At 44.3% G+C, this 143,209-nt stretch overlaps 3 protein-coding genes across 5 annotated transcripts; 1 reads left to right on the forward strand and 2 right to left on the reverse strand.

The window, feature by feature from the left end:
* Nucleotides 1-1,089: 1,089 nt before the first annotated feature.
* TBC1D8 (TBC1 domain family member 8) lies at nt 1,090-52,263 on the forward strand (the record flags this gene model as incomplete). 2 transcript variants are annotated; one of them, XM_082304895.1, is made up of 20 exons in its annotated part: nt 1,090-1,216; nt 16,788-16,943; nt 21,372-21,490; nt 23,289-23,517; nt 27,245-27,485; nt 34,311-34,518; nt 35,704-35,898; nt 37,159-37,341; nt 37,753-37,903; nt 38,793-39,007; nt 39,849-39,966; nt 44,236-44,521; nt 45,031-45,160; nt 45,445-45,543; nt 46,106-46,174; nt 47,536-47,776; nt 49,043-49,108; nt 49,722-49,811; nt 49,958-50,058; nt 51,380-52,263. In XM_082304895.1, 20 exons carry the CDS (start codon nt 1,090-1,092, stop codon nt 51,839-51,841), a joined length of 3,486 nt encoding a protein of 1,161 aa, XP_082161021.1. In that variant the 3' UTR covers nt 51,842-52,263. The 2 variants fall into 2 exon arrangements, with proteins under 2 accessions (XP_082161021.1, XP_082161022.1); XM_082304896.1 differs by having other exon boundaries at nt 16,788-16,898.
* A 614-nt stretch (nt 52,264-52,877) lies between these two features.
* Nucleotides 52,878-58,562, reverse strand: RPL31 (ribosomal protein L31). Of its 2 annotated transcripts, none has more exons than XM_082305022.1 (5): nt 58,492-58,562; nt 57,679-57,795; nt 55,927-56,052; nt 53,699-53,811; nt 52,878-53,013 (listed from the first exon to the last, which is right to left on the reverse strand). In XM_082305022.1, the coding sequence occupies exons 2-5, from the start codon at nt 57,783-57,785 to the stop codon at nt 52,982-52,984; spliced, it is 378 nt and encodes a 125-aa protein (XP_082161148.1). In that variant the 5' UTR covers nt 57,786-57,795; nt 58,492-58,562; the 3' UTR covers nt 52,878-52,981. The 2 variants fall into 2 exon arrangements, with proteins under 2 accessions (XP_082161148.1, XP_082161149.1); XM_082305023.1 differs by lacking the exon at nt 58,492-58,562 and adding an exon at nt 57,936-58,213.
* Nucleotides 58,563-61,542: 2,980 nt separating this feature from the next.
* Nucleotides 61,543-115,753, reverse strand: NPAS2 (neuronal PAS domain protein 2). Its single transcript, XM_082334404.1, has 20 exons — nt 115,707-115,753; nt 110,314-110,462; nt 107,122-107,213; nt 103,739-103,828; nt 97,915-98,035; nt 96,788-96,901; nt 87,659-87,777; nt 85,195-85,277; nt 84,195-84,301; nt 82,841-82,988; nt 82,162-82,243; nt 81,380-81,521; nt 80,536-80,642; nt 80,262-80,354; nt 73,512-73,658; nt 67,321-67,515; nt 66,004-66,185; nt 65,384-65,476; nt 63,576-63,762; nt 61,543-62,380 (listed from the first exon to the last, which is right to left on the reverse strand). Exons 1-20 carry the CDS (start codon nt 115,736-115,738, stop codon nt 62,201-62,203), a joined length of 2,463 nt encoding a protein of 820 aa, XP_082190530.1. The 5' UTR covers nt 115,739-115,753; the 3' UTR covers nt 61,543-62,200.
* Between the last annotated feature and the right edge of the window lie 27,456 nt (nt 115,754-143,209).

Below are 143,209 nucleotides of genomic sequence, written 5' to 3' on the forward strand. Positions count from 1 at the left end.
CCGAGAGAAGGTACACTGGTCATGTTTTCGTGGAAATCGGAGTTACCGAAAATGTAAAATACAGTGTCAGAGGATTACCAATGTAAGGCGATGCAGCGGGAACCATTTGTGCAGGTTCACAAACGATCCTACCGACAGCTCAACCACAAGCAGTGCCTGATCATTTCTGAAATGAAAAAAAAAAAACAAAACAAAACCAACAACAAACCCCAAAACCCTGTAAAATTAAGATTCTGACTTTTCAGTTGAGATACGAAGTTTCAAGCACTAGCATCCAAACATCAAAGCAAATAGCTGCGGACTCACGCTTTAAGCTGTGGTCTAGGAGAAAGCAGGGAAGCGGAGCTCCCCCCGCCGCAGGCCAGGCACCTTTCCCTTTCCCTTTCCCTTTCCCTTTCCCTTTCCCTTTCCCCTTCCCTTTCCCTTTCCTTTCCCCTTCCCCCTCCCCTCCCGCCATCCCGGGCGGCTCCCCGCGCGGCACCGACCCGCGGGAGCGGTGTGCACCTGCGGGCGCACGCCCCCGTGCCCGCACCGGCCGGGAGAGCCGGGGGCCGGATCCGGGCGCTGCCCGCCCCAACGGGGAGAGGCGGGCGCCGTCCCCCTGCGCAGCGGCTGCGCCCGGCGGCAGCCGCCTGTGCGCCGGGCTGCGGGGCCGGGGGACGCGCCGGGAGCCCGCGGTGCCGTGGGAACCCCGCTGTGCTGCGTGGGGGGCTCGGGGCGCCGTGAGACCCCGGAGAGGGAGAACCGGACCCCCTCCCTCCGGCCGGAGCCCCCCCCTCCCGCAACCTCCGCCGTAGCCGCCCGGCGGCGCGGAGCGACCCTCGCCGCGCAAAGCCCCCGGCTCCGCGGAACAGGCGGCTCCCACCCGGGCTCCGCCTTCGGCTCCTCCCCGGCGGCCGGGCCCGCACGGAGGGAGCTGGAGCCGGAGCCGGCGCCGCGCCGCGCAGCCCGCGGGGGGCGATGTGACCCGGGCTGCGGCGCGGCGCGGCGCGGTGCGGTGCGGCGGGGGGCCGGCGGGCGGGCGGGCGGGCGGGCGGGCTCGGGGGGCGGGAGGGGGGAAGGGAGAGAGGCGCTCCGAGCCGGGGAAAGATGTGGCTGAAGCCCGAGGAGGTGCTGCTGAAAAACGCCCTCAAGCTGTGGGTCACGCAGAAGAGCAGCGGCTACTTCATCCTGCAGCGGCGTCGGGGCCACGGAGACGGCGGCGGCCGCTTCACCGGTACCTGCTGGCGCGGGGGGCTCGGCGGGGCGCCGGGCCGGGCCGGGCCGGGCCGGGCGGCCGGTCCCCCCCTGCCGCCGCTCTGCCCCGCGGGAACTTGGCCGCGCCGGGGGGACCCGCCGGCGGGGCGGGCTGCGGGAGGCGGGAGCGGCCTCTTTGTTCGGCCCGCGGCGGGGCCCCTCGCCGGGCCGGCTCGGCTCGGCTCAGCACGGCTCGGCTCGGCTCGGCACGGCCCGGAGGACAGCGCGGAGCGGGGAGGGCGGGGGCGCGGTGCGGTGCGGAGGCTGCCGCCGGCCGGGCCGTGGGGGCGGCCCCGGCTCCCCCCGAGTTGCCTCGGGAGCAGTTTCGTGCTTCTGTAGCCTTGAGCGCCGCTAAAGCCACTTTTATTTCTATTTCCCCTCTCTCCCCCTCCCGGTGGCTTTCTTAAACGTGGCTACGGGCAAGCTGGGAGCCCGCCAGCCGCGGTGCGGGGGAGCCGCGCCGGTGCCCGGGGCCGGTGGCTGGGGGGAGCCGCCGACGGGTCGGGGTCGGGCACCGGGCGGAGGCCCCTGGGCTCGGCGGCGGCGGCGGGGGGTGGCGGGGGGCTGCTGGTGGCGGCCCGGCTGGGCTCTGCCCCCTGTGCCCCCCGACCGGCCGCCACCTGCGCTGAGGGCCCCCCCGCCCCCCCCGCCCTTTATAACGGGAGCTATAGAAATACATATAGGACTACTGACTTCTGGCCGATACGTGCGTTATGGGAGAGGGCTGTTAATTCAGTGCTGTGGAAAAGTGGGTTCCGACTTATTTTTGCGTTAGTTATACCGTGCCTTATGCGGCTGTAGACGAGGCACGTTGTATCCATGTGGCACTCCAGGTACGCGTAGCGAAGGATATACGTGAAGACCAGGGATCCCGCTCTGCCCTCGCAGCAGTATAGGTCTGTGAATCTCCAGCCAGAAGGTTGCGTTAGGCTGCGTTGATGTCGTAGAGTAACCGAGCAAGGCATCTGGGCCAAACTTTTGGTTCAAAGGCGTCAACAACTGAATTCAAACAAACAAACAATACTTTGGGGAAATAATACAGCTTAACAGTGTAATTCTTACTTAAAAGCAGGTGAGGCTGGTTTGCATCTTTTAAAAATCAGAATTTTTAATGGCGGTTTGTGTATTTGAAAGAATAGTCAAGTATTTTTCAAAATCGGTATTTTCTAGGCAGTTTAAGAAGCTACATTATCAGGTTTGATCAGGTTTGATATTTATTTTATCAGGTTTGATATTTATTTTATTAAAAACTTTTGCTCCGGAACCGTTGACGCTTGCCAGGCGATAGTACTGCTTTCTGCATTTTTGTTTTGTTTTGTTTTTTTTTAAATCAGACCTTGTCCTAGCCGTGGAGTCATAAAGGAGCACAAAACTTCATTGTGACTTGGTGGGTCTCATGTTATCAATGTATTACTAATGTATCAATGTATTACTAATGAAATGCTAGCTGTCATAAGGTTCATGGAAGTTTTGCCATCGAGTTAAACAACCATCTACCCTCGTGTTTTCCCCTGCCCTCCTGTGTGGAAGTCATAGGCCACCCTTTTGTGATTGTAAGGACGATCTGGATTAATTTTCAGAGTTAAAAATAGCTGTTTACAGCTGCTTGATTTAGGTCCAAGACAATCATGAGGTTCAGATTCACAAATGTTAACTCCTCGTGCCTGAGCTTTCTGCGGCAGAAATTTGCAAGCTTAAACCAAACAAACTGCTTTTCTCTCTGCTTAAGTTTCAGGTGAATCATTTTGCTAAATCTGCAGTGCACGGGCTTGCATAAATCTTTTTTGGCTGGCAAAGGAAAGCCGCTCCTGTCTCAAGACAGTTTTCCGAGGGAACTGTAAATTCTGACAGTCTCTTGAACCACTTGGAAATGTTTGTAGTTAAAAGGGCTTAGAAATTAGAGTTGTATAAACAAAAAGCAAGTGTGGCGGAGCATTAAGCATAGCTGGAGTTAGATGGGTAGCTTAATTTTTTTTCCACAGTTTTTACTTGGGGCGAGTGAAATAGAGACCTGTACTGAGAAACAGTCAGGCTTTGCTGGTAACTGTGCTTTTGGTGCAAAGCTTACCTCCTGATCCTTGCTTTACATGACTATAGAGACACTGTGTTAGTACCTGCCTTTTCCAAACTGGCAGATACAAAGGGCAGTTAAGCACTACCATATTTCAGAGTATGGTCTACCAAGCTGTAGAGCCGTAAGCTAGAAGATTTTGTTTGTTTTACTGGGGAAGCAAAGCTTAAGTGAAAACAATATCCATATCTGTTTTCTTTTCCCTTTAGTAAATTGAGCCTTGGCCAGTTGCAGTTAAGTTTGATGGAAGGGTAGATGTTTCAAAGATGCGAAGGTCCTGTACGTGAAAGCAGGTGCCGTGGTAAAAGAGAATCTCAGAGCTCCTCTGGTGAGGAGGAGGAGGGGGCTTATCCTCAGGCTGCGTTAGACCCATGTGGGTTCAGCAGAGCAAAACCCCCAGAAGACTAGATTTCATACGTAAAGGCTGCAGATGGGGCAGCGGACCACCCGGGATGTCATTTGCTTTAAACGGGGTGGAAGGGTTCAACGCCTGAGCTGCCCTTGTGTGTGTTACTACAACATGGTATTTGCACTGAACCTATGTGAGGACATCTGTTTTATGGCCCTATTCTCATATTTGCGTGTTTTTATTTTCTTCTAGGACACTTCTCTCTCTCTCTCTCTCTCTCTCCTTACAAGGGCATTTTATCCATTACGTAAGAGTAAGTTAGCACAGCTGGAGGGTATATTTTATGTGGATTTAATTCCTGAAGGATGGACTAGAGAAGATCTCTCACACAGAAGCGCTTTTCTTCTGTGTCTATGTTTCTTTCTTTGAGTACTGTGTTGCAGTCAGGCTCTGAGCAGATGTTTGTAAGAGAGAGGCTATATTTACTGCTGTTATTTAATTTGCGTCCTAGCGCAGTTACTGAATGCACACGGGGCTTGCAAGCAGCGGGTACCAAAAAAATAATGGAGGCTGCGTTTAACTCTTCATTACCTGACCAGTGTCATTCTGGTTTCTGTCTTCCTGGGGGATATACTTTTCAAGTAAAGGTTTAACTTGTCACTTTACCTGGATCTCTACTCGAGATATCTGTTGGATCAGAGACTTAGGAAGGAAATTGGTAATGTTTTAGAAATAATTTACAGAAATGGAATTATAATTTTTTAACTAATAAATAATTTTAAAACAAATTTTAAGTTACAGATTTAAAAAGATTATTTGGCTCAGCAATTTCTGTTGGTTCTGGGTTGTTTTTTTTTTTTTTTGGTGTTTTGTTTTTTTTTTTTTTTTCCCTAATCGGAGACCTCTTTAGCTATCCCTACAAAAAGACTTGCGATGTAGCCATGATGAACACGTCAAAGTTAGTTGGATTTGGTACTTGCTGATATCTTTAGTTCTGAGGTTACATATTAGAGATAAGCCTGCGATGCCATCAGTAGTCAAAAATACTGTCAAATCCCTTACGGTAGAATAGTGCAAGATGGTTTAGCCTATAAGTGAATCACTGCTTTCATTTTTATTAGGGGATGTTGAAAGCTTCATTCACCTTCCTGTTTGATTAGATCGGTTCTGTGCATTTTGACAGCAAAACTGCTTGTTCTGGGAGGTGTTGGGAATGGTTTCATCACGGGCACTGGAGCGAGGGTAGGTTTTCACTCTTCCCAAGCAGCTCGCTTTGCCATTACTGTTTACACAGTACTTCACATTGCACACTCTTAGTAAACAAAAACCCACTTAGGATTCTTTTAAATACTTGTGATACTTAATACTTATTTTCCCTTTTATAAATAAGGTTAAATAAAATTTTAAAATGAACTCTTGTTTCAAGCAGCTTTTTATCTTTACTTTTTGAGATACAGTGCTGCTTTAACTTCTTGCTTGAAGTAGATCAATAAAAGATTATGTTTTGTTCCTGTTTTACCCGTGTTTTTAATTTAGTTGTGATATTTCCTCCTGCTATTCTTCCAGGCTCCATTTTCAGCTCATGGCACTTTCCAAGCTGGATGTGGTCTTAGATCATTTGCAACTCGCAGAGGACGAACATTTTAAAAAGAAATTAATTTCTTCTCCAGCTCATATAAACCTTTAAGGTTCACAGCTTTAAATATAAGATAATACACTGGCAAAAAGAAGTATCTTCTGTATATGAATCTGAGCCTTGTTATTCCTTTAATAAAAATAAATATGGTAACCACAATAAACAGACTTCCTTGAGCTATATGCCAGCAATTGAAGTAAACTCCCATCTTAGGATTTTATTTTTTTATCTTAAATAAAATTCTTGCAGGGTGATAGCTTTCAAACTGATCTATAGAGCACCTCTTGGTTGTGAATGGAGATCTGACCAGTTACATGATAAGAGCTCCCTTCCTTATTTTCCCTTTGCCTGGATTTTAATTTTTTGATGCATACAGAAAAATGGCTATTGATAAGGTCTCTGTCCTTTTTATGGAAATTAAAAAAGCAAAAGATCTTTTGCTGCTCTTTCATACTCTTCAGTCGAAACGGTACTGTAATCATCGTAAATACATCAGCTTTTAGTAGCCCTGTGCATCTCTCAAGGTCTGGGTAAATAATTTTATAATAGAGTCTATATCGGAGAAAGGCAGCGAGGGGACCATGGAGGTGGAGGGTTCCTGCGACTCAGATGGGGAATAGGTCTAGATTGCCCGTGTTCATTACATTGTAATGGTAAAGACTTGGATTTTTAGCAGAGAATGCAAATGGGTATCCCTGCAAACTGCTTTACCTTTTGGATGAGTGAAAGGCAAAATGAATAGCATATTAAAAGATCTGTCCCAATACAGTCTTCAAAACAGCTTGCCTTTTTGTCTTAAAATATGTCCAAGATGCCAAAACAAGCTACTGATAGATAGAGACTCAAACTGAGCTCTAATTTAAAAAAAAAAAAAAAAAAAAGCTTTTATTTTAAATGCAGCAGATTGAGGAGAGGAAGATGCCACAATAATTATGTTAATAAAGGATAGTGGTAGTGCTTACTGTCTGTTTTCATGGTTTTGTTTTCTTAAGGAAGAGCTCTGAAGCCTTGCACAAGGAGAGGGGGAAATCCAAACACTTTACTGAAAGCTTGGACTCTTGTCAAAATGTTATCTAGCCTTGCCCACAGCTGGAATTCAGATCGGCAGGTTTTTTTCCTCTTCTTTTTTTTCTCTTTATTTTACTTAACATTTTTTAAGGAGAATGCATGCTTATAAGCTCTTTCCTAAGAGGGTGGCTTCTCCGTCAGAGCATTTGACTAGAAGGAGGGAGGATAGCAGCGGGAGGGCCAGGCTCCTACTTGCAAAGCCGGGCACCCTGATTCATAGAATCGCGGAATTGTTTAGGTAAGAAAAGACCTTTAAGATCATCAGATCCAACCGTTAACCTAGCACTGCCAAGTCCACCACTAAACCGTGTCCCTAAGTACCACATCTACCCATCTTTTAAATACCTCCAGGGATGATGACTCAACCATTACCCTGGGCAGCCTGTTCCAATGCTTGACCACCCTTCTGGTGAAGAAATTTTTTCTAATATCCAATCTAAACCTCCCCTGGCGCAACTTGAGGCCATTTCCTCTTGTCCTATCACTCGTTACTTGGGAGAAGAGACCGACCCCCACTTCGCTACAGCCTCCTTTCAGGCAGTTGTAGAGAGCAATAAGGTCTCCCCTCAGCCTTCTCTTCTCCAGACTAAACAACCCCAGCTCCCTCAGCCACCCCTCATAAGACTTGTGCTCCAGACCCTTCACCAACTTCGTTGCCCTCCTCTGGACACGCTCCAGCACCTCCATGTCCTTCTTGTAGTGAGGGGCCCAAAACTGAACACAGTACTCGAGGTGCGGCCTCACCAGTGCCGAGTACAGGGGCACTATCACCTCCCTGCTCCTGCTGGCCACACTATTCCTGATACAAGCCAGGATGCCATTGGCCCCCTTGGCCACCTGAGCACACTGCTGGCTCATGTTCAGCCAGCTGTCGACCAACACCCCCAGGTTCTTTTCTGCCAGGCAGCTCTCCAGCCACTCCTCCCCCAGCCTGTAGCGTTGCATGGGGTTGTTGTGACCCAAGTGCAGGACCCGGCACTGAGCCTCGTTGAATCTCATACAGTTGGCCCCAGCCCAATGATCCAGCCTGTCCAGGTCCCTCTGTAGGGCCTTCCTACCCTCCAGCAGATCAACACTCCCACCCAACTTGGTGTTGTCTGCAAACTTACCAAGGGTGCACTCGATCCCCTCATCCAGATCATTGATAAAGATATTAAACAGAACTGGCCCCAGTACTGAGCCCTGGGGAACACCACTTGTGACTGGCCATCAACTGGATTTAACTCCATTCACCACAACTCTTTGGGCCCAGCCATCCAGCCAGTTTTTTACCCAGTGAAGAGTATACCTGTCCAAGCCATGAGCAGCCAGTTTCTCCAGGAGAATGCTGTGGGAAACGGTGTCAAAGGCTTTACTCAAGTCCAGGTAGACAACATCCACAGCCTTCCCCTCATCCACTGAGCAGGTCACCTTGTCATAGAAGGAGACCAGGTGAGTCAAGCAGGACCTGCCTTTCATGAACCCGTGCTGACTGGGCCTGATGCCCTGGCTGTCCTGCACATGCCACATGATGGCACTCGGGGTGATCTGCTCCGTAACCTTCCCCAGCACCGAGGCCAGGCTGACAGGCCTGTAGTTCCCCTGGATCTTCCTTCTGGCCCTTCCTGTAGATGGGTGTCACATTTGCTAACCTCCAGTTGACTGGGACCTCCCTGGTCAGCCCGGACTGCTGATAGATGATGGAAGGTGGCTTGGTGAGCACCTCCGCCAGCTCCCTCAGTACCCTTGGGTGGATCCTGTGTGGCCACCATAGACTTGTGTGTGTCTACATGGTGTAGCAGGTCTCTAATCCCCTTGGATTATGGGGGCTTCATTCTGCTCCCTGTCCCTGTCTTCTAGGCCAAATGGCACAGAAAAAGGCAGGAAAATCACAGAGTGGGTTAGGTTGGAAGGGACCTTTAAAGATCATCTAGTCCAACCCCCCTGTCATGGGCAGGGACATCTTTTACTAGATCGGGTTGCTCAGAGCACCATCCAACCTGACCGTGAACACTTCCAGGGATGGGGCATCCACATCTGGGCAACTTGCTCCAGTATCTCACCACCCTCATAGGAAACACATTTTCCTTATAAAATAATTGAGCGTGTCTGTGGTGGCAGAGTTTTAAGTAATGCTAGATCAGTCTCTTCAGCATTATTTACAGCACCCACCAAAAACGAGAGAGACTTTTTTGTATTGCCCCAGGTAGTGCCCTGTGTCCGGGTAATTTACAGGACTGCAGCAGCACCTTGTACGTCCCACCTTCTTGTCCGTTTTCAGGTGGAAAACAGTTTCAGGTATTTTCACTTGTAATGTGAGAATCAAAGCATTTGGCTCTGCAGCCTTCGGGGCTACAAAAATAGGCTTGGCCTGACCTAGACTGATGGCAGAGGACTGAGATAAGCAGCTGTGAGAGCCCTGCCACGACAGCATGCCCGCCTGGGGAAGCTGCCTGTGTGGGGAAGCAGGGGTGAGGAGAAATAACCAGTGCCCCAGGGCTGCCGTGCTGTTTCTGCCAATCTGGGAGAGCGAATGCACAGTTCAGCTCACTTCTCTTTCCCCAGTGTGGTCTTTCCCTCCCCACGCGGTGGTCCGACACCAGAGCAAGGTCTCAACATCACACCCAGGGATAAGGGAGTCGCGGGGACCACGGGACACGGACCTCCGCAGTGAAATGTCCAAGCTCCCCTCGTTTCTCATGTCCAGCCTCCCCAGAGCACTGGGACAGAGGAATAATGATTAAACAAATTGTTTCAATTTGTTTCTACATGCCAGATTGGGAAAAAAAAAATAACAAAACCAAATTTACCTAGTGGCAGTGTTTGATCTGGCAAAGCCCGCGTTGGAAGTAATGTAAGGGCTTGAATGTTGGTATTTCCCTAGGTGAATAAATGCTTGGAGCATTAGGTGTTTACGCTGAAATCTAATGTTGTCTGTGCTTATCTTCAAGTGTGGTGAGCCCTTATCATTGCAAAGGAAACACAGCCTTCCTACAGCCCTTGGAGGAGTCCTCCTTCATCCTTTTTCTTATGTACTTGCCCAAATAAGTTCTGCAGCTTTTGTTTTTCGTGGGGGAAGCCTAATAAGAAATACTCTCTCATGGGTGCTGTATTGTACTGTAAAAACCTGTTTATATAGTTTTGCAGAATTCAGCAAAGCTAGTGGCCAGTGTAAAGCCAAGATATTGAGCTGCTGTCGTTAGTGACCTTGCATAACTGACGGTGCTCTTATCCAGCAAAAATGTGGATTTTAGGGAGGCCTAAGTGGAAGTAACAACCTGTTAAACATCTGAGTTTTGAACTTTTAGAGAAACCAAATCAAGATGGTATGAAAGACCTAGAGACGTCCCCAAACATTTATGCTGGGGGCCACCACTGGCCAGCAGTAGCTTCAAGCTCACTGTCTTGGGCTGTATCCTACCCCAGCGCCTGTGGGATGAGCGGTGCTCTCTGGCTGGGCTGTAAGAGGTGAGGATGAAGACAGAGGTGGTCTTCAGTGCATCTCAGCTCTGGGTCTCGCCTTGGGCCAGCGCCGGGGTTGTGGTCAACAGTTAAGGCCCCCGCATGGTGGGGTGGTTGAGGCCAGCGGGAGCCAGCTTCCTAACCCCCCCCATCCCTCTCTCAGCAAGGACATTGCTCCTAGGGAGTGCTTCTGAGATGCCTCGCAGAGCCAGGCGAGCAACCCCTGCTATTTGGTGCCGTCCCAGAAGTGCCCTTTTGGCAGGCTGGGGTTATTCTAGTTGATGTGAAAACCACCTTTCTGCTGCAGCTGGAGCACAGGGATGGTGGGGGGCCGGGGAATGGGGACATCCATGTGTCCTTCCCAGTTCTGCTGCCTGGTGGTGGGCTGCTCGTTCAGCTGCCCCACTGCTGCCCGCCATGGCTATCGTGAGACTCTAATTGTTTGCAGATCACTGCGGGATGGTGGAAACTATGTGAAGAAGTATAATTTGGATTCAGGGTATGGAGTGCTTCTCTGCCTCAAAGAGCTGAGATTAATTCTGCTTTATTGGAGCTGTTAGTTCAATTTCACTGTCCTAAAAAAAAAACAGCTTTATTTTTATGGTCATCTGAAGTGTTTGATTTGCTCTTTTCTCCCAATTCACATGCGTGAACAGCTTAGAGTGCCTCTTGCCGCTGTTAACTCTCATTGCGAAACTTCATCCTCTGGGAAGCAACCTGTACTGTTAGCTCCTTCCACTTCCCGGGAAGAGCTTTCTCCTTTCTCGTAAAGTATTCGTTTTGTCAGACTGCTGGTTTTGCTTCCTGGGCTTGTTTTCCTTTCAGCCCCCAGATTTCTGATGGAGGAGCAGAAGTAGCAAGCAGCAGTGAAAAGCAGCGGTGAGCTCCCGAGGATGAATTCAGAGGCGTGCTTTGCGCTTCGTGGCTTTGTACTGGTGCAGGAGCCTGGCAGGATGCTGGACTGTGGCTGTAATCATAAATCCCTCAATTTGGTGGGTTTGTCTTACAGAAATGACCTAGTCTGATTGAAAAAAAGGGTACGAGTATTTAAAACGGGGATTTTAGCAGGATACAGGTGAGCATAGCCACCAGCTGCCCTTCTGCACGGCCCTGCAGAGCAGCCACCGAGCAGTCACTGCAGTCTCTAGAGACCGCCCAGTGCCACCACTTTTCTGACCTTCAGAAGTGCCAGGTGCCTGTGGCCGAGAGCAGCCGCAGCTTTGCAGGAGCTGAGCATCTTGGCAAATTGGTTTGGGTTCAGGTACTGTGGTGGTGGCCCTCTGCCTGTTTTCTCGGAAGGGCTCGATTTGGCAGATATCGTTAAGGCAGGCCTTGTTGCGCATCTGTCCAGCTGTGCTAGACTCAGGTGCAATGGAAACCTCAAGTCTTTTTTTTTCAGAGTAGACGAAAGAGAACTGGGAAGGCAGTTTTCTCTCTGCTTCAAACTTCTGCAGTAGTCGGTTTGCTTGTAGCGTGGCTAAAGCTGTTCCCCAGGATGCTGGAGACACAGGCTGGGCTCTGTCTTCTGTGTGACCCCTTTGGTTTTGGGAGAGCGGGTGTAAGCGCTTGATTTGGGAGGTTCAGGGCTGTGGCACATGGGTGAGAAGAGGTGCCTCCTGGTGCCTCGCGTCCGGTCTGCTGCTCCCCAGCTTTTAAAAGTGCCGTCAGAGTTTCTTACCAACTAATTGCAGATACCACATGGTATTGCTTCTTTGAACTACATTGACCTTCAGTTCCCACTTTGTAATGAATTTATGAGTTTGTGTAAAAGATTCTGTCTGTGAGGACCAGATGCCTTATTTAAAAACAAAGTAAAACTATAACGTTGCTCAGTATTGTGGTACTGCAGGCTTCCTTGTCACTTAGCCTTAGATTTAACTCTGCTTTTTTTTTTTCGTTTTCCCCTCCAAAAAAGCAATAGCAGCTTTGGCCTTTTGCCTTTTTGTTTTATTTTTTGAAGATTTTATTAATTTATTGGTCCCAGACTCCTAAGTGATCAGTCAAAGTCCCTCTGCCTTGCAGCATGGCTTAGCTGCTGAAGTGACCACCCCATTTATGGGAAGGCATTTGAGTAGTTCTGAAAAATTTGCCTTTAAGGCCTTTAAAATATGATGGAGGTAAGCAGAAATTGTCTTGCTCTATGTAGAGGGTGCCTTAATTCCTGTGCTGTTGAGCCAGGCGTAATTGTTAGTGCTTTGGACTATCTCTTGAGTATTGTCCTAAAAGATGGAAATAATAGATAGTTTTTCAGTTCCAGCTTTTAGTTTGAGTTCGGCTTTAATCACCCTCTGCCCAGTGTCTCAGAAGTTTAAAAGAATTTTTGAAATACCATGTGGATAATGAACACCGATCTGGGAAAGGAGCCTGCATTCTTTAGTTTGAAAGACACGGTATGTTTAGTAGAAATTGGTGTTAGATTAACTTACTGTAAACATGTTCCTTTTTCTAGATTAGTCATGAGCATGGCATAGGATAACTTGTAATGGGATCTTTTATCTTTCTGGGGGCATATAAGGAACCATGTGTTTAAAGATGAAGGGTGGTGCGCTTGGGATAGCTCATTTGAGAACCCGATCGTTATAAAATACCCTTGACTTTTTTTTTTTTCCTGTGAAGAAATGCACAACAAGTTCATTGTGCATGGTGTCCTGTTTGCATCCCGTCGGGTTAGAGAGTGACCTCTGTAAAAGGGAGAGGCCCCCTACCTGTTGCAGAATTTGAAATGATTCCGTGCTAATTTTTATACCTGAGTTATATGGTATATATGGTATTGTATCCATAATACACATGTAAATTTGATAAAAATCAATTTGCAATTAGAAGTATAACACTCCTGTTTTACTTGGAGGTATTCCAATTTCCACTATTGAAGCAATGAAATATGCCCAAAAGTAGATGTTTCAATGAAATAAAAACTACCAAGTAAGGTGTAGGATTTGTAGCAAGTTTTCCAGATTTGTTTTATAGAGTTAATTCTGAACAAACATAGATAGATGTTCCCTCTGCCTGAAATCCACCTTACAGCTAAAGTAATCAGATTTGTTGAGGAGAAGCATATAATTCAGTAGAAGTGTGTCCTTTTCTACTGCTTCTGTCCTCTGCTCCATATTTGTCAGAAGTATACATTAAACCAGAAACTTATGTTTGAATTTTAGCCTGGAAATATGCTTTGTGCATGAAGAAACTTGTACCTTTTGAGGAATCTGCGATGTTCTGTCAGCGGCCTCTAGCAGAAGGCTTTGCAAACCTACATCTGCAGCTTTCCTTAGCACGGTTACTGTACAGTTAACTGCTTTCCTGAAATACTTCTGCATCTTGGGAGGTCAAAGAGCGGACGAGAAGTTGGTGGAGTGGCTTGTTAACGGGAAAGAGGTACTCGGGATTTTAAGGTCCTCTCAAAAATCTTGTCCCACAGAGAGTAAAAAAAACCAAACCACAAAATTATGAGAATTTTGGGAAAGAAACCAGTGTAGCAATTCTTCTCTGTTTTCCCCCTCTGCTTCTGTTTTCTTTTCATTTTTGACTGTCCTGAAGGTATCAATGGTCTCACTGTTGCCTGCGATACAGAAGAGGTCTGCTGCATCCTAACTGAAGGCATGCTAATGCATCAACATGTGAGCCAGAGACCCTTTATATGATTTATATATACCTGTGAGCCAGAAACCCTTTTATTTTATAAACAGACCCTGTTTTATAAGAGACCCTTCCATGGAACAAGCTCTTAGGACACTTTATTAGAAAGATGCTTGCTCACAAGCTGGGTATTTTTCAAAGCCTGTTTCAAAATCAGTGCACTGTGTAAAGTTTTGTGTTTGTTTGTTTGCTCAGGGATTTTAGGTTGTTTATTTTTTGATGCTTCAGTGAGAAGCCTAACACAAGTGTTACGATTCCAAAGTTACCCCAAATGAGTACAAGGCAACTCACATCGGAAAAATTTTGCCTCTGGTTTTAGTAATTTTCGTGCTACTTCAGTTTCAACTAAATTATTGTATTAGGCCTGGGTGTATTTATTAGTGTTGAATCCTTTTCATGCTCCTGCAAATGCACTCTCAGTAATTCCGTTTCCAACCCCCTCTCTGCCTCTGTCAGTCTCTCCTTTATTTTTTGGCACTTAAGCATCAGTGTCACTTGCAGCTGAACCACTGCACAAGTGCAGGTGCTAAACCACAGTCATGGGGTCCTGCCAAACAAGGTTGCTGCTCTGTGTTCGGTAGGCTTGGCTTTAGCTGTACTTGCTTTTATTTCCCCCTGCTGTCCTTATGTCCCTTCTGGAGCGACCCCACCGTGAGAGCCCCCCCCCCCCCCCCCCGGCAGAGGACAGGATGGGACCCCCGCCAGCCGCAGCACTGGCTCCGGATGATCAAAGCGTGGGGTGCAGCGCCCTTGTGAAGCCCTCACAGGGACTCCCAGCGTGCGGCCGGGATGCTTGGGCTTTATTCTGGCAGGTATCCTGATGCCCGTGCTCTTTTTGTTCTTCTCTTTGATCCTTAGTTCTGGCTCCGCTTTGTTGTCCTTCGTTAATATTGTAGCTACGGGTAGTTTAGACGAGGGAGGTGATTTTTTTCTTTGCACAGTTGAAGGAGGAAACTTTTTGATAGTTGGTAAGCAAAATGGAAATTGTAAGCAGAAGTAAACAGTGAGAAGAGGAATTGGTTTTTCTGGTCAGTTATTCAGGAACAGAAAAAGGAATTAATTTTGCACAGGCTAAGAAGTAAAACCAAAATTTTGCAGCTACTTCTGTGCTTTCATGTGTGTTTTTTTTTTTTTCATAATTTCTGAAAAAATAAGTATCTCTCAAATCAGATGTTCATTAAGCGTTCTCTTGGGATTTTGGTAGCACTTACTGTTAGTTGACTTTTTTTCCATTACTTTAGTGAAATGAAAAAGAAATCTTTCTCCTAGATCTATCATCAGGGGAAAACATGCGCAGCACTTCATAAGTTTCTTCTTCTTTCTCTTTCTTGTAATGTCTCAAGTCTTTTGAAATTTGAAAGTCAAACCCTACTTTTGTTCTCTGCATCATTTGATGCTATCTTACTGGCTTTAATCCAGCTGTTTTGAAGACCGCACACTGAAGTTGATGCTCTGTTTTCTGTGAGCACAGATAATTTGCTACCTTTTATACTTGGATGAATTTTTGTGTTTTTTTCTTGCAGTTACAGGAGAGCATTTAGCATTTTCTGATATTATATGTATTATTGGTCTCCAAACTCTGGTCTCCATTTTAAATAGATGGTTGTAATATCTGGACATGTGTTTAGCTGAGAAGCAAACTGGTGCTAACAATATCTCACCATACAGGTTTAAAATACATTGTGTCCAGCCTCTGCTTGGCTTTGAAAGCATCATCAACGATGTGTGCGAATGCAAGGAGGAAGGACTTGATGTAGTTTTCTTCACTCTCGGAAGGTTTTTGGTGCTCTTCCATGTGAGCTTCTTACACCCCCTAGACCAGAAAGTGGTTACACTGCTGCTTTGTTGTGCTGTACTCAAGTTAATTAGCTGTGGTTTGTTGTCCAAGTGAGAAGGCATTTCAAATGAGGACTTCGTAGGTCTCATTTTATTGTTTCCATTAATCACTTAGGTGATGGACTGGATAATGCAATTCTAAAAACTGCACGTGGTGCCAAGGGCTGGCAAAACTTTTGGAGGCTGAGAATAGTTCCTTCTATGTTCGGTTAATGGTGAAGGAACAAAAATACAACAGGTTGGAAAAATTAAATGTGCAAAGGGAAAACGTAGTATTGCAGAAAACTTCCTAGATATGCCAGTGGCTTAAGCAAACATGGTAAAGCCATTTCTCGCTGTCTGCCATCCCAGTCCGTCGGAGGTCGTGTCTCTGCAGGACATACAGTATAGGGGAACTGGATATAAAGCTACTCCTGAATTGCTGTACAAACAGCAATTCAGGTGACAAACAGGTGACATAAACCAATCCTGAGTTACTTTAATATGCCAGCTTGCAAATTATGGTGTTTGAATAACTTTTTCATGCATAGCTCGGTTCTGCCTGCTGGGGGGAGGTAATGGGAAAGGCCAGCAGCTCCAGCTGGCCTCCAGACTGGAAAGTCTTTTTTGGGGGCAGCAATTGCTCCAGCTCTCCAAAATAAGTTTGCCTGTATTTACGTCAAGTGCTGATTTACAGTGCGATACTGCTGCAAGCTTTCTTGGATATGGTGGTGTGTACACAAGGTACAGGAGGTGATTTTCCACTCTTCTTATGGCTGAGACCTTACTGGTAGCGAGCATCATGTCCAGTTTGAAGTGTCACGCTTAAAGATTAGCTGGAGAGATTTCAGTTTTAACTCAAGAACAATGAGCTGTTTGAAAAATAAGACCCATAAGGACGAGATGAGGCGATTGGGGTTTCTTTAGAAAAAGAGAAATCATTAAAAGGTGGGTGACTATGATGATAGTTTTTCAGTATGTCAAGCATTAACATAAAAAATGCTTGTGGCCAATTACTCTCTGTGTTCTGGGGAGCAGGATTAATTGCCAGCAGGAAAGTTTAAGATTGTGGTGGTTGGCTTGTTTCTTTGTTTGGGTTTTTTTCCTGTAAGAATACTTAATGAAAATAGTGGAAGAGGGTAGCTGGGGACGTTGTTGCATCTTGGTTGTGGGAGTTTTTGAAGAACAGGTTAGACAAACACTACTTATGGCATAGGTGTATTTATCCAGCTTCAGAGCGGGGCTGGAACAGTAAGTTCTCAAGGTGCCCTCAGGTCTTTCCACTTCAATTCTGTGATTATATGCATATATATATATGAGGCAGAATCGGAAACGCAAAGAGCTCGATATGCTTTTGATCTTCTAATCTGGTTTGCCTTTTGCATTTTGAGCATCTGCACATCGCAGCATAAAATAGGAGAAGAATTGTTATCTTTATGTTCTGAATTTTAATTTTATGGCTTTAGATGTGAAAGGACGTGCAGGCTACAGAAGTGAAAGTTGGTGTTAATTCTCTTTTCCCCCCTTTTTCTTTGCAGGTCGCTTGGTTGGTGCCCTGGACGCCGTGTTAGACTCTAATGCACGCGTTGCTCCGTTTCGAATTTTACTCCAAGTTCCAGGCTCACAGGTTTACTCTGCCATTGCATGTGGTGAGTTATTGAACGGATCAGAAGTTTACTGGGCCGTAGCTATTGGTGAGTTACAGACAAAAAACCCCAAACCGATTCTGAGCATGGTCAGTGTCTGCATGTCCAAGAAGCTCAAGGTAACCCCAGCTAGTAATGTGTGCGTGGAAAGCTATTGCCTATAGCTTGTTTAACAACCAAATTAACCTCAGGTTAAAATCCCAGGTAGAAATGATGAAAAAGTGTTAACTAGGAACATTAAGTTTCTGTAAAAGGCTCATTTAGCTGAGGGTGTTTTGCGTTAATTTCTGTCTCTTGCAAAGTAGTGTTGTTCTGTTCATATGCATATCTTTTCCTACAGTAGTAACAGTTCCTTAAAGCAAGAAGCTACTTAGTCTAGGCTTTCACTAGTCTAGGCTTTCACTTGTTTACTATGAAATATCTTACCACACTTGGTTATAATGAAATATAACTGGAGCATTTGGAAGATGCTACATGATTTAGGAGGTAAAGTTGTCAGGAGGGAATATCTAATGCCTGGTCTGTTGTGCACTAATCCCTTTTGCAGTGCTTCTGCAACCTCTGAAGGTCGAGCTCATCTTCAGGGAAGTGATATCGATGTGAATTGCAGCAGCCTGGCCATGGCACACTAAAGGCCACCTGAGTGCACTTGTTTCATTCATCCTGTTCTTGCTTGGCCAGTCTGCAGGGCTGTTCTCATCCCTTCTTCTCCAGTTGTAGCATTGAAATTTACAGCAGGTTTTCCTTTGGAAATGGTTCAAAGCTGCATCAGGGGAGGTTCAGACTTGATATTAGGAAACATTTTTTTACCGAGAGGGTGGTCAAACACTGGAACAGCGTCCCTAGAGGGGTGGTCGATGCCCCATGCCTTTCAGTGTTTAGGAGGCATTTGAACCATGCCCTTAACAATATGTTTTACCTTCTGATCAGCCCTGAAGCAGTCAGGCAGTTGAACTAGATGATCGTTGAAGGTCCCTTCCCACGGGACTGGACTGGACTGGACTGGACTGGACTATTCTATTCTATTCTATTCTTTCTTATACGGACTGGACTGGACTGGACTGGACTGGACTATCCTATCCTATCCTATCCTATCCTATCCTATCCTATCCTATTCTTTCTTACACGTATCAAGCTGTGAAATAGTCAGCTAATTTAAGTTTTGACATGTTGTTGATGGTGCTTGACACAGTAGTCCTTTAAATGGAAGGGGCAGTCTGTGTATTCGCCCTTTCCTCTGTACAAGTTCATTCAGCATGCCTTCCTTGGTTCAGCAGAGACCCGTCTGCATGGTTCCTGTTAATAACAGGAATTTTTCCGTGTGCCAGATGTGTGTGAAGAAGCTTGTGTAAAGTCTATTTGTGCTATTTTTGGTGTGGCTAGGTTTTCTTGGTTTTGCAATTGCTCTGTACTTTATATCCCTACTGTCCTCCTTTTTATATTTAAATAATGCCATCTCATGGAGAAATTTAAGAGCTTCATGCTGTTATAATCCTCTCGTGAAGCCAGGTAGCTTTCACTGGAAAAGCAAGCTCAGTTTTGCTCTCATGGGCTTCTTCATCATTTGAATATAAGTAATATTCTTTTCTGGGGCTGATCCTTGCCCTAGCCACACTATTATTCCCACAATTTTTGTGGTTTTTTTTGGTTTGGCTTTTTTTTTTTATATTTTAAAGAAACTACAAATCAAAAACTTGCCTGTTGGAATGGTTAAGGATTTTGGTGAGATAAACTTATTTGATTAATGTTTTCTAGAATTCTCTTTGGCTCTTCTGAATGGATGCTCAGCCCTGAGAAAATGAGATTTATAGTAACAGAGTGGAAAGCAGAGGGCTCTGTTTTGTATGCCATGTGGGTAGGACATACACGGTTGCCAGAGCTGCACAGAAATGAAGAGCCATGGTAGCAGAAATTGTTTCTGAATAATATCTCTGCTGTGGAACCCTGACGTGAGTGCCCAGGGGAGAGCTGGTGCTGGCAATACGAGTCAGAGGAACAGCATCACCCGACCGACCCTTTTCTTAGAAAGCTGGAGGGCTTTCCCTGCGCAGAAGTGGCTGTTGCTGCTTGCCCAGCTCTGCCCTGTCTGAGCAAGGTGCTTCATGCAAACGTGGCATTAAGAATTTTGTCACTGGATTTGGAAGGAGCAGCGAGTCAAATTAAGGTTCCTGATGTATCGCAAGGACAAGGAGCAGCTCCAGGAGCTCCTTCCAGTCTCCTGGTGTAACTTCATTAGGGATAGCCATCATGTCATTACGCAGTTAATTAAAATGACATTTTTTAATTGTACGTTGGCAGTCCTCTGTTCCAGCAGCTGTAGGCTTAAATGATAATATATGCGTGAGGGTCATATCTCTGTTACAGACTTCTGCAAACCTCCAAGGGCTGCTAGGAAGTCTGACCCCTTCCCAGCATGGCTGTTCTGGCAGAGATGTTTTAATCCAGATGGTTAATCATGTTACACCAGTACAGAAAAAAAAAAGCCTAACCTCAGGCCTGGTGTAGAGCCACTTACGACTCCTTTCAGAAGGCTTGTGGGCAAAACAGCAACTCAAGTCACAGTTCAGCGAAGTAGGTTTTGGGGGAGGGAGAGCAACAGGGTTTGGTGAGAAGTGGGTTTGAAGAAGAGATTATGAGGAGTGAGGCTGTGGTTAGACTAAATATACATTTGGCACAGACACATAAAGAAGGTGGGTAAAAGGTGGAATAAAATGCTGTGCAGAGCATCGGCGCAGGAAGAAGAAGGAGGCAGATTGGCAATGCTTGGGACAAATCATAGGATGACTTTAAGCCATGAAATGGAAATTAGAAATAAAGAAGGGACCCGAAAAGCTGAGGAGCTGGCCTGGCCAAATGAAAGGGGCAAAGAGATCTTTCAGTATTTGAGCAGAATCCCTGGAGATACCTAAAGGAAGGCAGGAGAGATTGCAGTAGCCCCCCTGGGAGATAGCCACTGCCAGAGCCCAGGCTCAGAGCAGTCCGAGCCATGTGGATGCTGCTGTGAAAGGCATCTTGCTCACGGCTTATTTCACAAGAGGCAGCCCACCAGCTCTCCCATACAGTTGGTATCTTTTAAGTTGCTCAGAAATAAAAATTCATCTCAGTATTTGCTTTGCGCAGCCATTTCAGTATAAAATGACTGTATTTGTGGTGTTCTTAACCGTTGAAGTAACTTGTTTTCTTTACCGAAAGGGCATTTAAGTGTCTCTTCTTTAATGATTTTTTTTTTTTATTTAACCTTGATTAATGATATTTATGAAGTTCCATCACAAGACCTTCCTGTCAAGGAAGTTAAAGCTTGGAAAGTTTCCCTGCCAGTTGGCATTCTGCATGGAAAACAGAGCAGAGGAAAGTGGAAAATCCTTAGCTAAATTTATCATTTTTTTGTTGTGAGGCAACGTGATGCATCTCTAATAGACACACAAATCAAATCTTGAGATAAGGGGTCTTCTATTTGAGATTAATTTTATTATTATATTCATCTGTGATTTTTATGTCTCTTACATCCAACTACTTCTTTCTTCCACTAGCAAGGCATTAGGAAAAGCAACTTTTGCTGACCTTACTTTTTTACCTGTAACATTTAATCACTGACCAGTAAGATCTGGAGGGGCCAGATTTTCCCCTGATGGCCCTGTATGTTGCCCGTCTTGTGCTGACTTTTCTGTCATCGTGTGATGCAGCGACAGTTCAGTTTCAAGCAGAAATAGCCAAAAAGCAAATAGGTGGTGACTGAAATATTATTTCTGGAGTTAGTGTGAACACTTTATATTTAAAACAACAGCAGCAAACCCCTCAAATAAATCCTTAGAGAAGGAAGCCTTAAACATTTGAAAACCTGTATTTGTCAATGATTTTCTGTTTGCTGTACTTCTTCGCCAAACGGCAGAAATGTGCTCTTGTAGACCTTTTAGGCGTTGCTGAACCAAACTCTTTTATTTTCAGGTACTTTAATTATTATAGAGAGCTTTTCAAATAGGATGCAGATTATGACTATGTATATTCCTCTCAAAGGGTTTGCATGTGTGTGTGTGGCGGGGGGGTGTATGCGTGTGCGTACCCAGGGAGGGAGAAAGGAAGATCAGGGACTTTTGGGAACAGGACGTAAATCAAAGGTTTCCAGTGGCCGCTTGAGGAATGTCATGTCAAAATAAGCTGCAGTCTAGCAGCTCAGGATGAAGTTTTGCTGTTTTTTCTGCTTTGACTTTTAATGCAGCATTTGCTGGCTGAGAGCATTTGAGAAGATAAAACTAAAAGCACTAAAACTAACTGTCTAAAACAATGAGGTTTTTGTTTTTCTCTAACTGTACTGCTATGAATGAGACCTTTTTGACCTGTTTGCTACTAAGAATTTTGAGGTTGAAAGTTCAGTTTCTCATAATGAATTTATGAAATACTGCGTTTCATTACTTCTTTTCTTCCTTTCTCTTTTATTTTGTAGGATGAGTTTCAATGCACTACTTTTTGCTTTTCTAGGTGCCACTGCAGAGGAGATAAACCAGCACTGGGAATGGCTGGAACAAAACTTGCTTCATACTTTGTCTGTGTTTGACAATAAAGAAGATATTGTTAATTTTGTCAAAGGGAAAGTGAAGGTAAGGAAACTGTCTTACTTTCACCCTTCCCTGCCTGATTACATGTGGTTTATTAGAAATAATGTCATGAAGTTGTTGTCATTCATATTTGGTTTTTCCATCTAAACATTATTTATTGGTTTTCTGTGTGGCACTTGCACCTGGTATGGCTGGCATCTGTGCGTCTTTACTCACATTTCCTTGGCAACATCTCAAAACCAAAGTATCTAATTTAATCTTTATCCCACCCATCCCTTTCCAGCTTCACTGTTCGTCTCTTCCCTGTGATGTGCAGCTAAGCTTTCTTCAGCATCTGCTTTCAGTTCCTCTGCCTCTCCAAAACATTATGTTAAATACCTTCCCTTCCTATATCTCAGCTTTTCCTCCTTACTATGTTTCTCCTCCTATCTCCTGTGTTTTTCCTAGCTTTATCCCATCAGTTTCTTCTGCCTGTTTCTGCCCATTTCCATGCTCCTGTCTCTCTTGATGGGGCTCAGAGGTGTCAGCAGGTGATAGCCACAGTGCCTGAATCTGCTGGCAGCACACCCGTGCGGACGACGGTGCAGTCCCCACAGCACCGGGACATGGGACAGGCCCTTGTGCAGTGTCACCTGTGTTGTAAGGGTCCAGCATGGAAACTGCAGCATGTGAGAGTCATGGCCGGGCACTGCAGTGAAGCTGCTGGCTGGCCGCGGGGGTGCAGAAATGAGCATCCTTTTGGAAGGCTAAAGAATTTTAAAAGTAAGGGAATTTGGTGACTGAAGACCAAGTTTAAAATAGTAACGGCACGTGCGGTAAAACTTGGAAAGCCTGGCGTCCTGTGCTCTGCTTCTAGTAGAATACACGCTCCAAGAGGAGCTTGGTGCTGGCTGGCGGGGGTGCGGGTCTGCTGGTGACTACTGTACCTCAGGTCCTGTGGCAAGCTTTTCCTGGCTAAGTTTTAGTGAGGTGCTCTTCCCCCCATACCCCCTTTTTTGGTCTGGAAAATTTGTAGGAACATAATGTTTTTGGTGAATTTCAACCCTGCTGCTGTGATCTCAGTGGGGTCTGAAGTGGGGGAAGAAGGGAACGGAGAGGCAAAAGATCGCTGTGTAAATCTTAGTTTTTATCCTGCTTTCTTAAAAAAACCAACTTTGTGCACTGAAAGGCTTGAATAAAATTAATCTCTCTTGATAACACTGTGGCAGCCCGTTACCTAGCACTGTACATATTTAAAATTCTTCAGGTTTTGGACCTTCACCTCTGCTGTAGACTTTTGGCATATTAGGACTGGTTGGTAATGACAAATTATACCAGGTGCTGTAACATACAGATTTTTTTGTCTGAATGGTGCGATACATACTAACTCCTTAGTTGTAATTTTCTCAATGCTTAATTATTTTTATGTAGATGTTCTTGAAACAGTGTTTTTAATGGTTCCAAGCATGTTACAAGTTACTGACACATCTCACTGCATTGCCTCTTCATAGGAAAATAGTACTGGTCACTATGCACAATAGTTACTCTACCTTTGCTCTGTATACACCAAATAACAGCAATCATAAACCCTAGTGAAACTGTAAATATATGGTTCTGCCAGACTCATTGTAAAAATAAAAAAATAAAAAAGCCCCCAGACGTCTTGATTTGGAAGCATTCAAAATGTATGAGAGATGCAAACACTGCAGAAATGTCTCCATTTGTGAAAATTGCAAATCAACTTGAATTTCTCTGTAAGAAGGGGTTGTGTTACTAAAATTTGAATGGGTAGCTTGTAGCAACTTGCTCAAGTGTGAACGCTGTAGCTTTATCCTGATATATGATCTCGTTATGGACTCAGGCACTGATTGCAGAGGAAACGAGCAGCAAGCTCGCCGAGCAGGAGGAAGACCCTGAGAAGTTCCGAGAAGCCCTGGTGAAATTTGAATCCAGATTTAATTTTCCTGAAGCTGAGAAGTTGATCACCTATTATTCCTGTTGCTGTTGGAAAGGAAAAGTTCCTCGGCAAGGCTGGCTTTATTTGAGCATCAATCATCTCTGTTTTTATTCCTTCTTCCTGGGCAAAGAACGTAAGTGTAAATGCGTAACAAATCTAACGCTGGGGAGAGATATAAATATAACTATTTTTTAAAGCAAGAATAGCTACGATTTTTATGAAAAGCCTAGTTTGCCTCTGAAGTTTAGTTTCTGAGATTATTGTTGTTCAGCTGAAAGATCCTGTTGAATTTAGTTTTCACTTCAGCCTTTATGTTTATATTTCAGTATTAATCTGGTAATAAAAATGAGACTATAAGAGTACACAGACACAGCTGCTATCTGGTTCTTTTTCTTGCCATGGTGAAGCAGCCTTAAAATGTAACAGACCTCCTACAGATTCTGAAATAGAGACTTTTAGTGCCAGAAGGGGTGAGTAAGAACAGGTCCCTCCCACAGGCGGGGAAGCGGTGATCGCTGCTGGGCAGCAGGGCAAGGGCTGGTGGGGCCAGGGATGCTGGAGTCCAGCTGCCTGCCTGAAAATAGCCCAGGAAACATAACAGGGCTGTGCCCTGGAGAACCAGGTGAAAATTCAGAGTTTTTAAGGGAAAACAACAGCAATTTAGGGATTTCTTTGTGTTTCTGAATGGCAGTGCAGGGACGTCATGAGAAGCGTTTCCTGGGGCTTTTAGACCTTCAGATGGTGGCAAATTTGTGCATGATAGTGACTGTAACAAATGTATGTTTTTAAGAAGCGAGTTGTAAGACTTTGGTCATGGTGTTCCTCTACAGAGGAAGGGCCGTGTGGTTATGAAAAGCCTGTCAGAATAGATATTAGAAGGTAAAAATGAATGTAATAGATATTGGAAAGTAAAAATGAATGTAGCCATTTAAACTCTATAGCAGTTCTCTGTTGAGTAAGTTTGTTCATGAACTGATACCTGTTTATCCTGCTGCAGCTTCAGCAAGGACAGTAATATAAACCTATACTGCTATAAATATAGCAAGAATTGCCACTTATAACAATTAGGAAAATTCTACCATTTACTGTCTGGGTTTAATATTGGGATGGCTAGTCAAATAAAACTGTAGATTTAAAAATGCAGTACATCAATGTAAAAATAAGAAAGGTAGTAACTAATAATTTCTAAGACTTAAAACATACAGAGACATGCTTAGAGTTAGAGGTCCTTTTTTTCCTTATATTATTTCAGGCCAATTTTTTTGTCGTATCTGCAAAAGGTGTCAGAGTTAGATTTAAAATGCTGGTATAAAAACAAAAGTTGAGTTTTGCTGGGAAGACTGTAATGGAGTTTCTTGATACATAGGAGATACCTGAGTTCTTGTTTAACGTCCTTGTTTTCTGTTTAGTGTCAAATAATACCCTTTGTGAATTATTTCTTCTTGCTATCTTTGTAGGCTTTCTCTCATTAAATCTGAGATATCCAGTCTGCCAAAGCACACAAAGCAAAAATGATACTTATTAATGATAGATAATGGAGGAAGGAGGAGGGAGAGAGAAAAATCCTTCATATTGTTCCAGATTTTTTGTTTATGCAATACCACAGAACATTAAATGATACTGGAAGTACAACATCACACTGTATTATTTAAGAAGAAATTGCTTCTCATCTCTTTTAATAATAATTCATTATGATAATGCAAAAAACCCCCAAACAACTCCATGTTTGCAACTTTTCATTTTGACCATGGAAAATACACTGTTAATTCACTGTTACAGTCGGTTGCGTTGCCTTTGTGTTCCCATGCATTTGCTAGGAAATGTGATATAAACCCCTGAATTATCTTTTGATTAAACAAAACCTCCCTAGCTTGATGGGAAGCATTATGTGTTGAAGTGCTTCCCACCTCCCCGATTCCGATAAAGCAGATTGCTTCTATTTCAAAGCTAGTATTTTGTCACATTTGTGAAATACTTGTATGACATTGAATAATCCAGATTTACTATAGTTCTGCTTGTTACTGTTGGAGAAGCTGATGCTGATTATATGTAAAACAAGTCATTCATTGTCTTTTTTTTTCAGGTAGTAATCACAAATTAAATCTGGTTAAATCTGGTCTAGAAAATATTGCTAAGAAATCACATTTATTGCATTCTTCAATACAGTACAGGGAAAAAACCCAATATATGATTTGCAATAAAAATAGTTCTTGTATGTGTTTTAACTCTATAAAAATCCCTCCAAATTGTAGATTGAAATCTCTTTACAGGCAAAACATTAAGCCTTCTGCTTCTGGCAAGACTGTTCCCTTCGCCTTGTTTTATGTTGAAATGACCTGGAATGCAATATTGGAACCTGTTTTCAGCTTCTCGTAAAATTAACTTACGGCTTATGCGAGCGTAAACTCCATGGAACATTTTTTCCAGGACAAGTCCCCTTTTATCTAAGCCTCGAAGTATTTGCAGAATGTCAGAGGCTTAGAATGTCAGATTTCTTGAAAGGATGTGCCAGGGTTTCTTCACAATTTTTAATTAAAGTTGTGTTTTCCTAGAACTTTGAAGACTTTGTACCTTTCATCAGAAGTTTGGGCCCCTTACAGTCTGCTGTGCTGTTTCTATAACCAACCCTGTAAAGCCGATGTGATTCCGACCTGCGTGAACCATAGTGCTTTTGCTATGGCGCTGTTTAAACTTTCTTCCCTTGGCTGTGCCTGTACAGATGGTTTTATGACCACTCGCAACAGTTTGCGCGTGTTGACACAGCTGTGCTTTATTTAAGTCAGAAAAAAATGTAATCTGCAAGTAACCTTAACAGCTGTGGTTCATGTAGTACAGAGAACTTGCCGAGGGTAGCTCCTTAGGTAATTAATGATCGTGGATAAGTGTCATATATATATGACAATGTTTGTTATTACTGCCTTTTTATTGCTTTATTGGCATCAGGAGACCAGCTAGGGATGTTAGGGGGTGTAGTCTTGATGTTATTGGCATAGAGAACCCTGGGAAGCTTCCAACAGTTGTTAAGTAGAAATTGAATCTGTTTTACAGTCCTTTCCAGCCTAATTTCTACCCAGAGATTCGTATGAGAGAGGCAAGTAACATCCTGCAGTGATTATATAAAATAAGCTGATTCTGTTTACCATTTGGATTTATACGATTCAGCAGCGTTTAAGTATAGGGAACAGTGTCCCATGCTTTTTCTTTTCTATAAACAAGTCTGACTGCAGCTAACGTTTAGGGCAAGATAATGCCTCTGCGCCTTTTAAGTAAAAAGTAACCAAGATGGGAAGATCCCAATGCCTAGGCAGCTTTTTTTTTTGAACACCCAGTTTATAGTAACACTTAAGCTTTATAAAAACGTCCATGTGCAAAAGCTTCCTTTTGTATGGGAGTTAACTTTATTTTAAAAGTTCAAGTACTGTGCATGTAATTGGGTTTCCACCTGCCTACAGTTTTATTTCTGGGAGATTAGAAAGCCTTTCCCTTTTTTCTTCCTACTCTTGAAATGAACTGTTTCTTCTGGTAGTAATGAAGCAGGCTGCAGAAATGACTTGTAAAGGAGTTAGGAGCACAGCGTATGGCAGGTTTTCTGCAAAAGCAGAACTCCCCAGTCCAGTACTTCTTATAAAAATAGGTAAAATTTTGAGGGAGAGGTTCTGAAAAAGACAGTCTTTTGGAGTGGGGGAAGATGAATGTAGAGTAATAACAGGTATTTCAGCTTTTGCTTGGTCTTTGTCTGTAAAAATGGGTCTCTCTCCTCTTTGGTTGTTTGCATTTCATTCTGAATTTGCTTATTTCCCAAATCTGAAAAATGTAAGCAGAATTTCCAACTCACTTTTGCTTTTTTTCTCTGATGGCAGTGAAACTTATCATTCCTTGGGTTGAGGTCCAGAAGCTGGAAAGAACCTCCAATGTCTTCATGACCGACACGGTCCGTGTCACCACTCCAAATAAAGAGCGCGACTTCTCCACGTTCCTCAATATCGCCGAGGCTTTCAGGATCATGGAGCAACTGGCAGATGTGACGCTCCGAAGGCTACTGGATAATGAAATCTTTGAACTGGATCCAGGCCTGCAGGATCCTACTCAGATTACCAAGAGGTAAAGAGCTAAATTGTTCTCCCTTGTGTGAGCAGAGGTTCAGTGGTGGGCTTCATGGTTTGCTTTGTTAGCTGCGTAAGATTTCAAAGGTTTACTTGATTGGGCAAAAACCAGATTTTATGATGTACCATGGTGTATCAAATGGGTGCATTTTAACTTGTGTGCAAGTTACTGTTTTCCATTTTGTATTCTTCCCTTAAACATCGCTGTGGTTTTTTTGTTCATTTGTTTTAAAAGTACCATTCCCTGTAGAAGGGTAGATTGCAGCAAGGGATATTTTCCATCTTCCCTGAAGAGCAACATTATTTTGTTTATAATTTTGGTAATGTGTAGGCTTTCCCAGTGCCATCAATTCTGTAGAGCTACTGCTTTTGATCATGTCTGAAACATGGAATTTCCCACTAGTGTGATTGCCGTAGCTGACTTAGCAAGCAGCTATAGGACTTAAAAAACCCACAGGCAGTTGCAAGACATTAATACGCTGCTGTCAGCTCTACACCATGCGTCCCCGAGATGCATCTCTGCATTCCTCTCCCACTACAGAAATGCATTGGGTTCTCAGGGAGAAGATGGGTAACTGTTTCTCTGCCAGTAGCACAACAGACAACTCTTGTGTTTTATTTGGTGCTGTGGGAAAGGGGAAGGGAAACTGCCCAGAGGAATTTTAGGTGGGCAGGATGGAATAGCCCAAACTGGAATTTGCCTGGGGCGTCAGGGTTAAGGTGCTGGTTTAAAATACTTCTTTACTGAATGGGGTGTGAGTGGAGTGCTTATCCCCTCCTGACTCATACCCTCTCCTGCTCTTCCTTCCTCTCCCTCTGCCAGAGGTATGAAGGGAATGACCCAGGTGTTGCTTCCTGGCTAAAACATAAGGAATGCGTGGTATCCTTTCCCAAAAACCAGAGACATGTCCAGTAGCTGTTTTATTGTTTCTGAGGGGCATTTTTGCAGTGGTGTTGGGTATTCATCTCGGCTAAACACTTCTGCAGAGTTTAATAATGGAGTTTAAAATAATAAAATGCACTTTCTCTGCAATTTCATATGCACACATGATAAGGACACACTGACACCAGGATTTCATCCATAATATCATCAAGGAATTCATTTGAAGTGATAGAGTGGTGAGCAGCCACGAACGTCTCTGCAGACTTTTTTTTTTTCATAGCCAGGGTTCCTTTAAACACAAGAGCGACCATTGTTTTTACAATGTGTGTGTAACTGGATGTTGTTAAGATTGTAGGCTATTGGCCTGAGAAATGTAGGGTATGTACTTTGACTAATTAGGATATGGCTTTGAGTGATAGGTTATATCTAAGCCCCCTTCCATGCTTTACTATTCCACCCTCCTCCTGCTTTTAGACTGAAAAATTAGGTGCACAAAGCAAGGAAAGTAAATCCAGAGGAGATGTAACAAATAACTGGGGAGGGAGATATTTTTCAGCATCTACTGATTTTTAAGTCATCATTGTCACTTCCCAAAAGAGTCTTCGAATCAGGGGTATTGACTGAATGGAAGACTACAAAGAAACTAAAATTACAGTTGCAAAGAAAAGTATAAGCTTAGTAATATGCTATAATAAGGAGGTTCTCAGGGTATCAACCTGTAAGTACCTCGTGGCATTTTTGAATAAGCAAACAAGCAACAGAAACCATGCCACCCACTTATCAGAACAGTATTTTTCCTCTCCTTCCCGCCAACTTAAAAAAAGCGGGGGGGCAGAGGAGAAGGAAGGGTTAAAATGTATTTACTGGAGAGTTTTTGGGCAAGATGTTCTCTAACCTGTGCTGCTGCTGATGTGCTGTAACTTGAGATGGCAGAAAGGAAAACATGGAAACATGGAAGATGCCAAAATCCCATTTCCTCTGCATGAATCAGGTAGCAGTTGGATAAGTTGCTCTTTCTGGTGCCCTTTGTCACACTTCAGCAACCGCTTTGATGTAACGTGATTAAGCAAGACTGTAGTTTGAATAGTGGATGAACTGGTTTTTAATGCTAACATGTTTGGGGGGGGTTGAACTTTTTCGGTGTGTGAAATTTTTGTTGCTGCTTTTTTTCTTGAAGCCATTGTAGTACTACTACAAGAACAACTCTTTTTCACTTGACATTTTTTCCCCTAATAATTGTCTTTGTTAATTCTTATGCATGATTTGGAAGCAAATAGTAGTGTATCAAAATGAAAGCAATAATCCACAGATCATTAAAACTCTTCCAGCTGTGTCAAATTAATGAAGTTGCTGTAGTTTTCTTTTGTTTGTTGACTTTCTTTTGCAGGAAGCTCATCTCAATATCTTTATTTTTTAAAAATGCATTTTTAATGTCGTCGTGGTCTGTATATTCTGCATTCTGAAAACCAGAAACCGTTGCTGGTGTTTCTGAGGCTCTTGGGGTCACCCTGCTGAGCAGTGGGGGGTCGGGACTCAGAGAGGCTGTGGGATTAGGCCCGCAGTCTGTGACACAAATTATATCATGGCCAGAGTCAAACAAGTTAATATGCAAGTTTCCATGCTGCTTAATGAGAGGCTAAGGCTGGGAACAATGGATTACAAAGGGATTAATGGCAATTAAGTTAATTGCCATAAAAAGCAAAGTAAAGCTGAGGTGTTTGATAACTACAAATGCCATTTCTTGCAGATATATTTATGGGCCATACAATTTTACTGGAACGTACGGTAACTATTTTTTCTTTCTTAATAGGAAGATCGCTGAAATCTCTGGTGTAGGTTTCTTGTATTTCTTATTTCCATCTCTTTCAGGATGCAAGAATATCCATTGCGTTCCTCAAACGTAGCGAGGAAATTGGCCAGAGCAGAACATGCGATTTAAAAGCTTTAGTGCTGGTGTCAGTAAGGTTTCAAAAGTATGATACGTTTATCCAGGCTCTAACCACCTTGGTTTCTTTTCTTCATGTCTAGCTGTAAACTGCCAATGATGGCTTTGCTTCGTATGAAGGCAAAGAAGGTTTTAACACTGATGTAAGCTGAGCAGAAACTGTTTGAAGTATCTGGAATCGTAAATGTCACTTCAGTCCGCATTAATTCATTCAGAGAGAGAATCCGAGAACACTGTAAACCTTGAGCAACAAGGAGGATGTGACTAGAAAGAACCTCCTTTTATTGCGTCTGCCCGGCAAAGGGCAGGGTTTGGATTATGTCTGTGTGTCACTCAAGATTGCCTAACCTGGTTTTAAGGATTTCCAGTAATGGAAATATCAGGATCCATACCGTTAACTTCACTGTCCTATCATTGAAAAGTCTTTCTGAAGTCTAACTTGAATCTTTCGTGCTGCTTTTTGAGTCTGTTACTTCTTGTCCTGCCCAGTACTATTGAAGAGATCAGATGTTCTCTCTTTAGAGCAACCAGTTGTGTATTTGGACATTGGGATGTGTCTACTTTCTCTTTTCTTCTGTAAACTGTACTGCCCTAGTTCAGCCAGGTTTTTCTTATTGGTCCTGATTTTAGCCCGTCTGGTCACTCTTCTCTGTTTAGTTCCCATGTGAGGATATATCAAGATTTTCATAAAGTCTGGCTAAAATATCAGTTGCACCTCCTCCACCTACAAGTCCGGTGTTCCTGCTATGTAAGGGAATTATGTTGGGTTTACATTTGTCCTGACAAGTCCATATTGGCTCTTCTCAGATAACTTCTCCTGGCTTGCTTACAAGAAGCCTTTCTTGCCATGAGAATTTAACAAGACGTATATCATTGGATGTGTTATTTCCAAAATCTGTAACTTTCTGGAGTCTGAATAGCAAAAAGAGTCTAGTAATTGGTCTCTAAAAGCAAGAGGTCAACCAGCCTGTTTAGATTTTAGATAGGCAGCAAATGACTCAGCAGAGCTAAAATCTTGCCAAGTTGACTTCTGTTAAACCAGAGAAAAACATTTGACAGTGAGGCCATAATTTTAAGTGTCCTAATACTTTTAGGCATTTTGTTAGTCTTGTGTGTTATTTCCTTTAATTTAAAACTCTTGGAAGGTAACATAGGGGTCACACACAAGGAGATATCGCAGTTCAGACTTGCTGTTCACTTTGAAGTGCTGGGGTTGGAGACAGTCCAGGATCCCATAACGTGCAAGTCAGGAACTGCACTTGGAAAGAATCGCTGAGTTTTCTGAAAAGCAGGGAACAAGGCAATTGCATCTTCTTGCCTTTTATTCTCCTGATGCATGTGTAAACACTCGATAAACATTATTTTTACATAATGATAGCATTCCTTCTTTTTCTTAGGTACAGCTCAGTACACTGCATTTGCTTAAAAACCAAACCACCATGGAAATTGCTAAGCTAGAGAAGAAAATTTCAAGCAGATTGGGCTGCAGGTAGAAAGGTTGTGTTTCTGTTCAGCCTTGGAGGTATTGTGAAACTCAAAATGGAAGCTGTGGAACCTGGGCCGGTCACTGCATCTTTAACATGTTTAAACAATTGTCTCTCTTGTTTCAGGAGGTAATTTCATTTGTGGGTTTTTTTGAAGGGTTATAGGGTTTGGGTTTTTTTAACCAGCTCTAATTTTATTTGGCTCTATTTATGAAGGGAAGCAATTGTTTTAAGCCCTAGAATTTGCCTGCCTAACAGGAAATATTTTCATGGTGTGCCACTTTCTAATAAAACCTCTTATTTGAGCCCACAGCGGTAGGTGCTGACAGCATTTCATCCCCGTGCTACTGTTTTCCTTTCTGGGATCCCTCCCGCCAGCAGGCTGGCCCCAGTTTCGGCACTTGTCTCTGGGGCAGCCCTGGCTGCGGTGTGGTCTCTGCGGTGGCCCTGCCTGACCCTGTGTCATGAGTCATGGGGGACAAGCAGTTCCAGGGATGTTGGGGTTGGCAGCCTTCCCTCAGTACGGGGTGAGGGGGCTGGATGCAGTGCTTGGTGAATTTACATAGTTTCAGATACGGGAAATGTCATTCTTCAGCTTAAAAACCTGTGGCTTCTTGTTTCAAAGGCCCCACCCCTGGAGCCTGCAGCCCCAGGAGATGCAGCAAAATCCTGAAAACTCAGAAACTGCAGATTTTGGAGCGTTAGAAAGAGTCATCTCTTAAAAAACAGACAATCTCTGTCTCAGCAGAGGTCCCACTCTTCTGTACAATGCCTCTTTTCACGTAAAGGTATAGAAATGTTCACAGCCGAGTAGATCCAGGGAGGGTCTTACCTTCTCAGCACAATAGCAGGAGAGCACAGCTCTACCCAGACCTGACTGCAGATGCTATCAGCAGCACTCATCTGTGCTGTGCAGAAATGGAAAATATTTTAGTGGTGAGTTAACTAGGAGGCATATCCTGATCCAGCTTTGTCACAATAGCAGATCGCTGTGGGCACTTATCAGAGTTGCTCTCGCTGTGGAATTTTAACTCGGGCGCAAACTTTTTGTCTTCCTTCACAAAGAGGGTTTCTCTTTGTTCTTTGTGAAAAAACAGGAGACAATTTGTCTGTTTTCCTTGGATAATCTTATTAAGGAAGATAATGCTTGAGAAGGAAACAGCAGCCGAACACTGGTCAAGCGCGTTCTGTCTTTTCTGTTGGTCGCAGATACAGATCCACCCTTCTCAGGTCTCGGTTTGTTCTCTATTGTCTTCCTCCCCGTTTGACATGGCTTTAGTTTTCTCTATGGATTAAACTGAAATAAAAAAAAAACACACAATTGATTTACTTACTGAAGCAGAGGCTTTGTTTGTCTCAACTTATTTTTAAACATCAGGGCTGGGGTAGGGGGAAGGTGTCTGCAGAAGAGAAGGGTGAAGGAAGGAGCGGAGAAGGGATTTATAGCACCAAGGTACCACTCCCTGTTATGCTTCAGCCCACGCTTTAAATTCTTTCAATGGAACAAAGTCAAGCATTCTTTTTTTCCTAAGGTGAATCATGTTTGGAAAAATTTACTTGTACTAAAGAAAATGATAGAATTTAAGCCCTAATGTTTCTGGAGCTGCTGTTGGTAAGCTAATAGCCGTGGTCTGTTTATAATGTAATTGCATAGGTCTCTAAATTACTGCAGACTTCATTAAAAAAGAAGGAGAAAAAAAAAAATCCCCAAAGCCAAGTCTGTATAACCATAGCTCAGTAATGAAAGCTTCACGTATTTAAACTTTTTCTCTCCACATAAATGTGGATGGGTGACTGGAAGGAAGCCAAGTCCAAACTGAATGTAGCTGGTGCTGTTATTCCCAGCTGAGTCTGTAAGTGACCTGAAACTGTTCTGCATTTTGCAACTGTTCTGAGGGCTCTCAGAGGCCGATACCTCTGCAAGTCAAGGATGGGATGATGTAAATGCCACCGTCATTAACTCTTCTATTACTGACCACTTTGGAAGTACTCATCGAGCAAATGCATTACCCTTGGGTGCAGGTGCAAATATCTGGGGTGATGTTGGTAATGCTACTAGGAAGGGAAACAAGGAACATAAAGCTAATCTCCATTGCTCAACATATGTTCATCAGATGAAAGATTTAGTTATCTCCTGGGCATTGAAACCTGTAACCCCTTGAAGCTGGAAAGTGGTACAGCAGCCATAGAAAATGCATGGTTAAATGATAATTAAAAAAAAAAAACAAACCAACAAACCAGCTGATTTAAATTAGTGTCCTTTCCTTTCCTAGTCACTACAGTAGTTTTTTTTGATCTTATTGTTAAACAAGCAAGTGTTGATAATGATTCTTTTTTGTATTTCAAAGTCGGTCTTTTATCAGTCTGTTCACATAGGCAGTGAAGATTGCTGTGCACGGTGCTTTTATTCTGTATCCCTTGCTCTCGATGAGGCTAACAAGAAAACGAACCTTGCGCTGGAGATCCTGGCTTTCGGGGTCTTGTGATTCGCTCTTACTGCTTTCTCTTAAGGGATCTTGAAGCCAGAGCGCAGAATGAATTCTTTCGGGCCTTCTTCAGATTGCCCAGGAAGGAGAAGCTGCATGAAGTTGTAGACTGTTCTCTCTGGACGCCGTTTAGTCGCTGTCACACAGCGGGAAGGATGTATACTTCAGACAGTTATATCTGTTTTGCCAGCAAAGAAAATGGCTGCTGCAATGTTATCATCCCACTTAGAGAGGTAGAGTTGTTTGTTTGTTTCATTTGGGGTCTCTATCTGCCTTTTTCTGCCGTAAGCAGCCACTGTCACTTGACTTACCTGCAAACTATCGTTTGATGAAAAACAGTAGGATGTTTGTGTGTATCGTGCCTACAGGATTGTTGTAAAGCTTGTTCTGGCACTCATTAGGACATGAGTTCCTAAAAATCTGGGTGATTCAACATGATCCTCACAGTGAAGTAGGGACAGGTAATGCAGCAGGACAGAGCACTGCAAAACCAGAGTCTGATCGGTCCAAGCCTTGGACAGTGCTCCCCTCCCAGTTCCACAAAAGCATATGTCCAGCTTAATGTTGATTGAGACTTCAGCTTGGACCCATTCTAGCAATATAAAAGCATCCTTGCCTGGGATCAACACTTAGAAGTGTTGAAGTTCTCCCTCCATAGACAAACTTGAGCAAACCTGTGGGTACTTTGCAAACCTGTAGGGCAGAGAGAAAAAGGCGATGTTCTGGAGGCAGTGATGAGCTGCCACATTTCCATGAAATCAGAGACTTATTTAAATGGGACGGAGAATGCATGGGAAGGTGGTGGGAGTAGAAGAGGAGAAGAAAGCTATCAGCAGACACCTGCCTGATCTGCTGTGGATACAAGGCTGTTATGATCTTTTAATTAAAGCTTTCCTTTCATCCTCAACTAATAACAGAGTAACATCGAGATACCCTATCGGTAGCAACTTATCTTTCACTGTTACAGAAATAGAAAACAATGAGGGAACAGTGTTACATACTTAATCAGAAACAACAAAACAACTGTTTTCCCCTGTCCTCAGGAGTGTGAACGTAAATTTCCTCCTTCATCCCCCAGAAATTGATCAAGCTGATGCTTTTCTAAATCTTGTTTTAATCATCACTCCCCTTTCTTTCTTTCCCCTCAGTCCACTCTCCAGAAGTGGGCCTCAAAGTCATTTAAAAAAAGAAAAAAAAGCACCTGGAATACTTTCTGGTGCCTGCTTTGAGCTTCTAAAGAGACCGTAAACTTCAGCTGGTAGGATGTGTCTGATCAAGGAAAGCCAAGACGAATAACCATGTTTAAAGCATGTGTGTAAATGAATGCTGTGTTTGTACATGTGGGTACATGTAGAATATTTGAAGATGTTTCTGTGGATGTGATGCATAATGTGTTTTCTATAATGTTTCTGGAAAAGGTAATCAGTATAGAGAAGATGGAGGACACAAGCCTTCTCCCTAATCCCATCATTGTTAGCATAAGGAGCAAGATGGCCTTTCAGTTCATTGAGCTGAAGGACCGGGATATTTTGGTGGAGAACCTGCTCCAGAGGCTAAAAGAAGTGAACTCCAGCAACCCAGTTCACTGTAACAACTTGCAAAATAAGAACCAGGTACTGAACTTCTGGGGTTTTTCAGATTATGAGTTCAATGTGTTTATCCGTTGGTCCGTTGTCCTGCCTTCCTCAGGGGGTTGATCTTGGGCCAGTGCTGTCCAATGCCTTCTTTAATGACCTGCCTGATGGAGTGCACCCACAGCATGGTTGTGATTGACACACTGGGAGGAGCAGCAAATATGCTATGGGGCTGGGGCTGCCCTTCACAGAGACCTCAATGATCTGGTGGAATGGGCTGATAGAGACCTCGTGAAGTTCAACAAAAGCAAATGTGAAGCCTGGCAGAGTAACCCCGTGCAACAGGAGGGGCTGGGGGCTGGCTGGCTGGAGAGCAGCCAGGTGGAAGAGGCAGGGGAGTCATGGTGGACAGCAGGTTGAGCTTATAAGTCAGCAGTGAGCTCTTACAGTGAAGAGGGCCAACAGCATATGGGGTTGTACTAGCAGGAGTGTAACCAGCAGGTCAAGGGATGTTACTGTTCCCTTTTATTCAGCACTTCTCAGGCTGATCAGGAGTACTGTGTCCAGTTTTGACTCCACCCCACCACACAAGAAGAGCATTGACAAATTGGAGTAAGACTAGCTGAGGGCCACAAGATGCTCGGGGGCTGGAGAACATGCTTTGTGAGGAGGCTCCTCAACCTCGAGGAAGCAGGGCTTGTTCAGCCTGTCTTCCACTAGCTAATGGGGAGTTACAGAGAAGATGGAGCCAGACCCTTCTTGGAGGTGCCAGCTAAAAGACGGGCGACAACAGTCACAAGTTGCAGCAAGGGAAAATCTGAATAGATAAAAAGAGAAAGATCTCCCCTCAAGGGTGGGCAGAGCTGGACCAGGCTGCCCAGAGAGGCTGTGGGCTCCCCTTCCTTGGAGCTATTCAACTCGACTGGACACAGCCCCCAGCAACCTGGCCTGAGGAGCCCTGCTTTGAGCAGGGGATTGGAAAAGATGGTCCCCTCCAACCTAAATTGTTCTCTGATTCTGTTTTTCAAATTCTAACCAAAGCAGAAGATTGTTTGGTAGCTTGTCATCAAGGACACTTAGAATTTACTAACAACTTCTGTTTTAAAGTAGCAACCCTTTTTCTGACATACAAATGAATGATAATTTGAATAAAGTCTTGAGTAAGGCCTTTCCTCCTGAAAAGTGTAAAACGTTTTGATGCAAAAGGGAAAGACTAACCCAGCTCTGTGTCTTGAAGACAGTTGAGGATGTAGTTCTTAGCCTCTTCTCAGTTGTTATGGCTTTGATTCTGCGTTGCAGAACAGTCCTGCCTTTGGATCCACGTGCGTGCTCAGGGACGGTGAGCCTGCGTGTCCAGGAACCGAGGCTTCACAAAGCAAGGAGAGAAGTGAATGTGGAAAGCAGAGCAGTTATTTGCTCAATGCAGAAGCACTAAGGTCGGACTTTCATCAGTCAGGAATGGCAGGCCTTGATTTTGGAAAGGTATGTAAAATTTGGGGAAGTTGTAAGACCTTTTTCTTATTAAAAAAAAAAAAAGCTGGGGTAACATTCAAACAGATACTCGTTTTTAGTAAAATGAACTCTGTATTGGCTGGAGAAGTTAGATATGGGATAACAGCTTTTCCATTTGCTTGGAGTTTTTTCTTCTCCCTCCCCCCCATTTCTTTCTGGTGAATATTTATAATTTTTCTCCCTGTCTGATCAGTTCTGCTCTCCCCCTGTGTGGTGAAATCCACATGCAAAATGGGGAAAGTAGTAGTCCTTAGAGCAGACTTCCCATATCCATTGGTAAGGAAAATACCTTGCGGAATTTCTAATACGTAAAATGTTTCTGTTTACCAGTTTTCACAAACACGCTGTTTGTTCTTTTAAAATATATCTTCTTGTTCCCAGTCTAGGGAGCAAATCAAGGAGAGTCTGTGGGATGACCATTTTGTAGAATACGGCAGAACCGTGTGCATGTTTCGCACAGAGAAGATCAGAAAACTTGTTGCAATGGGAATCCCTGAATCCTTAAGAGGCAAACTCTGGCTGCTTTTCTCAGGTGAGCACTCTTAGGAATGTTTGCAGTAGCATCGTCTGATTCTGACCATGGCAAAACATTTAGGCAAGAAATTTCCCAAGGGCAGTTAAATGTCATTTACATGGAGCTTATGATAGTGCTTACAGAAGAGAGATGATCAGCTACTGAACTAATCAAGGAAGTACCTAGGTAGATCTGTGAAAATTTTATCTCTGGATAGCATGACATGATGTGCAGAAGAATTGAAATAACATCTGCTTCATCTGTGTAATTTAAAATTAACGTCATGTTTTCAGAAAATAATGTTTGTCTTCAAGCAACAATTAGATTGTAGCATAAATATTGATTTAACCCTAGACAAATCAAATTATTGCAAAATAATGACATTTTGAAGTCAGCAGTCCTGCTCCTGCTTGTTGTTGAATGTTGGCAGGGGTAATAGAAACTGGAGATGGAAAAAACAACTCGTTTCATCCACAGATCTGGCAGAGCCAGAATGTGCTTACAATATGACCTCAAGTTTAGTCCTTAATCCAGTATATGACATGTTCAAACATTTGTAAAAAGTATTCCTTCATGTGGAGTTTTTCTTCTTTGGAGGGTGTGAACAGCACTGAGTACATTTCTCCCAGTAATACTTTCTGCTGGGGAAGTTTTCTGCTCAACGACATATTAAGGTGTTTTGAATGATGTTGCATCATACCAGCTTTGCTAATATTGATTTTGTTTCCAAAACACGTATTCTGCTAGGACTTCATTTCTTTTAGGTCTGGAGATTTCATTAAATTCACGAACCTTGGGGAAAACCATCTTGCTTACATCCTTTCGAGCAGTAATACCCACAACATTAGGTTTAGCGTCATCCTAATCCACTTGCGTCTTCCTCTTTCTCTCTCCCTGCTGCCTTCAGACGCCGCGACGGATCTTGCCTCACATCCCGGTTACTACGTCCATTTGGTGGAGGCGTCCATGGGCAAATGCTGTATGGCAACGGAGGAGATTGAGCGTGACCTGCACCGCTCGCTGCCCGAGCACCCTGCCTTCCAGAGCGAGACGGGGATAGCCGCCCTGAGAAGGGTGCTCACGGCGTACGCGCACAGGAACCCCAAAATAGGATACTGCCAGGTGAAAAACCCCCAGCAGGCTGACGCTGGGTTTTTTCCTCCTTCTGCTCTCTCAGTTTTATCATTGTCTTGGAAGTATTTTTAATGGTGGTTTTGATAAATAATGTCTTTTTAGTTATGAAAAATACATAATTTTAGACATTAAATGTCATTTACTCTGGAAAACAAGTGCATTGGCTGGTACCCTCGCTTAACAAAAGTCTTCCCTCAGCATTTTGCAAGTTGCGTTTAGAGTTAAAGGAGGTAAAAAAATTTTCCTGAGGCTTCTGTTCCAAAGTGCGTTTCTTACCCGATACTTGGAGACAGTGCAAAGTGAACTGGCCTGCACAGACGAGATTCACGTAGAGCACTGGGACAGAGGTTTAATGAACTAAAATTCTGCTCCTTTCTTCCAAAATTGATGACAAATTATGAAGTACTTTACCCAGCTGGCCAGCTAAAATAATAACTTTACCTATCGTGTAGCTCCTTGAATTCTGATGAACATCAGACCGGTTCCAGATCCCTTATCTTCTTTCGAAATACAAATACGGGGAGCAGGGGGAAAGCAGCCCCAAAACATCTTGCAGTATCAGTTACATAGTTTGCATCTAGGCAAATCGAGTACTGTGCTTTTCTCCATTGTTTCCTATTGCTCTTAAGAAAAGCAGTTTGAAGAACTTGTTATGCCTTTGGGTTGCAATTATGTATTCACTGTCTATTACATTTCTCTTGCTGGTTTTTTTTAGTTGTTTACATCACGTTAGGCTAGTTTTCTTTCTTTAAAAATACTCACAGTTTATCTTTTGTCAGTAGGATTTGCTGTCACTAACAAATCGCATTTTCTTCTTTGCCCTTGTAAGTCTATGAATATTTTGACCTCTGTGTTGCTGTTGTATGCCAAAGAGGAAGAAGCCTTTTGGCTGCTGGTTGCTGTGTGTGAGCGAATGCTGCCGGATTACTTCAACCACCGAGTGATAGGTGAGCTCGTGCCTCTCTTCTTGCTAACTGGGAAGGGGCAGCCGAATGGCACTGGGGTGAGTAAAACGCTCAAGGTCTTCTGCGGTCCAGACCCCACGGGTGAGGGGGTCTGTTGACTTGTGCGGTGTGCGGGGACAGCAGCGGTGGCTGCTCAGGTTCCAGCTAGGGTTGTTTTTTGGTTTGACAGGTTTGCACTGCAAGAACTATAAATGTATGCTCGACTTTACTGTTTGTCTTTTTCTTCCTGGTGGTCAGAAGACAGTAGCACCTTTGCCTGTTAGGTAAAAATAGAAGAGCTTGCGTGTCGTGGTTAGGAGTGTTCAGTATTAGAGACCTGAGCTGTTTAAGATGAACCTAGCAAAGATCTGCCAGGGTAGCTATTTCTGATCTGACGTGTCTGCAGTGCCTGGCTGCTGGAGTAATACAGGCTTGCATCTAAACTGGCCCTTGGTAATGAGTGCTGATACAAAACCCTCTGAATGTGGGATGCTGCATTAAGAAATAAGCCCAGTCTCTCTGCAGTGCATGCCTTGTACTGCATGTGCTATGTGTCCTGTTCTTTGCAATGCAACTATTTTTAAGACTGTTGTGCAAACGCCTGCCTAATGCACAGAAAAGAGGGGCTGAGCAGCTTGACACAGTAATTGCAGGTATACATACAAGAAAAACTATTTGTTCTTTGTGGTCACTTTACTTCCTCCTCTTACAAAAATGATTGATAGCTTTTCCCTCTTTAATGCTAACCTTACTCTTTAGTTACAGTGTCTGCCATTACACCATCACTGTAGCGAAGGGAGGGATCAAGGTCACTTGTGAGGAGGTAGGGATAGGAGGAAATCACGAGTGGTAGTGGTTCTGGGAGCTAGAAATGGTGCGGGCACTCGTGTGCTGCCTGGGCAGCAGGAGGAGATGTCTGAGAAGATTTCTAATGTTTTGCTTGGAGGATGGGCTTGTCATACCTCCCTCCTGACACTGTGCCGCAGTTATTGTCTTGTCACTGAACTGGCAGGTAAGGTGAGTTAAAGCAGAGTTATTACAAAGTTAGCTGGATGCTTAGGATGTTTTGTGGTGCTTTGAATGCCTTTGGTATTTTCAACTAGTGGATTGGGCACTGTAACTGTCCCACTTGTCAGAACTTTCGTTCTTGTCTCCAAGCGTGACTTTAAACTGCCATCTCAATGACTTACTCCCATGTTTGTCTGTCTCCTTCCTTGATTAAAAAAGAAACACAGCTTTATCTGTCCTTGTGCATTTCTAGATATCATCAGCCTAGGGCCTGCTTTGAGTTACTGATGACTTTGGTGCTTGCTGGGTTATTGCCCATAAGTAGCATTCTTCACACACAAATAAACTTGAATGGTCCCACATGGATGGCCATATCACTGCCCTAAGTTATGCTTAATTTGGGGTTTCTATCATGCCCGTCACTCGCCATGGCTACAGCCTACATTGTTTGAGTGCTTGAATCTTGGTTGTCCTGTCTCTCCATTTTTCTGTCCTCTGTACCTAAAGGAAAGGGCAAATAGTACCGTGACTCTAAAAGAAGTACTGCCATGGCTCACCGCAGTGCAAAGAGCCAGGGGCTTCAGCTCAGAACTTCCCCTGCTCCCCCTAGTTGAACAGCAGCTGTGTAGTTTTGCAGCATGGTTGTTTCACTGAGCAGTTACTTCTGCAGCTTTGATTTGCCTGAGACCTTAGTGTGGCCAAGTTGGTGCTACTGATTTTCTCCACCCTGATCCTCCTCTGGTTCCTGTTCCTTGAGTTAGTGTTTTTGGCCTCACATTTCAGCTGACCTTCTTTTTCGATTTGCAACCAGCTCTTGTCTGAACTTTGTATTGTTTCTTCCTGCATAACACTTCCAAGACCCGATTTTTCCTCTTTGTCCACACTGCCAACACTGTCCAAATTTTGATCTCTCTCTAACTTTGGTGATCTCTGACCTTGGTACCCGTCACTGTGCTTTTCCTCTTCAGCGTCAGCCAGTAATCCCTACAGTAAAAACAGCTACTGAATTAATGACCTTGGTTATAACAGGCCTTCTTAGCTCCATCTTCTCTTGGGCCTTTTCTTTATGACATTCAAAATCTTTTATTTATCTGTATTTATTTCTTTACAATTTTTGCTTTCAAAACTTAGGCAATTCAGTCCTACTCAACAAGTCTTTTCATCATTTCACTGCTTGCAAATGGGAAAAGCCTGCAGGCAGGGCTGGCACCCATTATCTCCTACTTCAGGAATTCCCTCTATTCTTCTCCCTTCTGCAATGCATAGAGAAAATTATAAGCAGATAGCTGGCAGAGAGAAACAAGTTGTACTTGGGTCAAGAGTGGTGGCAAGGGTCATGCACATCCTATTCTCAGGTTAGCGCAACTTTTCCATCCTCTCCCTAAAACAGCAGACCATCTCACCCCATTTCATCTGTTAGACTGTCATCGTCTTGCTATTACAATTCTTGAAACAGTGAAAATCTCACTTTATTTCTCTGGTTTGCCTTTTCAGTCTTGGAGATGTCATTTAGTTTGCATCTTGGGTCATCATTTTTTAAATGGTACTTACCTTGGTATTTACCTTAATGGTATTTTACCTTGGTATTCTCCTATCTCATTATGGTTTTATGCTATAATAAACTAGAGATTCAGTTGCTCAGATATCATGGTTTCTGGGAGCCTAATGAAAATGTAGGCATAAAAGTAACTTTGAATACACCTGCTTGACTTTTGTCTACAGTGTCAACTCTTAATTATAAGATGATCTTCTGCAAAAGATTTGGGTAGCATTGCACATTCCTTTTAAGCCTCTGCTTTTGCCAGGCTCTCCCGTGCTGCCTCTGAGCCTGGAATGATCTTTTTATATGTGTCTGTCTATCACGCTCTGGTTTCCTTCGAATACCCCTAAAATCGGCTCTTCTTTTTTTGGTCTATGTTAACTATTAAATTGTTTGTATTAAGCTTGTTAAAAAACCAAACAAACCCCTGCCCTCTGTTGAGTAACCCCAGTCCGTTTTCTCCTCTGTTTTCTTTACCCTTCTTATTTATGATCATCTGACGTGAGAAGGCTATCTCTTCAAAGCAAAGCACCATGCTTGATGTCTTTCTCAAAAGACTTTCTTTGCATGTCCCTGGGCACTTATTTTTTATTTGTGGTGTTGTAATGTTTGTTCAGCCACCAGCAGCAGCTCTTTGTGCCTTGATGTGAAAAGTTCTAAAGACAGAGAAACGTCTTCTCTGTTTTTTTGTGATTTGGATGCAAAGCCAAAAGATGCTGGCTCTCTGCCACAAATTGTCCAGGTTATATTCTGCTTTTGGACAACAGAACTTTTGAGTGCTAAGGGTATATATGTCTCAGGAATTTCATAGCAATTAAAGTTGTCTCCTAATATTAGCAGAATGTGGACTATGAGAAAGAAATGAAATAACTTGAAAGACAAAATAATTGAAAAGCTAACTGCATTTCATATTCAGGAACATTTCTAACTTCCAGTGTCTTCGATTAAAGCTCCTGATGTGGCCGATCTGGTTTGTAGACACAGGCCACTTCAATGATACGAAACTATATTGATTCTACAATAGCTGCTGACAAAGCAGGACTGAGCTAGTACCTAAAACAGAAGGAACAGAGCCCAAATCTGCTCCTTTTGGAAAGACTGGTTGGGACAGTTAGGAAGGCTTGTATCTGGCCGTTGCAGAAATCTTTTGTTCTTAAAAAAAAATATACATATTTATGCATGCAATTATATATTTATATCTGCACGTGTATTTATGTGTAAATATTTTTCTTCCTGCTTTAGTGTGCGTAGCCATATCTGGGTTTCCATCTTCTATTTTCTCACTTAGAATGAAAGCTCTACTGCCCACTTGCTTGAGTATATACACTAGAGAGGAGTGCGTCCTGTCTTATTTTCATTGCATAGATCCCAAGTCGAACAGTAAAATGCTTTAAGATTGCTTTCGCTAGCACTTTATTATTATGTGCTGTTTTAGCCGAAAACAACAGCTGTTGCTATTACTATTTCATTGCACTCTAAAGGCCCTTAGCAGAATCAACACGGTCTTTTTGCAGAAAGTTGTACAGTAAGGATTACGGACATGAGGGTTGGGGCTGAGATCACAGCAGGAGGGTAATGGGATTTTTCACTGTAGATGTGTGCATATGTTGTCAGTTTAAATTTTAAGAAAGTCTTGCAGTTGATAGTTGACAGCGATCATTAGCTTTAAAGAATATTTTTTCCTATGTCAGTCCTGGCTAATAATGTTTCTTTATGACTTGCAGGTGCTCAGGTAGACCAGTCAGTGTTCGAAGAGCTTATAAAAGAGCAACTTCCAGAGCTGGCTGAACATATGAAGGATCTGACAACCTTAGCTTCCATCTCTCTTTCGTGGTTCCTTACCCTTTTCCTTAGCATCATGCCCCTGGAAAGTGCTGTGAATGTTGTGGACTGCTTCTTCTACGATGGGATCAAAGCCATTTTCCAGCTGGGCTTGGCCATACTGGAAGCCAACGCCGTGGATCTGTGTAACAGCAAGGACGATGGGCAGGCCCTGATGATCCTGAGCAGGTATGGCCACACAGGAGTGCTTCTTCCATCGTGGACTGTTCTGCCATAAAACAAAGGCGTTTGGGTGCCGTTGTGATATCAACAGCGGTCTGTAGGCACCGGCAGGACCCTCCGTGATACCTTGCTGCTGCTGCTTTTGCAGTGTCTGCCTTAAACAATGGGCTTTGTACATCGGACGAGTAGATGTCCTGTGAAATTTCCTGGCAGCTCCGAGACATGCATCGACTGCGTCAATGTGCAATATTTACTGCTGCTTTTTGGGCCTTCCCTAGAGTGACGGGCTTCCTGCTCCAGACTTCAAGGAGACAGAAGTTTTCTTCCTTGGGCAGCACTTAGTCATTTGGCTGGCTTGCTGTTCCTCGGATGAGTAATCGTGAAGGCATTTTTAAAAAACCTAGCAGCCCGAAAACCAGTTTATTCCTAGTCTGAGCCGTAAGACTTGTTTGCTGATTTATATTGAGAAGAGCACAGTGCAGAGTAACTGTGTTGCTTATATTTCTTCCCTTCAGGTTTTTAGAGCATGTCAAAAACGAGGAAAGCCCTCTGCCACCTATTGGTAATCACCATGCGTTCTTCAGCGACGACCAGGAAGCCTCTCCAGTGACTGAAATAGCTAACCTGATTCATGACTCGTATGAGGTAAAATACAGCTCCGTGTCTACGGGTCAGTTAAGTTGCAATTTGTAAAAAGAAGAAGGTTAAATTCAACATGGATGTTTTTAAAGTTAATACATATCTTTACAGATTCCTTGAATAAGTGCTCAAATGTACAATGCTAGGTGTAGTATAAATACCTACACTGACAGATCAATTATTACAATTCAAGGACTCACAATACTTTAAAAGTTGTACTTCCAGTAAATGAGAAATACAAATATCATAAAATACTCTAAAAAAAATAAACTTCTGTTCCTCCCTTGTAGAAATTTGGAGACCACTCTGTGGCGCAGATAGAGCACATGCGCTACAAACACCGAATCCGTGTCCTGCAAAGCCACGAAGACACAACCAAGCAAAATGTGGTGAGTAGGGTATTGTTTCGGCTGAGGTAGCTTAAAATCTCCTCTCTGGAGGCAGATGGCTTTCGTTTTTTAAAAAGCACCACCAGATCTTGAAAAAAGGAAGAATCATTACTGACTCTGGAAGAAGCTCTTTCCTGGGATGCTGATGGGTTTGGTTTTTCTTTTGCAGCCACGTGCATTATTTTCTAGGGTGACTTTAATGTTAAGAACAACTGCAGGAATGTCCAGCCCAGCACCTTGTCTCTGACCGTGGCCCTAGGCAGATGCCCCGGGGAAGAGCGTAAGAAGAGAGCGAGCATGATGCGATGCTTCCCCAGCCTCCTGTGACCTGTAGCTTAGGGATTTCCCGTCTTTGTTTCTAATAGCCCTTGAGGGATTTCTCTTTTCACGGATCTGTCCAACCGGTGAACCTAAAGAAGGAGGAAAATTTGCAAAGATTTTTCAATACTGTGGTTTTCAGCTGTACCACATAAATACAGTCCCTGTGGGGCTCATGGGCCTGCCCGTGTCAGTGATGGTGGGAGAAAAGATTGTCACTAACGTGATTTTCTTTCTTTTTAAGCTCCGAGTTGTCATCCCAGATGTTTCGATTCTTCCTGAAGATTTAGAGGAATTGTATGACTTGTTCAAGGTAGGTCTCCCTGAAAAGTAGGGGATGCACCTATCTGAGGCTTCTGGGCGCAACTTCCAGCTGTTGCTTTGCAGTGTCGCCTCAGACCTCGTGTCCTCTGCCTGGGCGGTACTGTTTGGATGGGATCTTGTCATTTTGTCCCTTCTGTGGTTGCCCAGTTGTTAAACATGAATAGTAATGTAATGATCCTTCAAAGGAGAATTGCTTCAGAATTCCCTTTCTAACTTGCTGCTTAGAAATGGTCCATGAGAAATTAGGTTCTGGTAACTTTCACATGCAGAATAAATGATACGTAGCTCTGCTCACTAGGAGCTCTGCAGTACTTTTAAGTCCTGCTCTCTTAATGCTCTTTAAAGGCAGACTCTGTTTTCCATGGGGAAAAAATCCCCACAAACTTGTGTCCTTGCTATTTCTTCCCAATTTTCTAATAGTGGTTTTTTTTTTTTTTTTAGAACCTAAAGCAGTTTCTACTTCAGTTCCTTTCTGTCAAGCTCATGTTTGAAAGAACTATTATAAAAGTTATTGGAGACAGGGACATCTAAGCTTATACAACTAGATTTGATTTAGAGGTCCAAGCATGTAATTATCACCCTTAATGGACCATTTCTTTTGTGTATTGTTCATAGCCATAAATACTAGGTACTGAGAATATGACTGTGGTGTGTTCTTAGTGCTACGTAGCTTTGTGGCTAAGAGCAGCTGTATCCTCCCTCCATTAGCGGCTGTAAAACGATGCTGCTGGGGCTTGCTCTTCAGTGCTTCCCTCCTGCTCCTTGCTGCTCTGTTTTTGAGCTTTGACTGGCTTGCACTCCTCCCCTTTCCTCATTTTGTTTCTTGGTGGTGGCTCCTTTTTCATTAGCTCCCATGCTCCCCTGGGACAGCTCGTTTTGTCAGGACTCTTTGTTTTGCATCAGCCTAAGGGAAGACTAATAGGTACGGTATCCAAATGGAGAGGTCTGAGAGAGAATAAATGAGCCGGTCAAGGCTGCATAACACTTACCCTGAATTTTCTCCGACCCACTGTCCCTTTGGATGGTTAGAGAAATCCTGGGCCAGATGTGGCTAATAGAGTTTCAGTAGCCTGCAGTAAATTTCTTCCAAGAATCTGTCCAGTCTTCCTTCAAATTTATTAATTACCCATTGGAAATCATGAGAGCGCTTGGCTGCTCTAATTAAAGATTCCTACTTTGCTTTTTCTCACAGGAATCGGTATTTTCTCTTGGTATTGTTATAACACCTTGCGCAAAGAGAATTTTGAGGATTTCCAGCATACTTCGATGTGAATACTTTTTTCTGCTGGTTGCGCTCTCTCTGATACCGCACACCCCAATCCCCCCTTTCCCGCCTCTGATTTCTCCTAGAGGGAACATTTAATAAGGTGTTACTGGGACGCGACAAGTCCGGTCGTCGAGCGACACGACCCCAGCAGGCCGTACGCCGAACAGTACCGCATCGATGCCCAGCAGTTCGCCAACCTGTACAGGCTGGTCTCGCCCTGGACCTGCGGGGAGCACACCGACGTCCTCGCCCAAAGGACCTTCCGGCTCCTGGATGAGAACATGGACCGGCTGATTGAATTCAAAGGGCTCGCCAGCTGCTTAGGTATCGGCTCCCCTGGGGGGTGGAAGGCGGGCAGAGGTGGGGGGCGGCGGGTGGGTGAGGCACGGATGTTAAAATGCCTTGCAACCGGCAGGGGAGGATGCGGGCAGATGGTTTTCTTGGGCTTGTAATTAGCCTAACCAGTGACCTTTACTAATTTTTTGTGTTCAAATCACCTGAAGTCGATTAGATTTAAAAGACACCCTAAGGACATGATTGAATAGTGTATTAAAATATTTGATTTCTCAGACAATAGTGATTTTATTGAAAATATTTTATGAATTCATATTGTACTTGGGTCTGCGTGGAAGGCTAGAAAATCCTCTCTACCAGATTGTTGCTCTCAGTATACCTTTGAAATCTCAGTATACCTCTTTGTAACTGCTTCTTGAAGACTTAATCTTACACAACTGACTGCTGCATGCCTTATATGTTGACAATAAGTAGAACAAAAAACAATCTGGCCAGCAGGGCCTGAAAGCTGTGCTAGGGTTGGCCTTGAGGCCACCAGCTGTTCTAATGAGATGAGGCTGCCCATCCCAAAATCTGGCTGAAGAAAAAAGTGCCACATCTCAACTGTTGCCTGACCCCACACGAAACAAATGAATCAACATTCAAAGCTTCAGGAAAAATCAGTAAATCAGTATTCTCGCCACTTAAGCATTCCAGAACGTTTTTATGTAAAACAAGCCAATTTGTATTATATTGTTATCCGATTTTGATTCTTACAGGGATACAACTTTAAAAAGTTCTTCACAGTATTTCAGTGCATTTGAAAGTTTAGAATCTCATTTCTACTGGTCATTGAAAATATTAGTTATATTACACGTGAAGTAGTTACCTCTTTTGGGCTTATGCTACAGAACAGCAGTTAAGGGCTGAAGGGGAGGAATATTAAGAACATGATGGCCCCGAAGGGAGTTTTCCATCTCTTCCCTCTCACAGTCCTGTTAATCTGTGGCAGCAAACAGCCTTTGCTAGATTCCCTGCCATTCTCCTTGATATTTTTAAACGACGCTGAAGCTCCATAGGATTCGGTACTCCCAGTCTATTTTACAAGAAGAAAGACCAAACCAGATGGCTTTCACCTGCTGTTCCTCATTGACAGGCACAACTTAAAATATTTCAGTGTAATATACTGGCCATATGTTTTCCTGTATTGTCCATGCAAACAATTATCTTTTGTGCACAGAGATGCCCGATTTATTTTAAACGGTGGAAGTAAATGCTCTGGTCCACTTCCTTCTTGCTCTTTTTTTTTTCCTGCAGATGTTATGTATAACGGAGAAATGAATGAAAAGATAAAGTTACTATATAAGCTGCATATCCCACCTGGTAAGAAATTTGAAAGGGAGTGAATACCTCAGTTTGCCTCGAAACTCCTGCTTAAAGCTTTTGGGAAAAGGCTGCTTAATGAAGAACCCTGTCTTGCTTCCTTCAGCATATAGGATTTGCATTTGTAGTTATGCTCCCCGCATTTTAAAATTTACTCCAGTCAAAACCTTTCTGGGTGAAATTTATAGATCTACAATGTCAAGGCTCACATCTGCTGCATTCAGAGATCTTTTGCAGCCAATGATACGGTTCCTTCTAGACAAAACATTGAACTGGAATAACATTTCTGGATGGCTGGTGCTCCGTGTACAGTAGGAATCTCCTTATCACATCTTGATCCAGTTCTGATTAGGTGACAAAATTCTGTGGTAGTTTCTCTGTGCAAAGTTTTTAATTAAATGTGCCGTTCTTGGCAAACTTCCAACTCTCTCACTGCAGCACCAGTCTTACTTACATTAACATAATTTTACAGTATGATTTAATGAAGTACTGTTTAAAAACATCTTTGCCCAATTATTTTGCTTTCTTCAAATACCTAAATTTTAAAACCATAAATAACCATTATGCAGCACTGGGAAGATTAATCATTACATTTTTCACTTTCTTTGGCTAGCTCTCACAGAAAATGAACGAGACAGCCAGTCACCATTAAAGAATCCTTTGCTGTCAACTTCAAGACCACTAGTCATTGGAAAAGCAAATGGTATGTCCAAAATGGTTCTCTAATGTGTGTGCATATGAGATAACCAACTCCATTAATGATCTCCACTCTGGGTTTTATTGTGAAATGCCAATTTACTCCGGTGACTTGAAAACTAATTCTCCTTTTTGCGTCTGCTCCAAAAAAAGGTGATGCAGTAGATTACCAAAAGCAGTTGAAGCAGATGCTGAAGGATTTAGCCAAAGAAAAGGATACTAAAACTGAAAAAGAATTGCCAAAAATGAGCCAGGTACGTATACTAGGGGCTATAGTCTGTTTTTAAAGAAGTGGAGGGTACTCAAAAATGAAATTACTCAACACAACAGTTTGGCTCTTTCTGAAGTGTAACGTAAGCCTGAGCCTAGATTCACTCCTTTAGATACCAAGGACTGGGCTACTCTGATCCAGGGAGCGGGCATCATGTTTAAAAACTCTCAGCCGCCTTTCTAGCAGCTCCCTCGCTTCGGACTGCTTGGTGAATAGTAAGAATTTCAGACTGACTTACCCTCACCTGCAGCGTAACAGGCTGGAAAACAGGCTCCTTCAGGCTGGAAAAAGCCCTCCTGCCAAGCCTGGAGAATTCCTGAGAATGCATATTGCTGTTCTGTCTTCCCTGACCTCCTCTCCACCAAACCGGTAAAAATCCCTAGTCCATCACCGACTGGGACTTGCCCCATCATAGCCGAACGCTGACTAGAACTGCATTAAGATAGCTGAAGGCTCTCATCGTCTCACCATCTCCTCCCTAGTGCCAGCAGAGCTTTGCGTATGTTGTTGGGATGAGGAGATCTAGTGAGGGAAAAGGGTCCCGTATTAGCAAAACAAAGGTATGGACACACAAAGACAGATGGGGCTACACCCAGAATCCCTTCTGTGCTGGCGTTGCTGAAGTTTTAAATTGTTGGCATGTACCTGACCTTTCAGCTCAGCAGGGCCACATAATCTCTCATAAAGGCATCACTTGATGGAACTTCTGAGGTCCCTTCCACCCTGAATTACCCATCCTATGACTGTGTGAAGCTTGAGGGCTCACACATTTCATAACAGGACATGGAAACGTCCTGATAATCATCTGTGATGGGTGAGCGAAGGAAGGAAGGAGAGAAAGGGGCTGGGCAGGGAAGATGTTAAGATCTTATTATTAGAAGAAAAAGAGTGGGGAAAGATGGAGAGAAATGGCAGAAGGGAAGCTGCTGGTAAGCCTGTGGATGGCTACTTTGGTTGCAGTTCGTCCTGTGTAACAGCCACCAGTTTTCCACCAGTAACGGATTGTATCCCTTGCGTTGTATCTCACTTGCCCTTTGGTCATCTGGGAGGGCCTGATCTCCTTTAAGGCAGCAAAATGCTTTTCTGCTGTTCCCTTTTTGATTTGCAGCACCAAGGGTTCTTAGCACCAGCGGCGGCTGAAATCCCTTGGCTAACATTTTTTAAAAATGCCCGCAGAAGTTATAAATGATCAAGTCTGTAGACAGCATTCTGCTTTCCTTTGCAGTACCGTGCCCTCACCTGACTCCTAGTTACCCATAGCATGGCTCTTCAGTGGCTTGATTTTGGTTTTTCATCCTTTACAGCGGGAATTCATTCAGTTCTGCAAAACCTTGTACAGCATGTTTCACGAGGATCCAGAGGAGAATGATTTGTATCAAGCCATTGCCACTGTGACCACGCTGTTACTTCAGATTGGAGAAGTAGGACAAAGAAGCATCAGCCTGGGGAGCGGGTCGGACGAGCTCACCGAGGACTTGCAGCCCGAGGCCTCCGCGCCAGACCAGGATGCTGTTTTTACTGACACTGTGAAGACCCCTCACAAAGACTCTCAGCCTTCACCCGTGACTGAAGGGGACTGGACCGTCTCTTTTGAACATATTCTAGCATCACTCTTGACGGAACAGTCGCTAGTTAACTTCTTTGAAAAACCCTTAGAACTGAAGCCAAAACTTGAGAATGCAAAGCTAAATCAATATAGTCTCAAAACAAATGGAGTGAGCTGCCAGTCACGGGGTGAACATACAAAACTAAACACACAGCAGTAATAAATCTGTCAAAAACAAAATGCACTGAAATTATGCCAAAGCACATATTGTAAAAGGCTTTCAGTTAGCAGTGGACTTCTGATAAAAAATTTGTTGGTCTGTGGTTTTCAGTTTAAGAGCTTTAAAAGCTAAAGGGTGTGTAGGTTTGTTTTGTGCCTTTGATTTATTAATTATGTTCTTGTTTTGAATGTAAAAGGAAACATCTGTCTACAGCGTGAAGACACTGAAGCCCTCTTCCGCACAGGGAGAGCAGACGCTGGCTCCAGTTGTCCTTTTTGTTTGTTGTTTTTTTTTTTAAACAGGGGAAAACACTTCTCAGCTACTGTCCGCAGTTTGTTTGGGTTGCCTTTTTTGCACTAATACTGAAAACTGTTTCAATGCTGGTAATTGAAACTATTTTAATATATTTGATTGTATTCCAGTTTGTATGTCTTGCTGAAATGTTAAGTGTACATGGACTGTGCTTCTGATGTTGGTCTGTGAAAACATGCACTTTTCAATAAACCCTTTTTGTACTAGACTTGCACTGACAGTATTTATTGATTTATGGAAGGTGTAAGTGCCTTTAGTCCCTACTTCATTAAACAAATTCCCTGAGCTGGCACGCTGACAGTTAATTCACTGGTCAGAACCCCATGTCTCAGTGTAGTGCACAGACTTGCTCGGGAGGAGCCTACTGATTCTGCCTCGGGGACCAGCAGGGGACCAAATACGGGCAGTTTACGTTATCCACAAGAGATTACATATATGAAGTACTGATCTAACCGTTTTAGGAGTTGGGGTTTTTTTTGATGGGAGGTTGTTTCAGTTTTTAAAACAAACTTGGCCTTAACTTAAAATACCTGTGTAGTGGCTCTTTATTCCCACAGGAACAAAACGAGAACACTAGGGCTTTGCCACCCACATAGGAACATTCACATCTTCTCCTTATTCCATCCACATCCAACAGAAGTCTACAGTATCTTTAATTAAGAAAATCACACCATTATGTACAAACCCAAAGAAAGCAAGATACTTTAAGAGTTTGTCACCTGTTCAACTCAGCGCTTCGCGGATGAGAGCTTGAAGAGACTGGACAATAAAAAAAAACAATTTAGGAGTAAACTTTCTTTTTATCCTTTTATTGTAATGAAAATCAGTTTAATTTTCATCCACATTGACTGTCTGTAGACCTGCAAAACAAGAAATTGTATCACCACCTGCTACTAGGACAATCCCCTTTATGTATACGCAATATATGAATATGCTCAAGAAAGCGCACCTACAGTTTCAAAGTAGTTTGCTGATCTACTTCTGGAAGAGCAAGCTAGATAGGCAAGTACAGTTTGCTATATATATAATTATATAACCAAATGTTTACATATATAAAAACATACTTTATATATAATATATATTTAATATTATAATAATAAATATAATACTACTAATATTATATATATTTACTTGGTTATATATATATTTATATAACCAAATGTTACAACAAAAACCTCATGTTAAATCAATTCTGCAAATAAGATATTTCTCAGATGACAAGCAGAAAAGGCTCAACCCGCTTGAGCTTCTGACGTACTTTATATAGGCAAACACAAACCTTAAACTACTGTAAACAACTATGGCCAGTGTTTTTTATTCTCTCAAAATGTACAGGATTATTTCACTAAATTCTGTATTTGCTTTTTAATGCTGATCAGGCAAGCTAGCAGCCCTGTTCTCTACAGCAGAGCTAGTTTAAGCCAGCAGTTTGACCCCTTCAGCATGCTTTTCATCAGAATTTTGCACTGCGGGAGGAGCTGTCCTACTTTGCTACTTGTTCAGCAGAACACGGCACGGAGGAAGACAGATGGCATGCAACCGTACCTTTGAATGTTGTGACTGGTACATAGGTAACCAGTGTGTACAGCTTGTTTGGTGAATCTTCATCCTCATTGCGCTTTCGGGACAAACGCACACGGATACGGTAAGGAACATTCCTAAAATGAAGACAATGGATTAATTTTCAATAAAATATGTACCGAAACCTGTTAATTCCTAGAGAAGAAAAGTTCTCTGCTCCATGGTTACTACCCCCACCCCAAATTCTTAAGCTTTGCCTATTTGTGCAAAGACATGATGAGTCAATTCTGTTTCTATCTCAGCATCATAACGAGCGAAATCCTGTACCTTAGAGATTATACTGTTTGCCTTAGAGGAGCATTTTGTTTTGTTAAAGTGAGCAGGTAAGATTTAACTGAGCCTTGAATAAGATGAATCCGTAACCCAGCGGGAGCATAAAGTCAGAAGCACACCATCATTCCACTACTGGTCCAGGAAATATGCTATGAAAAAGATCATGAAGCACAGCGTGAACATGATCAGCAAGCAGCTGTTACGAACAAGCGTTTCTTACTTGAACAGAAAATAGTGAGGAAAAAAAACCCCAACAATCTGTTCTGAAAGCCTGAGGCCCCTGTCGAGAGTCGGGAGTACTGCCCAGTCTGTTTGCCAGAAGTCATGTGGAAATTCTAGCGAGCATTAGACCTGAACCAAGATCCTGTTTATGGGCACACAATTGATCTGATATTTCTTCCTCACGAAGCCCATGGAACCACAACTAAATCGCTCACATGATTTTGTCTGTAATAGGCAAGTCACAGCTTGCTGTCCCCCCCTAATACTGCCCAAAATACGCTGCTGAGGGAAGGCACAAAATTATTTGTCCACGCCATTTTTAAAGTAACCTCCCACCTCAAAAGAACTCAGGATTTTGGGAAACTCCTGCTCAGAGTACTTTGCTCTATAGAATACAAGAAGGAACTTCCTCCTTGCTGTACGTTCTCAGAGCAGACTTACAAAATCAGATGGATGCAATAATTAAGACACAGGAACTTGCTTTGATTTACTCCCTTCTTGAAACAAATCAAAAGCATTTTTCACTACTTTACTTAGATCACTGACTATCCCACTAGCTGACATGGTGATTTTAGCCTGATCCTTCCAGAGGAAGATATTTTTCTTGACGTACATTATCTGTTCTAACTAGCGAGAACTGCAGTTGAACTCGTGCTGGAAAGACAGATGTGATGACTCCCTGCTCCACAGAATGCACTTCTACAAGTTAATCTAAGGAAGTCCTGGTTAGGAGCCTCGCTACTAAGCTCTGAAGTAACGCTGTCACCTGGCTCAATTGCTACTTCCTCACTGCATATGAACTGGATCAGCTCACCGGGAAGGAGAGAGAACCCCTGCCCAGAAGACCCAGGAACTTAGTCCCATCTTCCCACTCCGTTTTTGAAGGAAGAATTGGCCTGAACACACAACTGCAGGTAAAGGATTGTAAACATGTCACAGGCTAGACTCAGGAATCTAATTCCTAGAAGACAAGGTTTAAAACAAGGGTTCATGCACATCCAGTGCATCACTCACAGTATTAATCCCTACCAGTTAACCTTTTATTATGGTTTAAGAGGTCCCAGTGTTCCCACCCTTTTGACCATCTTCACACATGTCAAACGCCAAATCAGCTGCCTCTGTAGCAGCGATTTAACAGAAGCGGTATTTTTTTGGCCCCCAAACTACTTGTACTTTCAAGACAAGATTAATGGCCCTATTTAAAACACACCTCATTATTTCTTTGTGTAGCATTTATCAATTCAGTCTGTTTCGAAACCTAATCCTGTTCAGACACATGACACAAATCCCAGGTACTTAGCCTGGGACTGTAAGTACCACTAAAAAGCCTAAAAACTGTCTGCTACAATAGGGATTGGGGTACTACAGTATTACCATACCCCAATCCCCACCCCCTCCCTGCCCCACACCTGCATTCCTTCTTTCCTTTGCTTTATTCTTTAACTAGAGGCAGAAAAAAGTTCTTTCAATTCCAGAGTTTACTGAAGCTTTGCTACAAGTACCCTGAGGGAGCTGACCAGAACGCAGAGGTGAGAAAGATTAGCTTGGCAGGCACACTGTAAGAAACGAAGCATTTGCAAAGAAAATGCAACTACTGCAGAAGGATACACATTTTTCTACGCCTTTCAAGTCCTGCACCTCTACATACAGAGTTACAAGGTTCTTCCTCCCCAATAAGGGAAGTTGCAGAAACCTACCTTATTCCTTTAGCCCAGACTGCTTTGTTCAATCTGGTGTCAATGCGAACATCAGGAGTACCCATTTCCTTCATCGCAAATTTACGGATTTCCTTGAGAGCACGCGGTGCTCGTTTCTTGAAGCCCCTAGGACAAACACAGGTGCAATTTCTTTAACTTCAGGAAACTGTCAGCATTGGACACTTGTTGCAGCACTCAACCACTGACCTCTAAACGTACAATTGGAAGAATTGTGTTCAACAGTAGTTCAATAGCTGCATCATAGTATGACCAGACCTCTACTCTGGCAGGTAGCTGCTAACCTGAATGTCTATGCCTAATAGAAACCACATATGGTTATGTCGAATAATTTCAGTTAAATTTTGCAACTGCAAGATCTCCTGGATCTTAAGTCTTACTTGTAACATGTTGACATGAAAACTTTTTGCAGTATTACTGAAGAGATCAGAGCTTTCACAGATATTCTAAATAAAAGGCCTATGAAAAATGCAGTGCAACAACGGTAATACAAACTTGACACAACTGTTCAGTATTGAAATAAACAGCAGCAGAACAAAACTTATGCTATTCTTGAGCAACAGCTTCTGCTAAACAGTGTTTGATGGTTACTTTCTTCATGTCATCATGACCGGACCACCATCAGAACTGTTTTTCACAAGTACAGCTTGTCTCATCCCTATTACGGACAGATTCTGCATGACTGGGCATTTACACTGAAAGTTACAGCTGCACCGCGACTGCTTTGCTGTAGGTATTATACTCACACCGTGACATGCGACTATAGTGTCAGCAGGGTCTAAGGTCCCACAGTGGGTTATATTTAGTATTACTTGCACACTACTGTTGATATTTAGTGCTAGAAATCAGGGGTGGGTGAGTGATTACAAGCGAGACAAGCATTATACAATAAGTATTTTCCCCCCTAGTACTTCATGCCTGAAGACCAAAGAGGATAAGCCCAAAAGAAAAGAGGACAGTGTGATTGTCATCATTTAGAACAGACTGAATTGCCATAAACCATCAGCAGGCAAGGCCAGAACATCTTATTACCATTTAAAGGTACCACTGCCTCCCATCCTCACCCACATTTTTGTCATAGTCCACTGCTTCATTTCTCTCCTATTCAAAGTTAACTTCAGCAATTTCACCAATTGTTTCAATTTGGTTACAGTTTTCTTCCACGTGACTGCAGCCATACACACACAGAGAGAATCAAAGGGTGACGCAGTTTCTCAACAAGTCCTCTCAAGCATTTTGCTACTACATGGTTGTATGGGGTTCAGCATTTTGTCAGGTAATAAGTGACTCTCAACTACACACAACTAATATTGTTTAAGTCAAATCATACATCAATTTACACCTCACACAATTCAGTGATAAGCACAGAACCAATCATTTGATCACAATATTTAATTTCTAAAACTTACTATAGTGGGCTAAATTTTAAATTTCACTTGGGAAAGGATGATGACCTGTGCACAGCGACAAATAGCTCTAACCTCAAATTACGTCCAGGAATAGTCACAAAAAAAATAAACGAGCTTGTTCCTGAAAACCACCTGCAAGTATAAGTCTGCACAGGTACAGAGCTGCTTCCTCAGGACAGAACAACAGCACAAGGGACTAAAATGTCACGCATTAGCATTGGCGCCGCTAAGGACTGTCGTTCTCTGCTGTTCAAAACCTATCGAACCCATTTCCAAACCCCACTTTACCTAAGGCCAATTTCACTGATAAAAACCAAGAACTTACACGCCATGGATCCGCTTGTGAATGTTGATGGTATATTCCCTAGTTACCACCTCGTTGATGGCAGAGCGTCCCTTCTTCTTCTCGCCACCTTTCTTTGCAGGAGCCATTTGAGCAACGCTGAAAAGCACCCGTGCAGGCATCAAACGCAGGCCCCACTTCCCTCAGGCTCGTCCCCTGTTCCCTTCCCTCCTCCCAGGAGCCAAACAACTCCCACACTCAGAAACTTATTTAAGATTCACTCATCCCCGGGGTCGCACCAGTTGTAGATTTTAAGCAGCAACGTTTCAGCACCAGAAATGCTTTACTCTCGTCTCCATGACAGGACTGTGAAACACATCGGAGACTCTTCGGTCACCTCCCAAGACGACCGGGCTCCTGGCCAGCCCCAAGCACCCTTAAAACCACCCCGCCCTGCCTCTCCATGTCCAAGCCCCTTCCTTCTTCACGGCGACCCAGGAGGGCAGCTCGGCCCCTCCCGAAAGGAGACGACGGTGCCAGAGAGGCTCCTTCCAGGGACTGATGGCGGCCTGCGGCTTCCCCCTCCCTCGCCAAGGCCCAGCACGGGCCGTGACCCCTCCCAGGTGCCCCGCAGGCCTCCCCAGGCCCGCGCGCTGCCCGGCTCGGCGCAGGCCTGGGGGAGCAGGGCGATAGGCCCCAGCCCCGCCGAACACGGACCCGCCGGGAGGAACCACCCGCTGCCCCCCGCGCCGGGCCGCTCCCCGCGCCGGGCCAGGCCAAGAACGCGCCCCGCGGCGGAGCCTGCCCGGCGGATGGCGGCGGATTCGGCAGGCCGCCCCCCCGGCGGCCACTCACCCTGCCCGGGCACAGGCCGGAAAGGAGCGCGCGCGGGACGCTGGGAGCGAGGAGCCCTTCCGGGGCGCGCGGCGGGGGCGACTGCGCCGGCGCCAACCGCAGGCTCAGGCAGGCGGCGGCGCGCATGCGCGCGAGCTGCGGGCGTATCCGTTGGTCCGCTGTCCGTCTGTCGGTACCGCGGAGCGGGGCCCCGCGGCCGCTTGCGCCTGGCGGGGGGACGGGGCGGTGCTGACCGCCTCGGGAGCGGCCCCCGCCTCGGGTTAGGGCCTCGCCTCCAGGCCGAGTCGCCTCTGGCGGCGTTCGCAGGCGGGGCGAGGGAGCGGCCGCCCCTCCGGCGGCGGCCCGGCCGCCCCCGCCTCGGGAGCCTGCCGTTGCGAGGGGAGCTGGGCTCGGGGGCGGCCGCCCCCCTGGCCAGCGGGGTGCCGCGTTGGGACCCGCAGCTCTCCTTCCTGAGGCACGAGCGACGTTCCTGCCGCGGGGCAGCCGGCTGCAGCGGCCGCCCCCTCTGGCCGCCGGCCCAGAACAAGGACCCAGGCTGAGGGGTTTGTGCTGGGACATGGCAGATCTCGGCCGTAATGAACTGGCACAACAGCCCAGCTCGATGCAGAGGACTGGCAACAGGGAGCGAGTGCAGTAATCCCAAACCAGAACGAGTGTATGGGGGAGAAATGAGACGGAGCGTGAACAACTAGGTATTGACACAAATCTGTTCTTGCAAGTGCTCTGTATCTTTCCAAACAATATAATAAGCCAGTTATTGGAAGGCAACCCCACCCTAGTCACAGCGTTTCCCTGTTAGCAACTTGGAGTACTGCTGGTTTTGGAAAGATAAGTGTGCGCTCCGAGGCTGAGCTTGGTTTGGACATACCCACTGGCAATCGGGAGAGGTGTGGGTGTGTTGTAACTATCCCTGAGAGTAAAACAAATTCTTAAAGGAGTTTTCTCTTCCTGTGACTTCCATCATAGTAGCCGAGATCCATCAAGTCCTGCTCCCACAGGTATTTCCTCTGAGGTGCTCATGTTCCTTCATTACCTCTTTCCTGCATTAACTTTTTGGCCTACAAACAGACAAATTTCCCCTCCCCTTTCCCAGAATAAGCCCTTACAGGAGTGGGTGGCATTTATGAAGTTAGCCTCTAACTTAGCTGACTGGCCTTCGCTGAGGTTTGTCTATAGTTAATGGAAAGAGAGAGGTTCCTTCAGACATCAAGTGAGAGCACCTTAGGGTTTAGCTCTTTCATCTTCATCTGGTGGGGTCACTCTTGCTTCACTGAATGCAAGAGTTTAAAGAGATGAGCAAGCTAACTCAGACTTGTACCTAAAGTTAGCAGTAAAACCACTTTCTTAGAGACCAGATCTGATCTCCAAACGCTTTTTAGAGACCAGGTACTTGATTCCCTCATCTTCCTTCAATGAAGTAAAACAGGGATTGTGTGGACTGAAATACCCATGCACCAATCAGTCCTACCGGCCAGTTTTGCTGTGGAAGCAGCAGGGTCATTTTGCCGGTGGGTTCCCTCCAGGAGATTTTTAGCTTTTTTTAGGAGGTTTTTTAGAAGGTTTTTCAGAACTCAGGACAAATAAACCTTTTTTATTTTTCTGAAAGTTTGCTTTTAGCCTTTCCATCTCCCAGCCCAATTATTTCCATTGGTCCTCAATGGCGTAGAAACCAGAGCTCAACATGCAGGCTCTGGTGACGTGATCCTTGGTAGTAAAGGGCGGGAAGGGCAGCGTGGTCTGCACTCAAAGCTAATGCTGGCTTGGGCGGCTGCAAGCTGTCATGAGGGCCATCCCCTTTCAGTCTGGCCATGGTGAATGCGAACATTACTATGCTCAGTTATTTACCTTGTTCTGTGTTGGAGATTGCTGCTTCTGGAGAGGGAAAACAGACCGGTACCTCGGCTGCTGCATCCTGTAGCCAATTTGAATTTAACGCGAAAAAGAGTCTGCACAAGGATGCCAAAGTGGAAACTAGGCTGTCTACAGTGTGGGCATGGTAGCGATTCCGGCAGAGATGTATCGCAAAGCTCAGGACAGCGATGTCGCAAAACACTGAAGCTGGACATGGGTCAAAGCCCTGGTATGTGCTGGGTCAAACCATTCTTTAAACCATCTGTTTTGTCCTAATTTTGTCCTAATCTAAAACTGGTTGGTCAGAAGTACAGAGCTGCCTGAGGTCTTTAAAGTTTTAAAGGAGCTTAAAACGAGCTGTCTTGGCTAGCAACTAAGGTAACTTCCTGAGCTATCGTTCTCATTTATGCCATGACGAAGATCCCATAGGATAATACTTGTTTTTGCTAACTGCGTGCCAAACACCCAAACACCTTGCCAGGCTACGGCTAATATTAACAATCTCAAGTGAATCACATAGTTGAACAGCCACAGGAAAATGTGTGCAAGTCCTGCAATAAAGCCTTTTGGCTATTTTATTTTATTCTACAAATAAAGACAACTGTCCATCATTAAATGGAAAAAAATAATAGTTTGAGTTGTATATAGCATGAAACAGTAGTTCCCTTCACAAAAACATTTCTAATTCATTAGTTTATTACAAAATATCCACTCACAAAAAAGCACAAGCACGATCTTTATACTTGTGAAATGAGTTGATATTTCATATACAAAATAATTTCCACATAATTCCATATAATTTTATTTTATATAGAAATAGGTCATTATTACAACAGCTGTACAATACACTACTTTTTATTTAATAATTACATAAAATCTTTCTTAGAAACATATCAACAGAAAACATACAAAAAAAGCGAAAAGTGCATTTCTTTTTTTCCCCCCAAAGGAAAATTCAATCCTAAATGTTATAATGAAAGAGATATGTAATAGTCTGCAGCATCCCGAGTCAGTGGGCCAAAACACAGTGCATATTTCGCAGAGACTTGCAGTGGGCGAGTTATTTACGTTGAAGAAGGATCCGTGTTGTACTATTGGAGAGTTGCATGATTGTGCTTACAATTTGAGTTCTCCTTTGCAGTCACAATTCATATTGAAAACAGTCCAGTGTGGGTTGTGGGGTTTTTTTTGTTTGTTTTTTTAGTAATGAAGAACAGTTAGGGTAAGCTGCATAATACTTTTCAGATTCTAAATCAAGGGTTATGAGCTGTAGACCATCTTCACCAATGACTGGGCTTTCTCCTCCATTGGATGTGCTAATTTGGCCGCAAGAATAAGGAAACAAACTTCTCTTTACAGAAAGTGCCTAGGTTTTGTCCTCTGTGCAGTTGTGCAAAATAATAACAATAATCATAATAAAAATAATCTCTTGTTCTCTCCTCAATAGACCTTTGACGCAGTGCTTTTCATACACAAAAGAAGAACTGAAACAGTGAAGGCCAAGTACCTCATGAGCCTGTCGACAGTCTTTTGGAATTGCCAGATAGCTTTCAGAGTGACACGCCGAGACTGAACGCCTCCTCCTGTGCACCCGTTGACGATGGAGGCTGCACAGGATAGTGTTCCTTTTGATTTTGCTCTGTCAGAACATGCTGTGCTCACAAGACAGCGCAAACTGAATCCAGCATGCCGTAAATGCGCTGTCTGTGGCAGTCTGCACTCTGTGGCGTACTTCTGTCATACAGCTTTGAAAGAAATGCTTGTGCAAAAGCCAAAACAGTAAGTACAAAGTCATTCTCTTCTGCCCCGTCTGCCCATTGGTTAAAGCTAATCGTGCATTGATTGTGCTGGTGGGACTCTATCGCAGTGGCTGTGGTAAATTTGATGGTTCTGATAAGCTATTGCTTCTTCTTGATGTTAGTTGCTGCTGCTGCTGCTGCTGCTGTGTCTGATACCCCATGTTTCCTTGCTGTGGCGAGTAAGATGGCAGGAGCAAAGAATCGGGTTGCTCATTGTGCAAAGAACTTGGTGTTTGCACCTACAGATAAAATAAAATTCATTGTGGCGTTCGATTCTTTCACAAATTAAAGCTCTTTGTCCTCAATGTACAGGGTGCTTAAAAATACTGCTAGTTTGCTGGCTTTTATTTCTGGGGCTGTTTGGCATGGGGTTAGCTTATCTAACACTAGAAGGAATGGACATAAACTGCAACAAAGAACATGACAGTTAGGCATTGAGAAAGGTTTTCTAATAGGAATGCACTGCCAAGGATTTGCAGGTTATCCTGAAAAAGCCTGTTTAGGAACAGGGTAGGTGAGCGTGTCAGAAATGACACAGATGGAGGATAGAAATGAAACAGAAATGAAACAGGGGATCCTAGTATACCTCATGCTGTCCCTTCTAGCCCTTCCTTTTTGTGAGTTTACAGTAGGGTGTGACCTTGCCGTGGTGAGGTCGATGTGAATTTTGCAGATGCTTTTATTGGGAATGGTATCTGCCATAGTTTTTTTCATTAATTCTCAGCTATGAAAAGGATTTCATTTCAATAACAAGAGTTTAATCATTTGAGGTTGATGATACTCTTTCAGTGATGCCAGTGGATACGCGATGAGGTTTTATAGACTCAGTTCAGCTCCTTTTGAGTTAATACAGAGACACCTCATTTCCCCCCTTCCCCTTTATGGGGGAATGTGTTGAATTAGGTCAAAAAAATAAGTGTTTTTACATCTTCAAATCACCTGGCTCTTCCAGGCAGTGTGCTCCAGTTTATCTTCTTTGCCTTGTGGAGTTGAGAAAATATGTTAATTTACTGAAGGGATCCAGATATCTGATCCAGATCTCATTTTATGTCGATGCTGGTAATTAAAAATCATCTTTTGACTTGTAAACTAAGCAAATTTTATACCGAATAAAGAGTACAGAATAAATCCTAAGGCAGCAATTTTCTCTGTCTAGAAATACACTTTAAATATATCCCGGATAATCTGATTATGTTTCCAATGTACAGAATTAGTAATTTCCTTTTAAATATTCTGACTGTTCTCACTGCTCCCTTGCTATACTGGAAGGGTACACGACACTGTATCAGTGTCTTGCACATCTCAGCATCTCTAAAATGGCCATTTCTGCCACGATCAGGCTCCCGCTGAAACCCGGGGCCCCGTCTGCACAGCCCGTTCGCCTTATTACTCTGGGCGTACATCTTACACATCGTCCCCTTTGTCCTACCCTACCTGCAGGTAGCGTTGTTGCTGATGCTGTTGGTGCTGGAGTTGCATAGGTGGCAGAGAGGATGGCTGGGAAGGAGGCGTAGTGGCGAACCCTTGGTTTAACACTGCCTGTCCCATCAGTACGATTGGAGAGCTGCTGCTGGAAGTCTGCACTTCCAAACTTTGAAACATTTGTTGGGTTTGAGAATACCTGTGGAAGAAAGACGCAAAACAATCAAGAACAAACTGTTGGAAGCAAAGGTCTTCTTAGGATAGGGATGGAAGTCCCTAGTCTTCATAAACAATTCCTAATAAAGGATTCCAGTGCACGGGACCTGCTAATATGAGCGACGGCACCGTTGGTAGCACTGTTTCCCCTTACTCTGTGCATGAGCTGGACTTGGAGGGCAGAATGCATCTCGCCTCAAAATCCAGACCACATTTTAGATTCATTAAAGATTCTGGTTTATGCATGTCTTCTCTTCAGCCACAGCATTCACATCCCAGGCTCATTAAACCAAATGGCCTTTGATTCTGTATTAACATGCCGAGCTCTGAACTGCAGCGAGAGAGAAGCAAGTACTCCTCCCCGTCTGCTGCCTGCGCTCCCCCGCGACTGCCTGTGGGGTGGTAATCTCTTGCAGAGAGATGGCGAGGGTTGATTACTTCTTAAGCTGCTCATATACATATTGCCAAGTATGGTCAGCTGTGAGCCACACTGCAGGAACAGAAGCCTCTAGAAGTCCTCCGGAGCGAGGGATGGGACAGAAACAAAATACTCGGCTCCTCTTGCCAGTCTGCTTTTGCAAAGCAAGACTTATGTGTCGTTTTGTGGAAGGCTGTGGGCAAAACCACAATGGAGCTATTGCCAGCCCAGCCTAATTCTGTTTATCCTGTAATGGGTGATGAGATCATAGTGTGGCGTGTGTTCGCTCAACAGCTGTTCAACATTAGGGGTTAGTCAGAAATGCTACGGTTTGGGTACTTGTACCAGGATGTGAGCTCCTCAGAAAGGGTCCCGCGAGTCAGGACGTCTGCGTGAACTGGGAGATTATCTTTGGGATATCTTTGCAAATCAGGCCTCTTTTATTTGTTTAAAAGCAGATGTGAACTGCTGTATATTTAAAGTTGACAAATTTAACTCAAAATAATCTTAAACAGCAGTAGTGATGTATAAAAAAAAAAAAGTACTGAATACCTACATTCCTGAGGTAACATACAGAATTACTTTTAAAGTAATGATGTGCAAACAGTTGCCTATTATTTTAGCAGTTTGCAATTAAGTACAGTGACAAAAAACAGCTAAGAAAAAAAAAAGGCATATTCTGACGGACGTTTTCTGCTCCCTTCATCCAAGTTTTGAGGAGACAAACAACTGAGGTGGTTTGTTCAGCAGCTTTCCCGAGAGCGCTCGGGCGCGGGGGCCTGTTGGTTCTTTCAGCGGTGCTGGTGCAGGCGAGGCACAGCTCCAGGGGCGCTACGCCAGCCTCTCGCTGCCCGGAGAGCAGGGGCTTTCTTGGCGCTGGTCATTTCAACCGGGCCAGCGCTGGCCTTCTCTGCGACATTCACCTCGGTGGGTCAGAATCTCCAGCAGCCAAGCAAGCGCCACGCGAGGGAGGGAGATTCCCGCAGCCTTGGCTTGTGACAAGGCCCCTGGCACGCCGTGTGTCCCGGCGGGCGCCGGCAGGGCAAGGCCGACCCTGGGGCTGGCAGGCAGGCTCAGCACAGTCATGCGTCCCCGATACTTAGAACTACTTCGTCGCCTTACTAAGGAAGGCCGTTCCCCCTCAAAAGCAGCAACTTTGATGTCTGGTCTGTGCCAAGCCACGTACTTAGCCTGGGATCCCGCCATGCTGAGGTCTGGAGGGTGTCTTGCGTTACAGGACCCGGGCATCATGGGCTGGATCGGCTGGCTGAGCAGCAGCCTGGCGCGTGGAAGAAAGAAAAAGTGACACGGCTGTAAGGGAAGGACCGCACAAAACCCCGCATTTCGGAGACAGAACCGGGAGGCTTTCGCGGGCGCGGCGCGGGGCTGAGCGTTAGCAGAGCGGGTGCCCGGCTGGGCGCTGGGCTTCCAGGGAGCGACCCGCGTTTTGCTGCTGCTGCTGCTGCTGCTGCTGCTGGGAACGGATGGCCTCTGCGGGAGCTGCCTGCCTAGCGGGACGCCACTTGTTCGGTTCGCCTGCCCGCCTGGGTGCCGGGGTCCCGGCCCTCCTCCCTGCCCACCCGCGGGCGCCCGAGGCAGCGAAGGGAAAGCGGGGCCGTCCCAGCCCCCGCGCCCGGGAGGCCGGGGGAGGCGCGGCGGCCGGGGCGCCGCACGCCGAGTCCAAACCGAGCGCTGCTGGGGTCGTCGTGCGCGGCGGCTGGGGCTGAGGCCGAGGCCCGGGGGGCGGGCAGGCCTGGCTCCGCGTCGCCCCCGGGCCGGGCCGGGCCGGGCCGTGCGGGTCCGTACCTGAGCTGCTGGTCGTGGCTGCAGGCGGGGGCGGGCGGGCCGGGGGTGCCGCCCCGCGGCAGGGCGGCAGGGGGCGCCGCGGTGCCGCCGCCGGCGGGGGCTGCGGGGAAGGGCGGGGGCGCGCCGCGGGGGGGGCGGCCGCCGCCCGGCGCCAGCTCCGCGCTCCTCGGCGCCTTCGGGCCCTGGAAGAGAGCGGGGAGAGAGCGGAGCTCCGTCACGGCCCGGGCCGCGGCCCGGAGGGAGCCCGGAGGCACGGACCGTCACAGCGCGGCGGGGGCGCCATCGCCCTTCATGCCCGGCGGCGCGCCCGCCCGGCCGCTGCCGGGGCACAGGGAGCGAGGGCCCCCCGCCGCCGCCCGCCGCCCGCCGCCGCCCGCCGCCCGCCTGCAAAACCCGGGGGCCGGGGCGCTGGGGCCGCAGAGCCGCCTCGGGCCGCGCGGCTGGGGAGGCACACGGCAGCCGCCAAGAGGCGAGCAAAGTTGGGGGTGGTTAGCGCTGCTGTAAAAGCCCAATGACGGGAATAAACCTTATTAAAGAAAAAAAAAAAAAAGGTGTTTTTTTCCTATTTATAATCTATTAATAATACTATAATACTATTTTATTTATTTATTTTTGTTTATTAAGGATGCGGCTATGTTTGCCGCACACTCGGGTAGCAGAAATAGGAGCTAAGTTTTCTGTGAAGGGAGGTACAACAGGTGGGTGGAAGAGCAAGAGCTGGAAATGCTGAGAAACCAGCAATAAGACAAAAAACCCCGGGCCCAACCTACTAGCTCTCGCAGATCTCAGTTACTACTAACTGAGGCTGCGCTTTATTTCCCCGTGCAGGAACCCGCGAGGCTCACAGCCTGGGGGCCTGGCACAAATCTGAGCGTGTCCCACCTGCGTGCCACCACGGCAGGCTGCCTGCCCGGCGTTGGTGGCGTCCGACGGGCAGCGAGCGGGGGTAACGCTCGTTTGGAGAGGTCGCCCTGCTGACACCACCACTGCTGGTTTCCAGTGTGGTTGGTCAGGTTTCTTTCAGGATCAGCTGAAGAACAGTAAGTCACCCACACCTTTTGCATGCCCCACCCCTGCTCAGTTTTCAAGCTGAAAGCGCTGCTCAAGTAACCCTCCTCGCTGAGGTCTTAAAAAGGGGATTTAAGGTAAAGTAAATGCTGTAGGGAGGCCTTTTATATAGGCTGCCCTTACACAGGAGAACAGGGAAGGAAAGGCAAAGGCACCCTTACAGGACTGACATGATTTCACTTGCTTGTTTAATAACAGCTCAGTGTCTTCTTTCCGTATAAATGCTTCTCTATTCAAAGAAATTATTACCTGGCTCGATATCACGCTTGCTTCTCTCAGTGCTTGCTGGTTCGCTGTTTGCGAAGATGCAATTTGCCCTTGAAGTTGAGGACTGGGGACAAGCTGCTGCTGAGAAATGGCCCCTGACCTCTGCTGTAGCTGTTGTGGCTCCGGCTGCTGAGTATTGCTAAAGCTCAGGGACACCGTCGGCTGCTGCAGGAACATCTGGAAAAGAAGGGGGGAGGGTTTATTTACATAGCCCAGCTGTCTTGGATAATGAAGGTGACAGAATTAAATCCAAAGATACATTCTAAAATAAAGTTACCACGTTTCCGGATTCACTGTGCATTTACTGTTAGTTGGAAATCACCTCTCTTTCCTACGCTAACAGTTCTGCTGTCTGGGGTTTCTTGATTTCTTGTTCTGCCAGTGCACTCGTGACTCGCAAAATGTGTCCTGAAGGTACAAGTCCTCTCTCCGTGGGGCAGGCACAGCCCTCCTACGAGCAGTTCCCTGTACATTCACCGTGTTCTGGGGCATCCTGACCAGAGAGAAGAGGGTACCTCCATGTCTTTTCAGTCCTTTCCTTTCTCCTTTCAACAAAATCAGCCTGCCTTTCAGACAGGGCTGCTTTTGAATTTGTCTCTGGGAATTCAACACCTTACATACAGTTGGGCTGTCGAATGTTTTTAATGAGGCCACAGCCAGGCCAGAGCTGTCCGTGTTGAATGGCCGTGTCCTTATCATTGAGAAGATGTGTAAACAGACAGTCACTGTCATTTATCTGATTTCCCATCAGGTAACTGTCAGCCGGTGTTCTTCCTAACCGTTCCGTGCATTTGACTTGTGCAAAAGAGCTGGCAGCTCCTCTGTTAGTGTTTCTGTAAACGATATACTCTCCATGCCTGCATTGCAAGATGAGGCTTTCTTCTTTAGAAGTTGTAGGGCTTGGGAATTTTTGCTTTTCTAGGGGCTATTTCTTTTATTAGAGATGTACAGAGGGAAAAGGCATCTTTTAAAACTATGAATTATTAATGCTACAAGCTATCTTTGCAATATTTCAAACCTAGCCTCTTGCCACCAAGGACTGTGCGGAGGTACGCGTCCCAGGTAGTTGAAGGCATTTTTGGATCTGATTCTCATTCCACGCCACTGCTACACGCGTGGAACTCCATTAATTTAAGTGGAGCTACTTAGGGTTTAAATGAAATCAGAATCACAATTATTCTCTTCATTATTCATCCATCAGTCTCATGCCTAGCAGTACATCTGAGGTACGCCCAGTAATTAGTACACCTTTCTGCAGCTTATTGCTATATTAACAATTCCCTAAACTATCATGTCCCCTCTAATTTTTCTTGGAAAAAGCCCATACCTTTCTCCAAAGGACTGGCACGACGCATTGCTTTTCTTTGCATAAATATGGGTTGATCCATCATATTTGTACTTATTTATCTAGCTTTTAAAACATAGTTTTTTTAATATATGATAAATTTTTAATGAATTTCTGTGTGCCAAGATTTTACTCAGAAAAAAGGTACAGACAAAGCTTACATTAATCAGCTGAGAGAGGGGGGCAATTAATGAAAATGTTAATGGACCCTAAAGCAACGGCTTGTTTCAGGTGCTGTAGGCTAACCACATCTCAACGATGTCTGATAGAAATAAATGGGTCAAGTAACAGAGTTGGGGCTGCTCACAGCAGGTCTGAAACTAGCTCCGAGTGTTTTCTTTTAAAAACACTGCTCACTGAGTTTGGAGCCATTACATATCAGAAAGACAGATGGTCTTGCAACTTCTGCCAAGTAAATAGGTCTTATTATGAATAAATCAAAGACAGAAATTATGAAAATTCATTTTCTTGTTTATTTTCTGTATATGGAAGCTAAGCTTTGGCCATGTTTAGTAAATGAACGCACTTGATTAGCTCTAGCAATGAAACTGTTTGATATAAAATTTGATATAAACCATTTGATGTAAAATTCAGAACAGGTACAGCAAATGATGTGTTTCAAAAATGTGATGGGGAGTGTGAGCCCGCCGGTACTGGCCAGATCACCGCAAATTAAGACCTTTAGGAGGATTATCTTACGTGTCCTTCCTGTACGTGGCGCACAGTGCTGGAGAAATGCTAAGTTCATCCAATGCAACATCAACATCTATTGATGCAAATGTCAGGCAGGGCGTGAACTTGTGGCGAATGACTTACTCTGCCTCTGTGTGTGCCTTACTTCCAGATGAAGGCCAAGGATCTTATCCTTGAAAGAAAGCAGAGTAACCTACTTTGCAATTACCAGAGTGTGCCACTGGGTAGGAACGTGCACGGTTAATGGATGGCAGCTAACATGCTATAAATTTACAACCAAGTTATCCCAGTAAACCAATTTTGTTCGTTCATGTGTTCGTACCGTGAGAGGGCTCCGAGTGTTTCATACCTAGGGACCCTCTCTTGCATTATAATGGCCAAAGCAGCGTTATTACCTTCTGAACATAAATGTCCTGGAAAAACCAAGCTCAGGGCAGGAAGCGATGGTGCCATTTAATCCATGTCCCTGCAGAACTGGAAGACTCTAGATGCCTCATCAAAACAAGAGTTAACCTGAGAGAGGATCGAAGCCTGGAATTTCTACCTGCTATTTAAGCCTAAAAGCAAGAACATGCTTCATTTGTACAAAACTTACTGGCGTTTTTTCAGAATGTGCCTCTTTTGTGATATGTGCCTGAATTCCCCTGAAACACTGAAATATGGCAGCTTTAAATAACAACAGAAACCCCCTAATAAAGAATGAAATATTTCCCAGTCTGAGCCAATCCAAGTAGATAAATTAGCAGCCCCCTAACTGCACTGCTGCTAATGACATGTCTCGTGGCTGATTTCTGCGGACTGCAAGGTCAGTGAAGCATCTTACAAATATTTTTTAATTGGCCAGCTTGTTAACATACGCAGCAAAGCAGCGAGGGAGGGGAGGGACCCTCTGACACTGCTGCCCCCGCCTTCCGAGATAGATGGTCCCTACAGCTAATGGATGAATCACGTTGGCAAGACATCGTGAGGAAAACGGCTCTTTGACTCTACCTGTCCTTTGGATAATCGGGGGATTATAGCCTTCGGGCTCATCGTTACAGACATCAAGATACTTTCTTTATGTAAAATACGGGAAGATGAGAAGCACAGCACCGGGAAGCTGAGATTCACTGACTTCGAAGGGAGCCTGGTTTGCAAATGATGGGTGGCTGCAGACGGTCTCGTTTGTAGTTCTTGCAGGCTGGTCAGGCTCAGCCCTTCTGCCTTCCTCCCCATCCGCAATTCATTAGCTAGACTGTTCAAATCTGGAGCAGACACAGCATCCTTCAGACTTCTGAGGTTACTCTTGCTGCTCCTGTCCTTCATACTTTCGTTTGTCAGGAAAAGCAGTAACAGGGATTTAATGGAGTTTTGAACAGTTTTGTTCAGGGCCCACAACCCTCCTTCTAGTTTCATCTTTCATCGCACAAGGCTCCTGGAAATAGTTTCTAACGCAGACTACCGTGCTCAACATCTGTCCAGTTGGGAAAGCGTTTCTTGGTGGACTGCCGTACTGCAGTTTTGAAGATCTCTGAAGGAAATGGAAATGGGGCTTAATTCTCCGCAGAGCTACTTGTACACTTTTGTGTGGAAGGGAGTGAACCAGTGGGGAAGATATGCTAATAAATCAGCTAACGAGGGAAAACCGGAGAACACTTCCCTCTTTTCAGACAGCCTACGGCACTCCCCCATGCTTACAGATCTTCTATGCAGAATATTAAAGAGACCAGAAATGTGCTTGATTGATAGTAATGCTCGCCTATTTGCTACTATGCTTTGTAGCTCTGATAACAGACACAGATCAATGTCTGCAGACATCCAGCTCTCTGAATGATGAAATCTGTGCGGCAAAGCACGTGGCTGGATTTCTGATTTAACAGTTTACTCCTCGCTGCTTGCGAGTCACAAAAGCGCTGCATGCAAAAGTGTGAGGCTTTCTTTTAAGTTGCTCCTAGCCAAATAAGACAAAGCTAATTCCTGGTCTCACTCTATCCCTATAACAGCACAGTAATTTCTTTGGGTTATTTTAACCTAGAGAAAGTGGGAGTAGGAAAAGGCCCTGGCCATGAGTCAGTGTGACCGCTCACATCTCGTCGCCTTGTTAGATTGCTCTGAGGAGACTGAAAGGCACCCCAGCTACAGAGGATGACCCTCCCCGTCTAGCATTGCCCCTTCAGGCAGATATGCAGCCCCAGCATTTCCGAGCTGCCCTCCGGTCCCCCTGTCTCTCAGTTCTGCATCTGCAATAAGCTGGGAAATGGTCAGCACTAACATCAGAGAACTGGTACTGGTCTGAAAATATATTCCTCTTGGTCGAATCTGGTACAGTCTTTGTGGAGGAGAGGATCACCCAAAAGGTATAACTCAGAGCTACAAACTGGTATGGGGTGGGCAGTAGAGAACTACCCACCATTTACCCACTGGGCCTCCTCTTCTCTCTGCTTGAGCTCCCTGTGAGCGTATCTGAGAATCTGTCCCACAGTCTTTGGATTATTAAATGCACCATAGTGCATATAGGAGACAGCTATGTCAAAATAAAATCCATTCCCTGCATATAAGAATGTGCTCTGATCTTCTATTTTTGCCTGAAATATGAAAAAAAAAAAAAAGGATGAGTGTATGTGACTATTCAAGACTTCACCAGGAGAGAGTAATGGTTTTCACCCAATTAAAAAGAGTGGAAGTGAGAATATCACGTCTCTTGATATTCATGATAACAATAATAGCTTTCAGACATATGACATGATTCTGAACTGAAGGCCAGTTAATTGCAGAGAGACTTTCCCTTCCCATTAATCAAAGTCAGTGCAGAAGCAATAGAAGAAACGCACTGAAGTTAAACCTGGTCTACCTATATGCTTATATGGCACCAGGAACAGAGAGGCCTGGTTTTGGGACCCACCATCGCTGTGCTGTCTTAGAGCAGTGCACATGCAGCAACTTAGGTGGCAGAGTTTCTGATTTGGCTTCACCGATCCCTTAATTGCCTAAACATACAATCCCAATTTGTTTTAATATGTGAAACTGCATTTCACAGATGCTGATGGTGGGTGAGAGTCTATTTCTGTGGAAGTCGGGAGCAAAATTCCCACTGACTTCAGCAGGTCTCAGGTTTTCATCCTGTGCTTAAAATGTTCTTTGAGACACTTGTTTCTGTGACAGAGCTTGTCCTCTAAAAAAATCTTGTTAGTACAATACTCACAGTGGGTCCCCAATGCAACATTTCTAGCAAGGGTCATTTAACCGGGCATTCACAGTTAAATTATGAGGAACATAGCAGTGATCTCCTCGTGTTCAGAAAACTTCCATAAAACTGGATGATTTGTCCACTTGTTGTTAAGTGAAACCTGCGATGTACTGAACTGCACTTGCTATTATTTCTGAGGTTTGGTAGACAAAAGGCATAGTACAAAGCAGATACTGTACGTGGTGAATTAAAAGCAGATACTGTACTTAGTGAATTCTAGCTCTGTGTAGGAGGTATCAAAGGCAGAAGAAGAGCAGGCTCAGTCAGCTTCGCCCTAAAGGCTTAAGCTGGTCCAGTGAGGAACAAATTCAGACACCTCCCAGGTGCGAACAAATGAATGTCAGCAGAGGTTTGGGGGTTTTTAACGTGACAAAGAAATTAATCTCTTGTGCTCTGTATCCGGGCTGGGGTAGGGTCAGGAAAACAGGGAGCGAATGAAAAGAAAGAGATGAGCACTGCCTGAAGGAGGGCTCTTGGCTAAGGAAGAGCTGGACAGACAAGATACCGAGCACGAGTGATGCCAACGTGAAGCAAGCAGTGACTGGATGGAAGGTAATGAGATGGAGAGCCATAATCATTGCTGAGTCTGAACTTATACACTTTTCTATGACAGCTGCTCAGCCTGAAGACTCAGTAGGTAAAGTATTAAAATGCTACTGTAAATGACCCAAATTCTTCTCCTCCTCCTAAGGTTAAGATATTTCTTCCTTGTCTTCTTCCAGACAGCTCTTAAATCTTTCTTGACATAGGTTACTCAAGAGGCTTTCAGAGGGCAACATCCCCATTCAGATGAACTGGTTTCCACACATCCAGACTTCCTGGACTCTTGAGCTAATTTTAACTTGCCAACCTTATCAACGGCTATGCGAGAGAGGATGCTGTGCTCTGCCCCTCCCAGCAGTAACACACCTGGACGCTGGAGTCCTGGACCAGGCAGAGCTGCTCCTGTATCTTCTGGAGCTCCTCCTGCTGCCATCGGATGTTGGCCTGCAGGATCCGGGTCCGCTGCTCTAGCTGGTCCTTGATGGTCTGGAACATGCTGAACTGTGCCGAGAACTGAAAAAGAAAAAGGTGGGGTGGGGGAAATCAGTCATTATGATACAAACAGGCCTCAATAGAACATTGTTCTGTAAGAAGGTATTGTTTTCTTGATTGTAAATCAAGAAAATCACAGCCCAAAGGAATAAAAGACGTGTTTGTAATATACTAACACCTAGGCAGAGATAAACCTTGTCTATTTTCAATTTTACGCACATATATTAAATTGTCTGAGTTAGAGTGATCTGCTTACAGCTGACCCTGTTCTGTTAGGGAATTATCAGAAGGACTGTTTTTGAGAGTATGCTACTTCAAAATATCAAGAGCATCTTAACTGGATGGCAAATGAGTTCATTGTTTTTATTAGCTTGTAGTTTGGAGCCCTTAGCGTGGCATAACTGTATATTCCAGACGTGGTTTACTAACGCTTTCCTTTTTCTGCACAGAAATAGCAGTGCTGCGATGGCTGATTCTGCTGATGACTTACTACAGCATCATGCAACAGCTGACCACAATAAACATTTTCTAGATTTCTACAGCTGAGTAGTAGTCAAGCTATAAGAAATACTCATTAAGTTATTTTTATACATGACATAGAATGAACAGCTCAGCTCAGTGGGAGAAAGGCTATTCTAAATAATAATATAAAATGGAGATCACTACTCGGGGTCAAGAAGAAAGTGCAACCTCCAGTAGCAGCAATACTTGGCACAAAGTGGAATCATTCAATAAGCACAGAGGGGACTAACACAGCAATAAATTCCTAGTTTTATTTGGTGTTTTTGGGTATGATTCAAAGGCCACCAAAGTTAATTATTACTTTAATAGCCTTTGGAATAGTTGCTTTGCCTGAGCTCATATTTCAAAAGTAAAAAACAGTCTTTGGAAAAAAAAAAAAAACACTTCAAAAAGTCTGTAAGCTTTTCTGTAATCAAGGCAGCCAAGAGTGTCCAGGCAAACGAAAAATAATAATTTTGCTGTGACTTGAAAACGATGCCCTGTTCCTGTGGCTGTTCCAGTGGCTCTGTGCTGGCGGGTGAACGGATGCACACTGCCGGAGCCTTCCTGCTCCATGGAGGTGCACCTGCTTACGACATTCCTGGCTTTTTAATAGGAAAACAAAAATGGTAACAAGAAGAGAATTAAAGAGAGCTCTGGTGCTAGCAACACTGTGCAGTTAAATGAAATTTCTGGCTACTTAGAGAAATCTAAATGTGACAGGTCAGATTTGTATCAGCTAATTGCTTTGCCTTAAACCAACTAAATACGTGAAATACCTTCACATTCCCTCCAGCAAAGCTGAAATCTCCAAGTAAATGGCCTTTAGGTGAGAAAGGATGAGAACTTCAGAGGGTTTATTTCTATTTATCAGGTGGAGGGCAGCTTTCCCGCACAATCTGGGAGGTCACCGCTCAAAGAGTGGTGGCAAGGTGGAGGGGAGCTTCATGGCCAGCCCTGCTTGGGGGGAAGGAGGGCTGCTAAGGTGGCCCGGGCAGTTGCTGCTGGCAGAGACCCTCAGAGCCCGCTTTGGTGGCAGAGGCATCTGCGAGTGCTCACAGCTTGCACCGCCAGACCAAGGAGATAATGTGGGCACTTGGCCTCCGGCGCCGTCATCCACGGTGTTTTTACCTTCAAACAGCAGCACTGTCATCTGCAACCCCGTCCTCCCCCAGAGAAGAAAAATGGTGTCAAAGCTCCCGAAGGGAAGTTTGTGTTACTTCTAATTGGTGTTAAAGGGGAGAAGTCAGAGTGGGGTCTCTCTTTTTTCCTAGTCCATGTATAAAGTATTAACCCGAGGAATGGACGAGTGGAAATCACTGATGGTTGGGAACAAGGACAAGCGACTCAAAGGGGCGTCCGGTGCTGCTTGTTCTAGTCTGAATGTGGACCTGAAGAGTCCCAGGTACCCTGATTTTAGGAGGGGGAACGATGCTATGTAGCAATGGCTTGCTTAGATGAGATGCAGCTAATTCCTGCTTTAACCTGGGTCTGTAGAGAAGGATTTTTTTGAAAAGCCAAGTCTCTCAACCTAATTATCTCTATATGATCTCTGTTAGTGAGGACTACTCTTAAGTCTTTAAAAGGATCCTTATCAGAAAGGAATTAAAAACAATTTTAGCCAAAGGCTTAATTTTAACTGCCTGGCTTGCTGATGGCAGACTTTCCATTAACATGTGAAGAACTCCTTGAAGACACTTTGGGCAAGGAACGCGATTTTCTTCAATTAATAAATGTAAGGAATTTTATAACAGATAACTTTATAATCATTTTATACTTCAATAAGAAACGAAATCCATTTCCAGGCCTTAGTTTTGAATTTGAATTTGCTTTGCAAAGTTGCACACAAAAATATATTGCTGTTGATTTTAAATTATTATTCCTTAATTTTTTTGCAGCACATCATTGTTATATTTAGCATATTCATCTAGTATTGTCTTTTTGTTCTCTTCTTAATGTGCTTTTTGTATTAATAAACTTAACAACAACAATTAGCTGGTCTGCTAGAGTAAGAGCCATTACAGAAGAAGACAAGGAACTTTCGCTTTTGCTTTTTTCCCTTTCCCACTCTAACCCCCAAATTTGTTGATAACTTTAGCCATGACCTCTGTGATTACAGAGCTTCTATTGTTTTTGTACAATGTGACATTAACAGCAATTGACCTGCACTGGAGAGTATTTATCTCAAGATCATTAACGGCTCTACTAATTAAGGGAGAAATCTGTAATTGTGTAGTAAATTAAGAGCTTAACTCAAAACGTTTCACAGAAAACACTGCACAGCTTTAACTCTGCCATTTGCATCAGCAGAAGCTGCTATCTGTCTCACTTGGGTATTTACAAACTTCCATAGGATCCTCAGAAAAGTGCACGTTATACACAGAAAAGTGCCAGCTTTCCACATACAGTCAAACATGGAAGACTAAACCTGTGAGATATCTATAATTGCAGAGGACCACCCGTTTAATCAAGGTTTGTTAATGTGGACAAAAAACCCACAGTAATATTTTTAGTCTGGTTTCTTAAAAAAAAAAAAAGAGATGCTTTTGGGATTGTGTCAGCAGGCGTTTGGGTAGGGATGAGCACAGTCCACCAGGCTCGATGCGCCGGCGCTGACAGTCCAGCCAGGCTGTACAGCCCAGGGAAAGGGACCGGCACTTCTGGGCTGTGACTCCTCTCCTCCAGCATGGACATCTGGGAGAGGCCAGCTGGACCGTGCCCCGGGAGGGGCATTTCTCTCTGCCTGGTGCCACCGCAGGGTGCCGGGGTTACTCTCTCTAGGTGCTGGGGGGCTGCAGCCAGGGGAGGGGACCTACGGCCCCTGCGTATGTTGGGATGGTCCCCCATTTTAGATGTGATGAACAAAAAGATGGACACCTCAAAGACATTCTGTTCCTACAGGTTTTATGACAACACGTAGTTGGGTAAAGAAAAGAGACCCTATTGAGAGCAGCCCTGAGGAGATGAACTTGGGGGTGTTAGATGATGAGAAACTCAACATGACCCGGTAATGTGTGCTTGCAGCCCAGAAAGCCAACTGTATCCTGGGCTGCATCAAAAGAAGTGAGGGAGGTGATTCTCCCCCTCTACTCCGCTCTTATGAGACCCCACCTGGAGTACTGCGTCCAGCTCTGGGGCCCCCAACATAAGAAGGACATAGACCTATTGCAGCGAGTCTAGAGGAGGGCCAGGAAGATGATCAAAGGGCTGGAGCACCTCTGCTATGAGGACAGGCTGAGAGAGTTGGGGTTGTTCAGCCTGGAGAAGAGAAGGCGCCGGGGAGACCTTATAGCAGCCTTCCAGTACCTGAAGGAGGCCTACAAGAAAGCTGGAGAGGGACTTTTTACAAGGGCGCATAGTGACAGGACAAGGGGTAATGGCTTTAAACTGAAAGAGGGTAGATTTAGATTGGATACAGGAAGAAATTCTTCACTCTGAGGGTGGTGAGGCACTGGAACAGGTTGCCCAGAGAAGCTGTGGATGCCCCATCCCTGGAAGCATTCAAGGCCAGGCTGGATGGGGCTTTGAGCAACCTGGTCTAGTGGAAGGTGTCCCTGCCCATGGCAGGGGGTTGGAATCAGATGATCTTTAAGGTCCCTTCCAACTCAAACCTTTCTATCTATGATTCTATGATTCTATTTATTTTTTAGCTCAGTTTCCTTTGAACCTTTCTCTTCTGCCTACCTTTCAACTTTCAATTCTTCTGGTCAATGCTAGAGACATGGAACAGAGTTGTCAGAGTCTCAAAAATACCAGGTTGCTGTAATTTCATGAAAGCTATAGTTGAGCAAAGGAGAGAGGGACCCACTCGTTGCCCTCCTGCAGCAAAGGCTGGGTCTGTGCACCAGCCTTGCAAGGCGCAGCCCCTGGGAAACCGGGTTTCATTAGTTTTGCAGCTCACCAAACAACTTGTTTGTTCTTTCTGTCTTCTGAATAACACCTGTGCAATCCCAAATGGATTATTAGTGCTAATTATTATTCAGTCATCAACATCCGCTGTGTTGTAGGGGATTTTAATTTATTACAATAAGGAAGGCAAACAAACAAATATTCTAATAGGGAGCACTTGGTTTAAAGTAAACCATTTACATTCAGGCGACATCTAGTACTGTGCTCTCTGTTCATTCAGACAAGCAAGGCAGAAGCTAAAACCGCATGTCGGTGAAGACAAAACCGTCACAGCCTTTGCTTGAAATAAAACTAATCAAAGTTCAAGCAGATGGCGCCTGAGGCGGGAGCTAGCTGCTCGCTGCAGATGCAGTTGTGGCCTCTTAAAATGTCCTTCCCCCCCGGCTGCCGCCCCGTAGCTGAATGTTAGGCGCAAGGACGCCCATCAGAGTGCCGGGGCCCTGCGTGGCCAGGCTTGGCTAATGGCCTTTCAGCTCCTGCCATCGGTCACCTTCAGCTGAGGGCGAGCGGCAGAAAGGCAGCGGGGAGCAACCTGTGCAGCTCCTCCTCGTCGGCTGGCAGCAGGGTGCCCGGCCACGCTATTTCTAAAAGCGATGAGCTTGTGTTCTGCCACCAAACTGCTGCAAAATGGTCAACCAGGAAACCAAGAAAATGTTCATGGTGGGAAGCATGCGAACCTGGGTTTTGTCTCTCACTCGCTTAGTGCTGTGGGCACCTCGTCTATTAAATAATGGATTATCTTGCTTTGGCTGACATGTTTATTATTTTAAGGTGGGAAGTACAGAACAGTTTCATAATTTTCGTAATAGTTTATGAAAATCACCCAAGTCTGTGAAGATTTGCTACTTTTCCCAGGAGTACAGCTATGGGGTATGAGCCTCGGCAACCTGAGCTGCAACATCCTGGTGCTATTTCCCTGCTCCACATCCAGGGAAGCTCCATCTTGAGCTTCGCCAGGAGCATGGCTGTGACTGCTGCCAGTCGAGAAGAGGGCTGCCAGAGGGCTGCCTGTGTAGACAGACTCGAGTCCACCCTCTTCCTTTCACCGAGATTTGGCCAGTCCAAAGAGGCTGAACCAGCGGCCGTGCGACTGGACGGCACTCCAATTTGGCGGAGAAGAAATGCAGCTGGTGTGCCAGTAAGAGTGTTTTACTGGGAAGGGGTGAGGCAGCGAGGCTCCCGGTAAATGACTGGAAAGCATCTCTTCACAAAGAGCTTTGACGGACAAGAAAGGGAGGTAGAAAAAAGTCAAAAAAACCACACACAGGTTTATAATAAATAAACTAATTGATGTTTGGAAATGCATTAATGAATAATGGAGAGAAATATCTGTAAAAGAAAATGAATGCTCAGAGCGGATAACTGATATGCTGTTTCTTCGCTGCATGCTGCTGTGGAGTCGTGAAAAGAATATTAAACATAGAAGATAAATGAGAACTTGTTATTTTAAAGCAGGGGTCCTCAGGACTTTTTATGTTTTATATGCTACAGGAAGAAACTCGGAGATCTTGTGAGGAAGTACAGGGTACCAATAGTAGATGCAGCCTAGGTCCAGGACTACTCTGTCATTTCTAAAAGCGGAGGATGATGGGGTGTATCATCGCAGCATGACCACAGGAGAGAAACAATGTGATGGGAACATGGTACTCAAATTTACTCCTTCAAAATCCACTGCAAATGAAACATCGAGGTGGCTTTTTGGGCCATCACCTGCTTTTGAGATAGGGGTTAATAGATTTCAGTGGAGGAATTTGTCTCCAGTGGCATCCTCACCATTACTGGCACGCTCACAAAATGGGTTTTGTTGAACTTGCGTGTCCTTTACCGCTGGTTAGTTCTGCATCAGCACAGCCAAACAGGTGCTTTTAGGAGGACTGTGTGTCTTTGTTAGTTTTTGGTTTTAATTCTCATTGTGACCTTGATTTTGATGGGACCTGATTCTGTAGAAGCAAAGCTGAAAACTTTTTCCATCTGTTTTTTGTCCTCCTGTGAAATACCTGTGTGTGTGCACCTGAACCTACATGCACCTGGGCTTCTGTTCTGAATGCCTGTATGCAGATATGTGTTTAAACACACAAGTGTACAACTCAGATTACTTTCCCACAATGTTTTAAGTGTTTGAGAGCTGGTGGGTTTGGGGACTTTAGCTACTAAAAGGAGAAAATGTCAGGAGATAGGCAAGTGACCTATTCCACTTCCAAATTCCCAACTAACCTGTGCCAGAGGTGCAGGCTGATTTTGCAGAGTTGCTTGAGGCAGCAACTGCTGTGGGAGAAGCTCACATGAAGGCTGAGAAGGCAAAGAAACCTGGGTTTAAAACAAAACAAAACAAAACAAAGCAAAACTTTATTTATAAGTTTGGCTCCTTTAAATTTTAGGTTTCTTCTAATGCCATGGCTTCTGTGTAAGTAATTTTTAATTGCTAATCTGCATATGTGGCACATGCTTTATACCGGCTGCCTATTTTGATGACTCTTTGTGAAGTTACCTGAAGAGCAGTAGGTTGACTGAGTCTATGCACGGATAAGTCCTGCTGTGCGCTCGGTGTTCTTGGCAAGGGAGCGTTAGGCTCTGCAATCAGCTTTGTTGGTGTAGCTGCAAGAAAAGTGCCGGTGAGTTCTTAGACGCTGGAAATCATCCCTGTTTGAAGTGGGAATTATGAGACCTGGCTAGAAATGATTACGGCCTGGCTAAATTCCAGCAAGAGTCAAGGCTGTTCTTGTTGACTTCAATGGCAGTAAAATTAAACTGATAAGGAGGGCCTGGGCAAAGATAAAAGTAAATGAGACAGATTATGATTCTGTGCTCCAGTGAATGGTGCAAAAGGACCCAAGAGCTGTTCTAAAACAGCTGAAACTCCCTTCATGTGGGCCAAATAACTATAAATTTAGGCTAGCTCATTGGCTTCTCTTCCAGACCAGGGAGCAGAAGGGGTGTACAAGGTGTGCCCAAGTCTTGGCTGGAACATCCTAAATCTTGGCCAGTAGAGAATCACCCACAGGCTGTTATTACTGATGTAAGTCTACAGGGGCCTTGTATTGCTTATACTGGTGCCTTAAAATCTGAAGAGAGAAGTCCTCATTTTCATAACAGATCGAAACAGCAGGCCTTCCAGCTAGTCCCCCTACCTATTTTCCAGTGTATGGATGGTTGCACTAGAACCTTCCCTCTTGTACATTACCATTTCAGATTACACGCTTCATTGCCAGTGACAAACACGTATCATCGATACCTCATAAATAGCTGTTAAATTAGCAGCTGTGGTGTATAGGCATACATTCTGTAACTTGGCTAAATTAAAAATAATGCAGTAACCCAGGAATGCCACTCACAGGCTGGGTCCGACTTGGGTGTGTGGGAAGATTTTGGTGAGCTCCTGGATGATACTGAGGGTGTCCGACTAGCGCTGAGGATTGAGGCACCAATATCAAGTGCATTAAAGTGCTGTTCAGGATCCAGGCTGGTGCCACTGTCCTAAAACAAACAAAAAAAAGGGAATACCTATTGCATCTGTCAGGGTGAAAACATTTTGAAATACATCTAGTAGTGGTTGCCCACCCAGTTCTTTGGCTGGCCTAAAATAACTTGAGCAGAACTAATCCCAGGTAAGCCAGAAGTAGACCTGGGCACAGGTGTCAATGTCCCTTCCAAATAGCATCTAACTAATGCATTTTACAAAGAGCTGTCACTGAGCTGGAAATAAAGAGCAAGGTACTGCCGTAGTCATTTTGTGCCTTCAGATGTTTTTCTGAATCTTTCTTTTGCATTCAGTTGGATGTGACGGCAACTGCAACCTCTCCGAGACACTCAGCCGTGCACTGAGGAGGAGCTTTTCTTTCTTCTCTCAGCAGATCACCGAGATGTAGCCAAGAAGGCTGATTGCCAGAACATGTCCAAATGAATCTTTAAACTGTAGTACCTCACCAAGGAAAGGTGGAGATACCTCACATTGCCCCTGCCCATGTTCCACTTAATTTGTCACTGTTGCTGATCTCCAGGTTTACCCTTTTGTGAGCTTACTCAGAAAGACAATGCTGGAGTCTTCACTGATGTTAACATAGGAACAAGTTGTGATTACTATGTATATTCATGAAAAAAGCTTGTCTCATTGTACCTTTAGTGCTGAGGACACAACCTCTGAGGACACTTCTTCCAAGCCCATCTCCTGTCTCCTCTCCACCCGAACATCTGCATAACTGAACAGAAAATATAATTCTACGTATCAACACGGTATTGTTATCTTTCATAAAATGTGCTTTAAGCAAGTGGAGGAACAAATTATTGTAACATTTTACAGTTTAAATGAACAGCTGAAAAAACACTTAAAAGCTACTGAATAACATTTGAGAGACTGTTTTCATTTTCAGTTTTTGCTCTGTTTCTGTCTTCTTGACAGCAAAAAGTATGTTACAGAAGTGTATATATAAAGATCAAGTTCACATCCTACAAGTACTTCATAACTTCATTGGAAAGCTTCCACACATCTCTTTAAAAGCAATGTAAAGATTAGAGGAAGCGAACAGTTAAGGGATCTGTCTATTCCCTATTTTTGCACAAAATGGAAAAACGTACCAGTTAATCTGCCCCTAAACTCATGATTGACAAATCAAGCTTAGCATAAAATAAGGTTTAGTCTGATCATTTTTTTATAATGAACATATTTCCTTCAGAGAGTTCAGGCTTCATTTTTGTTACATAAAAGACACGTTTCTAAGAGAAAATGTTGGCAGTCTTGAGGATGCCCTTATCTTACTGTCCTTTATGTCCCCGCCAGTTGACAGGAGGTTCCATACCTTACCACCATGTGTGTGCACACAATGAACTCTGGCTTGGAGTTCCACTGGTGGTAGGTGATATAGTAATGGGTCTGGAGCCAGATCCACTGCTGTCCTTTGGTCAGAAACCGGTAGCAGCACGACTTCCCCTTGCCAAACTGCATCACTGTCAGCAGAAAATACACACAGCTTGTAGCACAATTTCCGATATGAAAATGACGTGAAATGTGAAAAGAGTGACAAAAATATCCATGGCCCCAGCGATTCCCGAGGGAGACAGGAGCCTAAGCACCTTTTGAGTGCGTGGCTCTGTCAGTTGTGTGGTAGAGCAAATATCATAAAGATCAGTAGGTATCTTCTTCTGACACTTTGAACGGTACATTCCTACACGGTACAATTAACCTTAACTTTGGACACTAATGCATTAATGTCTGCTACAACTTAAACATAGATCTTAGCCCGGTTTATGTGCTGATCACATACTGCTTAATTAGGCATCTGGGATTAATTTCTAAGAGTGATCATCTTAAGTTCTATAGCAGAGAAGTACAGGATAAAAATGCTTGAAAAGAGGAGTATTCTCTGCAGAATGAAGGGAGTATAGGAGATAACATTGTGCAAAGACAAAAATCATTTGAAACGGAAAGAAAATTCCCAGACTGACAAGAATTCAAAGTGCAGTAAACTGGGGTATATTAAAGGTTTTAAAGATTCACCAACAAAATTAATCTCTGCTTTTTTCCCCCAGTGATTTCAAGGGGTGCCCAAATATGCACATATTTAGCCTTTCTATATTTCAATGTCAACATAGAAAACCTAATGTTGACAGGATATTTTCAGGACATCCAGAGGTGGTAAGCTGAGATGTTCCAGACAGTTCTGTAAGCAAATATTTGAAAAGCATTGCCTCATTTTCTTTACTTAGTGAAAGAGTTTTTCAATTAAATCTTAATAGACTATATTTAAATAATCACAGGTAATCCCAAATACACGGTGAACAACATTAGGGTAAAAAATCCGCCACAATTTTAGAAAATAGGATCTCCTCTGAGATTGCTTGAACTATTCCTGTATATTCTTTACTAGCAGAGCAGGTGTCTAATCTGGTGTATTTTATCCATTCAGTGAGTCTCGCTGACTGCTGCTGGTGATACAGAAGTTAAAATTGTATTTTTCAGAGCTTGATAAGTCTGGCCCAGATGCTGATCTGCTGCAGTGCCCCCGATCTGCTATAACTCCGCTAAGACATACAGGCGTGAGGCAAGGGTCAAACCGCACCATCCAAGTTTAAACCAATTTTAACTGAAACTACATTTCACTGAAAAGAGGTGTCCCAGTGACTCCACAGGAGCCTGGGCTATGCGATACTTACAGTGTTCGTGGCACCTTGCCAGCAGCTCTAGGTCATCTATATGGTAATAGTCGTAGCCAGAAGTACCCAGCACTTCAAAAGGCAAGTAACCTATAATCGGCGGTGCTCTGCAGTTAGGGACAACATGAGTGAATTCATGAACCATGAAAGAAACAGCAGTTCTGCATGTTGACGTGGATATGTAAAAAGCCCAGATCTGCTCTTGCTCATCGGTGTACAGTTGTCGAACCCAGGGGACCGGATCCTGACTTTCCCCCTCCTTGTGCCTGGGATGCCCGGCTGGGCACAGCACCTTCCCCCCAGGACAAGGCCATGACAACCCCATCTTTCCAGGGAAAATGTGGTTGTGGAAAGCAACTCAGCTTCTCAGGGACCTTCACACAAGAACCTGCTGTGAAGGAGCCATTCCCTGGCTGTGTGTTGGTCAGGGGCTCTGCTGTGGCTCCCGCAGTCCCTGCACGGGGAAAAACACGTGGCAAGGTGATAGGAAGCCATGGTCTGCCGGGCCTAGGGGAGTAGGAGGGGAGATCATCTGTGCCACTTCCCTCTGGGTGTCTGCAGAGCTCGTCCATGGTGTGCTGAGGCAGTTGCTTTGTACCTTTGCCAGCACGGTTGCCTCAGGCAAGTGCAGACTTTCCCTCTGTAACTCGGTGGGAATTGCACACGCACAATCAATGGCTGGATTTGGAAAGAATTATTTCCGCAGCTGTATAACAATTAGATGATTTTGCCGTGTGACAGACTTTGGTCTGTTGATATTTTTAAAGCAAACAAGAACAAGCTAATCATAAATTCAGCCTGAGAAACAGAGTAGTTTTGTTTTAAAAGACTGATAAAAATAAATGCAGGGTGAAATAGTAAATATCATCTTTTGTAGGAATTTCAGTGGTTGCCCTCCTGTTTAGATGTGAAATGTAACACTATTTGAGAGAATTGCACTTAGGAAAATAGCAGGAGACAAGCACCGAACACAACCAGGAGTGCTTTTCTTGCCACCAACCTGTGATCCAGGAATAAAAATTTCCACTCCAGACTGTGTCTTGATGTGAATTCCTCTAGAGGTTCTTCCACGATGCACATCTCCTGTATGGTGAAGAAAGCCAGCTTACTGAGAGTTGCGGCTTCACCCCTCTGCTTCATCTAAATTTTGTTAGCTATAAATATACGGTGCATAAGAGGAGAAAACAGAGGATTCACATGTTTTTTGGCAATTCCAGAGAACTATCTATCTATTGTATTTATCCATGCCAACATTTTTGCAGGAGTTGGGGAGAAGAACTTGTGATGCACATGGACTTGAGAGCCATGACTGTTCCTCAGGGTGCCAAAGTTATTATGGCTTTGAAGGAGTGCCCAGGCTGTGGCAGCTGTGCTCCCCATGGCCCCGAGGAGCAATGCCCCTTCCCAACATCCAGCCTGTGCTTGGTCCCACCTGGGTTTGCCACGTCTTTCCTTGCTCTCTTTGTGTTACTTAAGATACCCACTGCCCTTGCCCGGCCCTTTTGGACGTCTGCTCTCCAAGCCCTCTTTGAGAAAGGGGGACACTCTCCTTCCCACTCAATAGCTGGGGACGCTTCGTGCTGCGGAGGTGGAGATACCTTTTCAGGGTGAAAGGTAGCAGTTTTGCCTTGCGCTTCACTCCTATGGTGGCACCCTGGTGCCAGGTGAGAAGAAGCTGGCCCTTAAGACTCACAGCAGCCCTTAGCTCTCATGAGAATGATAATTAATAAGTGAATTACAGGAGGCAGGGCACAGGGCTGTCTGCGAGGTAGGACATCCTTGGCCCAGAGGGATGGGGATCAGGACGTAGTTGGTGGCGATTCGTTGTTGGGTGGAGGTCGGAAGGGGAGGAAGGATGGCACCGCGGTGCACGCCCGTGCGTGGGCTGGGGCTGGCTGCGGGCCCCACGGCCGGCTCCCAGCCCACTCGCAGCTCCCCTCTGCCGACCTCTCCTCTCCCAATGGCGGTTTGCAGGGGCAGCTCCATCTCCATGAGCTGTCAGCCTGGGGACCCCTGGATGGGACTTGCCAGCATCAGTGCTCTGGATTTGGCTGCATCCAGAGTTACCGTGTCTCCCGTGTCCCTCCTGCAGGAGAGTCTCCATTGTCACTGGTAAGGACAGCCTGACCGCTGGCCCCCAGTGCTGCTGTCCCCCCGCTCCCTCGTGCCACATCCCCCTGTGCAAGCGACATCCTCTCATCATCTCCTCTGCCACTTCTCTCTCTGCTGTCGCTCTCAGGGACAGAAGTCTTTCAGGCCACCAATGTTTTAAACCCTCTTGAGACCAAAGGAAAAGCTGTGGTGCACTGCCATCAAGCATTTCTTTGATACATATCAATACTCACAAAGTTGATTAAAGTTGCTGACTGTACAGTAGCAAAAGGCTTCACGCATACCTTAAATTCCTCTCTCCCCTCCTCCAGTTTACACCAAAATCCATGCTGATGCCAAGAACATATACCCTAAAATTCAAGGTGCAACATGCAAACATTGCTGTGTGCAACCAAAATGCTGATTCTGCCTTGCTTAGCCAGTCAGGTAAATATTTTTGCCTTCATTTTAGAGGAGAAAGTCAAGACTGGGGGATAAATGAGTCATCCAGGTGAACTGAAGAGATAGGTGCTCAGGGTTTCCCGGCAGCTAACACCTTCTCTCCCCTAGCACTGGGCAGCTCATTGCCATGTGCAGCTCATTTCATTTTGCTGTTTATTTTGAGATGTTAGCTACCCAAAGACAAGGGAATTTGCTTTCAGGGTTCCCGGAAAACCTTAACTCCAGCCTCTACTGCTAATATGATTACTGTGGTTAAGATTTATGGGAAGTGTCCTCACTTACTTACTTACCCAGAAGGGACTCTACTTGCCTGCCGAGGCCATGAATCAGTTGAGAGTGCCCTGCAGGTCCCTGAGCAGTAATGGAGCCAGGCCAAGGGAGCAGTGATTTCACATCGGCTAGGTCTCAATTAGACTTTTTAATCTCTTAACCTCTGAGGACGGGACACCTGATGCAGTAGCTCATGTTTGTTAATTAGGGAACCACAGTGCCAGGCACAAGGTTGGGTGGTCTATCCTTATTTCCAGAAGCAACTTACTACCAGGATTTGGGAGGAGGAAACCTAGCAGCAGTCACCCGAAGACACCGAGGGGCACAAATGAAAGCATTGGTGGCCAGCTATGCACTGTCCCATCGCAGTAACAGAAAGCAGCAACGAAGAACCCACTTTCAAAGTGACTTTGCAATTCCTAATGCAACGAGGGTTTCCATTTCCCATGCAAGGGGGGCAGAAGTAACACCACTTCTGCAGATCCTGGCTCGCACTGATAATCCTCTTCACTGGATTTTTATGCATGAAATGTGATATCTGTAATCCATTCAATTAGCAAAATTAAGAACTTTGTGTGTCACCCTATCTGAAAGTGTTTTGAGAAGTTCTGAAATGAATGGGATCCCGGGTATGCACTTACCTTTAAAAACTGAGGCGTTGCCAAACGAACAGTCGCAACAAAGCAGACCTGCTTTCCCGGGGATGTTCTGTAAGCCCTTGGGACAGCCTCATCAAAGCCATTGCACGTGGAGTTAGGCACTAGGTAGGGAAAAAACCAGGACCCAGAGTCATGGCTCATATGAGATTTGCTCTCCCTGAATATTTTGCACACTTGAAGCATATTAATAATAATTTTATTCAGAGAGGTGCTTTAAAAGCTTTTAAAGCTGATATGCATATATTTAAATTCAAGTCAGTCATGTTAGGCAGAAAGACATCAGAGCTTAACTTCAAGTATGAATCTTATAGGTTAATCCTGATAAAAATAAGGCCAAACCTTATTACAGAGCATAAACCATAAAACCCCATGCATCCAATTGCTCTTTTTCACCACTCACAGGAAAAAAATATACGCTTCGGCATGCCTAGCGCACTAACTTCCATGAGGCAGTGAAAGAAAGCATTGGCAAGGGAGGTAGCTGAAGAGAGTTCGTCAAGTCATCAGTGGCAAAACACCGGGGCCCACAGCCAGTGAGGCTTCATCGAGCTGGCAAGAGGCTGCTTGTGATTCGGGGCTGCTGAAGTGCGCCTTCCCCTTCTGCATCTAAGGAGAACCGTCCCCAGTGTGCCCAAGTTCTCCTTGTTTTAAAGAAGAGCAAAGAGGACCCCGTGTACGGCACTGGCTTCCAGAGCTGGGCATTTCTGGTGAGTCTGCAGATGGCCTGCTGTCTCCTGAAACACTGGGCAGAAGGAAAAACTGGATGCGATGTGGCTACAGATTTTGTGTATGGTTTTTTATCTGTCTTCCGTGATTGCATGGCTCTTGTGTTGCTTTGAGGGCCCACTAGCACCTCCTGCCACAGAAATGTATTGCCAAAAGAACATGTTGCCTTAAGCTAGCCCACAGTCCCATGTTAGAATGGCATAACGCAAATTCTTCATCCAAATCTTCATCTGAGCTGTTTAGAGATGGTAATCCCACTCCCACAGCAGTGAAGGAAAACTGTGTGCTGAACTGCAGTGGCAACTGGGCTGGCCCCATGGGGTTTTGCCCTGCCCAACTGGCTGTCTCCCACGGGGGCAGAGAAGATCCCATCTAGCAGCCGGAGTTCCCCAATAAGAGTTAATCTAATGCTAATAGGGATTAATGCTAATAAGAAACTATCTTTCCTTACTATTAGGCCCCTATATCCAACTTTATGAAATTTCCTACAGTTTGTCTCTTCTGCACAGGGCAAAGCAAGGATAACCATCTCCATTCCTGTGAAAATGAAGAATTTGCTATCTATCTGGGGAGGACATAACTAGCAATTTTTATTCTGGGGTGCTTCTGCACTGGGCTTTAGATCACTAGCACGAATTGTAGAGATGGAAGAAGTCTCAACTTATCACGTGCTTTTTTCAGTTCAACCTACTAAAAGCCTTAGAATAACAATACATAGCTGATAACAGGGATAACAGGATATGAGACAGAAAAATAAGTACTCTGAGGACAATTCAAACCCATGATTAGGCCACTGTGTACACAATATATACTGCACCAAAAAGGGGAAGAAAGATTCCTCATCTGAGAAGGCAATGCAGATGTGAACATCCACAGAGATTACAGCCCTCTCTTGCAGTTGAGTCTGGAGGGCATGGCTGGCTGGATATTAAGATTAAAAATATGGGCAAAATTCTCCTCCTTTCACCAGCAAAGCACACTTGCTCTGGGGACTTCCTAGGAATATGTATTCCTGTTCTGCTCCTGGGGTTATGTGCATATACGAGGGCTTCTATGGGATTATTAATACAAGAGGTGGAAAAAAAGAAGAAAGAGTTAGGAGCTACAGGAAACAGGAGAAACCTGAGTAAAGAGTATATATGATTATTTTGTGCAAGTCTGTTGATTTCTGTAGTCAGTCCTGTTTAAAAATTAATGATATTGCTATAAACCCACATTAAGGGCATTGTAAAAAGTTACTTCCGAGCTTATTACGTAATATGTTGTCACATTTGAAGTCAATGGGCCCATTTCTCTCTGTAATAGCCAAGTTCAGCAGCAAATGTTTGCAGGCTGGGCTCTAAGATATGAATATAAGATCAGCACATTCAGCCTCTGAAGTACAGGTATGATAAGTTAACCTAGTTAGTGAACCCACGGGCTTGCAAATGACACCAGTTGCAGAAGAAAGTGGAGACCAAGTTGCACCAAAGAGAGCGGATGGCTTTTTCACGTCAGCTGTTTGATGTAAACAGCCATGAGCCTGAGATGTATTCCCAGAAGAGAGCAGAATACATCCCTGAATGTGGCATTTACAGAATAGGATTACATTTCCAAGAGGTAAATGCAATACTAAAAGGGTAATGATTATCGTATAGGACAGCTATGTAGTAAATTTGGGATTTCATCACAACATTTGGGAATGTTGAACTTAGCGGCGGTGAATGAATAAGTCCAAGGAGATGAGATAGAGCTGGCTTGGCTGAAAGTCATCCAGTCTTCGAACAGCTACTGTGCCATCTCCATACTCAGCTGCCCTTCACAAAACCCAAAGCACTAAAAGCCTCGATGATGCAGGCAGGTAGCCACCACCTTGAAATGTACATCTTGGTCTGAAAATAACAACTACAATAACTGAAAGAAAAAAATCCCACATTTGTTTCTGAATTACTTTGCTGCCTGACTTATTTTGTTGGTATCTGTTCTTTCCACAGCTCTGTCTGCACAGTCTGGTTTGCTCTGGTCTTGCAGCTGGTCAGCAAATTTGAATTTTATTTTGTTGATAAATTTTAAAGTGTAGTTAAAAAAAGAGATCATTAAATGAATTAAAAAAAAAAAATCCTGGTATAATCTTTTAAGCATGCCTTCTGAAAAATCATACTTTATAATTCTCCAAGTCTCTTTAAAAGAAAAAACACAACATCTTGAAGTAGCAAAGTTTGGTAGCGAACTTTCTGAGAGCACCACAGAAAAACAGTGGAATAGAAAATATAGGATGAAGCCTGAGTCTGTGATGATATTAACATTTATAAGTCAAATACAGGTCTTGGAGTGCTTTTGTCAGAAGGCACCTGATGAAAATGGTAAGCTGGCTATGAACAGGTGGGCTCGGGTAAATGAGGGCATGTGTGCTTCACCATTAAATGATCTAGACAAAATATCCTGAGTAGGGAATTAGAAGGTCATGTGATAAAGCTAAATACATAATCAGAAAGGTGAAACAGTTGTCTCATACATATCAGCTAGCTGATGCTCCTTAGCATGAATTTCAAGTTTTTGCGGTTAACTATCAATCAGACCTGCTGCTCCTAGAGCTACCACAAAATTCTTTTGTAGAAGAAATATTAAATTACCTGCAAATGTCATATAAAAGACAGAAAGAAACTGATTTGCCTATATACAGGTTTTGTTGTTGTTGTTGTTTGGTTTTGTTTTTTTTTAAAAAAGACCAGGACACTAAGGACAAGATGTTAAAAATAAGTAATATATGTAAGGAACCAAGCCCTTAACTACCATAGACAAAAAGATTTTTATCCTTAGGGTTAGAAATCATGCCACATGAAATGAATGAAAACATGTTTAAAACAACCCCAGATGCCACATTATTCAGTTAATAATAGTACAGCAGTCGGTTGCTTGGTCATCTTATTTTAACTTAGGATGTTTAAAACATATTCTTCCTGTAACAGAAAACCTCTCCTTTATGCCATTTGAAAGAAGAAATCCCTCCTTCCTATTTTGTTAGTAGATATTAATGTTTAAAGAACCAGTCTTAGTGACTGTCAAACAAACTGAACGGGAATTTAAAAAAATACAAGCTGAACAGACCAGAATAAAATCAAGATTGTTTCGTGTAAATAAATTCCGACCACAGAAAACCAGAATATTCAGCAATTAATATATATAATGAAGAAACCTAAAGTGCTAGTGGCAAGCTGGACTGCACCCAGTAGCTTCGGATGAGTAACAGTGACGGTGTCCATACATCACTTGTCCACTCTGATCTCCTCTCTCCTCTTTCCTCCTCCTGTTTCTCCCCTCGCCATCTTCTGTTGTTATGAATCCCAAGTAAATTCTTTAGGACAGGAATGGTGCCTTTTTTCTTAAGTGCCCATAGAGAGCCCAGCACAAGCACTGCAGATTGCTAGCTGCAGCTTCTACAATATTGTTAACAGTAAATAATAAGATGCGGCTGTTGGTTCTGATAAAAATATTCACTTTAGTTTGAATTATTCTTGTTATCAGATGTTTCTGCATATGCTTATGGAGGCTCAAGATCAATGTATCTTCTGTATAAATCTGTTTATTTCTTTTAAAAAGGAATTCAGATTGAATTAATTGTTCTGGGAGTGAAAAGGTTTTTTTTCTCCCCAGCGTAATTGTTTTCTTGATGGTTATTCTTATCTCTAAGAGATATATCAGCTAACAGTAAAGTATCTGCTATTATTAGCATCCAGTAACCAGATACTTCCTGAGTTTCCATGTAACTAGGAACAAAAATGCACAATTTTACGTTCTACTATAATATTTAGTTATATTACTTGATCAGGAACTCTTTTCACATAACAGTTATCTCCTCCTTTAAGAGGAAAACTTCAGGCATTTTGGATGAAAGGATGGAGCTGCCAATTTTAAAAATGCTGGTGGTCCTTTTTTATATTGGTGAACACTTTGAAAGGCAGGACTCCGGCTTTGATCCTTCCAGGAGTTTTTAAGCAAGTATGTCACCTCAGAAATAGGATACCAAAGCCAATATTTGGTTATATAATTATGAGAGATCTTTTTCTGTTTACAAACGTACAAACAATTTTCACAGGAGGGATAAATCCAGCCCACCTTATCTTTTCTTATCAGAGTGAGCTATTAAGCGGCTTTGTAAAATAATTTAGTCTCACTTAATTTGACATTTTATACTGGGAGCTAAGCACTTCCTTGGATTTTTGGGAGGGTTATCTTTATTACTTGTCTCCCCTCTCAGCCTTCAGGCAAAACTGGATGGGAGCCGCTGCGTTATTCATTGGTGATGCTGACATGACTCTGCCCCTTATCAGGTACTGCTGGTCAACAGGTACAGTGGTGGCACTCGGCTCCCTCAGATGTTGGCATATGTTCATCTCTCTTGTTAAAATCTGGACTACAGGACCAGAACCTGAAATATATAAAATATTGGAAAGAGTTCCTATTTGCAAATTAAAAAAAGCCCTTTTGCTCTGAGAGCAAGTAGGCATTTCTCATAGAAGCAAAGAGGGAACTCCACCTTCCTCTTCTGAGTGGCCCATGGGCCACCTCCCCTCCTCTCAAGGGACTACTGAGTCTTTACATCAGGTTATAGTCCTGCTTTTCTCATTGAAGCTTAATTAATGATGATTATATAATCCTCCCAAATGGAAAATCAAATCTTTTGTATTTGATTTAGCACAGCCAGTGACTCATGCAGTCGCTCTGCACAGCTCACATCATTGCTGTTTCGCTGGTCGGCCGCTCTCGCTTGGGCACGGCTAATTTGAGGGCGGTTCGCTCATGTGCAGGCAGCTCGTGTCACGTGTCTGGTGTAGATGCAGCTGCAGAAATGTCCTTGCAGCAGGGGTTACAGAGTATGGCCTCCGCACACCATCTCTGGGACCAGCCCAAGCGTGGACCCTCCTGCTAACCCTGGCACCGGGCCGTGCAGCTCCTCTAGCCTCCAGCTATAGCTGAGCCCAGGAGCTCTAGGGACAGCGATCTTCTGAAAGGCTGAACACATGCCGTGAGCTACGTGAACTTTCCCAGGCAGTATCTGGGGCTTGCACATGCATCTCCCTGCCCCTTCTTGGATGGGGGAAAGGTGCTAGTGACTGCTCCTCTGGGGGAGCAGCATGGGTTCACTGTAGGTTGTGCATGATCTGGCTCCCTGATGGCAATCCTGGTGACAATTCACCTTGATAGATATCAGGTATTTGTTCTGCTTTAGCAAAAAAAATTCTCTTTGGCATCTCAGTACAACGGCCTTTAAAGACCCAGAGCTCCCATGAAAGTTAGGGAGAGCAGCTAAGCCCCTAACTGGCTTTCTAAGCCTCAGTCCTTCAAATTAATCCATTCAAAACCACCCCTATATGATGTTCTCAGCCATAAGTCACAATGCGATTAACGGAGAAGGTATGAGGGAGGAGGGAGGGGGGCAAGGTCACTGGGACCCCAGCACGCATGACCCCCTTTCCCCAAGCACCACCATTATACGAGCAATGAGCAAGGTTAAGTGAGAAGGTGAAAGATTTGTCAGGACTGTCACTGCCACAACCCTACATTAATGAGAATGGAATAGTTAAGTATCCTGATGGGATCCAGCCTGCCCAGGGATAAAAGAGCCTCCCCAGCCACAGGGGCTCCAGCGCAGAGGCAGGGCGGACTCAGAGTACGCTCAGCAAACCATTGGAAACAAAGGTAGGATTTGGTGTCGGGCAGCTGAAAAGGAACGGCAGAGATTTGTATTTAGAGAAGAACATCCTGTATCAGTCTCCCACGTGTAAAAACATGCTCACACTTCCACTGCTGTGAAAAGCTACAGGGAAAAGCATTCTTGAATACATTCATAAGGATCGTCTCCTGCTAATTAAGCTTAATTTGCAATTTCTGTCTTTCTCCCCCCACAGTATGCTCAACTAACTCTTTTCTTATCTTTAGCTTAGCTTCCTTCCTCCACAAACACCTCCGAAAAGCAGGATTTTGGGCCAGCTGATCCTACGCACGTAGGATGAGCGCTGCCCCGAGAGTGATACATCTCTCCCCCACCACCCTTCCCACCGCTGTCTTTCTTGCCTGCTTGGCCTGGCTGGGGCTGGCTGGAGAACAGGTATTTATTTAATGGGAGGAAGAAGAGAGCAATTACTGTCAGGGCTGGCAGCTGACAGCCCCAGGGTGTGTGGACTGGCAGGACAGTGCCGAATAACGGGGTGCCCTGGGGTGTGGGGGGCCAAGCAGAGGTGGGAATCCAGCCCACCACTGTGCCCATCAGATGCTCAAAGGTGTCCGTGCCGCAAGTCCCCCTGCCAAAGCACAGCTGCTTGCCCCCAGCCCTGGGGCTGGAAAGCTGCGTTCGTACGGTGCTTGCTGGAGCTGATGTCCCCCATGCCTTGCGCAGGGTGCAGCTGGCTGACGCAAGAAGCCCGGTGGAGCTAACAACAGCCGCTTCGGAGGTTTGTACCCTCCTCCGTCTGCTCACTCTGTCCTTGGCCCAAGGTTATCAGCTCCCAAGCAAACAGTTTGCTGCTGCTACATCGCGAGTATGGTGCACTCGCTTCCACCTTTGCTGGGAGGTGGTTTTGTGGCTGGATTAGGAGCCAGGCTGGCGGGGTGACCATGGGGGGACACTTGTGACCATGGGGGTGACCCCCAGCTAAGGGGGAGCAGTGCTGGGGACACTTGTGTCTTGCACTGGTGAAGCAAGTATTTCCACTAGGCTCTGCACTGAACCAGGGAGACTAGTGAAGATGGGCAAGCTGCCGTCCTGCGATGGGGAGAGGGGAAGGGCCAGGAGGCACCATCTCACAGAGCGGGGGCAAGGGCCGTCCCTCCCTACCCACCAGAGGGTCAGACTGCAGCAGCGACGGGAAGAAATTGGAAGAGACAAAACAAAGTAGAAGATATAGAAAAAGGTAGCACAAAGGAAAAAAAAATATTGAAGCAGAAAGCACGTGTCCTATTTGAAAGCTATAAGCTGGGGTCTTTGGAAAATGATTTGGTGTCTTCTGAAATCAGTATGTTCCCGTTTAGTTTATATGCATTAAGCTAGGGAAGATATCTGTAATGCAAGTTTTATCTTTCTTCTGAGAAATAGCCACTGATACAAATGCTGGGATATGAAATCCTAACGGGTAAAAGGGCAATATTAAGGTCATGCCAAAATAAAAGGCTGAAAATCCTTGAAGAAAATGGATCAGAAATTCCCCTGGTAGAAATGTATCCGTATGAGTCAGCACCTGAAATCCGGTTTCTGCTCTAGAAAACAGAACAGCTTGGTGCGCGCGTCTGTCAGGCAGCCGCGTTTCTCTTCATTCAAACTAGAAAGCATACAGGCAGTTACATTTTTTATACAAATAAAGCCTCAAATCAGATGGCACCAAACAAGAAATACATATCTTCATCCTGCATGTAGGTTTCTATTCTAGTCATGTGGAGCAAGAGCAGAAAGTTAAACGGGGACAGGGACATTTTTTTTCGCAGTGTGGCATGCGGTTTTTGGAAAGCACGGTGGGGAATTTTTTGCTGAGGATGACCTATTTGGAACAATACCAGCAACTTTGGAAATGCCACTCTGGAGTTCAATCAGGCAAGTAACTAAAGCAAACTTGGGCAGGCAGGAGAAGGGAAAGTAATAAAAGAGTATTTCATTTCTGACACTAATGGCCGTGCAGCAATCTGTTTGTTGAGGAACAGGCGAGGTGGAAATCTGCTCTTCATCCCTTGAAAGATGGTTTCCCTAGACTGACTGTGGTGCATTAGCGACTATGCTGACTGTATTTCTTTCCTTTTTTTTTTTGGAGAGTATTGGGTTCTGCAGTGCTGGAGAGGAATGTAAAATGGCAGCTGGAGAGGGAGGCGGGTGGAAGCGCCCTCAGCCACTCCGATGCCAGCAGCAGGGGACCCCTCCCCGCAGCGTGGGGCGGTGGGTGCAGGCACTCAGGTACGTGGTGCTCCCCAAAATTTTCCGGAGAATGGTGAAAGGGCAGATTTGGCAGATTATCGGTTCTGGCACAGAATTTGTGTTTAACGTAAGCCGGCAGATAAGGTAGCAAGCTTATTATTCAGCTAATAGGTACAGTCTTAGCACGCAGCATTAGTGAGCACAAACAAGCCCTCCTCTGAACCGGTCACTATTTGCAAACTTACCCAGAGTCCAGGATCACTGCTAACAAGTGAAGGGCAGTAACAAAAGCAACTAATACAATTTCAGTCTTCGTAGGTATTCGTCCAGCTTTTGCAAATCAGCTATGAGATCCGTGTGAAGCAAAATTTGCCCCATAATGTTAAAAATAGTCCTTTCAGTTAAAAGCCTGTCTTGTTCAATGGAGCAATACTTATATTACTATAAGTATATAATACTATATACTATATAGCTAAAGTAACATGTATACAACAATCAAAGCTTACCATTGCTGTAAGACCGAAAATTTCCTACAAATTTTATGTATTCATAGGTTGGAAATTCCTTTGGGTTCAAACTTCCTCTCAGAAGATGACAGTAAAACTCTAGTTCATTGTCAGCTGGATTGTTAAAAGAAGAAGACGAAGAAATAAATATACTATTTAAGCTAAACACAACCAACGGTGTCTTCCAACCCCAATCTTGCAACTGGCAGCACGAGAGCAGCTTGTTACCACTCAGAGTCCTATACCCCGATGTGCTACACCTTGCAGGATCAGAGCCTCTGCAAGGAAGCGCCTTGCAGGGCCGCAGGTTGTTCAGCGCTGTGCCCAGGTCTGCCTGCAGCTCAGGGACAGCCTTCGAGACTGACTCGCCCTTCTCTTACACCACCTGCATCACGGGAGTTACACTGCCATAGCATCGGTGTAGAGAACGAGAGAATTACATCCTTCATTTATAGCTTTTTTTTCCCTATTTAGGCTGTCCATGACTCACAGCTGTTCCACATTTTGTGTTGGAAAACTATGCCTAATTACCTCAAAATATCTATTAAATTAACTTTGGCATATTAGCTATCAGCTGCAGGTTTTGTATATACAGTAGATTAAGCAGCTGTACATCTTGCATTATCGTATGTTTTCTGGTTTCCTATGCCTTACCTCCTAGAGTGAATAAGGGTGAGGCAAGTAAAAGGGTTTTTATGAAAAACAAAATTCAATTTGAAAACGAATTACAGTGATTTTACAGATACTTTTCAACTATAACGCAAACCAAAGGTGTGCGACATTAACATATCTCTGAACAGCATCTTACTTGAACAGGCTGAAATATCAATTAAGATGTGATTTGTCTCAGACAAACTCTCAGTTTCCACCAGCTAACCTATTTTCCTTAGCTGTCTCAAAAGATACGATGTTTAATAATTAACATAAGTAGTCTTAGCCTAGTAAAATAAAGGCAATGAGTTTCATTTAAAAATAGTACCAAAGGTTCAATCCACGTGGCAAGATCTTTTTAAAAGGCTATGAACCTAAGTTTTATATTGCACATCACATAAAAAACTCTTTGTGAGAGAAAATTTTTATCCTGCCCATGCTTTTTCATTTACCGGGAAAGATAAAAAAAAACTTACTTTTTAGGTAATCCGATGAGGCAGAATCTGTCATAAGCATACAAGAAGATAACATCTTATAAATTTCTGAATGTTCTTGTTCTGGGAGGAAATTTAACAAATTCTGATCCAAGACATCACACTGCAAAGAAAAAGAACCTCTGAGAAAAATAGAAATATCACGACGAGCAACGCTCGCAGAGATGCGCAGCAATGCGGATACGAAGCCTGTGGCAGTCGACAGTTTTCCCACTGACTTCCAGGGACTCCTGAGAAAGCCTAAACCAGGGGGGAACTGCTGGGCAAACCCAGTGGCCGCTTCTCTGTGGGCCAGTTCTCAGCACTCAGCGATGCTCCTCTAACATTTCTCAGAGACTGTCAGATGCATTGGGTATGTCCATACAATTAGATGATGGGACCTGGGAGTGAGCTGGAAAATGGGCGCCTGGCTCCTCGTACTGCTTGCCAGCTCCATGCATGGCGCTGTTGTGGATCATTTCAGCTTGCGCTCTCCTCAGCAAACCCTGACTAGTGGGAGCAGTGGGGCTGGGAGTCACCCTGAGCCACTGGACCCAAGAGCAGGGTCAGTCCTGGATCCAGCCCCACCTGGAAGGTGGGAGCAGGGAGAAGGGGACTCCCCGGTCTGGACATTGCTTTGCAGCAGCAGTAGTTAGTCCCCAGGGACGGGGGCTTCACGGTGCCATGGGCACAAGCCCTCTGGCCTGCCATGAGCTGAATGCCCGGGTGTCTCCAGCCCCATGGTCAGCTGGCACAAACCTGAAATCCATCCGAAATCTAGGTACTGAGATTTGGGAATGGAAAGAGGAGGTGGATTTGTGCAAAAGGCCATGACTGGACCAGGGTGGAGAAGACAAGAGTCTGTCACAGGGCTGCCAAGAGGAAGGTCTCACTGTGTTCAGCATGGTGACTCACTTAATGCTAGAAGAGCACATCTGAGAGGAAGTCCTGAGCTAAAGTGACCCTCTCATGGCATTGAGTTACATCCATCCCACTTGAGACTACCTCGGGCTGAGCTGGCACACTGACACAGCTTCGTGTGTCGTCAGAGCAGCTGCTATCAGACTGTACGGTCGTGTTGAAAATGTGTTAGCCCTGTATGAGACTGGTAGGTTATTAATCATCATTTATTTATGTATTTACTTATGATTATGCTTTGGTTTCCCTCTGCTTTCCACCCATGCCTGCTGTTCTTGTGGAATTCCTGTTTAGAGTAGTGAAATGCATCGAGTATACTTTGAAAATCAGAGTGCTATGCTTTATACACTTATCTTGATGTGATAATATATTACCTTAGATTATTCAATTATAAGTATTACATGTGCTCATTACTTGAATATTCCTTTTGTGATGAATACTTGAAAATTATTCTTGTGACTTTAGTATATACCTTATTAATATGCATCCTACTGATACTGCATGTAATTCAGTTTTTATATATATATATGTATCTAAACATTATATTTATATTTACACAAAATATAGTACATTGTTCATGTAATTTTGGGCATATGAAGAAAGAGCACCTGATGGGAAACTGCAGTGGTGCAGTTTTTGTTCAAGGCTTACGGTACAATCTCAGAAAAGTACTTTTTCCTTCTCTGTTCCTTTTCTACCTGTAAATGTTAGATAATGATACATATCCACCAGTTTCACAGAAGTCTTATGGGGGTTAATTAATCTCCCATCCACTCAGCAGTAGCTGCAAGAGGACTAGATGTGAGCTGCCACCGCTCCTCAAACACATTATTGCTTCTTCAGTGACCTGAGGATGTGCCACCTTTTGTCTCCATTTTGTAACCAAGCTCTGATCCCAAACCTATTATCGGTTTTGCAGTGTCGTTTCCATTTAAGGGGATAGCTGCAGAGGCCTGCGACTACATGTATGGTAGGAGTTGCAAGACTTTTGTCCCACACACTCCTCAGAGCAACCTCCTGCCCAGGGCACCAGCTATTCATTGATTTGCAATTCCTGGCATTTATATTTTTTGCCGCCGTCATGTACCATATCCAGAATTTAATGTTTGGTTTGCATCTTTTCTGTTAGGGAATGCCAATTTGTTTTAAATGGGTATGAAAAAAATGATAAGGTATCTACTTCTTACTGTGTTTCACAACTCTTGTCTCCTGCAGAGCTTAGGCACACCTGCAAAGCGGCGCACGGAACAGAATTTCTGGATCTTGTACATATCAAGACTCCAACAATCTTCTTGAATCAATATGTCAATCAAGAATATATGGACAGGTCAAATAGAGAGAAGGATGCAAATATTCCATGGTCTCGCTGGAGCTGTAGGAAATGCCAGGCAAGCAATTCAGAGCTAATTCTGCGCCAGACCCAAAGAACAGACATCTAGTGCCATGGGAAAAAGGTGACCAGAGAGATGGACAAAATTTGATCACCGCAGACAAAACTGTATCGGTTGGAGAAGAATGGTTTGCAGCTTTGTCTAATTATTCTAATTATTCTGCAGTGGGCAGTTCTGCCCTGCTGGCAGACACAGCCACAAAGCATTGCTGAATGAAACAGGCAAAGCGGATAAAAGATAAATTACAGTGACTGTGGGTAGAGTGGTTAGATGAACTACGTTAATGCATATTTGTGCTGCTGAGCTTGGAATCTACTCTGCACCTTGGAATCTGTGGATCCGGCTAACAGAAACTTCTGAGTATTTAGCCCTGATAGCTATGGCAGACAAAGGAAGAACAGCTTTGCATACATGGATGCTGGTCTGTTCTAAAACCAATACACAGTAAATTAATCCCAAGTTCTGCAGTCATTTGATGTATAGCTTAAATATCTGTGCAGTTTCAACAAAACAGCTATACTCCAAAATGGAGCTCCTTCCTCACCTTTTCATTGCTTTTTGGGGGGTGAGGAGGCAATATGGTGAGTTATTCCTGCTGCAGGGAAAAAAAGCAGGGGAACTGAGCAACATGATCACTACAGGAATGGGAAGGTGGAGGGCTGCAAATGAGACAGGCTTCTTTCCCAGTAACCCCCAAAAAATCAAGGTAGTTCTGCCCTTGTGTGCTGGGATTTGGCCCCTATATCAATCTCTATATCCTGCAGTGATGCCCATTGCTATCCTGTAACAGCAATGCAGCATGCAAAACTTTTGTGTGCTATAAGGTGCTATGTGCTGGATTTTTCCACCTTGACATTTAGCTAAAGCACCCAGCACAGCAGAGCAGCTGCCTGAGCTTCACCTGGGGGTCCCTGGGGAGAAAGAGCCCCCCCAGGAGAAGCTCAGCCCTGCCAGGGACCTCCTGCCTTTGCACAGCCGCCTCCCCGCTGACCCGCAAGGAGCCCCACATGGGCAGGCGCTGAGCACAGGCCCCTCAGCTACGGGACTAAAGCTGGGTGAGATGGACACCACTCTCCCAGTCCATGAGCAGGTGCAGTACCTTCTGCCTGAGACCATGGACAGGCAACGTCCATGAGAAAGCTGCATCTTCTCCTGTAGGTTGGAAATAGTCACTCTGCCACCCGTGTTTCACTGTTTCACTTGGCAAAGCAGGCAAGAAGGGACAGGGAGGACCCTCCTCTAGAGACCTGCAGAGTCTTGGGGTTGTAGCGTACCATCTGACTGGCAAACGCTATGAGTTGTGACCAGATTTCCAGGAGTCCACTTCACTTCAACTATAGTCAATCTTACCATGTGAGCTAAACCTCTCTTTGCAGCAACTCACCCTAGGAGTAGCCTCCAGATCTTGTAATAACAAACTATTTAGAATTACAACAGAGGAAGTTTGTGTTTGAAAATGCTCTGTGGAACTTAGGGAAGCTGTGTTAAGGAGAATTGGATATATTTGTTCTCAGCACCAGAGTCTTTCATGATTTTAATGAAAGAAAATACATCAGATTTCTTGATAGGGGCCCTCAGAGAGCCCTGCTCTGCTTTCTGCCCAGTTTTGCTTCCCTTTCAGTGCTCAAAGCAGAAGATTTGCAGAGTATTTTTTTCCCTGCAGTCACAGAAGAGAAACAATTGGCATTTTGTCCCTCAAACAGTGACTGAATTTAGCTTACAAATAGATCCCGGAGGTAAACAAAATAAGCCACATAGATTTTCCAGATAGCACTCCGATCAGTTTTAAAACTTAAAAAGACCTATGGAAAGGGCAGCATGGGACTGAAACACCCAGAGTGCACCGAACTGCACACTCAGCTGGGCCCCTGCCCATGGCCGTAGCGATGTGCCAACCTCGGGCAGGCAGAAGCCTTTATTGCTTGCTCAGTTGCGGTCTCTGGGATGCACCCGGTCACTCTGCACGCGTGGGCTGGTGGGGCAGTTGTTAACCATTATCACTCCATCAGCTCCGAGAAGGTCTGTGGGAACGCCTGCTCCACCTCCAGCCCTGGCAGGCTGGTCCCTGGCTTGGGCCGCTCTGTGCTGCTTCTGTGCGAATAAAAAATAATGGCCATCCTTGTCCTTGTTTTGGGCAAAGATTATCACAGAAGGTGTGACTTTGGGAGGGAAAACCAATTTAGTTTCTGATGGTCCAACTCAGGAATTATGAATTTGCATCCACCCATGTTCAGCCAGGGCTTAAGGTTTTAGGCACAGGGAGTGAAATGTGTCTTCCTAAAGAGCAGTAGTTTCCCGCAGCAGATCTACCATCACCACTGAGAATCAGTATTTGGAAGGGATAGCAATAAAACCCCCAAGTCATGAAAGACAAAGAAATTCCATGGAAATCAGGACGTGTATGAAGACCCAACAGATTGCATGCAGGACAGGGCTTTCTCTGCCTTTGAAGTGAAGGCAAATATCAGAAAACAGTCAACTACTGGTTTTCTCAACTGTTGAGGATTAAAGAAAACTGAAATAGATAGATTCGGTTCAATCTGTTGTTGCATAGCAATATTCTTGCATTTACCAGGAGCTGCCGTCTTTCATCAAGTTTCTTTCGTCTCAGAAGAAAATAATTTTTGTTCATATTACAGCAAGGTAGTGTGTGTGAAATACATTTGTCTGGGTGGAAACCATAACACGTATTTGGTGAAAAAGTAAATGAGAGAAAAAGAATTGTAATTTTCCTAAGAACATGGGGGGGGGTGGTACAATAATGATTTGGCAGCTATTTTTTTCTCCTGGGCATGTATTTATTTGAGGCCAAGCTACTAAAAATGAGTGCGAGGATTAATCCTTAATTATTGTGCCATTTCTCCTAAAGCAGCCTTAGCAACAGGAGCAGGGTTCAGGCAGTCCCTCTCCCCTGCTCCTCCAGCCCAAGGCAGCACACGCAGGAGCGTCTCCCACAGCAAAACCCAGCAGCCCGCAGATAAAGCAAGCCCTATGTGCCGGACCCGAGCGCCGAGCATCGGCTCCACCAGCACCTCCCGGGAGCGGGGTGTGCTCCCCTTGGGAAAGCACAGCTGAGCTGCAGGGACAGCTCGGCAGCAGCCCCTGGCTCACTCTGGATTCAATGGTGGTTTTGTCCTTTACCTCCCTGGGAGCAGAATAAGGCCCTTAACAAGCTCCTCGTCAGGCTGCCAGTGGCAATGGTGCTATTCTCTGCTAGCTTAGAAATCAGAGATGGAAAAGATCAGGCAGGTCACCCTGTCCCTCTCCTGGCCAGAGTATTCCCGCAGAGCTTTTTCCATTCAAGCCGAAGTGCCTCATAGCAACAAGAACCTGAAGGGTATGAATCAGATGGAGAGAGAGCAGAGCTGATCAACAGCAGCGGCCAGCATAAGGCAGGGACAAAACCCCTCACCGCGTTTTCAGGAAAACACCCCCACCCCCCTTTTATGTCTGTTTCTAAAAATGCAGGGCCCAATCCTACAATGTGCAGTAGAAAAGCCGATGCCAGAATTACTCACCGGTAAATGCCCTAGAAGAGGTGTAATGCTGTCAGACACATAGATGATGCTTCCACCTGTAGTTACTGCTATAATGAAGCCATCTAATGCCTAAGGAAAACAGACAAGTGGAGAGTGCTTTAATAGGAACGAGGGGTGTAAACAGGGCGTCTCATCGCGTGTTGATCAAAACAGTTTGATTTCAGCACCATATTGTTATCGAGTTGTAGGAACGTTATCTCAAGTTGCAGAACAGTAATTCTCTGATTTTACAGTCTGATTTAACTTTTACAACGCTCTTTTTGTAGTCTAGTAAAACCTACTATTGAAGCAACAAAGGGCTCACAGGAACATTTCATGTCTCAGTTTTTAAATTAATCACACATTTTAATAATGCAAAATGACTAAGACTGGATCCCTTGGAAGTTATTAAAATGAACGTTTGAGCTCTGTGTAAATATCAAAGGACGATGAAAGGATGCGGTCCTATCTCAAAATGGTACTTCTCTGCAAACCCCATAAATCTCAGTTTGTATTAATGTAACGTTGTATATTACTGGGCTTTCATGTAAGTAAAAGCAATGCAAATGATTAAATAATTCTTAGCCCGAGTTTTAATTGAGTGATTTATTTTAAAGGTCATGGTATTAGATTACTCATTCCAAAAGAAATTCACCCTTCTGCAGAGTTTCATCCTCACTTTGGTCCCACCTTGCGGTAAGCCCCTTCACTCCTAGGACTGCAGGGGAATGTCAGCCTCATCCCCATCCTCCACACAGGAGCAATTTCACCTTCAAAATTAGTTTCTTCTTTAGTCTGAGCTGCAAAGTTTTGAGCTAAATCTTGTTCCAAGTTAAATCTAGGTAGATTTCCAGATCCAAAGCAACATTTCACCTCCTCTGAGCAGAACCCCTCCAAAAATTAAGAGTCCACAGTAGGTGCTCAGAGACTATATTAAAACCTTCCCATTGTAACAGAGGAGTCACCGGTGAAGCTCCCAGTGCCTTCAAGTGGAGCAGGTCTGGGTCCTTCCCGTCAGTTCGCTGATGATCTGGACTCGGTGTTGCCTGCAGTGTTTGAGCAGTACGGGCACCGCAAGCATGACTGAATCAGAGCTGAGTTTGACTATACTCTAGAGGCAATACCTGGTCAGGAGACAGGCATACTGCAAACAGCCTGATCATGGTGACACGGCGTTACAAAACCTTACTGCAAACCCAGGCATGCCTCCAAGCCAAACTAGCAGTTGATCCTGTAAGCCGCAGCACATCCTTCCCCTCCCGCTGACTTCAATAAGGGAAATAATTCTGAGAACACTGGAAAATGCTAATTGTTTTTCAAAAAAAAAGGAAAACACAAAGCCTTGAATAAAGACACAAACATATGTTCCTTTTTCCAGAGAATGCTGAGCACCCACAACTATTTAAGTCAATAGGAATCTGCTGGTGCTACAATCCTTTGAAAAGCAGGTCAATAACTTATACCCCAGTAGAAGAACGTGTGTTTAGCATCTCTGAAAACCCTCCAGCTGCTATAGTTAGTTTAATTTTGTTAATCTAAGTGCAGAGAATATGTTTTTCTTTAGCGTAGTACATTCAAGCTGTTTTCTAAAGAGCGTGATAGCTGTTAACCCGTAGAAGAGAGCAGTGGTTTTACAAGGCAGCTGGATTGTGCATGTTACTATGGTGAAGGTTGTTGGTTTTGGTTTTTTTTTTTTTTTTTTAAATCAAGTCTTTATTTCATAGCCAATGCAAATTATACAAAGTGACTCACATCAGAATTTTGTGGTAAAATCAAGTCAATGTATGCATACATAATTCTATTTTTATTTACTCGCAACTGGTCCTTCCAACATTAAGAGGGCATATCCCTCTTCAAAGATTTCACTACTGCAACAGCCCTAGATGGACAAACAGAGCCTAATACCCACTCCTATGTAATCTGATGACAGCCTTTTCAATGGGGGAAGAAAAGGCCATTTTCAAGAAAGCTGTTGTATTACCGCAGTCAATTATGCTCTGATTCTTTTGAATCAGTGCTTGAAAAAACCCTTCCCGTCTTTTAATAACAGGACGGGAAAAACTTCAAGCAGTCTTGTCCAAATGTTAATAAAACAAGATTAGTAGAAAGGCAAAAAAGAAGAGAACGATGAACAGCTGGCTCAACAGGACATCCTAATACCCAATGTTATCTTGAAGGGCATGGAAAATCACAGTAGCAAGAAGGTGATTTATAAGCTGGGAAACTAAAAGCAATTGTTTTAATCTAAAATTGTGTGGCATACAAGTAGAATCAACAAAGGCCCAGCCAGTCAAGACAACTGCCAATTTATTGCTATCCAAGGGAAATATTTCAGTGCAGACTGAAGGACTTATGTACATTAAGTTCCCCTGCACTGAGATGGGAATCAGGGGTTGTCAGTGCAACGTGAGCAAAGTGTCTCTTCACACTGAACCAGAGGAGTCTCACCACAACGAACTGCAATGGCTGAGGGATCACCAGCCCCTGGGGGCCAGCAACGTGCTGTGGCTTTGTGCCACCCCTTGGTGGGTCAGGCTGCTCCCCAGCATCCCTCCCTGCCTGTGGCCAGAGCCTGGATCACGGCCCATGTTCACATCAGTTGTGGGAGGAGGAAAAGCTTGTTCGCAAAGGACATTGCGGGGCCATACAACCTCCACGTGTTTAGTATGGGAGAAGATCCTTGCTAAAGAAGGTTCTAGCTGTTACCAAGAGAGAAAAATACATTTTAGCAGCTCATTTGCATTTCATCTCGAACCTACATAAATGCCATTGAGTCACCTCCCTTCAAATCCCAGCTAGCATTAAAAGCACCTATGGTACAATTTAAAGGTAATTTAAAAACTATTATTGCAAAATAACCCTGCTCCTGTTAGAATAAAAAGTGTTTGATAAGGACCTTGAAAATCATTAGAGTGGAAGTATTAACTGTATCAAACCAAGAAGCGCTGTCAGGTTTTATCTGCTCGTAGCTAGGTGCTTATAGCACCTAGCACTAGAGGGATGCGACACTGATGCTTTTTAGGTGCTAGCCTTGCATAAAAATTAAGTAATAATAATGCCTTCCAAGAACAGGAGAAAAACTGCTGTGTGCCCTTTTTCTCACCTCTGTTTGTAAAAATAAAATGTAACCTGTGATTTGAATCTCTCCCCTGGATTGCATTTCTTGGGAGTCCCTGCGCAGCTTTGCAGGCTGCGGCAGCGTGGTGCAACGGCACTGTTGAGAGCGAAAAGCAACATGCGGGGACTCTAATCCCTCATCCCAGTCAAATATAGCAGTACCTGAAACCTTCTCTTTTGGAACTACAGATGACATTTCATTCTAGGCACATGGGCATTTCCACAACTGCTAGACAAAATTAGGAAAGGTATATATGCATGTTCACCTCCAACATCAGCTGGGTGAATTCTTCATTGCTGAGAAATGAAGGCTTCCAGTCCTGCTGAATTTCAGAAATCTCCGTCTGTGCTGAGACTTCTAGACAAAGAAAACATTGCATTTTTTTAAATTCAAAAAACCTTGTATCTTGCAAGCCTATATATGAGTTGCTATGACAAGATAGAAATCACCTTTATATTAAGAAATTGTAGTTTTCAAGCACAGGTTTTGCATACAGAGGCAATAATGACTATCTAAACTGGGCTTGATCCTGGAATGTTTTCCTCGATTTTTACTCAGCTCAGCTTGAACCAACTTCAGCGGGAGCCAGTATTCACATAGCCATTGGCCTCAATCAGCCTTACTTAGGTACTGATCAAAAGATAAAACCACTTTGCATGAAATTAAAATCAAGGCAAGGATTAGCATGTGTCAAATTGATATTTACAATTTACAGCTTCAAAATGAGGATGCCAGAGAGCCAGGGTTCAGCCTACAGCTTCTGTGCCAAATGGGGAGCAGCAAGAAAACTCCTTCAGAGGAGCCCCAAAGGGCCGTGACCCCAAACAGCAGAGGTATTGCTCCGTTCTCCAAAATGCAAGTGAAACATGAGTGTTTGCACCAGCCTTACACTGGAGCACCGGCATCTCATCCCAAATCCTGCCTGGAGGGGAGGGTCTCCTGCGCTGTCAGCCCATCGCTGCTCCCCGACAGCTTTCCGCGGAGGGGTGCAGGCGCACCGGGGTAACAAGTCACAGCTTTGCACTGAAACCGGGCACAGTACCAGGGGTAGCTGGATGCACCGTGGTGAGCTGTTTCCTTCAAAAAACAGCCACCCATGTTAGCTCTACCCTAGTAATGCATTAATAAACTTGTCAGACAGTGTTACAGGGGTCAGATCTTCTAATTTAGAGAGACTTGTGTTGGTTTTGTTCACTGCTCGCTCTGCTTGTCTAAAACTGTTCCCTCATTCAGCACTAGTAGTGAGAGGATGCTGAGCACAGCCTGTCTTCTCCTTTTGGTGCCGCCTGCTAATTAATCCTATTGATTAATGCTTCCAGAGCTCCTTACTAGGAGCACATAGGCAAACTGGCCAGAAAAATGCAAATGGCTAAATGATATTAAAGACAGTAAATTTATACCAGTGCCTGCAGATACTGTCACCTAGAAAGAAATCAAAGCCTCTGTTCAGGCTTTATTAGGGGAGATGCAGCTGTCTGCTTCTACCACCTTGTTCGACTCGCTTTCTGCACTGCTGGGGGCTGTCACTGATAGCACAGCGGCTCTCCACAGCCCCCATGGTCTTATACAGAGATTTCAAAAAGAGAGTAAGGAAAAAGAGAGATCAGAATACAGCATATTTTCAGCAGATCTGTAGCTTGGAAAAGCTGATATACACGAAGCAGTGGCTGTTCAAAGAATTACTTGAGATTTGGGAGATTCTCTGGATTATAAAGAAGGAGGCTGTTTATGAAGGAAAAAAATCTGAAAATTGACCTCCTCCACTGTTCTAACTAAAATCTTGGTTTAGCCTACTAAATGAAAGGGAAGTATGACTGAATAAACCAGATCCAAAGTATGCTGAAGATAATAATTTTTAAATGCTGATGCTTTGTATTATATTGTGTGACTACTAATCTAGTTTAAAAAATAGATAACACTTGCTTTTTTTAGCAAGTGCACAAAAATCAGTCAGCTTGACCCAACTGCTGTGGAAGGATTTGTGACTGTTAGCTTTCTTTTACCTAGTTGTTCTTCCAGAAATGAAGTGCCTTTTGGAGTAAATTCTTTGGGCTATCAGCTACACTTGTCTACACTTATTCAAATCTCATGTGATTGTTCTTTGCTTGGCTTTATAATTGAGCATATTCGCATCCTCCTTTACTCTGCCTTGGGCAGCTAAAAGAAAAAAAAATGATATGTCATTACTGTCATTTTTTAATAGGTGTATACAATTATTAAACTTTGAGATGTCCTAGTCATGCCCTCCTGTGTGAAATCATCTTGTCTGTGGCAAAAATTCATTTAAGGAGAAACTGTGCTCTAACAACAGAACCACTATAATTATTTCCTCAATAAGTTTGACATTTGTGATTCCATTATGCTGGGAGTCATGATATAAGAGTTTTTATGGCCTTTTCCGTTTCACCCAGAGCCCTCCAGGGAGCGAGGACAGAAGGTGCTGGATGAGCGAAGGCGAGCCTGGTGATGCGGTGCATCAGCTCGCACGAACCCGGTGATGGGGTGCATCAGCTCACGCGAGCCCTTTCTGCTTTGTGGGAACAGGGACGTTCCCCACGGTCACCCGCTGAAGCCTCTTCCTCACAGCGGCAGAGCAAGAGAGGCCCATTTTAAACCAATGCCCTGATTTATAAGGGAGAAGGGTTTCCACTGTCTGCTGCTGGTGGGTGTCCATGCCTCAGGGAGCCTGCATGTGCGTTCCTCTCACTGACTGGAAACTAGACCAACCAGCCTAGATCAGCAGGGTCGGAAATCTCCTCTGCCCTCTGTGAGGGCATGTGTCTAAGGGACTTAACTGTCACTGATGAGTACATTTTAAAAAATAAACTCCTGGCTTTCCAAGGCCAAACTTTACTATTGCAACGGCATGCTGTGGAAATGTGACGTAGCTTCTGCTTGTGCAAACCGGGTGAAGCACATCAGCGATCTGTGGATGCAATTTGCTGAAACCGACTTCAAAAATTGGGGCCTTTTCTGGTCTGAGTTTTCTGCTCACTGTGGAAAATTGAGTCCTACACAGTCCACTGAGGAGCAGGGGGGCTGAACAGATTGCTTCCCTGCATTTTTCTGCAGAGAATCTGGTGTGAATGCTTTGTTCTTCTGCTCAGAATACTGCAAATTTCAAGAAGGGAATCTTGCCTCTGGCCCCAAATCTCTCTTGTTCAAAGCATCCCTCTTCTTCACATGTGCTGCAGGGCACTGCTGCCCACCTTCCCTCAGTTCCTGACATTTGCCCTCTTCTCTAGCAGGTTGAGAGTCATCCTCAACTAAAGAGCAGCCAAGGAGGTGGATTTGGGCAGCACAGTGCCTGCAAATGATCTTTTTTGATGAGATAGGAAAAAAAACCACCTTATGTTGGCACTTTTAGGCCCCTTGAGCCATTCTGATAATCACTGAAGGAAACGGGATATTGTAGTAACCGTCTGGCAAGTGCATGAAGAGCTGCAGTAAATCTTACCATTGTGTTTCTGCAGAAAGCCAATGACTTTTTCCAGCACAGTAGTTTTGTCCATTTTGCGAGTGTTGCCTGGAAGCATGGAGCTGAGCTCTTTGATGAGAACATTGAACTGATCGCGCCTCTTCTTCTCAGACTTGTTACGCGAAGCCCTGTAGACAGGCGAAAAAAAAGAAGGTGAGCAGACCAAGAGGAAAAATCATCATGTACCCCCTCTTTGGAGTGTATACACATGGAAATTAGCTTGCTGTGTGCCTCAGTATGTGAAGATCAACACTGGCCTCCAACAAAGCTGCAGAGACAAGTAGGAAGCGACTGTTTCTACCTCCTGCTCTTGTGTTTGGGCCCCCTTTAGAGTCCAGCAGGGAGATGGAGGCTCTGCTCATCCTTCTGTGCTGCCTCTGGACACTGGTCGAGCCTATCAGGTCAGCATTAAGCCTGTAAGTGAAGGAGCTCTCTCCATCTCCTAGACATGTTCAGGATCTTGAAAGTTCACACAGCCTCTGAGGAGGCACTCAGAGCAAGAAGAAATAGAAATACTGTGACAACAGTAAAACTGTTCATAAAGGAGAAGAGTGGGGACTGGTAAAACTATGGGTGATACCCGTCCCTGCAGTGTTAACAGGAGAGAGGGACCCCGGTCCTGCAGCTCAGCCATTGCACTGGAGCTGGGTTGACCTAGAGGGACCTGCCCGCTTTGGTCACAGGTCCTCTGGCTACCTCCAAGCTGGCTTACAGAGAGGAACCAATCATTAAGATCAGGGACCTGAGCAGGTTGCTGCAGCTCCCATCTAGTTCATATGCCACTTAGTTCAGTCTCCCTTCCAAGGTGACAAGGGCAAGCAGGAGGGAGGGCATCAGCACATCTCATCCAGGCATGGACCAGGCCTGAGGCCAGGATGTGTTCCCAGGCCTGGGGGCTCAGAAGGGCTAGCAGGGGTCCCCTGCTTGCCCCTAATCTCTGTGTGCCACTGGGCAAATCACTTAAGGTCACAGTGCCCCGACTCTTTATGTGTAAAATGGGGACTCTGCAGCTTTCTTCACCAGTCTTGTCTGTGTTTAGCTTGCAGACTCCTCAGAGAGAGCCTGCTTCTGCTGCTGTGTTTGAAGAGCTCACAGGAAGAAGGGACCTGCTTTCATTTGGGGTGTTTTGGCACCATCATAATACTGTCATTAAGGCTGTTGATAATCTTTTCAGTGCGTGCACTACATTTTTTTTAAATTGTATGTCAACCTATACACAAGCAAGTGTTTTCTGAATTGTTCCCTTGAATACGACAATCATTCTACTTGGAGGGCATCACCCCGACTTCTGTAGCCATGTGAAAATAGAAATAAATATAACCCAGAAGGTTTTTCTGTTCTTCTGAAACATCCTCAAGCAGACAAGACTTGCCTTGTTAATTACGTAAAGATCTAAAAATCTGGTTACATGTAGACAGGAAAGAAAAGCCAAGAGGCCGGTTCTCACTCTGAGTTTCTCAGTCCCAGCTAACTCTGCTGTACCTCGTAAGCAGCTCTGGGCGCACGCTGCTGAAAATCAGAGCAAAATTTAGCCCAGCATCTACATCCCCCCCAAGGACCAGGATGGCAATAAACATTTTCAGCAGAGAAATCACTGCAGAGGCTTCTGGATGTTAGTACTGACAGAGGGGTAATTTTTGTTTGTCTTGCTCTCAACCCTGAACACACTTGGAGATACACTGGATAGAAGCCAACACTTGATTATTTTACAGCTTTGAACACAAGAGATTGGGTGGATACTGCCTGACTGATTTCAGCCTGTTCTTATTACAGTGCAAAAGGCTGTCAGAACAAGATGTGAAAAGCTCCAGCCTTATCCTATTTCTGTACAGTTCAAGGGGACGTTAAGAACATCAACATTTTACTTCCTCATAATTCAGTCCTCAGTTCATTTTAAGCTTAAAGGGCCTTGATCTCCCTGCAAATAAAATAAAACACCAACCGTCTATAAGGAAAGTGTTGCTTTTTCCAAAAAAATAAAGATGCCTTGACAGAAATATAAAGTATCTATTTTTAACACTTGACATTTTAGTCACAAAGGAAACATAAAAACTCCTCTAGTGGAAATAACTCTACCAAGATCTGAATCAATGATCACAATAAAATCTTAAATGGAAAAAAATGAGAAAAAACCCTTGCAATTAGGTAATCTAAACTATCCCTGCACAGTTGTAAATGCTTTGTTCAGTCCAGTTGTAAATGTCTTAAATAATGCAGTTTTCATCACTTCCCTTGGAAGATTATTCCCTAGCCTTGCTTACTTCACTGCTAGGGCATATCATTTACAGTAAGCCAAAACAGTCTGTCTTAATTCCATACTATTTGTCCCAGTTCTCCTCCCTCCTCGCTACTCCAAAAAAAATACAGCATATCCAAGGGGAAGAAGGAGACACAGTATGAATAAAATCTGGATTTTTAGTGAATACAGCTAAAGGCAATACAGGACAGCTTGACTTCAGAATGATCAAAACCACCCATTTAAAATGCGTTCTAAATAGCCATTTTTATTCTCTTACGTATTTGCTCCTTGTTGTCTTAAAGACAGACTGATACTTGCTGACTAGTAACCATTACACCATGCTGATTGACAATGAAATGTGGCTTTACACTAAATCTCATATTTCTTTTTGCTGTCTGGGTGGGATATGTTATATATGCATCAAAGCAAGTAACCATATCATGTACCTTCATTCAGATTCTTAAATTTACTTTTTATTGGAGTGGAAAATGGCAGGCGATAGTCCTTATTTATTAAGCACTTACTTACGGTTCACTTCAAGTTGGTTTTGGCTGGAATTTGGAATTCAATTGAATTGCAAAAAAATTATTTTAAAATAATTTACTATTAAAGCGAACTAGAAGAAGAGCAGATAGAGAAAAAAGTGCACAAAGCACGCTTTTTGTTTAAAATTACTAAACACCTAGCATCAAAGAACTGAAAATTAAATGATGGTTTCTGATGTCCAGAAGATCAGTAGACCTCAAAGAGGTCTTCGATGGTCCCAAATGTGGTGCCATCATATGCACATTTTAGTCCTAGGGTCTTTGGTGTGAAGTAGTGCCTTAGGGAGTCAGAGGATGCATAATGGGGCTCAAAATAACCAGTGTCGTGAAGGAAGAGCTATGCAGCTTGGCCAAATACTCAACACTTGGCCCAGGGGTGGAAGTGCAGGTGCTTCTCCTTGCAAGAGGACGGACCCTCTTCTCAGCGTGGGTGGGATGTCTGCGGAATACAACCTGTACATGCCTGATAAATTGCAGCAGACAGTAAATGATGTGTGTGTGTTAGTCACACTTCAAACTTGAAAAACCCAGCTCCTGGCTTGGGTCCATCCCCAAAGAGCCAGATCCAGAAAGTTCCAGTCTCACCTACTTTTTACTCAGAAAATGAGAGAACAATATTCTTGGCTTTTTCACTCCCTCTCGTGTTTCACGGCCCTGAGGGACCCAGTCCTTATACTAAATAGAAGAAAACAAAGAAAGCGTTTCCCCTGTGGCACGGGACAGATGAGAGTCCTCAGTTTTCAACACACAACAGCAAAATGTTCAGCCAATGGCTTCTCCCAAGTTTGACTCTCTTTAAAGCTTTGGAAGAAAACCTGTAGCTTTTAAATGAATCTGAACGGTTTTAGTACACTGTAGTAACTTTAGATCTTCATGAAGCCTCTCGTGATTTCAAACTTAATTTCAAATTTAGATAAGTTAGATTTATTTCTGAAACGTACCTTTCTAAATGTACTTAAATTACAATTTAAAGAAGCAATTTCCTTTTTTCATTTTCAAAGTTATGATTTTTTATCCACCTTGATAGAGGCCTGCCCCAGGGTATGACAAAATTTCCCTCCAGGAACAAATGGCATGAAAACCATACCAGATGGTGATGACAATCGCTGATAGTGAGGATACGTGTTATCCTATTTTTGTCTTATATGGATTCATTTGATGCATTTTTAAAAAAACAATTAGCACACAAATATCTTGAAGATAATCAGGCCGTAAGCATGTGAAGCAGCGATGCAAGGTGGGCTCCCTTCCCTGCTCCCCGCTTTGCGGATCCCAGGGCTCTGGGGAAGCATGATACCTCCTGCTGTGCTACACCCTCTCCAAAGAGGCGTCTCTTTGCCATGCAGCGTGGTGGCAGCAGGCATCTCTTCCCCGAATCCACCTCCTCCCCTGGCCCCAGCTGCCTGACTGATGGGCGGATGGTTGGGCAGAGCCCATGCAGAGCCGTACCCCGTCTTGGCCCTCTCCTGGGCACGAAGCCCCCCATGACGAGTGGCAGCAGCGCGGCTCCAGGGGCTGGCGCGCCCCTGGCCTTGGCTGATCGCCCCTCACAGGCCTAAGGGGATGCAGTTAGGTCAGCGTTTTGCTCCTGGTATCAAAGGCAGGCCTTCTGCAGCCTGGGGATGCGCACGTTAGGAGGAGGGAGCAAAGGGGAACGGTTGAGCTCGGTTGCAGCCTGTGCTGACCTATATTGGTGAGAAAAAGCTGCAGGGAGGAAAGAAGCGGAGAAGGAATCAAAAGAGATGAAACTGGATCAACTAGTTGTGCCTGGACTGGAAATACTCTCATTAGAGGGAACTAAGGGGAAAAATGCGGGCAACCTACGGCTCTCTCTACAGCAATTAAACTGTGGGCTGCGGTATTGATAATGCATCCAGAAAAAAAAAAACCTTGGATGCTTCCAAACAGCGTTTCTCCAGATGCCAGTCAGATCTGACGTTTTTAATAGTTTTATTGCCATGGGTCTTCTGCCTTGAAACACACCCTTCCCCTCCCCACAAAGTGTTCACAACAATTTCCCGCCAACTGGGACTTGATGGTGGAGCGCAGAATGTATGTGAATAAAGGTTTGTGCCAGCTTAGGGCTGACACAGCGCTTTTCGTGGTCTTTCTCTGCTCTGAAGGTAACTTCTGAGTGTTTTCATTACTGTGAGATAGATAGGCGTTGCTTAATAAATGACCATCATAATAGGGAAAAAACCCCACTTTTTTAGTTCTTTTGCTTTTGCAAAATGTTTTTTTTAGAAAACCCACATTTTTATCCACTCAGGAAGCTCAGATGATGTATTATAGTGGCAGGAGTATGTTGTTGGTTCTTCAGTTCTCATGTTCTGCAGTTATGTGAAAAAACCGATCAATGCCTTTGCTTTTTTGACATTTTCCACAGGAAACATCGCTATGTTATTTTCTTCTTACAGGGTAGCCAAGAATAGGAATCTGTGAGATGGCAGGTTTTCAAGTTGTGCTTGGCTGTATTTTACTCTCTCTCTCTTTGATTAATTGATTATGGATAAAGCAGCTTCTGCAGCACAAACAGTATCAAGCTCATCACAGGTTAAACAGAGAGTTATAAAAGAAAAAGTGCTCACCTCTTTGCCCTGTCTTTCTCATCTTCATCCATTAGATTGTCTAAGCAGTTTTTTCTGTTGAAGGAATGCGAGAATCATTATGAAATGTCATTTTGTTAGCTCTACTCGCAGGTTAATCTCAGAGTTGCTCTATTTCATTTTAATAACAGAGTGATAATATCCAGGTCAGATAAATGTGCCAGCAGTGCTTTATGCCACAGTCCTTGATTTTAGGAAACATCCATTGTGGAGAATGTTACTCCTGAGCGCCACGCTGGCCTTAGGGGCTCCAGCCAGGGATCAAGGCTCCCAGGCACAACATGGTATGCCAAAACCAGTCACTTCTTGGGGGATTCTTTGGTGTGGAGGTTACTCTCTGCAAACTTGCAGGCTGGATGAACCCTGGGGTCTGTCCAAGTTGAAAAGGCATTTTCAGCACCCCCATGTTCCCCCAAAAACCATGCCCAGTGCAAGAGCTGGCATCACTGATACCTCTGACTCCTCAGGTGGAGCTTCCTACTGGGAGGCTCTTCATCCTCCTCTGGGGGCCCTGACCTGAAGCCCAAAGAGACAGTCATAACCGAATTACACCCCAAATTCAAAGTGTCCTCATAAATCCTGCTGCCTAAGCTGCACTGTGAAAAAAACCTCAGTAGCCAGCAGTGGCCGACAGACGGCCTGCCTGGTGGTGCCAGCACCGAGTGTGGGGATCATGCCATCCCCATCACTCTTTTTGCTAATCTTCACTAATGTTGTGACCTGCCGTCAGGTTTACAGTCCAATTGCTCTGGCAGTTTGAGCTGTAAGGAGAAAGTACTCTGAGCGCAAGACGTTTTCATAAAGCCACAGAGTTAAAGCGGGTAAACTGGGTAAATTAAGTAAAATTTGTGGAGGCAAGGCAAAGGGAAAAATACAAGAGCAGCCCAGCTGAAGGCCGAGATCCTCAGAAACACTTGTCGCCAGCTCACTGCCCACCCTCCTTTGCTCCATGGCCTTATGAGAACGCAACGCTTGAGCCGTAACCGCTTCAGCCCAAGGAGGAAGCCCCATGCTGCTGCAGCCTCTCGTGGCACCTCGCGCCCATGTCAGGCACAAAAGCCGCGTGCTGCTGCATCCCACACAAATATTTTCCGAACTGGCAGCACAATGCTGCTACAAACGCTGGATAGTGTCAAAGCGTCATTTTCAAAGCGGCGGTGTAATGACAGGCAATGATAATGCTCGTTTCCAAAAATCAGAGTTTCTCATTTAGTGAGTCCTCAATATGTAAGATGTGAATAAAATTGGAGGAGGGGAAGAGGGAAGTTAATTGCTATGCATTATTTAAGCCCATGGTATTTTCCACATATGAGTCATGGAGGAATTTGCCTGTTTAAAGAACATTTTATAAAAAAACAAGAGTGAAAACTTATTGATAGTAAGAACAGTCGATAAATTCCCTCCTTCTGCTACTAGTTCTCTTACAGCAATATTCCACCTGCTCATTACTCAACAGTTAGCTAAGAACATGAAACTACCCTGTATTTTTTTATGAAATATAAGAGTAATGACGAATTAAAACCATGGGTCACTGATTGGAGGGTAAAGCTTCTACTTCGTGGCATTCAGCTCGTTGATGGAGAAGCATAAATAGGAAATAGGAAGGCCGAGGGACTGGGTTTTTTTGCTTGCAAAACAGCCAAGTCGGCCATATCACAATCCATATTTTAGACTAGGAAAATTTATAGAGCCAGTTAAATTTTATTTACCAGTATTTTACAAATACTTTAGGTGGTTATTCAGCCAGTCCCAGAATCAGGCTGCTAGCCCAACAACTGTGTTTTCAAATAATTCAGGCTAAAATCTAGTGAGAAAATTCAGTGTTTTTTACTGTTATTTGCTCACATCGCAACCGAAATATTCAACTATGTTATTTGAGAATAAAGGCGGCATCAGTAATATGGCAAGGGTTAGCATTTAGGGTTTTGCTGTCTTTCTTTGCTAGACCTTTGCTCAGAATGCTCTGTTGAGTGCACCCTTGTTGAATCTAGGATACAACGAGTGAAATGGGGCAGTGTCAGCAGAAGCCGCGTTCTCTGAACCCCTGAAGATCTTCCTCTACAGCACCGAGGCTGTAACAGATTCCCAGTAGAAAGCAGAAAGCTCTGGGTGGCTCTGAGGAAGGATGGGGGTGAATGGGGCAGTCAGCATCAGTGCTGCTCAGCCCTGGCTGGTTTTGAGAGGCAGAACATACCTAGTGGAAAGGGGCTTCCTACAGCTGTACTCTATAAACCATCAAGGAATTACACTGCTGGGAGGCCTCTACCCTTATGAGAGAGCAACAGGTCTAACTGGTCTGTTCTGCCAAGGATTTGGCTAGATCTGCAAAGCAATTCATGGCCAGCTTCCAGTAAACAAGGTTTCTCACTGACTGACATGAAATTCTGGACCTGCTGTGCTGTTGCTAGTGTTAGACAATATCTAATTGTCATTTTGCTTCTGTTTGCTCACACAGCAAAATCTCCAGAGCATCGTAAGCATTGCTAACAGCGTTTGCCAGTACATATGTACCATATGAAATTAAAACTGTTCTCAATAAAATAGATATGGCAGAGTATACAACTGCTGCGAACCAGTACTGCCATCCCTCTCCTGAGCCACACCAGATGCTGGCTTACACCTGGAGGAGAAACCCATGGCATGGAGCTTAGGTATGTGCTTAGTGCAACTTGTTTGCTTTACGTTATCCTCCCAGTCCTTCTGCTGGCTGGGTCCTAAATAGCAAACTGGAAATCTACTCTTTCATCCCCATCAGTGCCTGGTTTAGGAGGCAATTCTGGCTTGTTGCAATGACAGAGGCAGGCAGTAATTGCCATGGCTCTGTGCCACAGTTCCCCTGCAAAGAGATGACATAAAAAACAAGTGGCACAAGGATTTCTCAAAATTTGAACAATCCTTTCATGCTAACAAAGAGAATTTGGAAACCTATGGGTAACAACAATGTGCTGTAACTCCTGCCAATGGAGTATTTAACACTGACAGTTACATTTGGAGCTTCGTTAATATCATCATTATCAACGAGTGAAGAAGCTACCACTCAAAAAGATGGGAACTGCCTGGAATAAGGAGGAGAAAGCTCACGTACTCCCATCACGATGGTACTCAGACACACAGGAAGACACATACCCACAAGCAGGGAAGAGTGACATTTTGGAAACAAAAGACTGGCTAAAACTGTTAACCGTGTACCCCTGGCTTAGTTATCAGATGGAGAATTATAGCACAAACATCCCCCCCACATTCATTCATACAATGAATAGTTGCTTGGGAAAGAAGTAATTCAGGCAGAGTGCCAGCTCGCTCCAGGGACTCTCCAGAAGAAAGGTAGCACATGTTTATTTTGATACAGTCTATTCCCAGTGGACACAGAGCTTGCACTATAAAATTCATCTGGCACTGATCACCTTATCCTGCACTGGAAACATGTTTTTAGTGAGTTAAACTACTACTTTTCTGTGTGGGTGAGGTTGGTTTCTCTCCTTCCTGCCCCACTGCTCATAAGGATACACTATAAAATGACTGACACTCAAATGTAAGTACTCAGCTCTTGATTTCCCACTAAGTTGCCACATGGCCAGCTAATTTCAGTTCCTACAAATCAGCCTGACATTTAACAAGAATTTTCAATCGTATTTGTTTAACTCAGCTGAATTAATTCAGAGACATAAATCTCCATTAGAGGTCCTGGGACGCGCCTGGGGAAGCCTGGTGAGAAATCACAGTGCTTGTGCTCCTCTGGCTCTGTGTTGGGCAGCTGGGGGACAAGACTGGGCTTTTCCTCTCCTTCCCTCTCCGGCATGGTGGGGTGTCTGCCTCCACCACCCCACAGGCCTGCTTGGGGTATTCAGCCACTTGTCCTGCATAGGGCATGCTCAGCCCTGGGGAGAGGGGTGCTGCCCGCCATACCCTGGTGTTGCTTCCCACCCACTACAGATATATCTGAGCCCTCCCTCGGACCTCACCCTCAGACCACTTAGGATGCTGGTACAATACCACCATCCTAAGTAAAGATTATGATATTGCACTTGGAGAACAATCCTCTCACAGACAGGGGATGGGCAAGGGTTGTATGGAAAATTGGGACACTGGGAAGAAACAGCTTGAACTACCTTCTGGCCTCTGGGCAGACCCTCCCCAACAACTGTTAAATTTGTGAGGAGGGAAGACAAAGAGCAACAGGGTGGAGGGTAGACATGCCCCTGTGCCTTCCAGACACATCGCTCAGCCTCCAGTACCCATCTCTGCTGAGCATTACTTCAGCAAGACACTGAGTGCTGCCTCGACAGGGAGTTACTCTCCAGTTCCCGCTTCGCAGGGGAGGAAAGAGGCTGTTAGCAAAGAGCTCGGTGTTATAAAGGAGGCATGTGGGTATGTTCGGTGGTTTGGGATTTAAAGGCCAGATCCACCCATGCACGGCATCCCAGGCATAGTGAGGAGGATCCAAGACATAGGAAGAAGGCACCGAAGGGGAGTACGGGCTCTGGGCATGAGTCAGGGCGGACAGTTTCTGGCCACCCACAAGCATAGGGGACAGTGTGGGTGGGTTGCTCTGCTGGCACCACTCCCAGGTCCCCTGCCCAGGGACGATGGACAAGGTCTGATGGGCGCTGTGGTCGGACAATGGCATTGTCCCATGGGTGCTCCACAGTGAGGGTTCGATGGGCACTTGCCCACACTGGGGAGCACCACTGTGGCTTGGCGCTAGCGGCTGTACCTCCTTCTTCTCAGCTAAGGCAGAGCTCTGAAATGAAGTAAACCACACTAACAAGTAATGTATTTCCCTTCCGGGGAAGGGGGGCAAAGAGAAAGATTAGCAAATGCGAAGCGGCAGGAAAGGTCACAGGGTGACAGGCAAGAAGTGACCATCTGACCATGCTAAACGCCTTGTTCCATCTTTCTCTGACATGGATAAGCACTCAGATATCCCACTATGAGGGCTGTGGCGCGAACACACACAGGAAGGATTTGTATAAACACAAACCAGAATAAATCAACAGATTCATAGACACATCAAACTGAACTGTGCCTCTCCATCCTTATTTTTCAGATGTAAACCTGTGAACTGTTACAAGAACTTGCTGGAGTCCATAACTAAATACAGCGCAATCCCACCCGTAGCAATCAAAATTGATTTATCAAAATGTAAACAGAGTAGCCTTAAGAAAACTTATGAAAAGATAGTAAAAAAACACTTTCCTGATGTTATACGTTGTTATTTGAGAAGGGACTGTGACTTTTCAGTGGGAGAATGGCAGTCTGCAGTTACCACAGGTCATGTAATGCCGTGGTTGTTATGGGAATTACTGTTTTTATGAGTAAAGGAAAAAATCCAGTAGCATGTTAAGTGTCCAGCTTTAGAGTTATGACTATTTTTGCCTGACAGTGTGCAGCTTAGTCTTCCTGCATTCAGTAGATTACTACATTTTGTTTACATTAGAGAAGAGATTGTTTAGAGGTTTCCAAAAAAGAAAAGAAGAAAACTTTTTGAGAAAATATTGGATGTCATTAACCTCATGGGCTTCTCCATGTTTCATATATATGTGTACAACAAATCTTTAGATGGTAATGGGCTTAAAGCAAAACAGACATTAAAAAATAATCCAAATGTGTGCAATGAAAACGATGGAATTTGACATAAATTAATGCTCCACTCTTCTGAACTGGGGATGGCAGGGAGACGTTCACAGGTAATGCAGCTGAGTATTATGAGATTATGATGAAGAGAAGTAAAGGCTGAGCATATTCTGGTTTTATTCTTTACAGTACTCCCATTTAGTGGGAAGCAGTATTTTTTTCTGCTTCTCAGAAACCTTGCACCTATTTTTGTGTGCTATTAGACAGCTTCCCCCCTCTACCCTGGTGCTGGTTGAATTTTAGGGTGTGCAGCCTGCGAACCCTCTACAGATGTGGTATAATTTGCATCAGTTTAAGTCAGGAGTGAGACTGCTGACGTCAGCAGCACCGTGCTGGAGCGCGGCCAGCGTAAGTGAGAGGCGTCGTTTATCTCTAGCTTGTGAGCAACGCGTAAAGTTTGTGCGGTGCTTGGGATCTCTGATGAAGATCAGTACATACATGCTCGTTATCTTCCTTATTACTATTATTATTATTATTGCTATTATTATTAATATTATTATTATTACTGAATGACTAAAGCCATTCAGACTTCAGTGAACAGGCTGAGTGAATCCCTGGGTTCAGCTGCTGCTCTGCTCTCCCCTCGCACGGCTGGAAACAGAAAGGCAAACAAATTAAACTAACATTAATCAGCAAAGACTGCCATCTGTATAACTCGGAGCACTTCTCCGCGTGCCCGTCCCCTTCCAGCAATGCTAAACAGGATTAGCCTTCCGTGGGCGGATGGGGAAAGTAGGTCAGTTTGGTAACATTGCTGCGTGCGATCAACGGAGGAGGATGTGACTGCGATGGTCTGCCGGCAGCACTCTTGCCTTCTGAATGAGCCACGGAGATGAAGCACCTGGGCTTGCCATGGGGCACATGAGGTGGCTCAGACCCCCGTGTCCCTGCAGGACGACACCTGCAGAGGTTTTGCAAAGCATGGCTAGTGCATTGGAGTTAATGGGTGCATTTCAACAAGGAAACTGAGGCATGGGGTGGCTAAAGGCTTAGTTACTGCTGGTTTGTGCACAGCCAAACATTTGTCAAAGCTTATGCATGAGCAAAGTGCATGATGGTAAGCCACCCAGTGGAGGTATTGTCTTTCTCTATTGACTGTACTGGGTGTGTAGGGATGGTGGTAGGAAAGCCAAAGCTCACCTAGAGTTGACACTTGCAGGGCATGTCAAGGGCAGCAAGAAGAGCTTCTGCTACTACATCAGTAGTAAAAGTTTGAACAGGGCAAGTGTGGGACTGCTGCAGTATTGGGAGTGGGTGGGGAGGTGAATTAGTGACAGCAAATACAGGTAAGGCTGAGGTACTGATGCCTTCTTTGCTGCAGTCTTCACCGGCAAGGTCTCCCAGGCCTCTGTGTTGGAGGCAGGGTCAGGGAGGAGCAGAACGACCAGCAGCAGGTGGGGGTCAACTCAGGGAACTTGAGGGAGCTTGAGGCAGGTTGACCCATACAAGTCAAAGGGGCCTGACCACCTGCCTCCATGGGTGCTGGGAGAGTCGGTGGTGTCCTTGCTAGGCTGATCTCTCTCATCTTTGAGAAGTCGTGGAGATGGGGGAGGTCCATGATGGCTGGAGAAAGGCAAATGTTGCCTTCAGAAAAGGCCAAAAGGGTGATCCAGGGTGCAATAAGCCAGTCAGCCTCACTTCAGGCCCTGGGAAATCATGGAGCGAGTTCTCTTGGAGCACTTCTCTGGACGCATGAAGGAGAAGGTGATCAGAAACAGTCAGCATGGATTTACCAAGAGTAACCTGACTGCCTGCTATGATGAAATGACAGGATCTGTGAATGCGGAGAGAGCAGGGGATGTTATTTATGTAAGCTTCATGCACAAAGGCAGGGCTGTCGTCATGGGGGGGATCCAGAGAGGCTGGAGGAAAGGGCTGACAGGAACCTCATGAAATTCAATGGGGACAACTGCCAAGTCCCGCACCTGGGAATGAAGAGCCTTGGGCTCTGATGGGGAATGGACTGGGGATGGACTGAGCAGGAAGCAGCTCTGCAGGAAAGGCCCTGGGTGTCCTGGCCGGCAGCAGGCAGCGCGCTGTGCATGAGCCAGGGGCATGCCTTGGTGACAAGGACGGCCAACAGCACCCTGGGCTGTGTGGACTCCACAGCCTGATCAAGGGAAGAGATTATCCCACTTGACTCAGCACTTCTTAGACCACATCTAGGGTAGCGTGTCTGGTTTGGGGCCCCCCAGTACAGAAAAGATATACATTAACTGGAGGGACCTCAGCAGAGACCTCCCCAAGGCAGTGGGGGCTGGAGCACTTACTGCGTGAAGAGGCACTGGGGGAGCTGGGCTGGTTTGGTCTGGACAAGAGATGGCTTTGGGGGACTTTACATCCCCCAGTGCCTACAAGGAATCAATGAGGAGCCAGAGCTGAGCTCCTCATGGTGGTGCAGGATGAGAGAGTGAGAAATAATGGACATAAGAAGAAAGAAGAGAGGGGAACCTTTTCTCCATGAGGACAGCCAGGCAGTGGAGCAGGCTGCCCAGAGAGGCTGTGCCATCCTCGTTCTTGGAGGTTTTCAAGACCTGACTGGACAAAACCCTGAGCAGCCTGGTCTGACCTCAAAGCTGGCCATGCTTTGAGCATGAGGTTGGACCAGAGACCTCCCAAGGTCCCTTCCAACCTGAATTGTCCTGTGATTCTGGATCTACTGAGCTGGCTACCACCGGGAACATCCTAAGCATATCAGTCCCCCTGAATTAGTTCCTATATTATATATGTTCCTGAAATCTATTTTATTATGCTTTTGCTCTTCTGTGCTACAAATAGCTTGTGCACTGTCTCCCCTACACTGACATCCCTCCTTTATAAACCTGTCATCTAGGAGAAAAGAATGCGAGATACACATCTTAACATTTTATGTCTGTATGTCATGTGTCTGTCATGTCGCTTTTAGACGATGATTTAAAAAATATTCACTTTATGATAGAATTAGCAAAAAAAGAAGAAGAAAAATGCCTCTCATGAGAATGGCCCTTGACTGTTATTCTTCTTTCTCTACTTCTCATGTTCTTCATCAGTTTTAGGTATTTATAAAACTTTAATCCTCATAGTATCAGAAGTCCTGAATGTACAAAGACTTTAACATGTGCTTAACTCTATACTTCTATAAGAAGTCCCTCGTGTATGTGTATCTTTGCAAAATCCAGGCCTAAACGTGGAGGTACAGCTGCACAGATTATTTTGTAATTATTAGCTCTGAAATATTCCCTTGAAAATGGTCTCAGTTATAAAGTATTCTCAGTTGTAAAAATCTGTTAAAGTTTATTTGCTTCTGCAAATATTTAAATAAATAGAATAATATAACATCTGACCTATGATCTTCTGATGGTCAAATGCTCAGCCAGTACAGGCAAACTAGCAGAGTATGTGAGTATAACACTAAAAAGATTTATTTGTCAAAAACTTGAGGATTGTTGTTTTGTTTGGCACGAACTACCTGGGAAACACTAACACAAGCAGAAAATCAGTCTTTTTCGATGGGACTGTTGTTAAAGTCGCTCTCTTTTTTTCCTGGCAGCAATAGCCTTGACAAGATCCTTTTAATCCTTTCCATCCAATTAAACAGGATATAGTGGCACTAGAGTACAAAGCAAGATGCCCAGGAGCTGACATAGGTTGGTCTCATTCCCCCCACTTGTTTGTTTGTTTGTTAACCATTTATGGATGGCTCTCAAAGTACCTAATTACTCTTTAAAAGCTCTGGGCCTGGGAGTAATTTCACTAACAGCAGAGAAATTTACTCCAGAAGGGAATTCTGAATTTTTGACAGTGCCCTCAAATTAATTGTCATGATTTACACCAGCTGCAATGGTGTCCCCTCCATACATAAGATGCTGAAGTAAGAGGCCACACATTTCTGTGGAGGTTTCAGCAGGAAAGCAGAAACTAAACATGAAGCCCAATTTCCTTCTAGTTTTAGGCACCTAACCTGATGTGGCAGCTCCCTCTCCATTGAGCAGGACCTGGGGGGAAGGACTGTCCTCTCTCAGTGTCCTTGCTTGGGACCTCACTTGCTTCTTCAACCAGCAAGAACCGGTGGGCCCAGCTCCAAGGAGTGGACTGGGACTTGAGCCAGGCAGTGAGTGCTTCCCTTGGCCTTCCCCATCTTCATGGGCGTCCCAGCATGGTGACACCCATGAGGACTCAGCTGCTCTGCCATTGATGGGGGCCAGAGGCAGGAGGTGTGGGGGAAGCGTGACTGCTCCTGCACAGAGCCTGCAAGAAGCAACAACTTCCCTGCCCTGTGCAAGAGGCAAAGCTGTGGCCTAAATCTGCTGCTGTACAGGGGAAAAAGTTCTCTGTACAATACAAAGAAATAAATACAGATATCAACACCAGTAATCCCATCACTTTTGTGTTAACAGCTTGATAACATATCTGCTTATAACTCACACACTGCACTAAATTTTCTGCTCTATAGTAACTATCATATCCCTGTCAGCAGAACTAAATATTTAATCATCTGGGGAGATGAATCATGAAAAGCTGTTTTGGGGAGATATTTTTAAATGGACAATTTGTTGTCATTTAATTCTGAGAACTTGCTTTCTCTCCTCGGGAGGGACCCTGTGAGCCTGTGACCGTACAGACTATTGCTCTGTATGGCTTGCTGTCTCCCTTGCAGGTGAACCGTGTAACCTACGGGGTTTTATGGTCATTTCTGACAAGACCAAGGCAGGCAGGTGGAGTCAGCTCAGGGTTTGGCTGGGCACCACTAATCCTAAAGACACAGGGACGCCAGAGACACAGGGAGGCCAGAGACACACAACCTCCCTGATTGCACGGCACTTTGTGGACAAATGCTCTCTGGTTGCGGTCCCCCAATTTTGTGTCTGAGTCCATAAACCTGCTGAGAGTTCAGACACAGCATCAGACCAAGGTTGCATCTGTATTCTGCACCATTTCGAACATTTATGCCCTTGAGTCCCTCCTATCTCAGGCTGAGCCACGCTCCAGCTGTGGTGCCAGCACGTCCCCACCGATGTGTGAAGTGACGCTGTTCTCAGCCTTTTCATGCTACCAGTGGTTCCCATTTTTACAACGATAAAGTTTCTCCAGCATGATGTAAAATTCAAATCAGGTTTTATGAAATGAATCTCTAAGGAAAAAGGATAATTATTAAAGAGCTTCATTAGTGCTTTGCAATCTTAATTATGATAATTATATTTTTGTAGCTAATATAACTGAACTCCTGCTTTTAAATCCCATTAATGAGCATTTTTAATCCTTCTCCTACTGGGCCAGCAAAACCATAATGTTGAACTTTATATTTACACAGGGTACTACTTTTAATAAAGATGATGCACCATTTACTTAGGATTTCCATTCTCTTTTATCTGCACTTTGAAGGTGCACCTTCTCCCACGACACAAGAAATGAAGAAGAGCAAAGATGAATTCAACAGCTTGGGCTCGATTTCCCTTCCTGGCAACAAGAGAGCACCGTCCCTGCACCAGGGTGGCAGCTGCCTGTGGATATTGGCTGCCGTCAGGGAAGCCTGAGACACTGCTGCTCCCTTGGAAGCACAGATTTAAAGCCCTTTTCCTGAAGAGCCCAAGGGCTGAGCCTCACCCACTCTGGGTCCCCACGTAGACTTCAACAAGACCATGTGGACCACGCAAATAGGCAGAGGATGTGACCCACTGCATGAAAGAGAGACTTGCCAGGGCGAGGAGATCAGGTAGTTGCTACAGGACTGCACTGCCGTACCAGAGCGGTCCCACGGGTGAGCGGGAGACGGAGGGGTTGCTGGAGCCATGCTGTGATGGCCAACAGTAGTAGATGGTCAGGGCCAGGGGAAAAAGTGGCAGCTGGGGTAAAAAGGCCAAAAAAAATCTCAATAAAAAAGAAATGCCTAAGTTCCCAAACTATGCCTCCAGTGTGTGAGCAGGAAAAGGCACCTCCCCAACCAGCTAGTGGAAACCTTGAAAAGCGCCAGCAAGTGACACCAGTATAAACAGTCTTTTCTGAGTACAGTTTATAATCCCTGATAGAGCAGAATTTGCTGCTGTGTCCTACATTATAAACCACCCACCACCACCCAGATGCAATGGACTAGTGGAATTTTTTTATGAGTCTGTTTGCAGCCAAATATTTTACAGTTACTAACACAGAGAGAGAGAGTAAAGGATCAAAGAGGGGAGAGCATACAAATTCAGATATCTCAATAAAGAAATGAAAACAATAAAGCATATATTGAATATTATCTGCCCATTAATCTCTGGAGTAAATTCAGAAAACTAATTAAAAGCTTCTACACAGATAAATGATAAGCTGCTTTATTCAATGAGCTCAACATATGAACAAACAGAGGTTTTGTTGATATCATCGTTATTAGCAATTGCATTAAAGCAAATGATTTTTGCTGTGCTACTGGGAATACAGTGATTTGAAAAACAAAATGTTAAGAGATGAAAAATTCAAACCTTTACTGTACTGAGCATATCACATTTCCTGTTCTTTTTTCATTTATTTCAGGTAATGATAACTCTTATGGGTCAGCAAGCCAAAAAACAAGACATGAAGAAGAGAAAACAAACCCAAAGCCTATACGGAAGCAGGAAAAATGTCTGCATAATCATTCTCCAGTGGAAGACCAGCTTTAAAGGGCGATATCGCCTTCCCGCATGTGAATTTCTCTAATTCGTCAGTGCTTACTGCACCTTGTGTCCCTTTTTCTGCTATTGGCTTCAACATTCGCAGGGGATTTTGTCGGAATTTTATAGGGAGGTTTTGTCTCCTCAACCGTAACTGATAGATGTTCTATTTTTGTGGTGCAACACCACTCTCTTGCATGACGTGGCATGGCGGTGCTGCATGGGGAGCTTGCAAGGCAGCCAGCCTTGCCCTCCGTTGGTGCGCTGGGAATGGCCCCCGTCCTAGGCATCCCTTTAGACGGGCGTGACTTGAAAAGGGGGATCCTGAAGAACATTTAAGACAACAAATTTTACAGCTTAAGCTGTGCATTCAATTTAAATGCAGAGACTGATATAATTAAGCTCAATATATAGTCGGTCCAGAATCTGATTGTTTAGGATCAATTAAAACTGATCTGGCTCCAGAATTCAGATATCCTCCTAGGGATCCTACACAAGGAAATAACTTGAAAAACTTGATTTTTTTTATCCATAGCGCACTCCAGTGACCTGGGGCTGATTAGCATAAAAACAGCTTTAAACTGATGAAATGGGGGAATGAGAGAGAACCATAACTGCTTTTGTTTATATTTTTTATTCATACACCAGCATCTTCCTGCTTCATATTGTACATTAAACTCTCCCTATTGACCAAAATGAAACAGAGATTTCAAAAAGTCTCAGGCTAATGTCCTCTTGAACATGGGCTAAATGCAGGATATAGTCCACAGAGTGTAAAGTGCACTTAAATTTTAGCATATTCACTCAACTGCGGCATTTCAGAAACAGAGAAGTCATTAAAAGCCCCATTGCGAAACATCAAATTATGCCTCTGCCAGATATTAACTTTGAAAAGAAAGAATACAGGCACTCTGAAAACCACAGTGAAATACTGATGTGCTGATTCACCTCGTGCTTAGGTACTGCATGAGTTAGAACTGCAAAATAATGTATCCCTTCTGTGCCAAATGATATTGGTAGGAAAGCATCTTTTGGCTATGATGGGTGCTGCTTTCCATTCTGAATGTGCATTTTCCCTTTCCACTTGCGAGAAAATTTGCTGTCAGAATGTCAAGCTGACTTGCTATTTTATTTGCCATCTGTGTCAAATATTCATACAGACACACTAAGTATGTGTCTATGTCCCAAAAGGCCTGAGTTGTTGCACACTGCTACTTATCTTTCATAATCACCAGGGTAAAAACTAGGAGGGGAAAAAAACCCTGACATAATTTTAGATCTCTAATCAAGCTGAATCACATTTTATTTCAAACAGAGTGCCACGACCATTAGTGGAGCACCACATATGGAAAAATAGGACTTGAACCCTCAATGCACCATGAATCTTGCAGGTAATCTAAAAAACTCAGGATTAACTATCCTGCAGAAGGTAAGGTACTTTACACCCCATCCATTCTGTAGCCAGTACTGTGACTGCAGCTCTTGTAGGCATGTCTGATCTGGCTTTAAACAAGTGGTGAAGCATCAATGCAGCTCACTGTAGGTCTGCTAGCTTACATATTTACCCAGTGTCAGCGAAAAAAGGTTGTTTAGGGCAGCTCGATTTTTGGGGGGGGAAAGGAAAAAGAGAAAAGGGAGGAAAGAAAGAGAAGCAGTTGGCAGGTTGGGCTGAGGTTGGGGTTGGGTCAGGTCCTCTGGCTCATAGCCTCGTGTGAAGCAGCCGGAGAGGTAAATCACAGGGCTATGGATTGAGATGGGGAGAAAAGGGAAAGTCTTGTGTCCTATTTCTAAAATCCACACAAAAAGAGGGATCCTGAAGGCAGCTTTGGGGACCCCAGGAGAAAAAGCTGTTGTCACAGGATGGATTGGGATGTTTGGTTGCAGAGATGCTATTGCTGCTCCTTGTCCGGTGGGTTTAAAGCAGTCTCAAGGGTGGCTATAGAAACTGCAGCAACTTTAGTGTCTGCAGAAAAGACATTAATTTATAGAAACTGTGCCAAAGGTAGTATAAAATTTGATATCACAGCACTTCACTTTAAACGACACATACTTCATCCTACTGCCACGCTATTTTGGGGGTATTTGGGTCTGGGGATTTTTGCTTTTAAACAGAAAAATATTTGGTTCCCTGTGGGTGTTTTTTTCCCCCTCATCCTCCTTCCTTTAGATACTTCAAAAGGCAAGCTCCTGAGAAAACTTTTCTGCTGGTTCCTATTGTTTCCTACTTCAAGTGAAAAAAGTACATGATGTTAAATCTGAACACCAAGACTCTGTGAATGTGTAAACTTTAGAACTCTAAACCTTTCAGCCTGTGCCAATGTAAACCACCTAAAGTGCAGAGAATTAAGTACACTTTATCCTCTCTGACCATGATTGAACATGTTCCAGTCCTCCTAAAATCTGTGGCAGGGAGTCTCTCAAATCCCCCAAAGCAAAGTGGGGCTTTTTCAAATGGGCATGAGAAAAAGAGGGAGATCCTCATCAAAATCTCAGTCCCAGCCCTTTAGCGCTCTCTTTTGAAAATTGTCACCTTGCTGTTTCTAACCACCTCACTCTCAACGACATGGGGCAGGAAAAACTAAAAACCTACCTTTGCTAAGGAAAATGCTCCATATTCCCTAAATTACTGGGAAAATTGCACAGAAATTTTAATAAGCACTTTTGCAGTGCACATTGGGGTCTATGTCACCCACCCTTTTCGATGTTGCTCCATTAATGTCTAGCTGACCTATTTTCTAGAAAAACAGGTACCCCTGGAAACCAAAAGGGCTAAGATGTGCATTTTGGGAACCCAGTTATGGGCTTTCCGTCCCTCAGGCAGCAACAGCCTCTCCCTGCCCTGCTTCCCCCCCTGCCCGTGGCACCCTGGGCCAGCACCCTCTGCCCTCAAGAGAAACCACCCCCAGGGGCCATGGCACCCCCCTGCCTTCCTCCTACACAAGCACACACCATCCTCACTCCCTGTCATTGTACGGGATCCAGTGCCTGGGTCAGAGGCTCTGCATTGCCTTAAATAACGTCTTGTGTGTTGGAGTTGGGTATCTGGGAGCACATGAGCCCTGCTACACCAGCCAAACATGATGTACGCATTGGCCATGAGGAACTGGCATTTGGCTGCCACTGCTTGGGTGCCCAAAAGGGTTTAAGCTGAGGTTGGTCAAGGGAAGCTGGAACAGAAAGCCATTAAAAGGCTAGCATTCCTTAGATTTGCTCTTATCTCTTTATCACTCGGAAATGTTTTACTGGAATGAACCGCAACACAGTTGCAGCTGTGCTTCAGTTGGTCTGCTGTCTAGCTCTAGGCTGGTTTAAAACTGGCATTATCCTGAGAAATAATGAGGAGTCTTAAACTATACTGTGAAGCACACAGTAAATTTTTAGTCAGCTAAAGAGCAAGGAGTGAAATGAGAAAGAATGTTTTTCCTGATATATATTTTCTCTCTCTCTCTCCATGGAAATATTGATGTGAAGGATAGCAATACTGCTACTGAATTCTGACCCGCGTGGCTGTAAAGATACATTACTTGCATCAGTCCAGGAGACAGTTCTCTCAATCTTGCTTCCTCTGCAAATGCAGTTATCTTGCTCCAGCACTTTGCAAAATCCTCTAAATTACTATTAAATTAAATACTTTTAATTTATGGAGGATTTCAGCTGAACTCATATTTCTGTGCCATTAATTATCAAGTATTTTACTGACTCTGGGAAAAACATTAATAAATCAATCTAAATGAACTCCCACCTTCCCCCCTGAACTGGGGGTGGGTGTCATCAGTCACACTCTAACCTGAGAAGGTTATATTTCCCTTGGATTCATCATTAATCTCATTTCAAATTGTGTATTTCTGAGTGGGATCAGGGCAACATTTTCAAACATGGGGTTTTTACGCTAGTGATGGCAGTATATTTACCTGCCTGAATATGTGGATGGATTTTCAGAGGTCTTCTGTGATTTGAAAAAATTCCCCTTTTGCAATGTTAAGGTTGGTAGGTTTCTTTGGTTTTCTTTCAGAAACAGTAATTACACTGGTTATCTTTTAGATAAAATATGATTTCCAGTGTATCCTTAGACACAGTGGAGCTCTGGGGAAGTATCAGTGGAAACACACGTAGCGATAAATCACTGGAATTGAAGGCCATGTGGATGCTTGGAAGGCTAGCATTAGTTAGTCAGATGGGTAAATATGGATTTAAGTGCTGACCTCTTGACATCCAAAATTGAAAATATTGACCTTCATATGCAGTGCTGGTCTTCAGTGTGCCTTCACATGGCAAAAAGATCGGCAAGGGTCCAATACGGGTACGTCATGTCCCAAAACACAGTCTAAGGAGGACTGTAGTAGTAGAGCAGGCAGGTGAGATATTTCTGATGCTGACAATGCTACTGGGGGCATTCTTATTACCACCTCAAAACAGTGTTACCCCAGAGTGAAAAAACAAGTGTGTTTGTTATCTCACAGACCAGTCAGAAAAAGTAGATGTTCCCATTTCATCAGTGTTTCATCCTCCATTTGCCAAACCCAACACAAATCTTGGCAAAGGAAGTTATTTCATGAAGTTATGTGGACTGACTTAATGTATTAATCTTCACAGTGACACAGATTATTAGAAACTCAATGATATGTGGAATGTTTTATGATGTGCTTTCACACTGATAAATAGCTAATCACCATATATTTGTGACAACAGAGCATTACGGGGAGCAGTGATATGTGTGCTGAAAAACACCATCGGTCCTTTTACGCCCTCTGCATAATGCCCTATCATCTGCAGTGCTTAACTTTGCAGTCTTGCTTTCAAAAACACCAAAAAAATCATTATGAGAATCCTAACATTTGTCAAAGCCTCCTTTCTGGTCTTTTGTGCCGTTGTTTTTTTCAGTAAAAGTGCATTACATGCCATTTGACAGCTGGTAATTGTATGTGTATTGAATTAAAGCATTGATTTTAATTTTCAAAGTCAACCTCACTCTCTTTTAGCTGAATGAATTACTTTTTTCATGAGAAACAACATTGGTACTGGACTTCAGATACAGGATCAGAGCTTAGGCAGCCTGTCCTCAGGGATATTTTCTGCTGCGCTCTTTTTGAAATATCGAAAGGTTCTAACTTGCCTGTTACACAGAAAAAAAAGATAATAAATCTCTGAATGGCTAGCACAGCTCCTAAATTCATAGCTAGCTTTCAGCTGTTTTGTGTTGCATTCCCATTCCCTGGCTGCTAGGATGATTTTCAATCGTACAGATAAGCAATAACAGGCTGGGCAAAGCTTGGATAAGAAACCTTGAAAGAAAATCCAGGTGCTGCTAGGAATTACACTGATTATGCCACAGATTGCAATCTATCTTTGAGTCAATGGTGAGGTACATTAAGAAGGCTCCCTGGGAAACAGAGGCTCTCTGACCCTTTCCCATGTATTATCCTTTTCACAGATGCAGGAACTTTTCCTTCTCTAGTCTACTCCTGAGGAACTAAACTGCAGACCGAAGCAGTCACTCTCATGTGGACACCATATGAAGAAAAAAAAAAAAAAAAAAGAAAAAAAAAAGAAAAAAAAAAGGAGGATCATAGGTTGTCATCCCAAAGAGATGTTCAAAAAAGGACTGAAGCTTTGTGCCAAGTTTCAGAAGACAGGCTTCTTCTTCTTCTCTCTCAAAACCTAATCACCACAAGCCAAGTCTCTGACCTGTTGCTCTTATCATGCATTCAAAGACATCTGCTGTTTCCTTATCCTTAAACTATCAAACCACTTAGCCTGGGCTCAGTCTGGATTTTGTTTCTCTCTGGAGTGCATGAAGCTATTCAACCTGCCCTCCTGACTGCTCACGTCCCTGGTGAGAACTGCCTCCTCCCGCGGCATCGCCCCATCCAGGTGTGGCACTGGGGAAATACCATTCGCCTCCCGGCATCCTCCAGCACTTCAGCTGGGATGGAGAAATGAGGCCAGTCTCTGTTCTCACTCACATCGGCGAGGAATGACAGTAAGTCCTTTGAAATGAGTGGAGCTAAAGCTCTGTAAAAGTGACCTGGAATTGCAACCTAGCACTACACACTGAGGTGCTAAAGTGGAGCTGGAAAGAGTGAGCGCAGCAGCTGCTCCCCTTTATACAAAAAAGTTTTACTGCTAATGCGGAGTCATGGTTTGGACGAGGAGTCTGCCCGCTCCACACAGCTCCAGCCACGCTGCCTGCTGTAGGTGTGACAGTCAGAATTTGGCTGAATATTTTTTTTACTCATACTTTGTTATATTTGTTGCATAGTAGGCTGAACAAAGAAACTCTCTGCAGAGTTTAAGAATTTATTTTAATATTGTGTTTTGATTCCTCCACGCCTTAAGATTCTGTAGGCATGCTGTAGCTTTCCCTTGTTTCTTTATCTAGCAATTCGGTCCTTCCAAACAGGCATTACTACAAAATCCAACATTAGGACTAAATTCAATTCAAATTTACCACTAAAAAAAAAATACACTCAGAAAGATGTGGCTGATGTCCCATCCCATGAGATTTTGCAATTCTGCCAATTTACATGACAGAAAATGCTAGTCCACATTGGTTACTGCGTGTCTTTTTTTGCTCTAAGACCTGTGGTGCTTTTTGCAGCTGTGCATTAAAATGGGTTTTCTCTGAGGCATAATAAAAATATCACAGTAGAGACATACATCATCTTTTGGACGCCATGTTATGCGATGAAATTTTTCACGGTACACTTAGTTTGCATTTGTCCCAAGTAACTGAAAGTGAGAATGTGCACTGACCTGCTCCAAAGCAATCGTATTAGCCACCAAAAATGCAGAAGATCACATGCGTTAATTTGACTCTGTGCAGCACAGTGTTTATTATTTCTGCAATAAACTGTAGGAGAAAATAAAGTGTGAGAGCATTTCATTCATGTCTGGCTGCCTTATTGCCATGGTATTACTTAACAGGAGAAGTAAATACGGGGATATATGCACAGGGCTTTTCTCTGTCTGGCCATGATGTCTATGTTACCGACCACTTTCTGGTTCTGATTCTTATTTTAGTCAAACTCTCTACAGCTTTTACAAGTGGAGTATGTTGATTTCTTGCTACTTCTTCCAGGCGCAGACTAGCTACTGTTACACTGCTTCCATTTCAATGTGATAAAGTGAGATACCGGTTCAGGAGCTTGCTGCACATTTGAGGGGTACCTGCTTTTCTACAAAGGAAGGGAGCAATATCTTCGCTGTATAGCTTTTGTTCATTAATACATTTATTCCTGTAAAAACTGAGGGTGGATGGAGGAAAGAGGATCATGCACACATTTATATATTCCTTCATACCAGAATTTGGGAACCTGATACTAATTAGAGCCATGGCTGTAATCAGGATTTTCCGAGAAGCGGATGCTCCTTGTAATGCAAAGGTGATCCTTACAGCAAAGCTTAGGATTGTTATTATACTAGAAATAATAGTGTGATGGCGGATCTTCATGTGGGGTTGAAAGAATCACGATAATTACTGGCCTCTATCCAAGGACAATCATGAAGAATTTCCTCTTCAAGGAAAAAGTCACTGGCTGCCCTGGGATGATGTGGATTTTATATACAGTTCTTTTATTACGAAGATTACACAAGCTTTCCAGCCTTGTCTTTGCAAAAATATTAAAAGATTTTAAATGGGCTTTACCCTAGAGAGACAGAATCCAAAATGCTGTTACACAAATAAAGTGATGAATGGGATGCCTATATATCATTTATTTCCTCTTGGAATTGGTGACCTTCCATCAGTCAGTAGTTTCCTTCACACTCCCTCACTTGTGAATTATAAGTTAATCAAGAGTACAATGGAAACAATGCATCCATAGCCTGCTTGCTGCATTCATCTCTCTCCTCAGGGTGGATTACGGATGTTAAAGTTGTAATGAGCTTTCTTTTAGTCCAGTTTTGACCTCAATTCTGACTTTACCAGCAAAAATTTCTCATGTGAGTTTATGCAAGATGTATTTGGAAAACACATTGGGATCTGGAAAAGGGGGCTGTGAAGCAGGAGTAGTCTAAAAAAGTATCTCCTTGCTTTTAACTGCTCTATTTTAGGGGAGTAGGGTACATGGAAAATAATTTAGACTGAGAATCTTTATTTTTTTTTTACATGACCTCAAAGGGATCAATGTCTAACTATTTCTGAAAGGTTAGTTATTTCTAGAGATACTCAATCCCAGAATTTACAAACCTGGTATGATGGCCACATGTGGCTGATGTGATGAAAGAAGCAGGTATGGGAAAGAGAGGTCTCCTGCACTGTACTGACATGCTGCCTCCTGAAGCCTGATCTTGGGTTTGCCACACTGAATGACTTTGATGCTATTTCACACTTATCAGTGCAAAGGACGAGTATTTTATCATATCACATTGTTTTACAGAGCCTGAGCCTCGTCTGTGAGACTCCCCCTCGAAGGGGATGCAATGCATCCGTTGGAAGTATTTATTTCCAAAACATACAGATGCACAATAGCAGTGAATGGAACACCAGGAAAAATTATTCTCTCACAGCTGATAATGCTAGTGGTAACAATGAAGGAATTATTCTCATTATAAAGAAGAGTTGATCTGAAAGGTAAAGAGAGGTGGTAATTAATTTCCTTTAATAGTCGCACTGGGATCTCCTGTAGTGTGCAGTCTGATGTTAATAATATATTTTCCCCCCTATAATTAATGTTCATGTTCTGTTCCTGGGGGACTCTTCTTCACTATCCTCAGCATTGTCATTACTTAAGCATGCACAAGCAACTTTAGCACCTTGGTCGCTGCAATAACTAATCCAAGCACTGCTTCACTTGTCCATATCTTCTCCTTGCCAGGTGGGTGGCAAATGCCATCACTGGAACATGCAACCTCAGGAGAGCTGGGAAATAATACGGTATTTTGTCCCATTTTGGAAGAAAGCAAAGTTTTAAAGAAAACAATAAGATAGTACAGGGAGTGAGTGAGCCCCCTCCGCCTGTCCTGCTTTCTGAGGCTTGTGATTCAGGGATGGGGAGGTGGAGACTGACTCGTCAGGGACCTTATGAAGGTGTCAGACCTACCTGCCAGCACAAGGCTGTGCCACAGCAGAGGGAGCAGGGAAGTCCTTGGATTTCAGAGCAGCTCACAGCTCTCGGGCCAGCCACTGAGGGCACGAGCAGAGAACGAAGGCAGGGCACAAGCAGCGTGGCCTGGGCTCCTTCTGGCTGGCCGTCTGTGGTGTAAACCAAAGCCTATTTGAAACAGCTGTCCTATGCACCAGAGACCAACCAACATCTGAATTACTCTAAGATCCTCTGACTAAGCCAAGCTGGATGCTCCTTAGCTACAAACGCAAATGTGACTCTTCTTGGAATGAAAAACATCTGAGAGATGACTTGTTCCTTAACAGAAAGAACAAAAGAGCAAAAAGCTCAAGAAGGACTAGGAAACTAAGTGCTCTGACATTGTACCACTTCCCCTCCCAGAGGTTTATACTTTTTTTTAATTTAGGGTTCCTTCAGGTCAAAGGTGCCACAGAAGCAATTCTTCTCTCTTTACCCCTAAATTTCCTTTAACCTGCAATGCTGATGTGCATTCATCATGCTTTAGAAGATTAGGGAGAATGAATCTCAACAGACAAGTCAGAAAAGAGGGAACACGACAAAGAGCTCAAATACCAGCATTCTGTTCCTGAAGGATAGCAGAGAGACATGCTTAGCAGAACACAGTATTGCATTAAGACCTAACTCAAGTCACACAAATGCAAATGTCTTTTTTGGTTTTTTAAGGTATGTTACCTTGGACAATTGGGCAAAAAGTTCCCAAGCCAAAATGTTTCCAGAAGTGTTTTATTTCCCTCTGCTCTACTCCCCCTGGCTGCTGCCACTGCCCAGTCCAAATGAGCACTCCCACCCCAGCACGCCCAGCCTTCCAGCTCTTCACGTGCACACGAGCAGGTTTGCTCTGCTCTGGAAACTTTTACTTTGGCATTACTAAAAAGGGACAGTTGCATCACAGCAGCGACAGCACGCACCTATGACAGCACCCTTCAGGGCTGAGAAATGAGCTTGGGTGACTGGCAGTCTGGCTCTTGCTTTAGTATGGGCTCTTTGGATTGCGAAGGCTTTTTCTGGAGCAGCAGAGAAAACTAAAGAAACCCTGAGACTCACTTTCTTCATCTCTTCCCTCTGACCTTCCCTACCCTTATTTTTTTGATTCCTGGCACAAGGTAGAGTGAACAAGTGAAAGACAGAAGCAGCACTATGTTCACAAACTTTCCTTCCTAATTCCACACTTACTTAACACCTGCGGTCCTGAGTCAAGGATATTTCACTATCTGACTTCTGTTAAAAAAGTGTAGCCTAACCGGAGATTTAAATTTTCTAGAAATGTCTGTACATATAAAATGTAATAGATTTTTCTAGGCTTTTCTCCCCTTTAAGGGAAAACTGAAATATCTGCAGCTTTCGCTTTAGAACTAATTCTTATTTATTTCTTTATGAATAAGAACTCTATTATGACAATTTTGTTAGCACATATAGACTTCTGCCAGATATATCTCTGAAAAAAAAGAAAAAATTCCTGGGTTTTGAACACCATCAAAAATGTCCAATATTAAAGACAGAGCTGTAATGCATGCAAAATACTTCTTGACATTTTTTGCTAGTTGACATATTTCTCAAGCAGTAAAATGACTAAGTAAATAAGAAAGATGGAAATAGAGGGTACCACCATTACTGACCCATTAACGAGATGGTTCCATAAGACTCCGAGATACAATGTCAGTAGACTTAAGGCCATGACACACAAAGCCATACAGCACATACAGCCATACTTTCCTAGAAGAAATGTTTGGAAAATAAACATCCATATGCATGATACAGCTAACATAGCATAGTGACTTCATAGTAACCTAACTGGAAATACTTTATTGTATGGAAAATATTTTGAAGGGTAAAATTTCAGCATTTATTTTAAACATTGCACATTTTTTTGCTCATTCTGACAAAAGGTATTTCTCAAATACATTCAATTCATGCTTTCCCCAAGTTTTCCAATATTGTATTTCCTACTTTGCATTGAAAAAAAAAAAAAAAAAGAGGAGGAGGGAATGGAGAGTAGAGATGAATTTTTTTATTGAAGGTTTCAGTACCTGTTTCCAGATCGTCACATCTCTAGGCCTTGCACACTTAAACAAAGGTTAGTGTGAAATGTTATTTATGAAATATGAATTAAGGAGAGGACTGCCAAACAGGTGATAGTATTTTCTACCTGAAAAATGGTATATTTTGATGAAAAAAAACCCCACCACCAGAGGCACTTTGTGTATCTTTCAAAGAAATCTTTGGGACACTGGTTTTATGGAAAACTGGAATACATCTTCTCTTTATTGGAATAATTCAGATTTTCTGACTTTTTCAGTTAAAAGTAACTACCGGGAAGATATATAAATATTCCAGAATTTCATATTAGAAGTGTCTCATTTGCATGTAACTCACAAGTTACTTGCAGGCAGCGTCCACTGGTGTAGGTGTTTCCCAGAATAAAAACTCCTAAACAACCAGTTGCTTCTTTCCCCACATTGGGTAATCAATCATCACCGTGAGACTCTGACCTAGGAGGTGATGTGGACACGATGTGAACTGCCCGTGCAGGTTTCTAGTTCTGGGAGACCAGCAAGGGATGGTAGTCCTCTAAGAGGTGGCTCGTGCCTTTCAATCAGAAAGCTTTTGTGGGCCTTCTCCCCCAAAGTGACAGGAGATGCTGAGGTGCCAACCAGACCCATAATTTCTAGTAAGAGAGCCATAGTAAAGCCATATAATGGTGCTGCTTCACACCTGCCCTCCCTGGCGTGACTGGAGACCTGCTAGTACCGTGCCTGTGGGTGCTCGATCCCAGGTTTCAAGCAGGGAAATGGTCCTGACGAGTGAGAGCAGCAAGGCAGCTCTGAATACTGCTCTTAAACAAACTGAGGAAAATAATACCTTTACATTTCCACTTACATTGAGAACGCACCCCTTTCTCTAAAAAAAAGTGATGTCATGGTGCTATTTAAAATACATAGTGGCAGCACGGCGTGCAGCTGCATAGTGATGCGGTTCTCCCATCCACAGGGGAGCCGGGGTCTTGAGATACACACACTCTGCTCTTATCAAAGGTTTGCTTCTAATTAGAGGGTAACTGAAGCCCTTTTTAACACCTGTATTGTATGGATTTAATATGCTAATGTGTAAACCTGTCTCAAATATCTAATCCTAAAAATGTTTTACTTTCTTTTTCGGTATTCCTAAGTAGTTAGTCCTGCTAATTTAACTCCATCAGGCTGAAAGGAATTAAATGAAATGTGTGGAAGGAATTAATTTAAGTGCTTATCAAAGACTGGTAATATCAGTTTCCATGGGTAAGTAAAATGAATGTATGTGAACTGGAATCAGATACATTGATTCAGCTCTATTGTGAAAACATAGCTTGGAGATAAATAGTACCACAATTATTCGCCCAGGAAAATGTGCATCATCCCAATGGAACTGCTCTAACGACCTTGACTAAACTAACTGCACTCCCGTTTTCTCAAAAGCAGTTGCAAAATACCAACAATAGCATGACGTATATGTCTGTTTTCTAAGGTGTCCATTTTACAATGAGGCATTGAGAAAAACAATCTTTATCCACAAACATTTCTTGAGTCGTACGTGCAGTTACTGCTGTACTTCTACATAAAGAAAAGTAAAAAATAACACAGGACAATGTTCAGGGCCTGTTCTTGGGCTGTAGTTAAAAGGCAAACTAAAAGGCACCTTGCCCGTGCTCTACTGGCATTTTCAAAGGACAAGCTTGATACCATAAACAAAGCTCATGTCTGCTGCCGATTGCTTCCCAGAGCATCATTCTGCATTAGGGGTTCACCGCTCAAAGACAGCACAGGCTGTCTGGCATGGCCACTAATGCAAGTTTAGGAATGGCATTGGCTGGTGTCTGGCTTCGGAAAAGCTGGAGCTGAAGAGTTTTGGCTGGCTTATCCAGACCGCAGGGCTGTGATTCAGTCTAGGTTGATATTTATTAATTCTGGAGACTCGAGTTACTCAAGTCTGTTAATGGTATGGCTGGAGCTAAGGCTGGGGCTAAGGCCTGATGGGGATGAAAAGCAAGTGTTATTGCTGGGAAGAACAAAGCTTATAAAGCTCAGAAGAGCGTAGGCACAGTAATGCATGTAGGGCTGGATGGGAATAATATGCTTTAGGTTATGTTAGTCTGGGGTTTAATGGCTTGGGGAAGAACTCGAGTTTGGGCCCAAAGAGTTAATTACTGAATCTCACGGGACTTAAGTGATATTCCAGTTACAGACAACGGCAAAACCTTGCTGCACGCCTCCCTATGCAAATGCAAGAGTATGCCTTAGCCTGGGCCAACACATAGACTTCCTCATCACTCACCCATGTGCAGCATAAACTCTTAAATTCGATTTTCAGCTGTGGGGAGTCTTTTTGCTGATACATAGGATTTTTCAAGGGCTATTATTAGCTTACCAAAATGAAACTGCTGTTGATATGAAAAGCTTTGATGCAAAACCAGAACAAAGTGACCTGAAAACAAGCACGGCTTCACTGTCTTGCCCAATATTCACATTCTGGCAAGGCCTATCATGCACTGGCTGTGTGTGTAGAAGCTAATGAGGATTCACATGCAGGTAGCTTAGGAATAATACTATTAAAGGCAGTAGGCCCACATTAAGAAAGCAGAAAGAGGAACCATTTCTTGAGACCATGTCTCTGCTGCTGAAGAAAACAGTGTCTGGTCAGTGACTTGTTCCCTCTGAGTGAATGAGCAAGCGGGAGCATCAATCACCCATGTGAGGAGTCAAGCAGCTTACAGCTTTCTATGTTTTGTTACATTTGTATGTGACACATGCTCATTTGCAAAGATTTTTAGGGTTCTTGCCTCTATCTTCTGCCATTGTCTCAATCCCACAAAACAACAGCTCTGGCTGGAACATCACAGATGCTGGGACAAACCTTTTCTTGTCTTGGGTCCTGCACAAGTGTCCATGTTGTGGGGGGAATGACTATGAGCAATGATGTTAGAAAGCCTTGTAGGCTCACTAAGCTGGATTGAGCACAAATGCCAGCAGAGCAAATGCCTTGTGAATAACCCTGGAGTAGAGATGGGCTGCTAGAGTATAGTAAGGATGAGGGCTACCATTAGAGGTAGGGTTAAAGGATGGGGCAGCGGGCAGCAGTGGCTGCAGCAGTGCTAACTGGTACACCCTGCAAGTTCAGCAGGGCTGGATGGCAGCTGTTGTTGGGGCTGAAGAGCAGATGATTGATAGTTATTTGTACTGTGAGGAAGGGCGTGTGAAATTCTTTTGATGTCCAAGTCAGGTTTAGAGATACAGCTGAGATAGGAGTCTCATATCTGTCTGAATCTCTAGGGTTGGGACCAGGCCTGGGGAAGAATGAGCCAATGACTGAGGATTAATTGTGGCTGTAAATCTGGGGTGCAGTCCCCCCTAAACCTCAAATGAAAACTAATCTTCTCCAAGTGCCTTGGGGGAACCTGCTACCTCCTACCACCCTGGACCTTACACAATCCAAAAACTAATTACATTCTTCAGATCTTCCTTCCCCTAAGCCCGAGCAAAAGCCAGTAAAACTCAGTAAAAAAGCCAGCTCAGTAGAGGTCACTAGCCCTCACTGTAGCCCAACCCGCCCTGCTGGCTGTACCAGCAAACTGCACACCTTACGCCTGCCTGTTTTTAACCCCAACCCCTATCCTAAGCCTAATCCTATCTTTAGTTATCCCCTGAAGACTCTTACCAGTTAAAAAAGCAAGTGTGAACTGTTTGACTCTTGACTTACCTGCTTCTCCCCTTACAGATGTTGTAGGATCCAGCAGACAACTGAACGGCCCGTCCCTGTAATTCTTACCACTCAGCCCCTCTCCACGTGTACCCCCAGCCTTCCTTACCTGTCCTGCAGCAACCTGCATGGGGCCAAAATTCAGCTTAGAGCATTTGGTCCTGTCAGCTCTCCCTTCATACCAGCCTTCCGCCCTTGTGCAATCCAGGAATATTTCTCCTCGTTCAGTATTTCCACATCTAAAATTTAACCTTACATCTTATCACAAACACTGTGTAAAAGTTGCCCAATATCTCCTCCTTTCCCCCACCGCTGGCTGTCAGCCTCTGCACCTACAGCTCCAAGAGCTGGGCTTCAATCAGCAATAAACCTTGGTTTTCCTCTCATCAGCTAGTATTAAAGTATATCCCAGTGATCTCTGGTAGCA

Source organism: Platalea leucorodia, assembly GCF_965183815.1.
Source record: "Platalea leucorodia genome assembly, chromosome: 2".
Lineage (NCBI taxonomy): Eukaryota > Metazoa > Chordata > Aves > Pelecaniformes > Threskiornithidae > Platalea > Platalea leucorodia.

What these genes read in the sequence shown, in the direction of transcription:
- NPAS2 (XM_082334404.1), bottom strand. Translation starts at nt 115,738, where the DNA reads ATGGATGAAGATGAGAAAGACAGGGCAAAGAG. An exon ending in CTTTCTGCAGAAACACAATG is followed by an intron (nt 107,214 to 110,313) that starts GTAAGATTTACT and finishes TTCTTTGTCTAG; the next exon opens with AAGTCTCAGCACAGACGGAG. An exon ending in CTCATCGGATTACCTAAAAA is followed by an intron (nt 96,902 to 97,914) that starts GTAAGTTTTTTT and finishes TTAACAATCCAG; the next exon opens with CTGACAATGAACTAGAGTTT.
- RPL31 (XM_082305022.1), bottom strand. Translation starts at nt 57,785, where the DNA reads ATGGCTCCTGCAAAGAAAGGTGGCGAGAAGAAGAAGGGACGCTCTGCC. An exon ending in GTCTGGGCTAAAGGAATAAG is followed by an intron (nt 53,812 to 55,926) that starts GTAGGTTTCTGC and finishes TCTTCATTTTAG; the next exon opens with GAATGTTCCTTACCGTATCC. An exon ending in ACCAGTCACAACATTCAAAG is followed by an intron (nt 53,014 to 53,698) that starts GTACGGTTGCAT and finishes CTTGTTTTGCAG; the next exon opens with GTCTACAGACAGTCAATGTG.